The sequence below is a fragment of the Lampetra planeri genome, chromosome 38, assembly GCF_965212315.1.
Source record: "Lampetra planeri chromosome 38, kcLamPlan1.2.h2, whole genome shotgun sequence".
NCBI lineage: Eukaryota > Metazoa > Chordata > Hyperoartia > Petromyzontiformes > Petromyzontidae > Lampetra > Lampetra planeri.
Genome location: NC_136144.1, coordinates 3,859,403 through 3,976,936, shown reverse-complemented (window position 1 = coordinate 3,976,936; position 117,534 = coordinate 3,859,403). Strand labels below are relative to the sequence as shown.

Sequence of the window (117,534 nt, the reverse complement as noted above, 5' to 3'; positions counted from 1 at the left end):
ATAGAAAATAATAAAATAAAAATAATCAAAATAATAAAATAACATTTGTATTTTGGTTTTCATGAAATTTGAAAAAAGATGTTATTTTTTAAAAATTACTTTCTATCTACGTGACTTTATCGAAAGAACCAAAGAATGTAATAAGTAAGTCCGCTGTTGGACTGCACTTCCATGGCGCCGCCTTCAACCAAGCCCGGCGTTGACCCGTGTGGTGAAGTATGGTCAAACAACCCTCAACCACGACCCGCACGGCGTGGAGAGGAGCCATTCATCCAGCAGTGGTTTGGCAAATGGCTGTGGCGAGATGTTAACTACCTCGCCTGGTCTGCTAGAGGTCCAGGGTGGCCCGGTTACTTCTGAAAAATAAACGAATCGCTCAGATGGACTTTGCCTGGTAAGATTGAAAAAAAAAGAGTTTAGTTTAATTTATATATATTTTTTTAAAGTGATTTGTTTAACGTTTCTATACTTTGCACTCCGATCGTGTTGTGTGTATTGTTTGTTGTTGTGACGTTCTGACCACGTGCCCCTCCTGGACATCTGTGGAAAAAAAAGCTTCATAGGTCATCGGATTTCTCCGGTATAAATGCATTTTCTGAGTCTGTCTCCAGTTCCAGCTGCAGGAGGGAACGAGTGTGACCCTCCCCGGGGTTTCCCCGCTGTTCCTGGTGTCTGCGACACAGCACATTCACACGCGGTGTTCATTCAGTTGGCCCAATGTAGGACCGCAGAGCTTGGGAAATTGTTGGTGGGCGCCGGTTCTGGCTGCCTTCCCGCTTGTCTGGGATTCAGCGCGCCTCTTACGTGATGTTCTCTCTCCCTCTCCAAATCATTCCTTTGAATCATTCGCTCTCGCCCTCTGAATCATTCCCTCTTTGAATCATTCTTTCTCGCTCTCTGATTCATTCCCTCTCTTTCCGAATCATTCCCTCTCCCTCTGAATCATTCCCTCTCTCACTGACTCATTCCCTCTCTCACTGACTCATTCCCTCTCTCACTGACTCATTCTCCCTCTGAATATATTCCCTCTCTCTCTGACTCATTATCTCGCTCACTGACTCATTCTCTCTCTCACTGACTCATTCTCTCGCTCTGAATCATTCCCTCTCTCTCCGAATCATTCTCTCTCTCACTGACTCATTCTCTCACTGACTCGTTCCCTCACTGACTCATTCTCTCTCCCTCTCTCTAAGAGTGAACGAGAACTGCAGTGCGTTACAGACTCTCTCGAGATCAGCTCAAGCCTGCCGTGCATCACGTGACCTCTGTGGGCCCACCCCCTACTCTGAACCCCTCCCCTCTCCCCGCCCACTGTGAAAACAGACTCCGCTCCTCCCACTCCGTACAACAGCAGCAGCGTCGAGGCATTGCTGCTGCTGCTGCTGCCTCCTGCCTCTCCTCGTCTCCCCAAACCTCTCCGCTCCTTCTCCTCTCACTCCCCCTCCGTTCTCCTCTCTCTCTCTCTTTGTTTTTACGATCAGAGGAAACAAGAAGATGCTCGGTGTGGTCGGCACTTTGCTTCGTTCATCATTTAGTTTTTTTAAATACTTTGCTTTATGTAAACCCCCCCCCCCCCCCTCTTTTGTAAATGAAATATATTTGACAAAATATTTCACGCTCTGCTCTCCTTCCCCCCCTCTCTCTCTACCCCCTCTCTCTACCCCCTCTCTCTCTACCCCCTCTCTCTACCCCCTCTCTCTCTACCCCCTCTCTCTACCCCCTCTCTCTCTACCCCCTCTCTCTACCCCCCTTTCTCTCTACCCCCCCCCCTCTCTCTCTACCCCCCCCCCCTCTCTCTACCCCCTCTCTCTACCCCCCTCTCTCTCTACCCCCTCTCTCTCTACCCCCTCTCTCTCTCTCTCTCTACCCCCTCTCTCCCTACTCCATGTCTATGTTCCCCCGATGTTTTCTATGTCTCTCTCTTCCCTCTCCCCGTCCCTCCCTTTTTGCCCCCTTCCCTGCGCTGGTGCCAGCGGTAGTTTGCGAGCTCCATGAAATAACGGCGCGATCCACCGCGCACGCAAAGCAGCCGGTTGTAAGGAGTCGCTTGCAACGTGGAATGTCTCTCGACCAAAAACGATTCATTGAAGCCACTTGGGGGCCACGCGGCGAGACGGCGCTCTATAGAAGTGTAGCCCTCTCTGCCAACAAAGCGTAGACGCCACGAGCCCGGACCACGCGCAGGAGCTTCGGCGTACCGCGTGCCTCGTGCGTCACGTGGCGTGCGAGCTCAGAGCGGCTCTCCGATTGGCTCGCGTCTTACACGCGGCGCCAACCGCAGCGCCACCGCTCCTCGCTCCCCCCTCTCTCTCCCCCCTTCCACACACCTGTGAACCCGGTCCAATCTGAGTGTTATTGCTGTTCGAGGGGACGAATATCTGTACTCGGTCCTGAGTGTCCCCTAGGTCGACTCAGCCCCAAAATGAGTACTTGGTGCGGTGAGTTAAATCATCGCCAATTGGGAGACAAAAGCGGCCGGGCGTGGTACTGGCCATCGCACCCCCCCTCACCCTTGTGTCGTGCCGGCCTTCATAGGTGCTCGATAACAGCACTTGCCCCAACAGTCTGTTGAGGCTATAGGGGGGATCTTTGTGTATGTGAAGTATTGGAAAATGACGGCAGGAAACTCCTTGACGGGAACACACTTCTTTTATTAAATCTTGACTTGTAACAATACAACGCGTGGCCTCTCTTCTTCACACTGCACTTCTCTTGACTCAGGATTCTGTGCTGCCGGCTCTCCGTGCCTTGTGTAGACTCCGCGCCTCGGCTACACTCCTCTCTCGCCTCGTGTAGACTCTGCGCCTCTGCTACACTCTCCACTCGCCTCGTGTAGACTTTGCACCTCTCTCGCTGGCTACACCGTATGCATACTCGGCTCGTGCAGACCTTCCTCTCTCGCTGGCTACACCGTATGCATACTCGGCTCGTGCAGACCGTTCTCTCTCGCTGGCTACACACTACACATTACTCAGCTCGTGTAGACCGTTCTATCTCGCTGGCTACACCCTATACATTACTCAGCTCGTGTAGACCGTTCTATCTCGCTGGCTACACACTATACATCACTCAGCTCGTGTAGACCTTTCTCTCTCTCGCTGGCTACACACTATACCTTACTCTCTTCTACTCTCCATTACTCTCCTCTCCGGGCTCTATCTCTGCACCTTCGTCTTCATTCTTAGATGGTTCCACTTCTGCCCCCTGCTCCTCTGTGCATCACCTTATATACCCCTTCTTCCCGGGAGGCGGAGCGGATGCGGACCTCAACGTCGGCACCGCTCCTCAGTTACCCAATCCCCACGCGCTATCCTTACGATCCGGTTCCGCTCAGCGCGTGTTTCCACTCCCCGACCAATCACACCGCGCTGCTACCCGATCACTCCCTCTGGGCGCGTCACCGGCACACAGCCAATCAGCAGCACTACCCCCACCCGCGCACTGACGCCTGCTCCTCCCCGTCAGCGCGCGTCACCACACACACACCCGTACATACGCGCTGGCACACGACATATACACCCAGCGCGTATCACCACTACATCACCCCCTCCCACATAGCTCGCAGCCGGCCCGGCTGCTAACAACAACCAACCGCGACGATAAAACGACAACCAACAAAAAAAAACCCCATAACCCCCTGAGTGTGCCCCGTAACATAACACAACAACAACAACAACAAGAATAACTATGTACAGATTGACAATGAACCCGAAAAGTCAACAATAACACGATACGAGCAAATTCGAAACGAACGCGCCCCACGTCCCTGCGACTACACGCAGTGACGAGGCGCTCCAACTGCCCCGATTCCTCACGAGGCAGGTCATGCAAAGTAGCACGACCTGGCGCGAGTCCGTCTGGCTGGTCCATCGTATGGGGCGGGACACTGACGACCGTCCGGCGGCTCCGGCCGCTCCAGACGGCGCGGAACGGGCCTGAAAGGGCCGGCCCCGCCGCGGAGATCCGGCCGCCGGTGATCGGCAGCTGTCAGTTCCGAGACACCTGGGAGCAGATCAGGCGAAAATACGTGTGGATCAGGCAGAGACATTTCCCCCTCTGGGTCGCCGGTCACGTCACACGCCCGGCCATCACGACACAAGGGGAGGCCATATGGAGGCGAGAACGGTTTCAGTCGGGAGGGGTGAACGTACCACCGGCGCTTTCCCCACTTTATCTGAACGCACTGGGGCCGTGCAACGCGCACGACCTCCACGGGTCCCCTCCACGGTCTCAACAATTTAGGCGACGTAGCCAAGGGTGCCTGAGGGCAATGCAGCCAGGCCCTGTCACCTGGTTTCCATTCGTGCATGGACACCTTCCGTGCCCGCAACCGTTCATTAGCAATTTGGCGAGCCCGCGAATTAAGCCGCGCGGCCTCCCTCGCTTCTGTCAGCTTGTGAATATTAAACTTAATATGTTCTGCCAAATTAGAATTAGTTCGTGGAGCGGACAGGCCAAGTTGCGTTTCTATTGGCGGGTCAGCTTCCCGACCGTACATCAAATAGAATGGGGAAAACCCCGTAGCTGCATGGGGGGCCATTCTATACGCAGCAAGGACTCCCGGGACCTGCAGGTCCCAATCTACATGTGCCTCGCACACCTGCTGGCACAGCATGGAAGTCAAGGTTTTGTGGAGTCTCTCCACCATCCCGTCAGTCTGCGGGTGGTACGGGGAGGTACGCACCTTCTTGGTACCCAGCAGATCGCACACCTCTTGCAACAATTTACTCGAAAAATTTTTACCTTGGTCGGTCAGCAGGCGTTCGGGAGCCCCCTTGTCCAGGACATAGCCCTGGACGAAGGCATCCGTCACAGCCGCTGCCGACTGGTTAGCGAGAGGCCACGCCATAGGCCATCGGGTAAAGTATTCGACCCCCACTAACAAATATTTATTCCCTCTCGGCGTGACTGGGAAGGGCCCCAAAATATCGAGTGCAACGAGCTCGTTGGTACGCGAGACCTGAATAGATTGCAGCGGTGGATTAGCTGCCACGGCCGGTGGTTTACGCCTGGCGCACTCAACGCACCCCTTCAGAATATGCACCACATCACTTCCCATTCCCGGCCAGTAATAGTCACGCTGAAGCAGGGCAAGCGTCTTGTTAACTCCCAAGTGCAAGAGGCGTTCGTGTGCCGCCAAGACAACCCTCCCCCTCACAGCGGAAGGCACCACGAGTGCGTTCCGCCGGGACAAACTGTCCCATTTCAATAACACGCCCCGCTCAAGTACATAGGAGCCGGTACGCTCCTGGTCCCCCTCGGGACCCCCAACCTTGCGGCGCAATGCTAGCAGCGAGCTGTCCGCCATCTGGAGGCGGCCCCATTCGCTGAGCGACAGCGAGAGCAGCGAGTCCCGACCCTGAGAGGCAGTGGAATCATCCCCGATCGGTGCGCCCGCTGTCGCAGCCAGTGCCCCCATCTCCCCCGCAAGCGTCGGTTTACAGCGCGCCGATCCCGACAAACACGCGCATTCATCACAAGGCAACAACCGCGACAAGCAATCGGCATTCGTGTGTCGCAACCCCTTCCGGTACGTAGTCGTAAACTGATAGTCCTGGAGGACTTCCAACCAACGCGACAACTGGCCCGAGGGCTGGGCGACCCTCAATGAATACTGTAGCGCCGCGTGGTCCGTTCGGACCGTAAAGTGACGACCATAAAGATATGGCCTAAACTGTTGCACAAAAAAAACAATGGCAAGCAGCTCGCGACGGGTGACACAGTAGCGCTGCTCCGCCGGAGACAACACCCTACTACCGTAGGCGACAACTCTTTCGACACCCCCAACGACTTGGGATAGCACCCCCCCAATGCCCGTGTTGCTAGCATCCGTGTCCAGAAAAAAGGGACTGGCAAAATCGGGATAACACAAGGGTGGGGCACCCACCAAGGCGTCCCGGAGGGAGCGAAACGCGGCCTCCTCCTCCGGTCCCCATTTGAACTTCACTCCCTTCGCCGTTAGAGCGTGCAAGGGTTTTGCAATAGTGGCGAAGTGCTCAACGAACCGCCGATAATAAGAAGCAAACCCGATGAAACTACGCACGTCGGAAACGGACGTAGGTGTCGGCCACGAACCGACACAATCCGTCTTCGCGGGATCGGTGGAGATCCCCGAAGAATCGACAATGTGACCCAAGTATCTAACGGACCTACGAAGGAGGTGACATTTGGCCGGTTTAAATTTCAACTTAGCCGATCGCATTCGCAAGAACACCCCTCTCAATCGCCGGAGGTGTTCCTCAAACGTTTTACTGAAAACAATGACATCGTCCATATAAATCAAGCATGTATCCCACTGCAAGCCCGACAAAACCAGCTCCATAAGTCGCTGAAACGTCGCTGGAGAGGAGTGAAGTCCCATGGGTAACCGGTTAAACTGGAACAGCCCCCCTGGAGTCCGAAATGCTGTCTTAGGTTTCGACTCTTCGTCGAGCGGCAACTGCCAAAACCCCGATAACAAATCAAGAGTCGAAAAATATCGCGCACCAGACAATGCATCGAGGGACTCATCCATCCTGGGGAGCGGATACGCGTCAGCCACAGAGATCTTATTCAGGCGACGGAAATCAACGCAGAATCGCAGGGACCCGTCCTGCTTCTTAACCAGCACAATAGGCGCTCCCCACGGGCTAGAGGAGGGCGAAATAATATCGGCTTCTAGCATATCGTTAACAGCCGACTGAACATGTTCCTTCTCCACGGGACTCAGTCGGAAGGGATTTAGCCTGACCGGCGCCGCATCGCCCGTTTCAATGTGATGGTGCAACAAATCCGTGCACCCAATGTCATACTTATGTTTACTGAACACATCAGAGAATTCAATGAGCAACTCGCGCAGCGCACCCAACTGCGCCGCCGACAAATCGTCCGAGGCGGCACATAACGAATGGACCCACTCAAGGTCTTCCCTTGGCTCAACGTTCCGCGCGGGGCTCGAGCCCACCTGCGCAACCAACCCATCATCCCCAGGAACCTGCGCCGCGTGAGCCAGCACGGTGCCCTGCGGGATGACAGCTGGTCGCGACCCCGCGTTCAAAACCATCACAAACGGATCCCTGTCAGCCCGCACCAAAGTGTGAGCCACCGATAAATCAAGACCCCCGACAGCCTTGTTAGAAGGGCTCAAAAGCATACTCTGTCCCGAAGCCTCCCTCACCCATGGTTTTCGCAACCGGAGGGGAATCAACATCTGTGAACCCGGGGGCACTTGCACTGTCTGCGTCGCCACCGCTTGTATCGTAGCGCACGCCGTCCGAATGTCAGTAGGGCCCGTCAAAAATGAAATCCGGCGACCCGATGGCAGTTCAATGCATCGTTGATCGATAAGAATTTTAATGGGCATTTTAGCCAAAAAGTCAGTGCCCAAAAGACACGGAACTGCCAAAGAAGACGAAACGAAAACGGGTCCCGATAATTTGATATCTCCAATGCAAATGGACGCCCTAACCTGACCGATAATGCCCAACGATCCCCCATTAGCGGCGTAAAATGGCACATCCACTGGAAGCAGCGGACGACATTGGACTGGAAGAATATTATAAATGAGGTCCGATATAATAGTTGCCGATGCCCCCGTGTCCACTAACACCCTAATCTCAACCCCATCAATAGATCCCGTAACAACGGACGAACCCGCCGAAGCAGCCACAATTCTATGCCCCAATTCCGCCCATTCAATGTCTCCCTGGTCCCGGCCGAACCCCCCTCGCCGAACCGAATCCCCGAACCTTAACCGGCCCTCCTCCGCCGCAACGCGGCGTCCCATGTGTGCCGAATAAACAGGCCGAGCGTGTGAGGTGCCGCGACTTGCCGGGGATTGTAGAGATGACTTGGGCTCTCGGTCGTCGTCCAGCCGAGCTCCCATGGCGCGCTGCCGCGGAGCGCGGCACCCGGACGCCACGTGGCCCCGGAGGCCGCAGTTATAGCACGTGACGAGGGTCGGAGTAGATCTTGGTTGCTCCGACTTTCGGCCCGATCGCAGAGGCGACCGGGCCCCCGGCCTCCAGTCCCCTGGTCGTCCCGTGGCGAACGCCTCCTCTCGTGGGCTGACGACTTGGGGTTCGGCGACCACCAACCCCGGGGCTGCGACGACAGCAGCGTTGCAACCAACGCTTTGCTTCCGTTGTAGGGCCTCGTGCGCTTGAATACTCGTGGCGACTCTCAAAGAAGAAATATCAATGTCGTCAGCTGTGTTGATAGGGACCCCCAGGTCCTGCGCCAACTTGAGCAGCTGCTCCAAAACCATCGCGTCTTGGCCCTCCTCGTCCATCCGAGGGAACGCAGCATCAGCAAGAGCCAGCAACGCCGTGCGATAGGCCAGCGCGGTCTCCGTGGCCGCTTTCCGTCTTGCGTAGAACTGATGGCGGCATGTAGAGGGAGGCCCGTAGACCCTGGCCAACAACCCCAGCGCATCCTTCAGCGTGGAGCGGTCCGACTTCCGTGCAGCCCTGAAGGCCGCGAGCGCATCGTCGTCCAGCATGGCGGGCAATGCCCGCAGCGCCGTAGCATCGGACCACGCTGACATCTCTTGATGCGCCAAAAACCTTCGCTGAAATTGGCCCCAGTCTCCGCCTTCCGCCTTGAAGGCTGACAACGTGGGCAGGCGCTGCTGAAAAATGAAGTCATCCGCCTCGTGGTTCCTCTCCGCCTGTCCGTCGGTGTCTAAGATGGCGGCTCCAGCAGCAGACGTAAGATGGCGGACCCCCTCGCGCGCTGATGACGTCGATGCGCGCGCTTGGGAACCCACCACCACGTGGCGCTCGCCGTTCCCGCCAAAAGTAGGCCCAGGCGCAATGGCGGGAATCCCCCATTCGTTTTGGCGGGAATCTGCGGGGCGACCTTGTAAAATGTCCCCCACCGTCCCCGCTCCTCCCGACGAGCTGATCTCCGCCAAGATGGACGCGGCGGCGAGCAGCAGCTCCGCCAGTCGGGAGTGCGCCTCACGAAGCCCGGCGTCTGTCCCCGGTCGCTCGGCCGGCGCCGTCGACGGACCCTGCAGCGTGGGCAAGTCCTCTTCCTCACCCCCCCGCCACCAGCGGCTCCGAGTCGTCCAGGTCTTCCTCGCGGTCAATCCCGTGGGTCCTACGGGTCTTCCTCGTCTCCATACTTGGAAGCCCGTTTCACTTCTGACGCCAGATGAAGTATTGGAAAATGACGGCAGGAAACTCCTTGACGGGAACACACTTCTTTTATTAAATCTTGACTTGTAACAATACAACGCGTGGCCTCTCTTCTTCACACTGCACTTCTCTTGACTCAGGATTCTGTGCTGCCGGCTCTCCGTGCCTTGTGTAGACTCCGCGCCTCGGCTACACTCCTCTCTCGCCTCGTGTAGACTCTGCGCCTCTGCTACACTCTCCACTCGCCTCGTGTAGACTTTGCACCTCTCTCGCTGGCTACACCGTATGCATACTCGGCTCGTGCAGACCTTCCTCTCTCGCTGGCTACACCGTATGCATACTCGGCTCGTGCAGACCGTTCTCTCTCGCTGGCTACACCCTATACATTACTCAGCTCGTGTAGACCGTTCTATCTCGCTGGCTACACACTATACATCACTCAGCTCGTGTAGACCTTTCTCTCTCTCGCTGGCTACACACTATACCTTACTCTCTTCTACTCTCCATTACTCTCCTCTCCGGGCTCTATCTCTGCACCTTCGTCTTCATTCTTAGATGGTTCCACTTCTGCCCCCTGCTCCTCTGTGCATCACCTTATATACCCCTTCTTCCCGGGAGGCGGAGCGGATGCGGACCTCAACGTCGGCACCGCTCCTCAGTTACCCAATCCCCACGCGCTATCCTTACGATCCGGTTCCGCTCAGCGCGTGTTTCCACTCCCCGACCAATCACACCGCGCTGCTACCCGATCACTCCCTCTGGGCGCGTCACCGGCACACAGCCAATCAGCAGCACTACCCCCACCCGCGCACTGACGCCTGCTCCTCCCCGTCAGCGCGCGTCACCACACACACACCCGTACATACGCGCTGGCACACGACATATACACCCAGCGCGTATCACCACTACATATGTGTGTACACGTGCCATAATCACGTGTTCCTGCGTGTCAGTTGACTCCCTGGACTCCCTTGCAAATGAGTTGTGTGTATGTAACCGTATATGTATGCGTGTATATGATTAATCACTCACCCACCCATGCACCCATGCACTCACCCACCCACTCGAACACTCACACATGCTAACTCACCCACTTGGGAACTTAAACATCCTCACTCACTCATTCACTCACTCATCCACGCACCCATTCACTCACCTACTCACTCGAACACTCACACATGCTCACTCACCCACTTGGGAACTCACATATGCTCACTCACCCACCCACTCACCCACCAACTCACTAACTCTCCCACTGACCCACTCACTCACCCACTCACTCACCCACCTACTCACCCACTCACCCACTCGGAAACACACACATGCTCACTCACCCAATCACTCACTCACCCACCCACTCACTCACTCTCCCACTGACCCACTCACTCACCCACCCACTCACTCACCCACTGACCCACTCACTCACCCACTCACTCACTCACCCACCCACCCACTCACCCACTCACCCACCCACTCACCCACCTACTTACCCACTCACTCACCCACTCACTCACCCACCCACCCACTCACTCACCCACTCACCCACCCACTCACCCACCCACTCACCCACCCACTCACCCACCTACTCACCCACTCACCCACCCACTCACCCACTCACCCACCCACTCACTCACCCACTCACCCACCCACTCACCCACCCACTCACTCACCCACCCACCCACCCACTCACTCACCCACTCACTCACTCACTCACCCACCCACTCACCCACTCACGCACCGACTCACTCACCCACCCACCCACTCACCCACCCACCCACTCACTCACTCACTCACTCACACCCACCCACTCACTCACTCACCCACCCACTCACTCACCCACCCACCCACTCACCCACCCACCCACTCACTCACTCACCCACCCACCCACTCACTCACTCACTCACCCACCCATTCACCCACCCACCCACCCACTCACCCACTCACCCACCCACCCACTCACTCACCCACCCACTCACCCACTCACCTACCCACTCACTCACCCACTCACCCACCTACTCACCCACTCACCCACCCACACTCAGGATCCCCCTAAAGCATCCGCGGGGTGCGCTGTGGCCATGGGATCCCCCCCCTAGGAGGGGCAGGTCACGGGCGAGGCCGCGTCCCGCAGAGAGACAGCGACGCTCCGACTCGAGACCACTCGAGTCAAAGACGGGGAACCTTCTGGGTGGGAGCGGGGTGGGGGCGAGGGGTAAACAAAAACTTCGTTCGTAATTTAGGGGTGTTGAAGGGGGGGGGGGTGTCACATCGCGTAAATATATAAATGTGTCGTTAAACCCGCCACCACCCGACACAGCCAATCAGTAAGGCTTGTCGCGTCAACAGAACGTGGCCAATTCGTCACTAGTTCAGCACCACACCGGTGTGTTGGAGAGCAAATCCACAACAATTACAATCTGAGTTCGACGTTTCGCCGGTAATTACAAGCAGCATCATCAGGCGGACAGCAGCCAGATGCGTGTAGAAGTCCTCCTGTCGAGATCAACATTCTCTCTCTGTTCGCGACAGCGAGGGCTGTCGCTGCTGCTGCCTCCCTGTGCTGCCCCCTCCTCCCTGCGCCGCGTCACTTCGCAGAAACCTTCCGAGGTCACCGCTCCTCAGGCGTGGGCCGCTGGGCCATTGTTCAGACATCGTCCAGACGGCCGTGGCAGATACTCTCCATTGGGGCTGGAGGAGGAATCCGATGAGCTACGAAGCTCATCGTCGGCGCAATGTGCCCTGTCCAGTGACGCGGCTTGTGGTGGTGGAGCGCTACGAACCCGGCGACCCGAGTTTGATTCCCGCCCACGGCCAATGCCGGTGACGATTTTATGAACCGGCCCTGGGCCTCCCCTGTGTTGACTCAGCCTCAAATGAGTGACCTGGTGCGGTGTGTAAACATCGCCACTGGGGAGACAAAGGCGGCCGGGCGTGGTGCTGGCCACCCACCCCCTCGTGTGCCGTGCCGGTCTTCATAGGTGCTTGCTAACAGCACTTGCCCCTATAGTCCGTCAAGGCTGCACGAGGGAGGGAGATCGTCGTCTTTGTTGTGAAGCCCACGTGGCTTACTGCGCGGATGCACGCGCGGCGACTACGCTTTGCACGTGGCGTGTGAGGGTTGGTGGATCACGCACAGACGTTGGTGTCAAACTCCTTTCACGTGGGCGGGCACACGAGTAGGAGCCGTGCGCTGGCTGTGCCAGGAGAAGGCGGCACAGCAACGTGTGGACCCGTCTCCACCCGCGTCTCTCAGCACCCGAGGCACGCGTGGGGTTCCTACAGGTGCTCCGGCTTCCGCCCACGTGTGATTCTAATTGGCTGAAGACATCTGCATATAAATAGAGGACCGCGGAGCTTGGGGAATCGTTGGTAACGCCAGGTCATTGAGTATATGGCCAGTGCTGAGTCTATGGTGCAGTGCTGAGTCTATGGTGCAGTGCTGAGTCTATGGTGCAGTGCTGAGTCTATGGTGCAGTGCTGAGTCTATGGTGCAGTGCTGAGTCTATGGTGCAGTGCTGAGTGTATGGTGCAGTGCTGAGTCTCTAGGCAGTGCTGAGTCTATGATGCAGTTCTGAGTCTGGTGCAGTGTTGAGTCTATGGTGCAGTGTTGAGTCTATGGTGCAGTGTTGAGTCTCTGGATAGCAGTGTTGAGTCTGTGGGCAGTGTTGAGTCTGTGGTGCTGTTGAGTCTATGGTGCAGTGTTGAGTCTATGGTGCAGTTTTGAGTCTATGGTGCAGTGCTGAGTCTATGGGGCAGTGCTGAGTCTATGGTGCAGTGCTGAGTCTATGGGCAGTGTTGAGTCTATGGGTAGTCTTGAGTCTATGGGCAGTGTTGAGTCTATGGGCAGTGCTGAGTCTATGGGCAGTGCTGAGTCTATGGTGCAGTGCTGAGTGTATGGTGCAGTGCTGAGTGTATGGTGCAGTGCTGAGTGTATGGTGCAGTGCTGAGTCTATGGTGCAGTGCTGAGTGTATGGTGCAGTGCTGAGTCTCTGGGCAGTGCTGAGTCTATGGTGCAGTGCTGAGTCTATGGTGCAGTGCTGAGTCTATGGGCAGTGTTGAGTGTATGGTGCAGTGTTGAGTCTATGGTGTAGTGCTGAGCGTATGGTGCAGTGTTGAGTCTATGGTGCAGTGCTGAGTGTATGGTGCAGTGTTGAGTCTATGGTGCAGTGCTGAGTGTATGGTGCAGTGTTGAGTCTATGGTGCAGTGCTGAGTGTATGGTGCAGTGGTGAGTGTATGGTGCAGTGCTGAGTCTATGTGTAGTGCTGAGTCTATGGTGCAGTGTTGAGTCTATGGTGCAGTGCTGATTTCATGGTGCAGTGCTGAGTCTATGGTGCAGTGCTGAGTCTATGGTGCAGTGTTGAGTCTATGGTGCAGTGTTGAGTCTATGGTGCAGTGTTGAGTCTATGGTGCAGTGTTGAGTCTATGCTGCAGTGTTGAGTCTATGGTGCAGTGCTGAGTCCATGGCCAGTGCTGAGTCTATGGTGCAGTGTTGAGTCTATGGTGCAGTGTTGAGTCTATGGTGCAGTGCTGAGTCTATGGTGCAGTGCTGAGTCTATGGTGCAGTGTTGAGAAGATCGGGAACGAAGAGGAGGACATGGGACATAAAGAGACGAGAGGAGCGAGACGGAGTGTGGCGAGACCATGGAGAGATTCATGGACGAGTGCAGTGTCATCAAAGCGGACGCCAGTGAAGGTAAAAGGGTTTCCATCGATACAGGCTTTTTATTCATTTATATCCTCTACATGTATAACAGGTTGCTTTAGGATGCTTGCCAGGATACGTTGTAATAATAAATAATGCATTTTGCACTTATATAGTGCTCTTGATGGATGACAGAGCGCTGTACACAATATGCATTAAAAGAACACAATCCAGTGAGCATGAAAACGTATCAATTCTGTGCCGTATAAATAGTAAAGTGCGGCTAAAGTCTATTGTTGCACTGTACTATGCCTCCATGGCTCCTTCGCCCCCTTCATCAACCTGCACCTGAAGTTTGGCCAAGGAGAGGCACCGTCGAAACGATGCTGGGGCATGAATATTCTTTACACGTGGCCTGATAAGCGGCCAGATGTTAACTAACTCGCCCGGTGTGCAGGAAGTCGCGGATTCCACCCCGACCCTGACGCCTGCTGCTGTATAGTTGGAGCTCGCGGTGTCTCTGTCCCCTTGTTCGCGTGGATTTAAACCTCCTGGTCCTCCGGTTTTCCCCTTTCACGTTTAGAATCAACGTGAAGGCGATTAGAGTCTTTGACTACTGCTATAAATGTCTACATGATAAGCCACTTCGTTGAGCTATCATTCGTGATGGACACGTGGCTTCTGAGAGAAGCGGTCTGGTTGGTCACAGAGCTCCGTGGGCCTGACCGGGTCAAATCATCGTCACAAATCGTGGAGCGAACAGCAAAGGCGTGGGTGCACTGCCCTCTGCTGCCTCTGAGGGCAAATAGAAATCGATGCAAAAGCAAGCAACAACACTCAGCAATACACAACAACAATACACAACAATACACAACAACAATAACAATACACACCAATACACAACAACAACAATGTACAACAATACACAACAACAATACACAACAATACACAACAACAATAACAATACACACCAATACACAACAACAACAATGTACAACAATACACAACAACAATACACAACAACAACAATACACAACAACTCAACAATGCACAACTAGAACACTCAACAACAACACTCAACAACACTCAATAAGACACAACAATAACACTCAACAACAACACTCAACAACAACAACAACACTCAACAATACGCAACAATAGCACTCAACAATAACACCCAACAACAACAACACTCAACAAAAATACACAACAACAACAATACACAACAACAACACTCAACAATACGCAACAACATCACTCAACAACAACAACACAACAACAACACTCAACAATACACAACACACAACAATAACACACAACACTAAATCTCAACAACAACAACACTCAACAACAACACTCAAAACGCTCGTCAATTGCCCTGCGTGAGGCCACGAGTGGCAGCACCGATGACCAATGGGTGACGCTCCTGCCACGTGTCTCTTCGCCACTGCACGGAGCACAGATCGGACGGGCTGATTAAAAACCGGTTTCTCCCTCTTTATCTCTCTGCGCAACCGGTACAAGCGGGACGAGCAGCAGCCGCTGTCAGAGCGACGGTGACACACGACGCGTCCACAGCTCGGCTGGTGGTGCTGGTGGTGCTGGTGGTGGTGGTGCTGGTGGTGGTGCTGGTGCTGGTGGTGGTGGTGCTGGTGGTGGTGCAGGTGGTGGTGCTGTTGGTGGTGGTGCTGGTGATGGTGGTGCTGGTGGTGGTGCTGGTGCTGGTGGTGGTGCTGGTGCTGGTGGTGGTGGTGGTGGTGCTGGTGCTGGTGGTGCTGGTGGTGCTGGTGGTGGTGCTGGTGCTGGTGGTGGTGGTGCTGAGGCTGGTGCTGGTGGTGCTGGTGGTGGTGCTGGTGGTGGTGCTGGTGGTGCTGGTGATGCTGGTGGTGGTGCTGGTGGTGGTGGTGCTGGTGGTGGTGCTGGTGATGGTGGTGCTGGTGGTGGTGCTGGTGGTGGTGGTGGTGCTGAGGCTGGTGCTGGTGATGCTGGTGGTGGTGCTGGTGGTGGTGCTGGTGATGCTGGTGGTGGTGGTGATGGTGGTGGTGCTGGTGGTGCTGCTGGTGGTGGTGGTGCTGGTGGTGGTGCTGCTGGTGGTGCTGGTGGTAGTGATGGTGGTGGTGCTGGTGCTGGTGGTGCTGGTGGTAGTGATGGTGTTGGTGCTGGTGATGATGCTGGTGCTGCTGATGATGCTGCTGGTGGTGCTGTTGATGATGATGCTGGTGGTGCTGGTGGTGGTGCTGGTGGGGTAGAGTATTGGTGCCTCTCGCGGCATCACCGCTGTGGGCAGCTTGCCGTGGCTTCGAATGACTCGGTGGTGAATGGGCACCGGTGGCCCCATTCGCTGTGTCGCTGCTTCTGTTGTTTTGTTTTGTGCGCCTAAAACGCAGTTCGTGACACGGGATTTCGCCGCGCTCTGCGGTGCGAACTCACTCAGCTGCGGCTACGCGGTCGAACGTGGGACAACGCTGTGGACTGGGATACAAAAAGATCCCCCGTATAGCCTTAACAGACTGTAGGGGCAAGTGCTGTTAGCGAGCACCTATGAAGGCCGGAACGGTACACGAGGGGTTGGGTGGCCAGCACCACGCCCGACCGCCTTTGTCTCCCCAGTGGCGATATTTACACACCGCACCAGATACTAATTTTAGGCTGAGTCGACCTAGGGGAGGCCCGGGACCGGTTCAGATATTCGTCACTGGGTGTTGGCCGTGACCGGGAATCGAACTCGGGTCGCCGGGTTCATAGCGCAGCGTAGCGCTAACCACTGGGATACACACACTCACTCACACGTAGAGATACATACAGACAGACATACACACAGGGATACATACACACACGTAGAGATACATACACACACAGGGATACACACGTAGAGATACATACACACACACAGGGATACATACACACGTAGAGATACATACAGACAGACATAGACACACAGGGATACATATACACTCACACACACGTAGAGATACATACAGACATACACACACAGGGATACATACACACACACGTAGAGATACATACATACACACACAGGGATGCACACACACAGACACGTAGAGATACATACAGACATACACAGGGATACATACACACAAATACACACGTAGAGATACATACATACACACACAGGGATACATACACACACGTAAAGATACATACATACACACACAGGGATACACACACGTAGAGATACATACAGACATACACACACAGGGATACACACACACAGAGGCACGGCATTGCGTGTGTACTGGACAGGTAGCTGTGCAGTCGCGCAAATCTCTAGAACAGATTGTTCTCTTTGGTTCTCTTGCCGCGCCTCTGCTGAGCACGTTTGGCTACGTACGGCGCGAAGGAAGTTCAACGTACACACAGAGATACAAAGACAAAGATTCCCCCGTATGGAATTTAACAGACTGTTGGGGCAAGTGCTGTTACACGAGGTGATGGGTGACCACCACCACCACCACGCACGGCTGCCCGTTCCTTCACCACCGCGTCACAGCCTGGCCCGCGGCGCTTCGGAACAAACGTCACCGTGACCCCCGTGACCCCCGTGACCGCCCGGCTCGTCCCGGAACGTCCACGCGCTGTGCACGAGCGGCCTCCCCCGCTTGGACACCTGGAAGAGAACGCAGCGCGGCCGCTCGGCCTCCACCCACGACTCGACGAGCAGCGAGTCGCCGGCGAACGCCTCCCCCGCGAAGATCAGCGACAGCTTCTCCAGCCGCGCCGTGCTCCACGCGCCCGCCCCTACGCCTTCACCACCACCACCACCGCCGCCACCAACGCCGTGACCTTCACCACCGCCGTGACCTCCCTCCTCCGCCTTGGCCAGCCCAGCCGCCAGAGCGTCGGCGCACAAGCGAGCGTACTCGCTGTGGTTCACGTGCTGGTACTCGTCCAGCTGACTCGCCGCCACCGTGACCTCGTAGCGGAACGGGCTCGCTGGTTTCCCGTCGCCACCACCAGCACCACCACCACCACCTCCACCACCTCCACCACCACCACCACCTCCACCACCACCTCCACCACCACCTCCACCACCACCACCACCACGGCCGAACGGTTGCGGGAACTCTGGAGGCGCCTTGCCGACCAGGTGACGGTAGGTGTGGATTACCGCCGCGGGCAGCCGAGTCGCCCGCTTGGTGCGGGCGTCCACGTGAATCACGAGGCTCCTGTAGGTCGCCAGAGGCTCACGGGCGACACCGCACGCCTCCTCCTCCTCCTCCTTCTTCCTTTCGAAGACCCCGGAGAACACGAGCGAGGAGGTGCCCAGGTGGGAGAGGGACACGCTCATGTCGATGGCGATCGGAGTCACCATGGTGACTTCCTGCCAGAATTGCGGCGTGAACGACAGCTCCTGGCACTTGAGGAACATGAAGTTGCCTTCCTCCTGCTGCTGTGCCTGGCGGCGTGGAAGCTCGCGGTGTTTGAAGGACACTCGGTCTCCGAACGCCATCATGTCGAGGTGCTTCCAGCTGTACTCCACCAAGCGGAGCAGTTTCCACACCGCGGCCCGACCTGGAATCGCGAGACAAGTTGAGTTGTTGGGAAATACTTGCGGCACGTGATTGGCCGCAGAAGTAGTAGCAGTAACCACCACAGCTCTTAGCGAGAGAGGAGACAGACTGGACGTGATGACGTAGTAGCAGTAACCACCACAGCTCTTAGCGAGAGAGGAGACAGACTGGACGTGATGACGTAGTAGCAGTAACCACCACAGCTCTTAGCGAGAGAGGAGACAGACTGGACGTGATGACGTAGTAGCAGTAACCACCACAGCTCTTAGCGAGAGAGGAGACAGACTGGACGTGATGACGTAGTAGCAGTAACCACCACAGCTCTTAGCGAGAGAGGAGACAGACTGGACGTGATGACGTAGTAGCAGTAACCACCACAGCTCTTAGCGAGAGAGGAGACAGACTGGACGTGATGACGTAGTAGCAGTAACCACCACAGCTCTTAGCGAGAGAGGAGACAGACTGGACGTGATGACGTAGTAGCAGTAACCACCACAGCTCTTAGCGAGAGAGGAGACAGACTGGACGTGATGACGTAGTAGCAGTAACCACCACAGCTCTTAGCGAGAGAGGAGACAGACTGGACGTGATGACGTAGTAGCAGTAACCACCACAGCTCTTAGCGAGAGAGGAGACAGACTGGACGTGATGACGTAGTAGCAGTAACCACCACAGCTCTTAGCGAGAGAGGAGACAGACTGGACGTGATGACGTAGTAGCAGTAACCACCACAGCTCTTAGCGAGAGAGGAGACAGACTGGACGTGATGACGTAGTAGCAGTAACCACCACAGCTCTTAGCGAGAGAGGAGACAGACTGGACGTGATGACGTAGTAGCAGTAACCACCACAGCTCTTAGCGAGAGAGGAGACAGACTGGACGTGATGACGTAGTAGCAGTAACCACCACAGCTCTTAGCGAGAGAGGAGACAGACTGGACGTGATGACGTAGTAGCAGTAACCACCACAGCTCTTAGCGAGAGAGGAGACAGACTGGACGTGATGACGTAGTAGCAGTAACCACCACAGCTCTTAGCGAGAGAGGAGACAGACTGGACGTGATGACGTAGTAGCAGTAACCACCACAGCTCTTAGCGAGAGAGGAGACAGACTGGACGTGATGACGTAGTAGCAGTAGCCACCACAACTCTTAGCTAGAGAGGAGACAGACTGGACGTGATGACGTAGTAGCAGTAACCACCATGGCTCTTAGCGAGAGAGGAGACAGACTGGACGTGTGTCTGTGTGCGTGTCGGACTTCTTTCACGCGACCGTACGGAGCCAACCGTGCTCATCGAAGGTTGCGGGGGTGGGGGAAGGTCAACGAAGCAAAACACAAATACAACTTCGAGTGAAATGGGGTTCGCAATCGGGCCGCGTGGTGTGTGTGCGCGTGGTGCGCGCGTGTCCCCGGCCAGGGAGTGAGTCGAGGTCCCTCCCTACCCGTGTGGTCAAAGAAGTCGGGCAGCAGTCGCTCCACGCCGATGCAGAGTCCGTGGTCGTGGTGCGCGCTCATGGCGGAGAGGCGTGATGGGGCCGCGTGGCAGTGAACGAGGACGCGTGCAGGGACGGCCGTAGGGGAGTCGTGTCGGGGTCTTGTGGGTTCCTGTGGGGTCCTGTGGGGTCTTGTGGGTCCTGTGGGGTCGTGTGCCGTGACTTGGGCACCAGACGCGCATCTAGGAACTGGCGGTGGCGAGTGCGGTCCAGAAACGTAAAAGTTCTTTAAATAGAGCCTCAGACAAAGACCCCCCGTATAGCCTGGACTGACTATGAGGGCAAGTGTTGTTCGCGAATAACACATATGAAGGGCGCCAGGGTGACCGATGTGGTGAACTTCGACAACACCGTACAATGTCGAAGGGTCGGAGTTCGTCGGTTGGGCGAACTGAGAGTGTGGAGAGGGGGTGGGGACTGACTGATCGCGTTCATTTCTCGGCATTATAATCGGCAGGAGAATCCTTCCCCACCATCCTCTCCCGCTCTCCTGGCTCTCTCTTTTTTATTGGGACGCCACGGTGGCTAGGAGATGTTAACTACCTCGTCTGGTGTGCAGGAGGTCGTGGGTTTGATCCCGACCCTGACGCCTGCTGTATATTTGTAGTTTGCGTGTCTCTCTCTCTCATCATCATCAGGGTGGCTAGGAGATGTTAACTACCTCGCCTGGTCTACAGGAGGTCGTGGGTTTGATCCTGACCCTGATGACGCCTGCTGTATATTTGTAGTTTGCGTGTCTCTCTCTCATCATCATCAGGGTGGCTAGGAGATGTTAACTAGCTCGCCTGGTAGGCAGGAGGTCGTGGGTTTGATCCCGAGCCTGATGATGCCTGCTGCTGTATATTTGTAGTTTTCGTGTCTCTCTCTCTCATCATCATCAGGGTGGCTAGGAGATGTTAACTAGCTCGCCTGGTAGGCAGGAGGTCGTGGGTTTGATCCCGACCCTGATGACGCCTGCTGTATATTTGTAGTTTGCGTCTCTCTCTCTCTCTCTCATCAGCATCAGGGTGGCTAGGAGATGTTAACTACCTCGCCTGGTAGGCAAGAGGTCGTGGGTTTGATCCCGACCCTGGTGATGCCTGCTGCTGTATATTTGGAGCTTGCGTGTCTCTCTCTCATCATCAGCAGGGTGGCTATGAGATGTTAACTACCTCGCCTGGTGTGCAGGAGGTCGTGGGTGCGATCCCGACCCTGATGACGCCTGCTGCTGTATATTTGTAGTTTGCGTGTCTCTCTCTCTCTCATCATCATCAGGGTGGCTAGGAGATGTTAACTACCTCGCCTGGTATGCAGGAGGTCGTGGGTTTGATCCTGACCCTGATGACGCCTGCTGTATATTTGTAGTTTGCGTGTCTCTCTCTCATCATCATCACGGTGGCTAGGAGATGTTAACTAGCTCGCCTAGTTCTCTCTCTCATCATCATCAGGGTGGCTAGGAGATGTTAACTAGCTCGCCTGGTATGCAGGAGGTGGTGGGTTTGATCCCGACCCTGATGACGCCTGCTGTATATTTGTAGTTTGCGTGTCTCTCTCTCTCTCTCATCATCATCAGGGTGGCTAGGAGATGTTAACTACCTCGCCTGGTATACAGGAGGTCATGGGTTTGATCCCGAGCCTGATGATGCTTGCTGCTGTATATTTGGAGTTTGCGTGTCTCTCTCTCTCATCATCAGCAGGGTGGCTATGAGATGTTAACTAGCTCACTCACCCACTCACTCTTCCACTGACCCACTCACTCACCCACTCACTCACCCACCTACTCACTCACTCACTCTCCCACTGACCCAATGACCCACTCACTCACTCACTTCCCCACCTACTCACTCACCCACCCACTCACTCACTCACCCACCTACTCACTCACTCACTATCCCACTGACCCACTGACCCACTCACTCACTAACTCACCCACTCACTCACCCACCTACTCACCCACCCACCCACTGACCCACCCACTCACCCACCCACCAACTCACCCACCACTCTCCCACCCACCCACTCACCCACCCACTCACTCACTCACTCACCCACCTACTCACCCACCTACTCACTCACCCACTGACCCACTCACTCACCCACCCACCCAGTCACCCACCCACTCACCCACTCACCCACCCACTCACTCACTCACCCACCCACTCGGGAACTCACATACCCAATCACTCACCCACTCACTCACCATACTCACTCACTAACTCACTAACTCTCCCACTGACCCACTCACCCACTGACAAACTCACTCACCCACTCACTCACCCATTCACTCACCCACTCACTCACCCACTCACTCACCCACCCACCCACTCACCCACTCACTCACCCACTCACCCACTCACCCACTCACTCACTCACCCACCCACCCACTCGGGAACTCACATACCCAATCATTCACCCACTCACTCACCATACTCACTCACTAACTCACTCACCCACCCACTCACCCACTCTCTCGCCCACCCACCCCACTCGGGAACTCACATACCCAATCACTCACCCACTCACTCACCATACTCACTCACTAACTCACTTACTCTCCCACTGACCAACTCACCCACTGACACACTCACTCACCCACTCACTCACCCACTCCCTCACCCACCCACCCACTCACCCACCCACTCACCCACTCACTCACTCACTCACCCACCTACTCACACACCTACTCACTCACTCACCCACTGACCCACTCACTCACCCACTCACCCACTCACCCACTCACTCACTCACCCACTCACCCACCTACTCACTCACTCACCCACCCACCCACTCGGGAACTCACATACCCAATCACTCACCCACTCACTCACCATACTCACTCACTAACTCTCCCACTGACCCACTGACACACTCACTCACCCACTCACTCACCCACTCACTCACCCACTCACTCACTCACTCACCCACCCACTCACCCACTCATCCACTCACCCACTCACCCACCCACTCACCCACTCACTCACCCACTCACTCACCCACCCACCCACTCGGGAACTCACATACCCAATTACTCACCCACTCACTCACTATACTCACTCACTTACTCACTCACCCACCACTCACCCACTCACTCACCCACCCACCCACTCGGGAACTCACATACCCACTCACTCACCCACTCACTCACCATACTCACTCACTAACTCACTAACTCTCCCACTGACCCACTCACCCACTGACACACTCACTCACCCACTCACTCACCCACTCACTCACCCACTCACTCACCCACCCACCCACTCAGGAACTCACATACCCAATCACTCACCCACTCACTCACCATACTAACTCACTAACTCACTAACTCTCCCACCGACCCACTCACCCACTGACACACTCACTCACCCACTCGGGAACTCATATATGCTAACTCACCCACCCAATCACTCTCCCACTCACTCACTCACTCACCCACTCACTCACTCACCCACTCACTCACTCACTCACCCACTCACTCACTCACCCACTCACTCACTCACTCTCCCATTCGGGAACTCACATAGGACATCACATTGACTCTGACGAAAAGTAGGCACTCGTACGGATGTAACAGCTGCACGGACACGCTGCATCTGTACAACGCTGCTGGGCCAATCATCGCCGGTCTTCGAAAGAGATTTGCGAACACATTTACAAGAAAACGGTCATTTCCAAAACACAAAACGTAGCTGAATATGATGTTTTCTTATTCACTCCGGAGATGAATTTGTCTGGGATATAAAAAGAAGGAATACAAATCGAGCCCGCTGCCGTGTCTTTGTCACCACAATGCCGTGACTCGGATTCGAACCGAGGTTGCTGCGGCCACAACGCAGAGTACTAACCACTATACGATCACGGCGAGCTACGCGGGCTCGCGATTACAGAGGCGCCGGGAGCCCCACTTATAGCCACTCACCCACTCACTCACTCTCCCACTGGCCCACTCACTCACCCACTCACTCACTCTCCCACTGACCCACTCACTCACTCACCCACTCACCCACTCACCCACCCACTTACCCACCCACTCACCCACCCACCCACCCACTCATTCACTCTCCCACTGACCCACTCACTCACCCACTCACTCACTCGCTCACTCTCCCACTGACACACTCACTCACCCACTGACCTGACCCACTCACTCACCCACACATTCACCCACTCACTCACCCACCCACTCGGGAACTCACATATGCTCACTAACCCACTCACTCACTCACCCACCCACTCACTCACTCTCCCATTGACCCACTCACTAACCTACTCACTCAGGCACTCACATGCTCACTCACTCATTCACTCACCCACCCAATTGGGAAGTCACGCACTCACTCACCCACTCTCTCACTAACTTTCCCACTCACTCACCCACTCACCAACTCATCGCCCACTCACCCACTCACTCACCCACTCACCCACTCACCCACTCACTCACCCACTCACCCACTCACTCCCCCACTCAAACCCCACTAACTCCCCCACTCACCCACTCACTCCCCCACTCACTCCCCCACTCACCCACTCAGCCAACCCACCCACCCACCCACTCACTCTCCCACTGACCCACTCACTCACCCACCCACTCGGGAACTCACATACCCACTCACTCACCCACTCACTCACCCACTCACTCACCCACTCACTCACCCACTCACTCACCCGCTCACCCACTAACTCTCCCACTGACCAACTCACTCACCTACTCACTCACCCACCTACTCACCCACCTACTCACTCACTCACTCTCTCACTGACACACTCACCCACTCGGGAACTCATATGTGCTAACTCACCCACTCACTCACTCACCCACCCACTCACTCACCCACTCACTCTTCCACTAACCCACTCACTCACCCACTCACTCACCCACCTACTCACCCACCTACTCACTCACTCACTCTCCCACTGACCCACTGACCCAATCACTCACTCACTCACTTCCCCACCTACTCACTCACCCACCCACTCACTCACTCACCCACCTACTAACTCACTCACTCTCCCACGGACCCACTGACCCACTCACTCACTAACTCACCCACTCACTCACCCACCTACTCACCCACCCACTCACTCACCCACCCACTCACCCACCCACCAACTCACCCACCACTCTCCCACCCACCCACCCACCTACTCACCCACCTACTCACTCACTCACCCACTGACCCACTGACCCACTCACTCACCCACCCACCCACTCACCCACCCACTCACCCACTCACCCACTCACTCACTCACTCACCCACCCACTCGGGAACTCACATACCCAATCACTCACCCACTCACTCACCATACTCACTCACTAACTCACTCACCCACCCACTCACCCACTCACTCACTCACCCACCCACCCACTCGGTAACTCACATACCCAATCACTCACCCACTCACTCACCATACTCACTCACTAACTCACTCACCCACCCACTCACCCACTCACTCATTCACTCACCCACCCACCCACCCACTCGGGAACTCACATACCCAATCACTCAACCACTCACTCACCATACTCACTCACTAACTCACTAACTCTCCCACTCACCCACTCACCCACTGACACACTCACTCACCCACTCACTCACCCACTCACTCACCCACCCACCCACTCACCCACCCACTCACCCACTCACCCACTAACACACTCACTCACTCACCCACCCACCGACTCGGGAACTCACATACCCAATGACTCACCCACTCACTCACCATACTCACTCACTAACTCACTAACTCTCCCACTGACTCACACACTCACTCACCCACTCAACCACTCACTCACCCACTCACTCACCCACTCACTCACTCACCCACTCACTCACTCACCCACTCACTCACCCACTCACTCACTCACTCACCCACTTACCAACTCACTCACCCACTAGGGAACTCATATATGCTAACTCACCCACCCACTCACTCTCCCACTTACCCACCCACTCACTCACCCACTCACTCACCCACTCACTCACTCACCCACTCAACCACTCACTCACTCACCCACCCACCCACCCACTCACTCTCCCACTGACCCACTCACTCAATCACTCACTCACTCACTCACCCATTCGGGAACTCACATAGGACATCACATTGACTCTGACGAAAAGTCGGCATACGTACGGATGTAACAGCTGCACGTACACGCTGCACCTGTACAACGCTGCTGGGCCAATCATCGCCGGTCTTCTCTCGAGATTTGCGAACACATTTACCACAAAACGGTTATTTCCAAAACACTAAACGAGGCCGAATATGTTTTTCTCATCATTCACTACGGAGATGGATTTGTCTGGGATATTAAAAAAAGGAATAAAAATCGAGCCCGCTGCCGTGTCTTTGTCACCACAATGCCGTGACTCGGATTCGAACCGAGGTTGCTGCGGCCACAACGCAGAGTACTAACCACTATACGATCACGGCGAGCTACGCGGGCTCGCGATCACGGGGGTGCCGGGAGCCCCTCTTATAGCCACTCACTCACTGACCTGACCCACCCACTTACCCACTCGCTCACTCTCCCACTGACACACTCACTCACCCACTGACCTGACCCACTCACTCACCCACACACTCTCCCACCTACTCACCCACTCACTCACCGACCCACTCGGGAACTCACATATGCTCACTCACCCACTCACTCACTCACCCACTCACTCACCCACTCATTCCCCCACTCACTCACCCACTCATTCCCCCACTCAATCACCCACTCATTCCCCCACTCACTCACCCACTCATTCCCCCACTCATTCCCCCACTCACCCACTTACTCCCCCACTCGGGAACTCATATATGCTAACTCACCCACTCTCCCACTGACCCACTCACTCACTCACCCACTTACTCACCCACTCACTCACTCACTCACCCACCCACCCACTCACTCTGCCACTGACCCACTCACTAACTCACCCACCCACTCACCCACTCGGGAACTCACATATAACGACTCGCCCAGTCACTCACTCACCCACCAACTCACTCACCCACCTACTCAATTACTCACCCACCCACTCGGGAACTCACATACAGTGTATGCTCACTCACCCACTCATTCACTCACTCACCCACTCACTCACCCACCTACTCATCCACCCACTCACTCTCCCACTGACCCACTCACTCACTGACCCACCTACTCACTCACCCACTCACTCTCCCAGTGACCCACACTCTCACTCACTCACTGACCCACCAACTCACCCACACACTCACCCACTAACTCTCTCACTGACCCACTCACTCACCCATTCGGGAACTCACATAGGACATCACATTGACTCTGACGAAAAGTAGGCACACGTACGGATGTAACAGCTGCACGTACACGCTGCACCTGTACAACGCTGCTGGGCCAATCATCGCCGGTCTTCTGTAGAGATTTGCGAACACATTTACAACAAAACGGTCATTTCCAAAACACTAAACGAGGCCGAATATGTTTTTTCTTATCATTCACTACGGAGATGGATTTGTCTGGGATATAAAAAGAAGGAATAAAAATTGAGCCCGCTGCCGTGTCTTTGTCACCACAATGCCGTGACTCGGATTCGAACCGAGGTTGCTGCGGCCACAACGCAGAGTACTAACCACTATACGATCACGGCGAGCTACGCGGGCTCGCGATCACAGGGCGCCGGGAGCCCCTCTTATAGCCGGGACCCCGCTGGGTACGTGGTGTCCGGTGTTGTCACCCAGACCACGTGGAGCCCATGGGGTTGTGGAGGGCAGAGACGGTGGTCGGGTGGTTGAGGGCTCGCAGACACAGAGTCGGCAGATTTGTGGGAGTCTGCATGGGTTCACATTTATTTTTCGCAAGACGGGTAACCGTGATTGAACCAGTTTCCCAAGCGCAGCGTGTTGATGGTCTCAATCCATGCGGCAGCAATGCAAATCGACTTACAAAGAGACCCACAGAATCACGAAGACCTACAAACTCACACAGAGACCGATAGACTGACAGAGACCCACATAGACCATACATAAAAAATATACCAAAAGCCTCACGTAGACACCCATAGACGTACAGACTCACACAAAGATCCACATATCCACACCAGAGACCCATATAGAATCTCAGAGCCACGCAGAGACCCATAGATGGGCAGGACTACCTGCTTAGTGGGCGGGGCTACCTGGGTAATGGGCGGGGCTACTTGCGTAGTGGGCGGGGCTACCTGCCCAGCGGGGTCCCGGCTATGAGGGGCTCCCGGCACCCCCGTGATCACGAGCCCGCGTAGCTCGCCGTGATCGTGAGTGAGTGGGTGAGTGAGCGAGTGAGTGGGTGAGTGAGTGGGAGAGTGAGTGAGTGGGTGAGTGAGTGGGTCAGTGAGCGAGTGGGTGAGTGGATGGGTGGGTGGGGGAGTGAGTGTGTCAGGTCAGTGAGTAAGTGGCTATAAGAGGGGCTCCCGGCGCCCACGTGATCGCGAGCCCGCGTAGCTCGCCGTGATCGTATAGTGGTTAGTACTCTGCGTTGTGGCCGCAGCAACCTCGGTTCGAATCCGAGTCACGGCATTGTGGTGACAAAGACACGGCAGCGGGCTCGATTTTTATGGTTTGTGTTATTTATTTGTTGTTTAATGTAGAACCGGGGTGGGTAACGTTTCAAAGAAGAGCCCATTGTTTCGTCTTTGACTGAAACAGTTGGAGAGCCGCACCACGCGCAGAGCCACCTGTACACAGACACAGCAGCAGCAGCAGCAGGTATACAGCAGGTGACAAGCACCACAGTCTGACTGAAATAAAATAGCTGATGGCATAAACTGCGTCTATTTCGTCCCCCCCTCCTAGTTATTTTTACAAATATAGTGTCACTGTAAACTTTATTGTCACCAACACATTCTATAGTGACCCATGCCCTGTCATATTTAATACATTATTTATACGTTCATTTATGTTAAATATATTTTTATTTTTAAAACAACCAAAGAGTCGCCTGCGGCTCCCAGGAGCAGGTTGTCGACCCCTGGTCTACAACTCGTCACGAATGACTATTTGAGAGTAGTTTGGAGTGCTTTGGGAAGCTTGAAAATGATCGTTCGTGTGCTATGAAGAACAACCATTAACCGTAACTTAACCTTTTCATTTCAAAGCCGCGCATTGTTGTTGACTCTGATGAAAAGTAGGCACCTGTACGGATGTAACAGCTGCACGGACACGCTGCATCTGTACAACGCTGTTGGGCCAATCATCGCCGGTCTTCTATAGAGATTTGCGAACACATTTACAACAAAACGGTCATTTCTAAAGCACTAAACGAGGCCGAATATCTTTTTTCTCATCACTCACTACGGAGATGGATTTGTCTGGGATATAAAAAGAAGGAATAAAAATCGAGCCCGCTGCCGTGTCTTTGTCACCACAATGCCGTGACTCGGATTCGAACCGAGGTTGCTGCGGCCACAACGCAGAGTACTAACCACTATACGATCACGGCGAGCTACGCGGGCTCGCGATCACGGGGGCGCCGGGAGACCCTCTTATAGCCGGGACCCCGCTGGGCAGATAGCCCCGCCCACTAAGCAGGTAGCCCCGCCCACTACTCAGGTAGCCCCGCCTACTGCTCAAGTTGCCTCCGCCTGGGTCTCTATGTGAGTCGTTGGGTCTCTACGTGAGTCTATGAGACTCCATGTAAATCTATGGGTCTCTATGAGAGTCTATGGGTCTCTATGTGAGTCTATGAGTTTCCATGTACGTCTATGGGTCTCTCTGAGAGTCTATGGGTCTATAGGTGAGTTTATGAGACTCCATGTAAGTATATGGGTCTCTATGTGAGTCTATGGGTCTCTATGTGAGTCTATGAGTCTCCATGTACGTCTATGGGTGTCTATGTTGTGTATCATTGTCAACCGGGCTGGGACCATGAACTCACTGCACTAGGGAACCCGGTTCTATCACGGCTGGCCGTTTGTTGAAACACAAATGCGAACCCATGCAACTTCCCACAAATCTGCCGGCTCTGTGTCTGCGAGCCCTCAACCACCCGACCGCCGTCTTTTCCCTCCTCCATAGCCCCACGGGCTCCACGTGGTCTGGGTGACTGCACCGGGCACCACGTGTCCAGCGGGGTCCCGGCTATAAGAGGGGCTCCCGGCGCCCTGTGATCGCGAACCCGCGTAGCTCGCCGTGATCGTATAGTGGTTAGTACTCTGCGTTGTGGCCGCAGCAACCTCGGTTCGAATCCGAGTCACGGCATTGTGGTGACAAAGACACGGCAGCGGGCTCGATTTTTATCTTTTTTGGTTTGTGTTATTTATTTATTTGCTGTTTAATGTAGAACCGGGGTGGGTAACGTTTCAAAGAAGAGCCCATTGTTTCGTCTTTGACTGAAACAGTTGGAGAGCCGCACCGCACACAGAGCCACCTGTACACAGACACAGCAGCAGCAGGTATACAGCAGGTGACAACCACCACAGTCTGACTGAAATAAAATAGCTGATGGCATAAACTGCGTCTATTTCGTCCCCCCCTCCTAGTTATTTTTTACAAATATAGTGTCACTGTAAAGTTTCACACGTAGGCTTTCGCGAGCAATGTTATTCATAATCAACGTTTTTGGGTTTAGATCGCGTTATTTATAAATGTGTCGTAACCCTCCACCACCCGACACGGCCAATCAGTAAAAATGTGTCACGTTGACAAAAGACAAATAGTTCACTGCTTTAGCCCACCGGTGTGTTGAAGCCACAACATTTACAATTTGAGTACGACGTTTCGCTGGTAATTGCATCCAGCATCATCGGGCAATTCGCCAGAATGGGCGAATTGCCCGATGATTCGCCAGAATGGGCGAATTGCCCGATGATGCTGGATGCAATTACCAGCGAAACGTCGTACTCAAATTGTAAATGTTGTGGCTTCAACACACCGGTGGGCTAAAGCAGTGAACTATTTGTCTTTTGTCAACGTGACACATTTTTACTGATTGGCCGTGTCGGGTGGTGGAGGGTTACGACACATTTATAAATAACGCGATCTAAACCCAAAAACGTTGATTATGAATGTCACTGTAAACTTTGTTCTCACCAACACATTCCATGGTGATCCATGCCCTGCCATATTTAATACATTATCTATACGTTCATTAAAGATGTTTTTCTTTTTAAAACAGCCAAAGAGTCGCCTGCGGCTCCCAGGAGCAGGTTGTCGACCCCTGGTCTACAACTCGTCACGAATGACTATTTGAGAGTAGTTTGGAGTGCTTTGGGAAGCCTCAAAATGATCGTTCACGTGCTATGAAGAACAACCATTAACCTTAACTTCACCATTTATTTTAAAGCTGCACTTGTTGACGAATGTGTTGAGTTGTCTGTTATTTGTGCCTGGGCACCAATGCCATCGCATCACCACAAATTCATCGTGATGATGGAATACGAAGAGCCAACGTGCCGGATACAGAATGTTTACAGTCGGTGCATCACGTGACACCTGCTGTGACACCTGCTGTGTCACGTGATGCACGAACACGTGACACACAAAACGCGCAGAGAAGCACTGAGAGACGCAGAGAGGGAGCCGCGGATGAGACGACACGTGCAGGTGAATGAGGTAATGACACGTGCTGAGAGAGGTGAGGCTTGGGCAGGACGCGTCACGGACAGAAGGGGCGATGGCGGTGGTCAGCAATTATAGCGGAGTGGCAGCCACGGAATGGAACGCGTCCGAGAGGAAGTCCACCAATGAGATGGAGCGATGAAATCGGTCAAGGACATCGCAATGATTCTGACGAAATTTAGGTACACGTACGGATGCAACAGCTGCACGGACACGCTGCATCTGTACAGCGCTGCTGGGCCAATCATCGCCGGTCTTCTATAGAGACTTGGGAACACATTTACAACAAAGCGGACATTTCTAAAACACTAAACGAGCCCGAATATTTTTTTCTTGTCATTCGCCACGGAGATGGATTTTTCTGGGATATAAAAATCGAGCCCGCTGCCGTGTCTTTGTCACCACAATGCCGTGACTCGGATTCGAACCGAGGTTGCTGCGGCCACAACGCAGAGTACTAACCACTATACGATCACGGCGAGCTACGCGGGCTCGCAATTACAGAGGCGCCGGGAGCCCCTCTTATAGCCACTTACTCACTGACCTGACCCACTCACTCCCCCACCCACCCATCCACTCACCCACTCGCTCACTGACCCACTCACTCACCCACTCACTCACTCTCCCACTCACTCACCCACTCACTCGCTCACTCACTTACCCACTCACTCGCTCACTCTCCCACTGACACACTCACTCACCCACTGACCTGACCCACTCACTCACCCACACACTCACCCACCTACTCAACAACAACAACAACCGCCATTCGCCACTAAGTGGCGGTGACGTCACCACGACGCTTGTGCCAGGCCATGTGCACCCTGAGGCCACGTGAAGTGTCGAACGCCCGCTGGCAGGTCACGGGGCAGACCCAGGTGCCACGGGTCGACTGACCGAGATGACCGAGATGACTGGCTGATGCACCACCTGTGCCCCCTACTGTGCCAACTTGCTGTGCTTTAGCTACCCGGCGCTCCGCTCGTTGTTGTGAGCGTCGCTCCTCCGCCCTCCGTTGTTGTTGGAGGGCGACTGCCTCCAACTGCCCAGTAGCGTCCTTCACGAGCCTCCTCCACTGAGGCCGATCTTGACACCGCTGGTACCAGTCATCGGCAAGTCCACTCAGCTTCACGTCCTCCTGTACCACATCACTCCATCTCTTCTCTAGCCCGTGCCGCGCCCGTTTAGCCCCCTCGATCCGGCCGAACAAAAGCTGTTTAGGCATGCGGTGGCTGGGCATGCGGGCTACATGACCCAGCCAACGCAGCCTTGCCTGCCGGAGGAGCTCACTGATGGGACTTTGCCTACTCACCCACTCACTCACCCACCCACTCGGGAACTCATATATGCTCACTAACCCACTCACTCACTCACCCACCCACTCACTCACTCTCCCACTCGCTCAACCACTCACCCACTCACTCTCCCACTCACCCACTCACTCTCCCACTCACCCACCCACTCACTCTCCCACTGACCCACTCACTCACCCACCCACCCACCACTCACTAACTCTCCCACTGACCCACTCACTCAATCACCCACTCACTCACTCACCCACCAACTCACCCACACACTCACCCACTAACTCTCTCACTGACCCACTCACTCACCCATTCGGGAACTCACATAGGACATCACATTGACTCTGACGAAAAGTAGGCACACGTACGGATGTAACAGCTGCACGGACACGCTGCATCTGTACAACGCTGCTGTGTCAATCATCGTCGGTCTTCTATAGAGATTTGCGAACACATTTACAACTAAACGGTCATTTCCAAAACACTAAACGAGGCCAAAGATGATGTTTTCTTATTCACTACGGAGATGGATTTGTCTGGGATATAAAAAGTAATCAAAAATTAACCCGTAAAAACAAAGTTTTTCACTATAAATCCTTTATATGCGTGGCATCGGTTTTATTTCATTATTCATTTCTGTTTTTCTTGAGTAAAAGTTTCATTTTTATCACATTGGTATTTTAAACTAAATATGAATATTTTTTTCCTAAAAAGTGGAAAATTTAGGAAAAAATTTTTCACGACAATAAATTGACACGCACAACGAGTCTGTGTGCAAAATGTCAGCTCGATTGGATCACGGGAAGTGGGTTAAAAAACGACCGAAAGATTTGCACGGTCGTAAGCGCGCAAGCAAGCAAGTGAACTTAATAAAAAGGATTTAAATATCGAGCCCGCTGCCGTGTCTTTGTCGCCACAATGCCGTGACTCGGATTCGAACCGAGGTTGCTGCGGCCACAACGCAGAGTACTAACCACTATACGATCACGGCGAGCTACGCGGGCTCGCAATTACGGACGCGCCAGGAGCCCCTCTTATAGCCGGGACCAGCTAGACACGTGGTGCTCAGTGGAGTCACCCAGGTCACGTGGAGCCCGTGGGGCTATGGAGGAGGGCAAAGACGGCGGTCGGTTGGTTGAGGGCTCGCAGACACAGAGCCGGCAGATGTGTGGGAAGTTGCATGGGTTCGCATTTGTGTTTCAACAAACGGCCAGCCGTGATAGAACCGGGTTCCCGGGTGCAGTGAGTTCATGGTCTCAGCGCAGTTGACAGTGATACACAACATAGACACCCATTGACTTACATGGAGAGTCATTGACTCACATAGAGACCCATAGACTCACATAGAGACCCATAGACTTACATGGAGTCTCATAGACTCACATAGAGACACAGGCGGAGGCAACTTGAGCAGTAGGCGGGGCTACCTGAATATTGGGCGGGGCTACTTGCGTAGTGGGCGGGGCCTACCTACGTCCCAGGCGGGGCTACCTGTCCAGCGGGGTCCCGGCTATAAGAGGGGCTCCCGGCGCCCACGTGATCACGAGCCCGCGTAGCTCGCCGTGATCGTATAGTGGTTAGTACTCTGCGTTGTGGCCGCAGCAACCTCGGTTCGAATCCGAGTCACGGCATTGTGGTCGCAAAGACACGGCAGCGGGCTCGATTTTTATTAATTTGAAGGTCATACAAATCCATTGCCGATGTGCATTCAGAAAATCACGTAGTTTAACGTAGAACAGGGGTGGGTAACGTTTCAAAGAAGAAGATGAAGCCATTGTTTAGTCTTCGACTGAAACAGTTGGAGTGCCACACCACACGCAGAGCCACCTGTACACAGACACAGCAGATATACAGCAGGTAACAACCACCAGTCTGACTGAAATAAAATAGCTGATGGCATAAACTGCATCTATTTCGTCCCCCCTCCCACTAGCTATTTTTAACAAGATAGCGTCACTGTAAACTTTGTTGTCACCAACACATTCCATGGTGATCCATGCCCTGCCATATTTAATACATTATCTATACGTTCATTAAAGATGTTTTTCTTTTTAAAACAGCCAAAGAGTCGCCTGCGGCTCCCAGGAGCAGGTTGTCGACCCCTGGTCTACAACTCGTCACGAATGACTATTTGAGAGTAGTTTGGAGTGCTTTGGGACAGGGGCGGTTTCTTCATTAGGTCGATTGGGCGACGCACCACCAAAGTGTGAAAGGGACTTTTTCAATCACATTCAAAATCTCATTCAACCAGAGTTACGCTAGCCGTTACTGTGCCTCTGGATATAGTCCAATCAGCGTAATGTCACGTTCTGTGGAGTACCGCCTCTTTTTGGGCGATTTCACTCTGGCTGAGAATCGCCCAGAGTGTTCCCATAGACTTACATTCAAAGATTTTTTTTTCGAACGGCAGGCGCTGCAATGCATTCTCTATGGCTTCCGGGAGGGCTCGCACTAACGTGCTTACGTCATCATACGTAAGCACGTTTCAGTCAACAATATTATTTATCGCCACCTAGTGGAATCTTTAATAAAAGAAACTGAGTGGATTGTAATAATAGTAAGTATAGAAACAAACAAGGAGATGTATTGTAAGAGTCACTTTATTTTTCATTAATATTAAAGTAGTGAAGTTGCCTTTACATGCTTAAGCTGTTAATTTAGCCATTGCATGGGTGGACCTTATCCTTATCAATCATCCAGACATTTGCCCCCCCTGAGAGATTTTGCAGGAGCCGCCACTGCTTTGGGTAGCCTGAAAATTATCGTTAATGTGCTTTGAAGAACAACCATTCACCGTAACTTCACCTTTTCATTCTAAAGGCGCGCCTTGTTGTTGACGATTGTGCTGAGTTGTCTGTTATTTGTGCCTGGGCACCAATGCCATCGCATCACCACAAATTCATTGTGATGATGGAATACGAAGAGCCAACGTGCCGGATACAGAACAATGTTTACAGTCGGTGAATAGCACTACCTGCTGTGTCATTCGTGACACTAAACATGCGCAGAGAAGCACTGAGAGACGCAGAGAGGAAGCCGTGGATGAGACGACACGTGCAGGTGAATGAGGTAATGACACCTGGTGAGAGAGGTGAGGCTTGGGCAGGACGCGTCACGGCCAGAAGGGACGATGGCGGTGGTCAGCAATTATAGCGGAGTGGCAGCCACGGAATGGAACGCGTCCGAGAGGATGTGCACCGAGGAGATGGAGCGATGAAATCGGTCGAAGACATTACATTGACTCTGACAAAATTTAGGCACACGTACGGGATGTAATAGCTGCACGGACACGCTGCATCTGTACAACGCTGCTGGGCCAATCATCGCCGGTCTTCTCCAAATATTTGCGAACACATTTACAACAAAGCGGTCATTTCTAAAACACTCATTCACCACGGAGATGGATTTGTCTGGGATATGAAAAGAAGGAATAAAAATCGAGCCCGCTGCCGAGTCTTTGTCACCACAATGCCGTGACTTGGATTCGAACCGAGGTTGCTGCGGCCACAACGCAAAGTACTAACCACTATACGATCACGGCGAGCTACGCGGGCTCGCAATTACGGGGGCGCCGGGAGCCCCTCTTATAGCCGGGACCCCGCTGGGCAGGTAGCCCCGCCCACTAAGCAGGTAGCCCCGCCTACTGCTCAAGTTGCCTCCGCCTGTGTCTCTATGTAAGTCGTTGGGTTTCTATGTGAGTCTATATGTAAGTCTATGGGTCTCTATGTGAGTCTATGAGACTCCATGTAAGTTTATGGGTCTCTATGTGAGTCTATATGTAAGTCTATGGGTCACTATGTGAGTCTATGAGTCTCCATGTAAGTCTATGGGTCTCTATGTAAGTCTATGGGCTTGTGTGAGTCTATGGGTCTCCATGTGAGTCTATGGTTCTCTATGTGAGTCTATGGGTCTGTATGTGTCTATGAGTCTCCTTGTAAGTCTATGGGCCTCTGTGTGAGTCTATGGGTATCTATGTGAGTCTAAAAGTCTCCTTTTAAGTCTATGGGTCTTTATGTGTATCATTGTCAACCGGGCTGAGACCATGAACTCACTGCACTCGGGAACCCGGTTCTATCACGGTTACCCGTCTGTTTAAAGATAAATGCGAACCCATGCAACTTCCCACAAATCTGCCGGCTGTGTCTGCGAGCCCTCAGCCACCCGACCACCGTCTTCGCCCTCCTCCATAGCCCCACGGGCTCCACGTGGTCTGGGTGACTGCACTGGGCACCACGTGCCCAGCGGGGTCCCGGCTATAAGAGGGGCTCCCGGCACCCTGTGATCGCGAGCCCGCGTAGCTCGCCGTGATCGTATAGTGGTTAGTACTCTGCGTTGTGGCCGCAGCAACCTCGGTTCGAATCCGAGTCACGGCATTGTGGTGACAAAGACACGGCAGCGGGCTCGATTTTTAAATCCTTTATATTAAGTTCACTTGCTTGTGCGCTTACGACCGTGCAAATCTTTCGGTCGTTTTTTTTTACCCACTTCCCGTGATCCAATCGAGCTGACATTTTGCACAGACTCGTGCGTGACAATTTATTTTGGTGAAATTTTTTTTCAAAAATTTTACACTATTTAGGATTTTTTTTATATTTAATTACCAATTGCTTAATGGTGGCAGGCAATCATCTGATCCATAGGTGGCAGCCATCTCAAGCCAGATGACGAGAGGACTCTAGCCGCCACGCATATAAAGGATTTATAGTGAAAAACTTTGTTTTTACCGGTTAATTTTTTTTTTATTTGAAGGTCATACAAATCCATTGCCGACGTACATTCAGAAAATAAAGTTGTTTAACGTAGAACAGGTGTGGGTAACGTTTTCCAACAAGGGTTTTGCCACCAAGTACTAAGTCATGTTTTGCAGAGGGGTCAACTACTTATTTCCCTCATTAAAATGCAAATCAATTCATAACATTTTTGACATGCGTTTTTCTGGATTTTGTTGTTATTGTCTCTCACTGTTCAAATAAACCTACCATTAAAATTATAGACTGGTCATTTCTTTGTCAGTGGGCAAACGTACAAAATCAGCAGGGGATCAAATACTTTTTTCCCTCACTGTAGCACCCTTGTCCAATAGTAGACTGAACAATGGGCTGTGTACGCACGCTTGCTGGCAAGGAAAGAAAGGATGTTTATGTCGTGTTAATACTTAAGCGATCCAGGGCTATAAATACCCAAGGGATCCCAGGTTGTTGTTAAAGATGACGTCACGGACAAAAAAGAAGGCGGGGCGTGAGAGAAAGGGAACGCCCAGGAGGGGAGTGAGCTCGTGTGGAAAATAAAGAGGAGTGTGTCATCTCAATTTTCGTCTGGTGAAATTATTTCTGAAGGGAGCCTCCTGCGTTGGATTCATGGCAGAGGCATCAGCGGTCTGATATGGCGTCTCGTGTCTCCTCCTGCGCAGCGCTGTCCGACATTCAGATGATTCATATTCTTGGTTCTTTTGGTAAAGTCAAGTAGAAGGGGAATAATAAAATAATACAAATATAAAACAATAAAAATTCTCACGACGTTTCGACTGCAACACAAGCAATCATCTTCAGGTGTGAAATCAAAATTCAGAGGATGTGGTACAGGGCACCGGAAGCCATCCTGGGCCTAAAGAGCAGCAGCCCGATGGACATGTGGTCGCTGGGCTGCATCATCGCCGAGCTGTACTCTGGGGATATTCTTTTCCCAGGCCACCACGATGCCCACCAGCTCGCCCTCATCATGGAGGTGAGTGTCACTCGTGAGTCAGGCTGAGGCAACCTAGCGGGAATCTGAGAATGAAAACAAACAGAACGGATAGATCAGTGGCAATCGTGGTTGATATTCCAGGCAGGTAGGGGTAGAACTCGGAACCGATTAGTTGATTGTTTTTTTTACTATTAAGATCACAATGCATGCTTCCCTTGCTGGTTGATTGGATTCCATGGAATCGTGGCTGAAATGTTTTATTTTGATTGGGTTTTTACTTGTCAGTGTTTTATTAAAATATAAATATATTTAAACCTCTGATGTAGTGCTTTAAGTCTACGAATTGGAAAGGCGCTTTAAAGAACTTATATTATTATTAAATACATAGTAAGTGAAAGAAAATACTGTGGCCACATATGCAGCATTAAACATATGGTGCTGCATGCATTTTATTCCATGCTTGTAGTAAAACATTGGATTGTGAGTAACTTGGTCTGCGAGTGTTTTGCAAGACGAGCAAAAATTTGTAATACATTTTAACTTGATAAACGAGCGAGATCTTGCAATACGAGTAGTACGTATACGCTTTGTCTGCCAAGCGTCACGTGATCACAACTGAGCCAATGGTTCTTCTCTCTCTCTCGCTGCGGGATTGTGGGTAATCGTCTCCCATGCTCGGTCTCAGTCGGCGTGCATCACTCGTATAGTTAACATCCGTGCGAGCGTATATTGTTTACTATAGTGTTATGACCACGTGTGTGTGTGTGTGTAAAGCATTTATTATTTTGTGTCCAAGTGTAGTAACTGTACTGCAACAATACTTTTTACCTCCTCAAAAGGAGGCAAAAGCAAGTGTCATTGGATAGGTTCCTTGTTAAAGTCGCACAAAAAAAAGAAGATTCCAGTGAGCCAACAGATGGCAGTGATTCCGTTAGTGACAGTGAAAGTCGTCCTACACAATAACCCTCCTCCTCTCCTCTCTCTCGTCTCACTCACACCAGCTACGATTACATTTAATTAATACATTTGATTACTTTATATGAAATTTAAATAATAAAAATATAAAAAGGTATTTTGTATTAATAATTTTTATATGAATATTTTTGGGTTGTGGAACGAATCATCTGAGTCTACATGATTTCTTATGGGGAAATTCGCTTTGATATACGAGTGCTTTGGATTACAAACACGTTTCCGGAACGAATTATGCTCGCAATCCAAGGTTTTACTGTATTGCCTTAAATCAAGAGGGAAGTTCAACCTCTGCAGGCTTTGCCCGTTCCTTTTTAGGCCCCACCTCCATTATTCCAGGAGCTGTTTGATGACACCACCAGAGAGCTGCCTTGCACTGTTGGGAACTTAAAATTCAACTTTGATTCCTTTCTAAGTTGAACTTATGCACATAACACTCACAAAAACACCCGTATAGAGACCCATAGATTAATACCGATAAACCAAAGACTCACACGGTGACCCATAGACTCACACTGAGACCCATAAACTCGCACATAACCGCATAGCCTCACAGTCCCATAGAATCAAAAGCTATAGACTCACAAAGGGATCCAGAGACTCACACAGATATCTATAGACTCACAAAAATACCCAGACTCACACATATACCCAAAGACTCACGCAGAAATGGAAAGATGCAAATAAATGCAACCAGGTTTCTGACGCCATTTTTTTTACACCTTGATGCCAAAAAACAGCAAATGACACAACGTAAAAAAACTTAAAATAAGCACGTAGTACCTGCAGCAGGACCGAAGAAACACCACATCAGCTCACACGCCACGAACAACCACTGTGCTCAATCCCCCTGTCGATGGAATCGAGCCAACAAGTGCGTTACTCCTCTCAGCCTTTGCAGATATCGTCACGGCTGCAAGTGATCAAAATCAACTTTGAGGTCGTGTGTTTATACATTTATTATGATCAAAAGTCAATTAACATGTATTGTTATCTGACAATAATACATATATGATATACATTTTCATGTAACGGCCCTCCATAACAGTCCCTACAGCATCGGAATTCCCTATGGTCTGAAACCTGCAAGCCGAGGTCGATTAATGCACTGACTTAACAAGGCGTAACCTGGAGGCCAGACAATAGGGGATTGGTGGCTGTGGATAACGAGACACTAGGTGAGAAGAGAGGGGATTGATGGCTGGGGATGAGGATACATAGTACGAGGTGATAAGAGAGGGGATTAGTGGCTAGGGATGACAAGACACAAGGTGAGAAGATAGGGGATTGGTCACTGGGGATGAGGAGGCATGAGGTGAGAAGAGAGGGGATTAGTGGCTAGGGATGACAAGACACACTGTGAAAAGATAGGGGACTGGTAACTGAGGATGATGAGACACAAGGTGAGGAGATAGGAGATTTGTGGCTGGGGGTGAAGAGACTGTCCGAGGTGGGGCATGACAAGGAACCACGCGTGTAGCATCAGATGCAGCAGCAGCCAAGCGGTGATGATGAGTTGCAAAGGTGACCAAGAATTGCCCAGCACGGTGAAGTATGGTCACTCACGTAGCCCCCACGAACCTCACAGTATACTGGCAGGGGTGAGTGGGGCGGGGAGGGTTGGCAGTGGTGACCCTAACATAGCAGTGGATATATGAATATATGATGGCCGGTAGTTGCTGAATAGCAGTCACCCTCCTTATTCTCCTTCCGTTCCTCTCTTAAAGCTTACACCTTCCCATATTGACCATTCCTGTCCTCTCCCCTCCCCCTGCACCTCCACTTCTTCCCTTCCCCTCCTCTTCCCCAACTCCTCCACATCCTGCATCGTGGCCACCACCCTTCTCCTATCCTTCCCCAACCTCTACACAACCGCTATCGTGACCACCCATTCCTCAACCCTTGCACGCTCCCGTCATCTGTATCATCTCGTTGTACCGTTGTTTTTACTCATGTTAAGTACCTTGAACAAAGGCACTCTATAAATATTAAATAATGATGTTGTTGCTTATGTTGATTATTTTTATGATGTTACCGATGATGATGTTGCTGGTGATGACGCTGATAGGAGACCTCGCTTCCATGCTTGTGTAATAATTCTCCGGAGACGGATTCGGAATCGGTCCTCTTTATTTTCACTTGATGGTACACTTGCTCCCACACGCTCCGTTGCTGGCAGGCAACGTAGCGGCAGCGGACTCCCACCAGCTCCCACCGCGCACGTGGCACCCGGAGCCCCGTACGCGCGTGGCTCTCGCCCCCGTTCAGTTCCCAGACTCCTCCCCGATCCTTCCTCTCTCTCCCTCTTAATCCCTTCGTCACGTGGTCCTCCCAGCCAATCCTTCATGGACAATCTCGACCGTTCTCGATGGTTCCCTGTCAATCCCGGGACCACGCCTCTTACCCGGATCCCCATTGGCTGGGGCCCCAATTGGCTGGGCCAATCACTCCTGCTGACATGCCGTGATCACGCCGGCCCCACACTCCCTATCTCAACCCTTATTGGCTACAAGCAGGACCGGCAAGCCAATCCCCCACGTGAACCCACGATAGCTGTTATTACACTTGTGTGCAGATTATCGCTCAGCGATCGTCGGTGCTTCAAGGGGTCGGGCGGCCAGACCCAGTCCAGAGGGGCACTGTAGGATGGAAGCTTCCACCACAGCAGCTACCAAGGGTGACACAGGAGCAGAGGATGCCACAGCTGCCATAGCAACAACCGAGGTGGCTATAGCAGATGGTGGCACAGCATCAGAAGATGGTGCCACAGCAGCAGAAGATTGTGCCACAGCTGCCACAGCAGCAGCAGTCACGGTGGCCGGAACAGAAGATGCCACAGATGCTAGAGCAGCAACTACCATGGTGGCCACAGAAGCTGCCAAATCAGCAACTGAGGTGGCTACGGGAAATGGTGGCAGAGCAGAAGATGGTGCCACAGCGGAATAAGATGCTGCGGATGGCACAGCAGCAGCAGCAGTAATAGAAGCAGAAGATGCCACAGCTGCCAAAGCAGTAGCAGCTGCCAAGGATGCGACAGGAGAAGATGCCAAAGCTGCCACAGCATCAACCGACGTGGCTATGGCAGATGATGGCACAGCAGCATAAGATGGTGTCACAGAAGATGGTGCCACAGCTGCCACACCAGCAGCAGCAATCGAGGTGGCTGCATCAGAATGCGCCCTAGCTGCCATAGCAGCTGCGACCAGAGCAGCAACTGAATGAGAATCTACAGCGCGGTGTACAAGTTGTGCTCCAGGTCCATGAGCCAAGCTGCCATGGTAAGAAAGAAGCGGGCCCCTGCCACCGAGTGTGAGAGCAAGGTGTCTCAAGTCTGTGTATAGTGTAGTGTATAGTAGTGTAGTGTATAGTGTAGTGTATAGTGTAGTGTATAGTAGTGTAGGGTATAGTGTAGTGTATAGTGTAGTGTATAGTGTAGTGTAGGGTATAGTGTAGTGTATAGTAGTGTAGGGTATAGTGTAGTGTATAGTAGTGTAGGTTGTAGTGTAGTGTATAGTGTAGTGTATAGTAGTGTAGTGTATAGTGTAGTGTATACATGCATTGAACGTATCGTAACGTATCATATTGTACTGTACTCACCAAGATTCTGTCCGTCGTCTGCATACTTGAACAATGTTAAGGGTTGTCGATAGCAATTTTGTCGTATCGATATCGCCATCGTTAGATCGATATATCGTAAGTAGATCCGCCGTAACTCGGGGACTACCTGTATTAAACACGAATAATAACTTAAAATCAAAACCACCTAGCGAATTAAATAAACTATGTAACAATAACTATGCTACTGTGTCCATTTATGCAGCAGCTGACAGCGTTAAGCGAATAAAGAACCACAAATATTAATTTATAGCAAGTTCCTTAAGGCTCTTTAGACCTGTACCCTCATTTATTATATAAATACAGCAGCCAGTTTTAATAAAATAAACATTTAACACGTTACTTTGTTGTCTGTTCTAATGTATTCAACTTTATGTTGTATTGTACTATTTAGTATACAATTGTTAAACAATACTTGATGGTGGTTCGCCTCCTTAAGGTAATTAAGTTTATTTCCCTCAAAACATTAATTACAGCATATTTTATTGTTATATTTCATTGTAATCATACGCAAACTGACAAACGAGTTTTTTTTAAATAATGTAAGCTACGTAACTATGTTGTTATGAATGTTTAAATATACATATTACATCTTTAATAAGAGTTTAACAGCTTTAAATACTGTATGTAGATATGTCAGCATTACGGCATTTTTACCGATTAAATCTACTTTTGATTCTCGCAAGACTTACAAACGAGTTTGGAGAATAATCCAAACTATGTAACGATGAATTTAGACTTTGCAACTGAAATCCGTAATGTTATTCAAGATTTACCTCAGAATGATCGTCGTGTAACATTATAAATTAAGTTGTAACCTTATCCCGCTGCTCCCTACCTCACAGTACATTACATTTAATGTAAAAAGTTACTTTATTTCACGTATCTGGACACAATAAGTGACTTTGTAAAATCGCTGCCGTTGAGCGGATTTTGGTTTCCCGCCAAAATCCGGGGTGACCAGGCCTGGGACGCTCCTAGATCGACTCAGCCTCAAATTATAACCTGGTGCGAATACAATTTTGATTTAAAGCTTTCGTGACTGCAAGGATTAATATTCTTGTTTGTTTCGGTAAAGTCACGTAGAAGGGAAATAATCAAATAACAAAAATATAAAATCATAAAAATATAAAACAATAAAAATTCTCACGTTTCGACCGCAACACAAGCGACTTGTAAAGTACTAGGAAGACAAAGGCGGCCGGACAAGTTGTTGATGTTGTGAGTTCGTGTTGATGTTGTGAGTTGGTGTTGATGTTGTGAGTTCGTGTTGTGAGTCGGTGTTAATGTTGTGAGTTCGTGTTGATGTTGTGAGTTCGTGTTGATGTTGTGAGTTCGTGTTGATGGTGTGAGTTCGTGTTGATGGTGTGAGTTCGTGTTGATGGTGTGAGTTCGTGTTGATGTTGTGAGTCCGTGTTGATGGTGTGAGTTCGTGTTGATGTTGTGAGTCCGTGTTGATGGTGTGAGTTCGTGTTGATGTTGTGAGTTCGTGTTGATGGTGTGAGTTCGTGTTGATGGTGTGAGTTCGTGTTGATGTTGTGAGTTCGTGTTGATGGTGTGAGTTCGTGTTGATGTTGTGAGTCCGTGTTGATGGTGTGAGTTCGTGTTGATGTTGTGAGTTCGTGTTGATGTGAGTTCGTGTTGATGTTGAGTCCGTGTTGATGTTGTGAGTTCGTGTTGATGGTGTGAGTTCGTGTTGATGTTGTGAGTCCGTGTTGATGGTGTGAGTTCGTGTTGATGTTGTGAGTCCGTGTTGATGGTGTGAGTCTGTGTTGATGGTGTGAGTTCGTGTTGATGGTGTGAGTTCGTGTTGATGTTGTGAGTTCGTGTTGATGGTGTGAGTTCGTGTTGATGTTGTGAGTCCGTGTTGATGGTGTGAGTTCGTGTTGATGTTGTGAGTTCGTGTTGATGTTGTGAGTTCGTGTTGATGTTGAGTCCGTGTTGATGTTGTGAGTTCGTGTTGATGGTGTGAGTTCGTGTTGATGTCGTGAGTTCGTGTTGATGTTGTGAGTTCGTGTTGATGTTGTGAGTCCGTGTTGATGGTGTGAGTTCGTGTTGATGTTGTGAGTTCGTGTTGATGTTGTGAGTTCGTGTTGATGGTGTGAGTCTGTGTTGATGGTGTGAGTTCGTGTTGATGGTGTGAGTTCGTGTTGATGTTGTGAGTTTGTGTTGTGAGTCCGTGTTGTGAGTCCGTGTTGATGTTGTGAGTTCGTGTTGATGTTGTGAGTTCGTGTTGATGGTGTGAGTTCGTGTTGATGTTGTGAGTCCGTGTTGATGGTGTGAGTTCGTGTTGATGTTGTGAGTCCGTGTTGATGGTGTGAGTTCGTGTTGATGGTGTGAGTTCGTGTTGATGTTGTGAGTTCGTGTTGATGGTGTGAGTTCGTGTTGATGTTGTGAGTTCGTGTTGATGTTGTGAGTTCGTGTTGATGGTGTGAGTTCGTGTTGATGGTGTGAGTCTGTGTTGATGGTGTGAGTTCGTGTTGATGGTGTGAGTTCGTGTTCATGGTGTGAGTTCGTGTTGTTGTGAGTTCGTGTTGATGTTGTGAGTTCGTGTTGATGTTGTGAGTTCGTGTTGATGTTGTGAGTTCGTGTTGATGTTGTGAGTTCATGTTGATGGTGTGAGTTCGTGTTGATGTTGTGAGTGCAGGAATTCATATTCTTGGGGTCTTTCTGTAAAATCATGTAGATAGGTTAAAAGAAAATAACCAAAAACTACGATGTTTCAATTGCAACACAAGCGGTCGTCATTAGGAATAGGGGGTTTGCTTCTAAAGGCAAACTGTTTATAAAGGTTTTGGAATGGGCATAGCCCAAATGTTTTTCCATGAAAACATTGGCTACAACAGGATATATTTTAATTTGGTGGAAAACCCACCACTTACATTAACATTAGCTGCCCTGCCCATGCTTCTGACATTTGAGCTACGCCCATTTCAAAACCTTTATAAACAGTTTGCCTTTAGAAGCTTACCCCCTATTCCTGATTATGACCACTTGTGTTGCGATCGAAGCTTCGTAGTTTTTTTTGTTATTTTCTTTGAGCCTATCTACGTGACTTTACCAAAAGACCCAAATAATATCAGATAATCATCACTGATCTTGGCTGTTAGCAGCAATCGAACTAGGGTTGCCGAGTTATTAGCGCAGCGAGATAACCGATGCGCTACCTCCTCACTCACATCCCCACTCACTCCACCCATCCAATCCCAGCCACAAACCGTGGCCACCCACAACCCTGTGTGTGTGTGTGATGACTGTTCCCCACACGTAAACACGTGTCACACACTCGAGATCTGCCTCGATTTGCGCCAGATTTCTCTACAACGCATGCTACTCACGCCTGGCCGCTCGTGTCCATTCCCCACCACAGACGCCCACCAAGCCTGTCGGCTATCGGTCACGAGATGGAGTCGGGAGCTCAGAGCAAGAGGATCGGCTTCCCTGTCCCAAATCCAATGGTGACCCGAATGACGCGAGTAGTCCCTATTCCACGAGCATATCTGGAGATGCAGCTTCTTCCCAAAGAGACCATCGATAAGGTACGACGCACGTCATCTCGAGCACCCCACGTGGAGATGGTGGTATAGCAACACGCCTTGTGCATGCGGGCATGGAGCAGCGAGTCATACGCTCAAGGAAAAGGAGAATATAAATGTCACATTAACTCAGCCCTTTGGACTTCGCACCTGATCGGCTCACAAGGGCCAACATCACATTTAGCCCCTCTATGTAAGACCAAAACAGGAGGATTTCTTAACATATCTGGCTGTCACCTGATGATGCTGTTTGTTATAATTACCGACGAAACGTTACTGTACTCGAATTATAAATTATGTGGGTTTCCTCTCTAACACACCGGTGTGCTGTACTAGTGTAGAGGAGTAGTCAGGGACATTATGTCACGCTCACCTTCCGGTGTGATGACGTCATGGGAAGTGATGTCATGCACAGGAGGCGGGGCGATGACATCATGTCTTCCTAGGGTACTTAAGCTGGAGCCCATGACGTGAGCGGGGTCGTCGCAGGAGGCAGGGAACCTTGAAGGATGCAAGTTAGACCCAGGGGTAGGGCTGACGGAGTCCAGAAGGAAACTAGCCCTAGCGTTAGGAGTGGCTGCTTTACCCGGTCGGTCGATGTTGGTTGATCCCTCGGCCGGCACAGTGGGAAGAGCCCGGGAAGCTAGTTGGGTTAGGGAGCCTAGGACCCCTACCCCTGGGAAGAAGTATATTATCTCTTAGCCCGTATTTGGGGTAAGCCCCTAATAAACCGCTGGCGTAAGCCCCTAAGAAGATCTGCCTCCGAGTCGTCTTTGCACCACAACACTAGTGACGAATTGGCACGTTTTATTTACGTGACAAACCTTACTAATTGGCTGTGTCGGGTGGTGACGGGTTTAACGACACATATATTTATGCCATCTAACCAAGAAACCTCTATTATGGATATTATTGGTTGTGAAAGCCTCCTGCGTGTTAAACTAAAAGGAGAAGTCGTTTGAGGCCAGATGACCCCCCTCATACAGAGCCCGAAATTGAGCTGGCCTGAAAGGAGGGGTGGGAGCCAGGGGCCCACAAAGAGGGGTAGCACCTCTAAGGGATGATGCGGGAGCGGAGCCTGCAATAGTGCAGGAAAATCATCAATTGTTAGTGAATCATCTTCTTGGTTCTTTCGATAAAGTCACGTAGTAGGGAAATAATAAAATAAAATAAACATAATAAAATACAATGTTCACGACGTTTCGGCCACAACGCAAGCAGCCGTCCTCAGGTGAAGAACAGGTCTGTTGGAAAGACAGCGTCTGAATGAACACCACCAAGCTTGGCAGCGTATATTTAAGCTGGGTTAGAGGCGGAAGGGCGCCTTGACAAAGGAACTTGCATATCAACAGACGAATTTAGCATAAATTCCGATTTAAAGCTTTCGTGACTGCAGGGATTCATCTTCTTGGTTCTTTTGGTAAAGTCATGTAGAAGGGAAATAATAAAATAATAAAAATAAAACATAATAAAATACAATTTTCACGACGTTTCGTCCACAACGCAAGCAGCCGTCCTCAGGTGAAGAACAGGGCTGTCGGAAAGACAGCGTCTGAATGAATGAATGTTAGTGAATCATGACACCTGGTTTAAGAGAATTTGCATTGCGCTGTAATGTGCCTGCGTTTTTTTACGATAAAAGCAAAAAGGCACGCTGCATGGAGGATAGAGACGGTGATGTCTTGCTCAGTTCTTGGGTCGCCCCAAATAATGATGGTTTCAAGTCGTTTCGGCTGTGCCACCCATGGCACAGCGATCGCTTGCTCTCAGAGGCACGACGAGGGGCTGCACATGTAGAACCAGAGGTAGCAATAGCCAAGCGGTGATGATGATGACGAGTCGCCAAGGCTACCAACATTTCCCCAGAACGATCAACTATGGTCACTCACGTAGCTCCCACGAGCCTCGTGCCATGTTGGCACAGGCAGCAGCGGGGCCGTGGGAGTATTGGCAGTGGTGAACCTAACTTAGGAGTGGATCCATATTCTTGGTTCTTTCGGTAAAGTCACGTAGAAGGGAAATAATACAATAATAAAAATAAAACATAATCAAATACAATTCTCACGACGTTTCGGCCACAACGAAGGGCGCCTTTATCAAGGCGCCCTTCCGCCTCTAACCCAGCTTAAATATGCGCTGCCAAGCTTGGTGGTGTTCATTCAGACGCTGTCTTTCCGACAGCCCTGTTCTTCACCTGAGGACGGCTGCTTGCGTTGTGGCCTAAACGTCGTGAGAATTGTATTTTATTATTTTTAATATTTTATTATTTCCCTTCTACGTGACTTTACCGAAAGAACCAAGAAGATGAATCCCTGCAGTCACGAAAGCTTCAAATCGAAATTTAGGAGTGGATATCTGTAGATATGATGGCTGGTAGTTGCTGATGAGCAGTCGCCCTTCATAACCTCCTTCCATTCCTCTGTTAAAGCTCACACCTCACATTGCCCATTCCTGTTCTCTTTCCTGCCTCTGCACCTTCACTTCTTCCCTTCCCCTCCTCTTCCCCAACTCCTCCACATCCTGCATCGTGGCCACCACCCTTCTCCTATCCTTCCCCAACCCCTACGCAACCGCTATCGTGACCACCCATTCCTCAACCCTTGCATGCTCCCTTCATCTGTATCATCTCTTTGTACCGTTGTTTTTACTCATGTTAAGCATCTTGACCAAAGGCACTCTATAAATATAAAACAAGAATAATGATGTTTACACTATGAGACCTCCTTTACCAGTGGCAAAATATAGTAATAGGTTCTTTGGTTTTTTCGGTAAAGTCACGTATAAAGATAAAATAATAAATTAAATAATAGCATACGACGTTTCGATTGCAACACAAGCAATCGCCATCAGGTATGGTGAAATAGCGACATAAAATCTAACCAGAAAACTATAGACAGACATATAAGCAGACAGATATCACCAAGATACATAGATTGAGCAACACAGGTACAGAGAGGGGGCAACCCCACAGAGACGATCACCCCTCTCTGTACCTGTGTTGCTCAATCTATGTATCTTGGTGATATCTGTCTGCTTATATGTCTGTCTATAGTTTTCTGGTTAGATTTTATGTCGCTATTTCACTATACCTGATGATGATTGCTTGTGTTGCAATCGAAACGTCGTATGCTATTATTTAATTTATTATTTTATCTTTATATGTGACTTTACCGAAAAAAACAAAGAATAATTCCTGCAGTTACGAAAGCTCCAAAATTAAGATAGTAATAGGTTTTTACCCTTTCAACTGGTACAAAAAACTAATACCTTTATACAAGGCATCATGTTTACAATAACCACAACACAAGCAGTTAAAATGCAAACAAAAAGAAACAACTCTGATAATGATAATGATATGCACTGTCCTTGACTGGTACAAAAAAACTGACACCTTTATACAAGGCATCATGTTTACAATAACCACAACACAAGCAGTCAAAATGCAAACAAAAAGAAACAACTCTGATAATGAAGACAGTGCATATCAAGGACAGTGCATATCATTATCAGAGTTGTTTCTTTTTGTTTGCATTTTGACTGCTTGTGTTGTGGTTATTGTAAACATGATGCCTTGTATAAAGGTGTCAGTTTTTTGTACCAGTTGAAAGGGTAAAAACCTATTACTATTACAATAATGATGTTGTTGTTTGATGATGATGATTTTGCTGATGATGATGATGTTACCAATGATGATGTTGCTGGTGATGACGCTTCCGTGCTTCTTCTGTGTGCAGATTATCGCTCAGCAATCGTCGGGGCCTCAAGGAGTCGCGCAGCCAGACGCAGTCCGGGGGGGCACTGCAGGGGCGCAGTCACAGCAGCTGCCAAGGGTGCCACAGAAGGACAACATTGTGCCACGGCAGCAGAAGATGGTGCCACAGCTGCCACAGCATCAACAGCAACCGAGGTGGCTGCATCAGAATGCCCCCCAGCCGCCACTGCAGCAGCGAACAGAGCAGCGATCAGGGCAGCAACTACATCTACAGCGCACGTACAAGTTGTTCTCCAAGTCCATAAGCAAAGCTGCCATGGTAAGAAAGAAGCCGGCCCCGGCAGCTGAGTGTGTAAGCCAGGTGTCTGAAGTCATCACGAAGATGGCGTCGACAAAGGATTGGAAGATGAAGGGACCGGCCACCGACACCTTCACCACTAACAGCAGCACTCGGCCCAGCCAGGTAACGTTTCACTTCACTAATGCCGTATGATGAGCAGGTAAAGGCACAGGCCCTGCAGGTGCTTGTCATGCCAATTTCCTTGCACAAGGAGTGCTTCCACCTCGAAGGACGCTCTGGAGATAGCGCCCTCCATCTACGAGGGGATGATGCAGTCTCCTCTGCTTTTGGCGTCGAACTCTGGGGGCCAGAAATCTTGTAAGTGATGGCAGTACCCCATACTTTATATTACAGAACTGCGTCTGAGATCCCTTGTTCAATTGACAATGTGGTCAACGCATAATGATCCCACAGAAGGGGATAAAGTCCTGGGCCTCCACTAGTTCGACTGCACATCAAATGCGAACCTAGTGCGACCTGTAAAAATGACCACTTGGGAGACAAAGGCGGCCGGGCAGGCGTGGTGCAGGCCACCTAGCCCCTCGTGCGCCATGCCGGCCTTCATGAATGCTACTCGCTAACATCAGCCCTTTCCCCAACGGCCTGTTAAGGCTGTAGAGGGGACCTTTTTCCTTGTAACCTTCGTAGCTGCTACTCGCTCCCTCACAGCTCTTGCCACCAACATTGTGTTCGCACCAAGGCTCTATTCGTAGGAACGTTGTCACTGATGTTGTGTTTGTGGTGGTCCCCAGCAGCAGCCGATGTCTTCATTTTCCAAGTTGGGATTGAAGGCTCCTGCCGGGCAGTCGACGAAACCGGCCTCCACCACCATCACCAGCAGCACTCGGCCCAGCCAGGTAACGTAAGGGGTACTTCCACCTCGAGGGAAGCTCTGGAGAGAAAACCCCTCCCTCTAAGAGGGAATCATTCAATCTCCGCTGCTTTTGGAACCACACACTGAGGCTATTAATCTTTGAAAAGGGTGGGAGTACCCTTCTTCTTCAAGTGATGCTCTGGGCAACTCAAAATGGCCCCACGGAAGCGGATATCACAGATCTAGATCTGAGATCCCTCCTTCAAGTGACACTCTAATCCACTCAGAACGACCTGCAGAAGAGGATCCAGTCCAGGGCCTCTCCGAGGCTGACTCAGACACAAATGGGAACCTGGTGCAATCTGTAAAATATCATCTTGTTCAATGTGTAATGTGAGGTTACACCTGGATGATGATTGGCTCTGCTGGCTTCAGCCTGCAACCAATGGGGAGGCGAGCCAGGGACGTGGCCCTGGAACCGTACAGTATCTTCGGGAAAGTTCCAGGGGTGTGGCTGAGGATTGGCTGCGTGGTATCACGTGGGCCAGGGATTAAAAGGGGCGGAGAAAGACAGCACGTGGTCAGTGTGCGGAGAAACGAAGGGGGAGGCCACGCTGGTTCCGTGGTCCGGAGCCTGCCACGTGGCGGGCAGTCTCTCTCTCACGCTGTCAGCCAACAGCGTGAAGGAGCAAGGGAACTGGAGGAATGAATGTGGTGGAAACTGAACGAAACCGAATAAAGAATCCTCAAGTCACTACGTCGTCCGAACGGGGTTTATTACAAATCTACGCTATGTGCAACTCAGAATGGCCTGTGGAAACAGATATCATAGAGATTGCTCTGAGGTCTCTTCTCCTTCAAGTAATGCTCTGGTCTATTCATCCCATCAGACCAATCCAATCATAATAATAATTACACTCACCACATGGGTAACATCTGATCAGACTCTCAGATATATACGAGCTGGATGGAGCACTTTTGGAAGTTGAAATTTACTTCGATTTGTTAGACGGATCATCCTGTTTACCAGTTGCCCATATATTTTGCATAGAGACCCATAGAGATATATAAAGTGTTTGATTTTATCCGATTTTTTTACATGGATGATGGTTCAGTGTAGCCAATTTCCTGGATATTTTACTACACAGGAGATCCGTTGTGCTTCATGAGCCATAGCAGTAGCAGCAGCAAATCAACGGCCCACAACATAAACATTGCAGAGCAGAGTGCAACAGGGTCCCCAAGGTATTCATATTCTTAGGTTTTTTCGGTAAAGTCACATAGGTAAAAAATTAAAATTAATAAAAGTAAAATTAAAATAAAAATTACGACGTTTCGGAGGCAACACAAGCTTCCGTCGTGATTTTTATTTTATTTTTATTTTACTTTTATAAATTTTAATTTTTTACCTACGTGACTTTACAGAAAAAACCTAAGAATATGAATCCTTACAGTCACGAAAGCTTCAAATCTAGAATCCCCAAAGGATATTTGCACAACCAACAAATGGGGCTTTTAACAGTCGTAAAAAATAAAACTCACGCGAATCAGAAACACTGCAAGTGTAATATGAACGAATTATGTTCAGGTGCAAGTGAGCTGCTGGAAAGCTGAATCATGATAAAAGTGTAACATCGCGATGTGCTTGAAGAGGAACGTTGTCAATCGGTGCCCATCACCAACAAATGTCCCCTCTGTGGGCTCACGAAGGTTGTGAGTTTCACATTCAGAGCAGTTAGTCCAGGATTAATGGATGGCATTGGTGTTGTCTGCAGAGTTTGGTAATGGCTGCAGAGTTTGGTAGTACATGTTGTTTACGTCGTTTATTGTGAAAATTCGGTCACAGTTCATATGATCACTGTTTTATTGCTTTTATTTCTTTATTTTGGTGATTTTCGAAAAAAAATTGGTTTGGCCATGTTTGTTTGTTGTAGTACAGAGTAAGACTGATGGCCTTAATCTAAGTTGTCTTGTGGTTGTTGTTGTTTGACTTGCATCCCATTGGGATTTTTGCACACAGTGTTGGTGTACGGTGCTTTTTCTGCAATATTTTGCTGTATTTTCTTGGATTTTCTGTTTGCACTTAGTCACTTTAAGATGTTTTCTTGTTTTTGTTTTTTGTTTGTTGCGGTTGCATCCGATTCAAGAGCCGAATGGCTCACAGGGCTCTACCTAATAAATGAACTTGAACTTGTCGCTGTCCGTGCAGCTCACGTTTGCGGTGAATCCTCCACTACCACCGCACCCCGTGGACAGACCCCGACCGCCGGTGCTGGCGATGGCGCCGGAGAAAAGGGAGCAGTTGGCTGTGGAGAACGTGGACTCATGTCCAGGCTGGGCTACAACCTCGCCACCGGTACGGATCCCCACATCCCTCTCGTGTCACACATCGACATAGACAGACCCCAGGTAACGTAAGGGGTAGTTCCCCCTCAAGGGAAGCTCTGGAGAGAAACCCCTCCCTCTAAGAGGGGATCATTCAATCTCCTCATCTTTTGGAACCACACACTGAGGTTATTAATCTTTGAAAAGGGTAGGAGTACCCTTGTTCAAGTGACACTCTGGTCAACTCAAAATTACGCCACAGAAGAGGAGCCAGTCCTGGGCTTCCCCTAGGTCGACTCAGCCTCAAATGCAAACCTAGTGCGACCTGTAAAAATGACCACTTGGGAGACAAAGGCGGCCGGGCAGGCGTGGTGCAGGCCATCTAGCACCTCTTGCGCCATGCCGGCCTTCATGGGTGCTACTCGCTAACATCAGCCCTTTCCCCAACGGCCTGTTAAGGCTATAGAGGGGACCTTTTTCCTTGTAACCTTCGTAGCTGCTACTTGCTCCTTTACAGTCCTTGCCACTAACATTGTGTTCGCACCAAGGCTCTATTCGTAGGAACGTTGCCACTGATGTTGTGTTTGTGGTGCTTCCCTGCAGCAGCCAACGTCTTCATTTTCCAAGTTGGGATTGAAGGCTCCTGTCGGGCAGTCGACGAAACCAGCCTCCACCACCATCACCAACAGCACTCGGCCCAGCCAGGTAACAGAAGGCGTACTTCCACCTCGAGGGAAGTTCTGGAGAGAAAACCCCTCCCTCTAAGACGGGGGGATCATTCAATCTCCTCTGCTTTTGGAACCACACACTGAGGCTATTAATCTTTGAAAAGGGTGGGATTACCCTTCTTCTTCAAGTGATGCTCTGGGCAACTCAAAATGGCCCCATGAAAGCGGATATCACAGATCTAGATCTGAGATCCCTCCTTCAAGTGACACCCTGATCCACTCAGAACGACCTGCAGAAGAGGATCCAGTCTAGGGCCTCTCTTAGGCTGACTCAGACACAAATGGAAACCTGGTGCAATCTGTAAAATATCATCTTGTTCAATGTGTAATGTGAGGTTTCACCTGGATGATGATGATGATTGGCTCTGCCGGCCTCAGCCGCAACCAATGGGGAGTCGAGCCAGGGGCGTGGCCCTGGAGCCAAGCAGTAGCTTCGAGAAAGTTCCAGGGGTGTGGCTGAGGATTGGCTGCGTGGTATCACGTGTGCCAGGGATTAAAAGGGGCGGAGAAAGACAGCACGTGGTCAGTGTGTGTTAGTTGCGGTTGCACCCGGTTCAAAAGCTGAATGGCTCACAGGGCTCTACCTAATAAATGAACTTGAACTTGTCGCTGTCCGTGCAGCTCACGTTTGCGGTGAATCCTCCACTACCACCGCACCCCGTGGACAGACCCCGACCGCCGGTGCTGGCGATGGCGCCGGAGAAAAGGGAGCAGTTGGCTGTGGAGAACGTGGACTCATGTCCCGGCTGGGCTACAACCTCGCCACCGGTACGGATCCCCACATCCCTCTCGTGTCACACATAGACAGACCCCCTGTGCACCTTTAACAGCCTTGATGGGGGGGGCTCGCCTCTAGAGGTGGTGCTGTAATACGTTAACTGCTGCTGCTTCTGTGCCAGGGCCCGGGCGTAGATGCGCTGTGTTCACATTTGTGTTCGCTGAGCTGCATTGGCTTCCATTTGCTTAAGGAATACATTATGAGGTCGCACTCATTACACACAAAGTGCTTGCCACAAATGAACCACAGTACATTGCTGATTTCGTCAAGGAACATCAAACCATCGCGCGAACTCCGGTCATCCTCGCCAGCTGATTTTGGCGTGGCCATCAGACGTAACATGGTCACTGCATCGTGCGCTTTCAGATGTGCTTCTGCGGCCGTCTGGAATGCTCTTCCTTCCCATATTAGGAAGGCACTGGAGCTATGCACTTTTAAATCTACACTGAAAACGAATTACTTTAAAACTGCTTTTTGTGTTTAGTTTGTTGTCCTGCTCTACGCACATGGAGAGTGCCCTCATAACCGCTGCATGTCGTTGCCTTTGCATGGCTGCATTGTGCAATCCCGCAGGAACACGAGGGCTCTCCTCCTGCACTGGAGGTGAACCCGTTGAAGGAGGAGAAGGACGACAGCGACGCTGTCCAGGTGGTGGATGCACGGGGCCCTGCCAGCGTGGACAACGGACAGGACGCTGGCCCGAAGCCCAAAACGACATCGCATGAGGGCGTCAATCCATCAGGTGACATGAGTTTCCCCTCTCGCAGTTTCAGGTGTTGTTCAGTGGCATCCGCATCTTAATTCTAGATTTGAAGCTTTCGTGACTGCAAGGATTCATATTCTTAGGTTTTTTTCGGTAAAGACACGTTGGTAAAAAATAAAAATTACGATAGCAGTATACTGCTATCGTAGTAGTATACTGCTATCGTGCTGTGACGGTTCCATCTGAAGACGGAAGCTTGTGTTGCCTCCGAAACGTCGTGATTTTTATTTTATTTTTATTTGACTTTTATTAACTTTAATTTTTTACCTACGTGACTTTACCGAAAAAACCTAAGAATATGAATTCGCATCTTAGTTCGGTTTCTTCTTTGTGCTTGGATGTGTACATGTGTACAGGTGTGTGCATCTGTTTGTGTACAGGTGTGTGCACCTGTGTGTTGGCCACCCACAGCCTCGTGTGCCGTTCCGGATTTCATAGGTGCTCGCTAACAGCACTTGCCCCAAAAGTCTGTTGCGACTACTTGAGGGTTCTTTGTCTGAGTGAGTGGAGCGCCGGGTGGCTAAATGTTGGCACAGTAGGAGGCACAGGTGGTCCATCTGCCAGTTATCTCAGTCAACCCATGGCACTTGGGTCTGTCCCGTGACCTTTTGCCAGCCTTCGACACTTCACATGGCTTCAAAGTGTGCCTAGCTTGGCATAAACACTTAGTGGCAAATGTTGTGTGTGAGACATCTGCCTGCCGATGAGTACACACAGCACACTATATTATGCCATGTCCGACCACATAGCCGCAGCATAATATAGCGAGTTTTGGGTATAAATAGGTCAGCCACTATTCAAATAACAGACTTATTATAGGGGAGCAACAAGTTGTCAAAAGTTGACTATGACGACGAATATTTAGGAAATTGTTCTGCCAGTAAGATAATAGAGCTAATCATGGTGTTGGGTGCAGGGGAGGGCGGTGGCATTTGTTCATCTTTTGCACAGAGTCTGACAGCAACAAACTCTGAGGTGCCCTATGAGACATACAACCAGCAGGAGCGAGAGGAGCTGAAGCGAGTCTCCGCCGTCTGGTACCTGGGCACCGCGAAGCGTCTGCTTCCACGAAGCGGAATACGCAACGACGGCTACGACAACGACAAGGGGTTCTACATCCACGTAAGAGCAAGAGCCAACGGTCGGAAATTCTGCTGCTGCTGCTGATCTTTAAAATGTTGAGCACCTTTCATACCGAAAGGTTTTGAGGCCTTGTCACACAGGTTTGAGGTGATGCGTAACGTTGCAGAATCAGAATTTCTATTCGTACCGCAGAAATGTGACGAGACAAACGTTTCGATTTAAAGCTTTCGTGACTGCAGGGATTCATCTTCTTGGTTCTTTCGGTAAAGTCACGTAGAAGGGAAGTAATAAAATAATAAAAATAAAACATAATAAAATAATTCTCACGACGTTTCGGCCACAACGCAAGCAGCCGTCCCCCGACAGACCTGGTCTTCAGCTGAGGACGGCTGCTTGCGTTGTGGCCGAAACGTCGTGAGAATTATTTTATTATGTTTTATTTTTATTATTTTATTACTTCCCTTCTACGTGACTTTACCGAAAGAACCAAGAAGATGAGACAAACGTTGTTAAGACATACAGCGGTACCTCGGTACACGTCGTTAGTTCGTTCCAGAAGGTAGGACTTAAGAAATAAAGGGAAAGGAAATAATCCGTTCCAGAGTATAAGAAATGATATTTTATATGGCATATTATACATTAATGGGGTTGTATAAAATAATTTAGACACTAATTACTAAAATGCATACAGAAGCCACGTGCCTCAACCTCGCACGTCGCGCGCGCCTCGACCCGGGGCTCCACCCTCTATGGGGGCAGCCCCCCACGCCCCCTCAACCTCTCCCCCCTGCCCCTCACCCCCCCGCCCCTCACCCCCCCCGCCCCCCGCCCCTCTCCCCCACGCCCCCCGCCCCTCTCCCCCACGTCCCCCGCCCCTCTACCTCCCCGCCCCCCGCCCCTCCCCCCTACGCCACCCGCCCCTCCCCCCCACGTCCCCCGCCCCTCCCCCCCACGCCCCCCGCCCCTCTCCTCCACGCCCCCCCCGCCCCTCTCCCCCACGCCCCCCGCCCCTCTCCTCCACGCCCCCCCGCCCCTCTCCCCCACGCCCCCCGCCCCTCCCCCCACGCCCCCCGCCCCTCCCCGCACGCCCCCTGCCCCTCTCGCTTTGTACGAGGTGACTCATCCCGACCCATACAAGTTATAGCAAGCGCGTCGTATCCCAAGCAAGACGTCGTATCCCAAGCAAGACGTCGTATCCCAAGACATGCTGTTCTCGTAAAAACACGACGTAGACCAAATTCGACGTATTCCAAAGCGGTCATATACCAAGGTTACCACTGTACTCGTATAATCAATAATCATAATAAGCATTGTAGAATATAGGAACGATGAGTTTAATGGTAGGATAATGACAAGATATTGATGGTGCACTTGAGCTGCAGGCATGATTCTCACTTGTTTGGACCCCTGTCTCTCTCACTTACAGATACTGCATGAGCACATCAATTTTCGTTACGAGGTGCTCAAGAAACTGGGGTCAGGATCCAATGCGGTCGTGCTAAAGTGCATGGACCACAAAACGATGGAATTGGTGGCCATAAAGATTTTCAGGAATGCGCGCGGGTAAGTGATTGCACTCACCGCCACACCCTCCCTTTTGTCTTAAACACACATCTCTAGATTAGCGTCGTTGATTGCCACGTTGCGTTCCATCGCCTGGCGCTTTCAGAGTGGCGACGCAGCTCTTCATTTTTCATATTCTTGGTTATTTCGGTAAAGTCACGTAGAAGGGCAATAATAAAAATAAAACAATACAATTCTCACGACGCTTCGATTGCAACACAAGCAATCATCATTAGGTGTGAAAACCACAGCAAGAAAATGTTTGAAAACATTGGCGGTTTTTTCTTAACGTTAGCACCACGGACAGCGACTAGCGGTTGTTGAGACGGACGGTCCATCTATGCTCGGAACGGAGGAGAGGGGAGAGAAGGAGAATGGAATGCAGTCTGAAAGTCACCGTAAGCGTGAACACAATCAATAAAGAGTGTTTTTTTTTAAGTCCACATTGTGAATGAAAGGCAACGTGCAAATGTGCCCACAGAAGGCAGTTATCATTAATTTATATGTTTTTACAATTGTATACTACCAGCTGCTACGACGTGGTTAATCGAAAACAATACGTCGAGATTTGAGCAGTAGCAATAGGTACAATGTTCAGAAGTTCATTGTTGAAATATGTCGTTACTTGAAATAAGTCGTAAGTGTTGGAACATCTCACCTCTCTCTACAGAATCAAAGCCAACGTGCAGAAGGAAGTTGAAATCCTCAAACGTCTCTGTGAAAAGGATTTCAACAATGACCACAACATCATCCGCTTGAGGGAAACGTTTTCCTTTCGCCGTCATCACTGCATATGCCTCGAACTTGCAGGGTGAGTGGTTGCAAGGATTGTTTTTCAACCGAGCATACAAAGTCCTCGATTTTCGTTTCTTCTATTTACATTGTTGGTTCACTTTCATGTCGCCTATGGGTTAGACAGCGTATGTCGATTTTAAACGCATTGATTCGCTCCATTGTTTTAAAAGATTGCCATACTGTACACTATACTATCCTCTCTAAATGCAATCTCCACTGCTGTCTCTGATGAGTACTCCATACTCCGTGTTAACTAAGATACCAAAATATACCCAAAAAGATATATAATAATTAAAAATATATAACCTATCTTTTTGGGTATATTTTGGTATCTTATCTTGGAATGAATATTTTTCTAAATGTATCTACCAACAATAACTATCCCCAGGAACATATTCAGAATTTATATCACTAATTCAAGGATAAAATCGGTTTCCAGTTACGTTATTTCACCGAACGTCACGTTTTCCACGGATTGCATCCCTAATCTAAGTAATAATGAATATCAGATTGCATGATGGCACGGCAACCAAACTGAAAACCGATATTTTTATTTTCCTTAATGATCCCTCCGGGTGTAAAGGAGGTAGCCTGTGCATCTTTAACTCACATGTTTCACCGTGTGCATGCCCTCGTGCAATAGACTCGATCTACGGAAGGCTATGAAGACGGCGGAAACTGTACCTACAATGCAGTCCGTGCGTTTGTACGCTCGGGCTCTGCTCAAGTGCTTGAGCCTGCTGCGGAAAGAAGGAATCAGCCACGGCGACTTGAAGCCGGTAAGGGTCTGGGGGGGTCAAATGGCGTTAGTAAAATGCGTGTCCAGCGCTGTGGATCACGGCACACAAATGTTGTGAAATTCCCTTTCCGTGGGACATCTCGGAGGAAGTGCCATGCCCTGGCTCGCCAGAAAGAGGTTATTGCAAGGAGACTAATCTCCATCTGTTTCCATCTGTACAGGGATAGAATTTTGCCCCCTCACACCAGGCATGGGTTTTCTCTGGGTCCTCCGATTTCCTCCCACATGTACAATAAATAAATAAACATTAGATAAAAACACAACGTGGCAGGACCCTCCGGAAGAAGAGTCCTACGACTCAGTGTTGCTCTCCTTGATAAATTAGTCAAATCAATTAAAATCTAAGGTAACATCTATCTGCAGCGAAAGCAACTGACCGCTCGCACGGCAACGTACACGTCGCTGTTTAGCGTTTCAATACTCGGCACCTGACTTTGTGATATGAAATGGAGATAAGCAAAGGCTCGACTCAAAGTCTGCAAATGATGAGAGCTTGACCCGGACAGCGACGTCTCAATGCGTAACCGGTCACTTGCAACGACGCATTGACGAGTAAGATGCCGTGCATTGGGATGGACGAATGTGCGTGCTCTCTCCAAATCTCACCTCTGCTCAATCTCCCTCCCCATGCTTCCTTAGGAAAACATCGTGCTTATACAAAATACGATCAAGACGATCAACTTTGGCCTTAGCTGCTATGGAGAAAGAGGTACGATTGCCAGGATGTAGTTGTAAAGCATGCTTTCCAAAAGACCAAAATGACAGTTTTAGTCAGGAGCGTTCCTTCTGTAGATATGTAACAGGTTCCGGAGACACTTGTAGAGGTAACTTCTTTATTACAATACAACACTCCAACAGTCCAACAGTCCTGATACTCTGTTACAGCCTAGGTACACAGCCTAGCTACACAGCCTAGATACTCTACTCTGGCTACGCTCCGGAACTCGCCCTCACAAGGTCGTAGAGTCGGGAGTTCCAGAGTCCCAGCGCTGGCTCTCACAGCATCCCAGGGTCTTCAGATGGCTGGTCGTGGGTCTTGGGTCTTGAGTTACAACTGGGCCCCGATCGTCCAGGGAGCTCTCCTTTTATGCCTGGTACAACAAGGGGTGGGGCCGTGTGCGCCCCCAGATATCCCACAGAGCACACACAGCCCCCCCCTTTGGCGGCGCCAAGGGGATTAAGCGTCTGGACCCCCTGGGAACTCAACGCCTGGCGCCCAGAGGCTTAAGAGTCTGGACCCACCTGGGAACCCAGAGCCCCCAGCAGCCCCTCCCTTCTTATGTCACTACAGATAGCTCCATGAAAGGGGTGGAACGGTCGGATAACGGTTCGAACACTTCACATTCAAATCCCATCTAAGGGCAACATCCATTGTTGAGCAATATTTTAACCCGTCCTCTCATTTTACTCTCTGATGCGGTGAAAAACGTGACAATTGACTGAAAATGTAAAACGTGAATTCCACGAACCATTTAGATATCTACCTGCGATGTGCGGGCAATTGCCTCTTTCGTGAAGCGCACAACTTCGCCAAACCGTTCACCACAGCAGGGTGTGTAGCGATGCATGGACTTGTCGATTAATATCCGGCCATCCTCTTCACCAACCCGCACCAAGCAGAATGGTGACGTACGGTCAAATAAACCCCACGACCAGCAACTGCGCGTAGAGGCCCGCGTCCAGTAGTAGACTGACCAATGGGCTGTGTCCGCGAGCTTGCTGGCAAGGAAAGAATGGATGTTTTTGTTGCTGCCGAAGGGAGCCTCCTGCGTTGGACTCATGGCAGAGGCATCAGGGGTCTGATATGGCGTCTCGTGTCTCGTCCCGCGCAGCGCTCTCTGACATTCAGAGGATCTGGTACAGCGCGCCAGAAGCCATCCTGGGCCTAAAGAGCAGCAGCCCGATGGACATGTGGTCGCTGGGCTGCATCATCGCCGAGCTGTACTCTGGGGAGATTCTTTTCCCAGGCCACCACGATGCCCACCAGCTCGCCCTCATCATGGAGGTGAGTATCGCTCGCGAGTCAGGCTGAGGAAACCTAGCGGGAATCTGAGATTGAAAACAAAGAGAACAGGTACAGCAGCGGCAATAGTGGCCGATATTGCAGACAGGTAGCGGTGAAATTAGGAAACGATTAGTTGATTGTGCCTTTTTCACTATTAAAATCACAATGCTTGCTTCCCTTGCTATTTGACTGGATTCCATGGAATTGTGGCTTCAATGTTCTACCAGTTTTTATCGTAGTAGCTTTCCACCGATAATTATTGGTTTTTATCATAGAAACGTAGCCAACTGATTATAATCATGACTTAAAGCTTTCGTGACTGCAGGAATTCAAACTCTTTGGGTCTATCTACGTGACTTTACCGAAAGACCCAAAGAGTATGATGATAATCAGTTGGCAACGTTTCTATTTTGGTTTCACCTTTTTGATTTTGTTCTAATTGGGTTTTTACCTCTGTCAATGTTTTATTTTAATATAAATATATTTGCACCTCTGATGTATGGGGGCTTTGAGTTTACTAATGGTAAAGGCACTTTAGAGAACTTAGTTTGTTAATAACGTTACATTGCAAGTGAAAGAAAATTATAAAAATACTTGGGCCGCATATGCGGCACTAAACGTGTGCTGTTGCATATAGTTGATTCCCTGCTTGCATTGCCTTAAACAAAGAGAGATGTTCAACCTCTGCAGGTTTTGCCCATCCCTCTTTAGGCCCCACCTCCATTTTATTCCCAAATCCTTTACTCCTTAGGACCAGCTCCCTCCTGATTAGGCTGTTGTCTCTTCCTCTATCAGCTCCACTTCTCTCCTTTCTCAGCTAAACTATTTAAAATGAAACTATTTTAATTATACCAGGTAAGGCCCACTGAGCTATATAGCTCTTTTTCAGAAGCAACCTGGCCACATGATAATAGCTCAAGCAAGTGGTTTATCATGTGGAAATTTGTAGCAGCCAAGTCCTCTCAACGGATGTTTGTAAATGTGGAGGGAAAATCTGGAGGACCCGGAAAGAATCCACGAGACCACGGGGAGAACATGACACTCCAAATATACAGGCGTCAGGGTTGGGATCCACCCCACAACCTCCTGTACACCAGGCAAGATAGTAAACATCTCACCACCGCAGCACCTAATACATGTGCTTTAGACATCGAGGCCACAGTAACGTTGATTGATTGCCTGATTCTATTTGTCGACGCAGGTGAGAAACATTCAGCCGTTAACTGTTTAACACTAATGCCCCATGGAGAATCTTGCTTTTCTGCGTTGACGCATGTATTGCCCTCAAGCACCCGTGATCCTGCGTGTTCATCCCTGTAACGTGTGCAGGTCTTGGGCGTCCCTCCACCATCGATGATTCGGGCTTCCCCGCTGAAAACAACCTACTTCGGTGAGACTGGTTGGCTGCATGCCAATTTTCATTGCTTTGAACATCCGCAGATTGCTAGTGCAGACAGCTCTCGATTGTCTCTAGGAATGGGGAAACGGGTGGTCCAGATGAAACCAAAACAAAGATCTATCTTATTTGATATTCATAGAGCACCTGTGCCCACGGTGCTTACCATGGTTTAAAACACGGTAACATCCTGGAATGATTTAGAGGAATGAGTAACCACAAAGATAACAGATAATACAGTCAATAACAATCATGCACGACCCAATGTAGCCACGCTCCAGGCTTAGACTGTGTGGCAGTAGGGCTCCTGTTTGTACAGCACCCAGATTCTGGAACTCCCTGCCCTTGGAGGTGAGGAATTCGCAGTAGGTAGAGACGAAACTTCGATTTAAAAATCCTACCTCTCTCTCTTTAATTCTCAATCTTATTCTTCAGTCTTCATCTCCACGGTTACTTCTAACTTATTGCGCTACTCTGCATGCATGTGTAATAATCCTTCGGGAGACGGCTTCGGAATCAGTCCTTTTATTTCCACTCCACAATACACTTTGCTCACTCACTCTCCGTTGCTGGCAGACAACGGAGAGAGGACAGACTACGCACTAAGTCCCCACCGCGCAAGTGGCAACCCGAGCTCCCGTCCGCGCGTGACCCTGCTCTTGTCAGTTTCAGTCTGCTCTCGATCGTTCTCTCTCACTCGCTCTTAATACCTCCGTCACGTGGTTCCCCCAGCCAATCGTTCATGGACAGCTTCGACCATTCTCGATGGTTCCCTGTCAATCCCGGGACCACGCCCCTCATCCGGCTCCCCATTAGCTGGGGCCCCGAATGGCTAGGCCAATCACTCCTGATGACCTGTCGTGATGACGCGTGGGCCATGGTCCCTATCTCAACCCTTATTGGCTACAAGCAGGACCGGCAAGCCAATCCCCACATGAACCCTCTATGGCTGTTATTACATCACCCCCCCCCCCGGTGAAAAAATTTAGCCGTCTCGGCTGGGAAAAGGGTGAAGAACCAATTCCGCAACATCTTATTAGGGCACCAAGGTGCGTTTAACAATTTGAGGGTGAACCGGCGTTCCCGCGCCTAACAACATGTAAAACAGTCACCCATAATAATAAAAAAAAAATCACAACATACATTAGGGCGCCCCTGCAGCGCGGTAACGACAGGGAATCAGCGAACGATCAAACGTTAACGAAACGGAAGAGATTTCGACCGCGTACGCGACGCGGGACCCTCTCCGCTCCCAGCGCAAGGTCGCTTTGCTTCCGGATGGACAGGAGGTGGCAGGCTCGAAGAAGAAGTCGGTTGTTGGTGCTTGGTCACGTCCAGGGCGGGCCCCGTTGGAGGGGGGGCAGCGGGGGCCTCCTCAGCCCTCAGAACCTGTTCATCTGCAGGAGCCACAATCCTGCGAGCCAATTTCTTCCACTGTGTAGCAGAGCGTGTCAATGGAGCAGGAGAAGTAATATTATCCTTAGGAGTGTAAGAATGAGTGCGAGTGGATGAGTGATGTGACACGACCTGCCGGGTGTCCGATTTGTGCCGACTCGCCCGAGGTTGTTGCAGCTCCGCAGCAGTTAGAGGAGATGGAGGTCCCCTTGGCGGAGGAGGCGACAGCAGAGGTCGGCAGCGGCAGTCACGGGCGAAGTGGCCCCGTCTGCCGCACTTAAAACACGCGGCCGACGTCGGCCGGTGGTCGGACAACCCGGCCCTCGCACGCGGTCGGCCCGTGTAGTCGCCCCGCTGGTCGCGCAGCCGCCGGCCCGGAATCCTATGCGGGACAGCAGCAGCCAGCATGTGGTCGTCGCCCGAGTCGTCGGAGCAGTGGACAACCAGTCGCGGAGACCACCCCAGAGGCGGCCCGTCGATCTCGGGTTTCCCCGTCCACGCCGCCATCTGGTCCCACCGCTTGATATTAAACTTAGCGTCCAGGCAGCGCGCCACCCACCGCGATGAAAGCGGTTCGTGGCCGCACACTGGTAGAGAGATGTTGAGCTCCTGAGACAACTCCAGCATGCGGGAAAGGATGAGTGGATCCAAATGCTCGGCCGTTGCATCAGGGTAGGCGGCCATGGCCATCGCCATCAACGCCCCCCGATAGGCCAACGGCGATTCCTCCGGTGCCCGGCGACGCGACATAAATTTTCTGATGGCCGATGTCGGCGGGTCGTAAAATTCCGCCATCTCTGTGAACGCATCCCGCAGTGTCTTCTTCTTGGACGCCGGGATGGAGCGGAAGACTCCCAGAGACACATCATTGAGCAGCGTAGGTAGCGCTCCCAGCGCTTCTTCCTCCGTCCAGTTGACAGATCTAAAAGCTGACTCGAAGCGCCACGTAAAAGCACTCCAATCGCCCCCGGCGATAAATTCTTTTATTTGTGGAAGACGATGTCCGCGGTGGCAGGCGCGTGCCGCGGGCGTCTCCGACCACCGTTCCCGCTCTCCGCTCGGTGCAGACAAAATGGCGTCCGGCGGCCGCGTGGTGGTAGGCGCGCCAAAAATGGCGGCCGACGACTCCGGCGCAGCCGCCCCACCCAAGACGACGGCGTTCTCCCGCGTGGCAGGAGCAATGGCGGGTCCCGCTTCCATAGCAGGACCCCTTCCCGCGGCGTCCAGCTGATCGGCGATCTGGCGACCCACGGCTGGTGAGGACGCCACCGCGGTCACCAGGCTTAGCAGAATTGCGCGCAACGACTCAATCTGCTCCGCCATCAGCCGGCATTCGTCTCTCGGTCCTGCGGTGGTCGCATCCTCCCCCGGTCGACGCTGAGAGGCGTCGTGGTGAGTGTCGTCAGCCGGCGGCACCAGGGCTGTAGCTCCCAACAGCTCATCTTCATCCGTCTCGACCTCTTCCTCCGACAGAGGCACGGGCAGGTTCTTTTTTCTGAGGTGCTTAGACATCTTGACGATCGTCCAAACAGTCGCAGAATTACTTCTGACACCAGTGTAATAATCCTTCGGGAGACGGCTTTGGAATCAGTCCTTTTATTTCCACTCCACAATACACTTTGCTCACTCACTCTCCGTTGCTGGCAGACAACGGAGAGAGGACAGACTACGCACTAAGTCCCCACCGCGCACGTGGCAACCCGAGCCCCCGTCCGCACGTGACCCTGCTCTTGTCAGTTTCAGTCTGCTCTCGATCGTTCTCTCTCACTCGCTCTTAATACCTCCGTCACGTGGTTCCCCCAGCCAATCGTTCATGGACAGCTTCGACCATTCTCGATGGTTCCCTGTCAATCCCGGGACCACGCCCCTCATCCGGCTCCCCATTAGCTGGGGCCCCGAATGGCTAGGCCAATCACTCCTGATGACCTGTCGTGATGACGCGTGGGCCATGGTCCCTATCTCAACCCTTATTGGCTACAAGCAGGACCGGCAAGCCAATCCCCACGTGAACCCTCTATGGCTGTTATTACATCACCCCCCCCCCCGGTGAAAAAATTTAGCCATCTCGGCTGGGAAAAGGGTGAAGAACCAATTCCGCAACATCTTATTAGGGCACCAAGGTGCGTTTAACAATTTGAGGGTGAACCGGCGTTCCCGCGCCTAACAACATGTAAAACAGTCACCCATAATAATAAAAAAAAAATCACAACATACATTAGGGCGCCCCTGCAGCGCGGTAACGACAGGGAATCAGCGAACGATCAAACGTTAACGAAACGGAAGAGATTTCGACCGCGTACGCGACGCGGGACCCTCTCCGCTCCCAGCGCAAGGTCGCTTTGCTTCCGGATGGACAGGAGGTGGCAGGCTCGAAGAAGAAGTCGGTTGTTGGTGCTTGGTCACGTCCAGGGCGGGCCCCGTTGGAGGGGGGGCAGCGGGTGCCTCCTCAGCCCTCAGAACCTGTTCATCTGCAGGAGGCACAACACAGTCCCCCCTGGGATCAATGGACGTGTCAAGCGGCGCAGTCGGCCCAGCAGAACCCGGCAGGTCAGCTATTGGGGATGAAGGACCGACACGCGCAACATAGGGTTTAAGTCGCGAGGAATGAACATACCACCGACGTTTGCCGTATTGAACGCGGATACTTTGCGAGTTCCGAACATCTACGAGCGTCACAGGCCCCCGCCATGGCCTGTGCAGTTTAGGGGATGTGCCCACCGGTACCTGGGGGCAGTGGAGCCACGCCAGGTCTCCCACTGACCAAGGCATGCGAGTATGCGATCGACGCGCATACCGTTCGTTCCTTGCCTGAGCACGGGCCGTCGCACACCGGGCAGCCTCTCGCGCTTCCGTTACTCATTCAAGCGAGTCACGCACGTGGTCAGGCAGGGAGCGGGACGGTTGTTTACTCGGCGTACCCAGTTGCACATCGATGGGTGGAACATTTTCACAGCCATACATAAAAAAAAACGGTGAGTATCCCGTGGACGTGTGCGGAACCATGCGATATGCCGCCAAGACGCCTGGCATGTGCAAGTCCCAATCGGTTTGCTTTTCACTGACCGTGTGACAAAGCATAGCGGAAAGGGTACGGTTGAATCGTTCCACCATACCATCTGTTTGTGGATGGTATGGGGAGGTGCGAACTTTCTTTGTACCTAGCGCGTCACAAACTTCCCTAAGCAATTTAGAGGAGAAATTCCGGCCTTGATCTGTGAGCAGCCTTTCAGGTGCCCCCTTGTCCATGACATACCCGTTCAAGAAAGCGTCGGTGATGGACGCTGCCGTTTGGTCAGGCAGAGGCCAGGCCATCGGCCATATAAACTGTCTCAAGGCGTTGGAGATGTTCCTCGAACGTGCGGCTAAAGACAATTATATCGTCTAGATATATGAGGCACGTTTCCCACTGCAGTCCCGCCAACACCAATTCCATGAGCCGCTGAAATGTGGCCGGAGCCGCGTTCAGGCCCATCGGCAACCGATTAAATTCAAAGAGGCCTTGCGGCGTGCGGAATGCCGTTTTGGCTTTTGACTCGTCATCGAGGGGAAGCTGCCAGAAGCCCGAGGACAGGTCAAGGGTGGAAAAGAATTTAGCACCCGATAAAGCATCCAATGAGTCATCCATCCTCGGTAAGGGGTACGCGTCCGCTACCGAGATTTTGTTCAACCGGCGGAAATCAACGCAAAACCTCGTACCACCATCTTTTTTCTTAACCAAAACGACGGGCGCGCCCCAAGGGCTGTTGGATGGCGAGATAATATCCGCCGCCAGCAATTCATCTACCGCCCCACGCACGTGTTCCCTTTCCGCCGGGCTCATGTGGTGAGGGTGCATACAGACAGGCGGCGCCGCACCGGTTTCAATATGGTGCGACAAAAGCGATGTGCGTCCGAGGTCCAAATCATTTCTGCTGAACACATCAGCGTACTGCAGCAACAGCGAACGCAAGGCGTTCCTATGTTCATTTGACAAGGAAGAATTCTCTCCGCATAAATCCGCGATCCAGCGTTCTTGTGAACGATCATGCGGAGGCTCATCCGCGGGCATCCGAGCGCGCGGCGGTTTTTCACAAGAGGCGAAATCGGTAGTGGCGTGAGCCAGCACCGATCCCTCCGGAACAACAATGCGATCAGGTCCCCCATTCAAGACCTGTATGAAAGGTGCCTGACCTGGGCGCACGATCGTTTGTGCCGCCGCCAAAGAAAAAGATTTCGATACGGAATTCGATGGGGATAACAGCACGCCTTTCGCACCCCTTCCCATTTGAAGTGGTTTTCGGTAACGTAGCGGAATAAGCATTTGCGCTCCCGATGGAACCTCCACCGTAGCCGCAACTACAGCAGTAACTGCGTTACCTGTAGGCGCCTTGGCCAGCAGGGAAGGCAGGAACGCCATCCTACGACCCCCCGGCATTTCCAAACAGTCCTGGTCGACCCGTATTCGCAACGACATCCGGCGCAGGAAATCCGTACCCAACAAGCATGGAACAGCTAGCGAGCGAGAAATTAACACAGGTCCTGCGGCGGTAATATTTCCGATAGCGATGCTCACATCCACCTGTCCGCAGATACCCATGCTCCCCCCATTGGCGGCAACACACGCATCATTAACCTTGCGTATTCTCGACGCAGGAATGGACAACAAATGAAAAATTACATCCGAAATGATGGTAGCCGATGCGCCAGTGTCCACCAAGATACGGACGTCAACGCCGTCGATGGTACCGCGTACCGTCGACGAGCCCGACGCCGCAGCCACAATCCTGCGAGCCAATTTCTTCCACTGTGTAGCAGAGCGTGTCAATGGAGCAGGAGAAGTAATATTATCCTTAGGAGTGTAAGAATGAGTGCGAGTGGATGAGTGATGTGACACGACCTGCCGGGTGTCCGATTTGTGCCGACTCGCCCGAGGTTATTGCAGCTCCGCAGCAGTTAGAGGAGATGGAGGTCCCCTTGGCGGAGGAGGCGACAGCAGAGGTCGGCAGCGGCAGTCACGGGCGAAGTGGCCCCGTCTGCCGCACTTAAAACACGCGGCCGACGTCGGCCGGTGGTCGGACAACCCGGCCCTCGCACGCGGTCGGCCCGTGTAGTCGCCCCGCTGGTCGCGCAGCCGCCGGCCCGGAATCCTATGCGGGACAGCAGCAGCCAGCATGTGGTCGTCGCCCGAGTCGTCGGAGCAGTGGACAACCAGTCGCGGAGACCACCCCAGAGGCGGCCCGTCGATCTCGGGTTTCCCCGTCCACGCCGCCATCTGGTCCCACCGCTTGATATTAAACTTAGCGTCCAGGCAGCGCGCCACCCACCGCGATGAAAGCGGTTCGTGGCCGCACACTGGTAGAGAGATGTTGAGCTCCTGAGACAACTCCAGCATGCGGGAAAGGATGAGTGGATCCAAATGCTCGGCCGTTGCGTCAGGGTAGGCGGCCATGGCCATCGCCATCAACGCCCCCCGATAGGCCAACGGCGATTCCTCCGGTGCCCGGCGACGCGACATAAATTTTCTGATGGCCGATGTCGGCGGGTCGTAAAATTCCGCCATCTCTGTGAACGCATCCCGCAGTGTCTTCTTCTTGGACGCCGGGATGGAGCGGAAGACTCCCAGAGACACATCATTGAGCAGCGTAGGTAGCGCTCCCAGCGCTTCTTCCTCCGTCCAGTTGACAGATCTAAAAGCTGACTCGAAGCGCCACGTAAAAGCACTCCAATCGCCCCCGGCGATAAATTCTTTTATTTGTGGAAGACGATGTCCGCGGTGGCAGGCGCGTGCCGCGGGCGTCTCCGACCACCGTTCCCGCTCTCCGCTCGGTGCAGACAAAATGGCGTCCGGCGGCCGCGTGGTGGTAGGCGCGCCCAAAATGGCGGCCGACGACTCCGGCGCAGCCGCCCCACCCAAGACGACGGTGTTCTCCCGCATGGCAGGAGCAATGGCGGGTCCCGCTTCCATAGCAGGACCCCTTCCCGCGGCGTCCAGCTGATCGGCGATCTGGCGACCCACGGCTGGTGAGGACGCCACCGCGGTCACCAGGCTTAGCAGAATTGCGCACAACGACTCAATCTGCTCCGCCATCAGCCGGCATTCGTCTCTCGGTCCTGCGGTGGTCGCATCCTCCCCCGGTCGACGCTGAGAGGCGTCGTGGTGAGTGTCGTCAGCCGGCGGCACCAGGGCTGTAGCTCCCAACAGCTCATCTTCATCCGTCTCGACCTCTTCCTCCGACAGAGGCACGGGCAGGTTCTTTTTTCTGAGGTGCTTAGACATCTTGACGATCGTCCAAACAGTCGCAGAATTACTTCTGACACCAGTGTAATAATCCTTCGGGAGACGGCTTTGGAATCAGTCTTTTTATTTCCACTCCACAATACACTTTGCTCACTCACTCTCCGTTGCTGGCAGACAACGGAGAGAGGACAGACTACGCACTAAGTCCCCACCGCGCACGTGGCAACCCGAGCCCCCGTCCGCACGTGACCCTGCTCTTGTCAGTTTCAGTCTGCTCTCGATCGTTCTCTCTCACTCGCTCTTAATACCTCCGTCACGTGGTTCCCCCAGCCAATCGTTCATGGACAGCTTCGACCATTCTCGATGGTTCCCTGTCAATCCCGGGACCACGCCCCTCATCCGGCTCCCCATTAGCTGGGGCCCCGAATGGCTAGGCCAATCACTCCTGATGACCTGTCGTGATGACGCGTGGGCCATGGTCCCTATCTCAACCCTTATTGGCTACAAGCAGGACCGGCAAGCCAATCCCCACGTGAACCCTCTATGGCTGTTATTACACATGCATGGCATGTAAAGTCTATTGTTTGGGAACACTGTATACATACTAATTATGATTATTATTTCCCATTATAAGCTTTTTCCGTTATAGAAAATCAATATTTGTATTAGTATTGTTAAGTCAATTTTGGTGAGAGCACATCCACTGCTCTACCCATGCAGAATGGCAGCAAAGATGTAGAATGCGTCAAACGTTTGTTTCTTAGAGTGATTGGTTCACGTAGCGACGCGTTTGTGGCCACCCGGTCACCCGGCCACCGACACTCAACGTGCGATGAGCAGCTCATGATAGAGACAGTGCGAGTGCAACAATATAATAATGATAATTGTTTTTTTACCCTTCTATCTGGCAACAAAACTGACACCTTTTTTACAAGGAGTCATGTTTGCATAGACCACAATACCTGCAGCCAAAATGCAAAAAAAAACATAACTTATGGCATCATCTGGTCCAACACCATGTGAGACTAGGCTCTAAGGAAAGCTGTCTCGGGTGTGGACCAATCAACTTCAAGGACAGTGCATATATTATCAGAGTTATGTTTCTTGTTTGCATTTTGGCTGCAGGTATTGTGGTCTATGCAAACATGACTCCTTGTAAAAAAGGTGTCAGTTTTGTTGCCAGATAGAAGGGTAAAAAAACAATTATCATGGTGCAACAATATACTCTTGAATCTGCAAGCACCATGGTTACTCCATTGCCGGCATATTCCCACCCTGTAGATAACCGCGAGTTGACTGAGTGGCGAGTCTCCTGGGACGGATTAACCTGGAGGCAAACGGCCTCAGGCCTCATATTCTGTAGCCCCCCACCACCCCCCCTTTCCAGGGTAACGCGGCCGTTGGAACATTTTTTTCCGTGAATTACGATGACATCAGTCCTAAATTTGCTCAAGCTAGGAAGATGTTTTTTTGTTTGTTTGAAGAAACGATTAATTTACCTGGAGCCAAATATATAAAAAATAATTGCGCAGGTAAATAAATAATTGTTTCATGACTCCGTACACATTTTTTCAAAACGTGATATGTGCTTAGGCCCTTCTTTCCTGTTAGTCAGCCTTAGGCCCCTCGTCACCTTAATGTGGCCCTGCGAGTCGCGCTCTACGAACTGCCGAGTTCATGCAAAGTACTTTTATCCTCAGATGAATGCAACAAACCGCGGGTCGTGTTGGATCACAAGTGGTACCTGAAGCCTCCGGGCAGCGTCAAGTTGAAGAGACGGCTGAATGCGAGCAATGAGGACTTCATCGACTTTATTCGGCAATGCCTCACGTACGTACACACCCTCCCCCCCCCAAACCCCTCCCCCTTATTATGTGATAATCGCGATACACACCTGTGCAGCCGCATGCAAGCATGGCAAGATCTCACCACGTGCAGCAACAAATGATCCGCTAAGATGAGCAGTACGTGGATCGTACAGCGCTACTTTGTGGTGTCCGTGAATGTGCGGTCATTCCTCGCTATTTTCAGGAACTCAGGTAGCACGTTTAACAAAGAATTAGTGTACAGTCGCAAACCCTCAACCGCACATCCGCTAAAATCATGTCAGACTGGGTTACCTGCCATCCCTTGGCAGAATCATGGAACGTACGCCGACTCGCTGCCCCATTCACAAATACGAAGGTGCAGGCATCGTCACAGCGATGATTCACCACTCCGCTACTCCTAATGCCATCATTTGACTCGTCTACTCCCTCAATGTAAAATAGTTGTTGCTCTCTCCACCTACGTCAGCCATACGAAGAAGAAGCCCTTTGCCAATCCACTGCTGGATGAAAACTTCCTCATGCCATTTGGGTCGTGTGGGTTGACCACTGGTTTGTACGAGTTGTTGACGGGAGAAAAGGGGTGTGGAGGGGGAGTGGACAAGGCTTGAGACCAGTCCAGCTGTCACTCGCTACTGATGTTAGCCGTGGCCGGAAATTGCAACTCGGTTCACCAGGTGCATGGTGTAGTGGGCGTCGAGGTGGCATATTCTGGCTGGCCAGAAGGCAGTACAGCAAGTGGGATAATCGCCATCTCTGTCCACATGGGTTAGAGTGTTGCCCCCTTCCATGCGTGCATTTTCTCCGGGTATTCCTGTTCTCTCACTTGTACAAACACTCATGAAGTGGCCGTGTTAATTATTGGTATGCACCGTGCCGTTTTGCCTCTGTCGTGTGATCACAATTGGGGGCCACGGTGGCGAGATGTTAACTACCTCGCAGGGTATACAGGAGGTCGTGGGTTCGATTCTGACCCTGATCCCTATTTATTTGGAGTTTGCATCTCCCCGTGGTGGAGTGGATTCTTTCCGGGTCCTCTGGATTTTCCCTCCGCATTTAGAAACACGCATTTAGAATATTTGACTGCTGTACATTTCCACACGATAAGCCACTTTGTTCAGCTATCATTTGTGGCCAGGTCACTTCTTGAAGAGAGCCATATAGCTCAGTGGGCCTTGCCTGGTAAAATAAAAACATGAAAAGTTAAATAGCTAGTGCCGCGGATAAATAGACCCGTGGCACCATTCACATGGTGGCTTTAATGATGTGGAGTCTGTACCTGGCATTTCCAGGTGGGATCCAGAGCAGCGAATGAGCCCTGACAAGGCAATGGACCACCCGTGGATTCGGTCAACGAAGAACTTTTAGAGGCTCTCGGACGGAGAGAGGCCGCGTTGCCAAACAGCTCGGGACCGGGACACCAAGAAGACCAACTTTGGGGCCATCGAGGCTTCGGACGGGGCGGATTGGCGGAGTTCGGGGCTGTAATCGTTGCATAATATTCATAGAATGTCATTAACATGAAGATGAATCTGAGATTGCAATGTGTGTGTGCTGCGAGAAACCACAGACAGTGCAATGCAGTCCAGCAGGGAAATGTGGACTTGTTTCATCTGCATGTGGAAGGGTGTCGCCTCCTGGCACGTGTGGGTCTTCTCTGGGTGCTCCCACACGTAAACACTCGTCATTTGGTCGATAACAACTTAACAATAGGGCCACAGAACTTGGACAATTGTAGGTACCAGCTCACCACGGGGCTTCCTTTCTGATTATCCGTGGTTCCTCACACCTCCAATAACTGCTTGCTTATTATTATAAGTGGAAATTATTGTTTTCATTGTTGTTGTTATCATCAGCACTGTGGGAGGCAGCCAGGGTTGGTGGATGTTGTAAATTCCCCTTCACGTGGGCGTGGAGGTGCCATAACCTTCCTCGCCAGGAGGAGGCAGTACAGCAAGTGGACTAGTCGCCATCTTCATCTGTACGGGGATAGAGTGTTGCCCCCTCACACGCGTGGTTTTTTTCTGGGTCCTCCGGTTTCCCCCACTTGTATGAACGCTCGTCATTAATTAACTGATGCATTTATACATAGAGGACAGCAGAGCTCGGACAATCGTTGGTGTTGGCTCATCACGTGGCTTCCTTCCTGCACGTGTGGTTCGTCGTGCCTCTGTGAGTCATTCTCATGCGCGCTATATGAGGTTACGTAATAAGTCAGAACACTAGAATTTATGTACTATATTTAATATTTAAATGCCCATAGATCAGTGTTGTGAAATGTTTTACGGTTCGACTTATAAGGGAATCACTGTTCAACGCATAAGAAATATTGTAAATGTGTGCATGTGCCATTGTAAAAATCATGCTGTATTGTGAATATAAGTTCAAGTAAAACAACATGAATATAAACAACATCAGTTTTATTTTCACTTACCGTGAGTCCTGATGCTGGCTTGCTTGTCGGAAGGGGCGCAATGAGTCACCACATTCACACACGGACACGGACACACACTCCAATGACAACGATCCCCCATATAGCCTGAACAGACTGTAGGGGCAAGTGCTGTTAGGGAGTAGCACCTATGAAGGCTGGAACGGCACACGAGGGAGTGGGTGGCCAGCACCACGCCCGGCCGCCTTTGTCTCCCCAGTGGCGATGTTTACACACCGCACCAGGTACTCATTTGAGGCCGAGTCGACCTAGGGGAGGCCGAGGACATACATTCCCACTGACACCCAAAAGCTCACACCACGACCCAAAGATTCGTGGGCCGGGTGATTGCACCGGGCAACACGTGTCCAGCGGGGTCCCGGCTATAAGAGGGGCTCCCGGCGCCCCCGTGATCGCGAGCCCGCGTAGCTCGCCGTGATCGTATAGTGGTTAGTACTCTGCGTTGTGGCCGCAGCAACCTCGGTTCGAATCCGAGTCACGGCATTGTGGTGACAAAGACACGGCAGCGGGCTCGCTTTTTATATCCCAGACAAATTCATCTCCGTGGTGAATTAGCAGAAAAAAATATTTGGCCTCATTTAGCGTTTTAGAAATAACCGTTTTGTTGTAAATGTGTTGACAAGTCTCTGTAGAAGACCGGTGATGATCGTCATGCACTGCCACTTTGTTGTTCATTCGCAGTTATTTTTTTTCATTTTTAGCGTGCCTGTTTTAACCCACAGATGTTGTTTTTGTATTCGTTGCGCCACCCTTGCCGCCGTGATCGTGCAAGGGGTGTGTGGCGTGTTCACGTCCCCGTCACTTAGCGGCGAGTGGCGGTTGTTGTTGTGTGGGTGAGTGGTTGGGTTGCCACCTTAACCATTGTCGAGTAAACGTGGACAGATATCTCAGTCGGTACTGGGTCTGTAATCAATGCCGTGCAGCAGCAACACAGCGGTAGAATCCAACACAGCATTAGCGATACCGGTACGAGAGTCAACTCCTGCTACCCAGACACAAACACCGACTCCCGGACGAGGCCAGGTCCAAAAGGGACCCAACATAGAATGGATGGTGCAGGGTTGGCACCAGGCCACAGGGTAAAACCTGGTTGTTCGCCAGAATTGGATTGCGCAATCCTTCCTCTGCCGAGCTACGGGACAATCGTCCCAACTCGTGGCGCTGCGCTGTCGAGATCGAGAGGACGACTCAGAGGCGGCCACGAGAAGGAACCACGGACGATTGGGAAGGCACCAGCAGCACCATTCACGCGGTGAACCAGCACTGTATTCCCCTCCCCACCACCACCACCATAGCTCCTGCAGTCATCTACAGGGACTCCTCTACTTACGAACGAGTTAGGGTCCTGACGTCTGTTCGTAAGTCAATTTGTTCGTAAGTCCAACTTTACTCGTGTCGATTTCCAAACGTGTTGTATGGCATGTACACAAACACGGGGAATTGCTTTAACAGTTTTATCCTCTCGTGGAGATGCGATTGGTTCTTCACGTTCTGCAGATGTAGATGCCACTGGTTCTTCACGTTCTGCAGATGTAGATGCCACTGGTTCTTCACGTTCTGCAGATGTAGATGCCACTGGTTATTCACGTTCTGTAGATGTAGATGCGACTGGTTCTTCACGTTCTGCAGATGTAGATGCCGCTGGTTCTTCATGTTCTGCAGATGTAGATGTCACTGGTTCTTCACGTTCTGCAGATGTAGATGCCACTGGTTCTTCACGTTCTGCAGATGTAGATGCCACCACCACCGCCATCTATTGCGCGGCGCTTGAACTTACGACTATCGGTCCGAACAGACAACTGGACATACGGACCAGGTTTGTTCATATCTCTGAAGGTCCCTAAGTCGAATGTTCGTAAGTAGAGGAGTCCCTGTATATTTAAAAATGTTACCAGTCAATTAATGAATGTTTACGTGTGGGAGGAAACCAGAGCACGTGAAGAAAACCCAGGAAGTGCAGTCTCCAAATTGTAGCATCGTTCCACTGTCTATTCTGTCCTATTTATTAAATCCTTTATTTTAAGTTCGCTTGCTTGCTTAGGACTGTGCAAATTTTTCGGTCGTTTTTTAACCCACTTCCCGTGATCCAATCGAGCTGACATTTTCCACAGACTCGTTGTGCGTGACAATTAATGTTCGTGAAATTTTTTTTCCTAAATTTTACACTTTTTAGGACAAAAATATTATATTTAATTACCAATTGCTTAATGGTGCAATGCAATCATCCGACCCATAGGTGGCAGCCATCTCAAGCCAGAGGACCAGAGGACTCTAGCCGCCATGCATATAAAGGATTTATAGTGAAAAACTTTGTTTTTACGGGTTATACTTACGTACTTTGAAGGGCCATTGGCCGAAACGTCGCCTCTTACGTATTTTTCCCTGTAGCGCGACACGCACATACACGGTGTGGTTATTGACACAGCGACGCGGTGGGTGTTTCTGTTCATTTGTTTTTTTTGGGTGAGACTTGACGTGGTGAGCGGGCAAACGCTGTCCATGGAGCGAACCCTGACAGCTTGGAGGGCCACCGCCTCACTGCCATCTGTGAGTCGCAAAGTGATACAAGACTGAGCGACAAGCCGGAGTGCGTGCGAGCAGTGCGAGTTTGGACAAGGTGATGAGAGAGGGAGCGGGGATTGCACGCCGCTCATCGTCAGGTTGAATGCGGCGAATGGACGACAACCCAAAGCAATGTCTCAACCGACGCCATGCGATCATCTCTTTATTACACAGCAGAAGGTTGCAAAATGAAGCAGGCGTCATCAGGAAATTAACATATTGCACATCTAAAAATAGTCACCAGTGTTACTGCAGAGACAGTACATAACAGAACAGACAATCCATCTCCTTCAATATGACGGATATGCGAAGGAGACTTTGCCTGCGGCATTATTCTGTCGTTCCACATCTGATCCGTAATATATATATTTTTGGGGGGGGTTTGGCCAACCTGAAAATCTGGAAAAATGTTCGGCGTTAAGACCCGGCCACTGGGAAGGTCGCCGGTGAGTTGAAAGGCAAAATCCTCACCGCAGACTTCATCAACTACACAGACACGACGTTTCGCTTGCAACCGCATCAAGCGTCAACAGGGCGAGTCGCACGAAGTCAGCATAGAAATCATAATTTTAAAAAAGCCGAAACTAAAATCCGTCATGCCGGGCTGCGATCCTGCTGCTTACGATGCTGCATGTGGCTGCCTGTAGTGGTCCAGGGCTGTGCAGGCAGAAATGGGGGTTGGTGGATCATGCACAGATGTTATTGTGGAACTCACAATAACATCTGTGAAGTAGGCTTTGCACAGTATTTACCAGGGCGGCCAACGGATTACAGTGCAGATCTCATAGGGGAATTTGGTGCCGGCTCCTGACCGAGTAGGCGCCATGGTGGCGAGATGTTAACTACCTCGCCTGGTATACAGGAGGCTCTGGGTTTGATCCTGACCCTGACGCCTGCTGCTGTATATTTGGAGTTTGCATGTTCTCCCCGTGGTCGTGTGTATTTTTAGCCAGGCCCTCTGGTTTTTCGCTCCACATTTATAAACAGCGTTTAGATTCATCGGCTCCAAAAGAATTCCACGTCATCGGCTACTTTGTTGAGTTATCATATGCGGTCAGGTCACTTCTGAAAATTAGCTATACAGCTCAGTGGGGCTTTACCTGGTAAAATATAAAATAGTTTTTAATAGAGTGGCCGCTGCTGCTGCTGCCGCCGCCGCTTAACCGTTCGTGTGAAGTTCTTCCTCCTGGCACCTCTGAGTCGTCCCCTCTCTCTCTGCGAGAGTGAGCGGACATTGTGCGTTGACGTCGCGTATCACATTACAAACCGTGGACCCTCTACGACGGACGGAGAACGAGCCACCCACCCGGGTCGCGAACGCCGCCCAACCGTCTGGGGAGATTGCAACAAAAACTTTTCACAGCTTGGCACGCGAGGCCCGCGGGCCGCCATCGCCAAACGTCCACGCGCTGTGCACGAGCGGCCTCCCTCCCTTGGACACCTCGAAGAGAACGCAGCGCGGCCGCTCGGCCTCCACCCACGACTCGACGAGCAGCGAGTCTCCGGCGAACGCCTCCCCCGCGAAGATCACCGACAGCTTCTCCAGCCGCGCCGTGCTCCACGCGCCCGCCCCTACGCCTTCACCACCACCACCACCACCGTGACCTTCACCGCCGCCGTGACCTTCACCGCCGCCGTGACCGCCTCCGCTGCCGCGGCCGCCTCCGCCGCCGCGGCCGCCCTCCTCCGCCGCAGCCAGCCCGGCGGCCAGCGCATCGGCGCAGAAGCGCACGTGCTCGCCCTGGTGGACGTGCCGGCTGGCGTCGAGGCTGCTGGCGCCCGGCGTCACTTCGTAGCGGAACGGGTTCGCCGGCCTCCCGGCGCCGCCGGCGTCGTACGGCCGCGGGAGGCCGGGAGATGGCGAGCCCCCCAGGTGCCGGTGCGTCTCGCGGAACCAGTCGGGCAGCGGCGCCGGGCGCCTGCTCTCCGCGTCCACGTAGACCATCTGACTGACGAACGCCATGAGTGGCGCCGGGTGGAGGCCCGTCTCCAGGTGCCCGCGGATCACCCAGGAGGTCCGTCCCAGGTGGGCGACGGACAACGAGACCCGGAAGCCTGTCCGCTCGGCGAAGGTCATCTGCCGCCAGAAGGCGGGCTCGAAGGACATCTCGAGGTGCCGCAGGAAGAGCAGCGCCCGCGGGTCGTCCAGGTCGCCGGGGTAGATGGTTTTGCCGCGCTCGTGATCGGCGAGGCCGATCCGCGTCAGCCAGAGGATCCGCGACACGAACCACACGGCCACGCGGCCTGCGGGGAGCCGGAAGACGCCGGGGTGAGCGGCGATCGCGGCAAAAAAAACGGCATCGCGACCTACGGAGTTCGTCTGATGAACCCCGAGTGCCGTAGCCAGAGCGCGGCGTTTCACCGCGGCTTCACCGGCAGCAGCCGCCTGGAAATCTCTCAATCACCGCTGCACCTGCAGCAGCAGCAGCCAGGCACCATTCAAGCAGCGGCTTCAACGCTGTCACCCGTTCAAGCACTCAGCCATTCAGGCCTGATGGGCAATGTTAGTTGACGTGCAATGTTAGTTGATGAGCAATATTAGTCTGTGCAATTTTCAGCGATGGGCAATGTTGGTCTATGTGCAATGTTAGTCGATGGGCAGTGTTCGGCTATGGGTTAGTTTATCTTCACCGGTGGTGGCCGTGAGCGGGAATCGAACTCGGGTCGCCGGGTTCGTAGCGCAGCGCGCTAACCACTACACTACAATGCGTTACGCTTCCACATGTGCGGGTCACGTGACAGATTTGACGTCACAGCTCACTTGCCGTGCAAAAAATATATGCATTATTGAGCTCCCCCCCCCAAAAAAAACTAAAGTGTATTTTTATAATGTTTTCATGGTGTACAGTCTTTAAAGTACCCACATGGCAAATTTCCAGTTTGTTGCATGTCGGGAAGTACGCTAAACATTTTTAACAGACACACATAATCACAACATTGCCTTTTATATATACACTAGCGGAAGTACCCGGCTTTGCCCGGGTGAAAAATATATTTCTTAAAAACCTTACATATATATACACAGATACTAAGGTATTGTCAAAGCCCGGTGGGCTGTTTGTACATTTCTCCACCAACAAATATATAAGAGGCTTTCACAAGTCCAAAAAGTTGTAGAAAGTGTGGGGTAAATAGTTGATGTCAAAATGTTTCCGAAAATTGTGGTCTCCCCCCCCCCTCAAAAAATATCTTTACCCCTCGTAGGTATATATACTAACAACACCTTACATACAACAGAGGAAGTGGTATCTATAGACTCTGTAGTAGTATCTACTGACTGTACCGTAGTATCTACTGAGCCAGTAGTAGCTACTGACTGTGTAGTAGTATTTAGTGACTGTAATAACTACTGACCATAGTAGTATTTACTGGGCCTACAGTAGTATCTACCGACTATATACTCGTAACGACTAACTGTATAGTATCTGCTGACTCTATAGTTGTATCCACTGACTATAGTAGTAACTACAAAATCTATAGCAGTATCTACTCACTCTATAATAGTATCTACTGACTCTAGTAGCTACTCACCGTAGCAGTATGTACTGACTGTATAGTAGTATATACTGACTGTAGCAGTATTGACTGACTGCAGTGGTATATACTGACTGTTTTAGTATTTACTATAGCGGTATCTACCAACTCGATAGCAGTATCTACTATCACTACAGCAGTGTATACCGACTGAGGTCGTACCTGCTATCACTACAGCAGTGCATACTGCTGTGTTGGTACCTGCTATGATTACAGCAGTGCATACTGCTGTGGTGGTATCTGCTATGATGAGAGGAGTACATATTGTGGTGGTGGTACCTGGTATGATAACAGCAGTGCATATTGACTGTACTCATCATTCACCCTCACCATTCACCACTCACAACTCACCCTTACCACTCATCCTCACCACTCACCACTCCCACTCACTATTCACCATTCACCCTCACAACTCACCACTCACCAACCTCCCTCACCAATCTCCCTCACCACTCACCCTCACCACTCACCCTCACCATTCACCCTCACCACTCTCCCTCACCACTCACCAGTCACGCTCACCACTCACCCTCACTACTCACCACTCACCCTCAACACTCACCCTCACCTCTCACCACTCACCCTCACCACTCACCCTCACCACTCACCACTCACCCTGACCACTCATCCTCACCAATCACACCCTCAACAATCACCACTGACCCTCACCACTCACGCTCAACACTCACCCTCACCACTCATGCTCACCACTAACCCTCACCACTCACCCTCACCACTCACTAATCACCTCTCACAACCGTCACTCACCCTCACCACTCACTCTTACCACTCACCCTCATCACTCACCCTCACCACTCACCCTCACAACAACCACTCACCCTCACTACTCATCCTCACCAATCGCACCCTCACCAATCACCACTCACCCTCACTGCTCACCCTCACCGCTCACCACTCAACCTCACCCTCACCACTCACGCTCACCCTCACCACTCACCTCTCACTAATCACCACTCACAACTGCCACTCACCCTCCCCACTCACCCTCACCACTCACCCTCACCAATCACCACTCACCCTCACCACTGACCCTCACCATTCACCCTCACCACTCACCCTCACCATTCACCCTCACCACTTTCCCTCACCACTCTCCCTCACCACTCACCCTCACCACTCACCAGTCACGCTCACCACTCACCCTCACTACTCACCACTCACCCTCAACACTCACCCTCACCGCTCACCACTCACCCTCAACACTCACCCTCTCCGCTCACCACTCACCCTGACCACTCACCACTCATCCTCACCAATCACATCCTCACCAATCACCACTCACCCTCACTGCTCACCCTCACCGCTCACCCTCACCACTCACCCTCACCACTCACGCTCACCCTCACCACTCACCCCTCACTAATCACCACTCACAACCGCCACTCACCCTCACCACTCAACCTCACCCTCACCACTCAACCTCACCCTCACCACTCAACCTCACCCTCACCACTCAACCTCACCCTCACCACTCACCCACACCACCACCACTCTCCCCCTCACCACTCTCAACCTCACCCTCACCACTCAACCTCACCCTCACCACTCAACCTCACCCTCACCACTCACCCACACCACCACCACTCTCCCCCTCACCACTCTCCCCCTCACCACTCTCCCCCTCACCACTCTCCCCCTCACCACTCTCCCCCTCACCACTCTCCCCCTCACCACTCTCCCCCTCACCACATGTTAAGGGCGATCCTAAAGGAATCTACAACCTTCGATGATTCCTTTGCACGATTCAAAGAATCGATTCCTGGCGCATAGGAGGTTTCCATTTTTAATTACAGAGTTTTATTTTCATTCGTATGTTATGTTTTAAAGTTTTCAGGAGTTTTTAATTATATTTTAGCCCCGGTCAACGCCGGATATTTCCCATTCGTAGCAGTTTATATCAACTCTATAACCAACTAATATTAAACGGAAATAAGGCGATTCTAAATGAATCTACAACCATCGATTCCTTTTCGCGATTAAGAGAATCGATTCTTGGCGCGGTCGGGTTTAGAGTTTTAATTACACAGTTGTATTTTCATTGGGATGTTATGTTTTAAAGTTTTCAGAAGATTTTAAATGTATTTTTCCCCTTGGCAACGCTGGGTATATCGAGTTTATACCACAAAGTCGACGCCTGACAGAGTTGCGTGTCGAAGCCTAGTACCGTGCAGAGCCTCCGGTCTCGCCTAGATTGCCCACCCGGCTGAGGCTGGGTACTGGGGCCGTTAACCCCCCCCCCCCCCCCGCGCTACAATAATACTGTCTAATCGCTATAATTTTATTATCTACCGACCCTATAATAGTAATTGCACACATTGGGGTGGGGGGGGGGGAGTGAAGAGGACGTGAAACTTTGATGAATTTACCTCAGAGTCGCGTGTTATTGCGTGCGCATATTTTTAACGGGAATTAAAAATGGCGTCCACCCCGCAGCGAATGCGTCGCTACCCGTTGCCAGGGGCAACCGCCGTGGTCCGCGCCGGTCGGCGATATTAAATAAATAAATCGTTAAATAACTAAATTAATAGAAATCGCACTAAATCGATAATCGGTCCGATTTAAAGTTTAGAGACGAAAAATCGGAAATGCCTAAGTTTACCGCGGGGCCGGGGGCGTGCCCACCTGCAACATTTAATCTCGCCGAACCCCACGGTCCGAGAGTTACATCCCCCGCAAGGGAGCGTACGCAGACGGACGGACAGACAGATAGACAGACAGATAGACAAAAAATTTATTATATAGGTTAGATGGAGATATTGGGGGGGAAACGCCCCCCCCCCAATATTCAAATATGCTCAAAATGTCCCCCACAATATATTGCTATAAAATAGATTTGTTTATATGATTGTGATTATGGTTGTACTTTATTAATCCCTAATCTCTGCCATTGCATACAATGAAACAAGAAAAGCTAAAAAAAAAGAAATAAACAGAGCAATGTAATACAATACACTATTGGACATTATTGTAAAAAAAAAGTCCATCCTATGTTAGTGAATTTTTTAATATTTTAGGCAGGAAATGGTAGGAAATTCTTTTCAAATTTAGATTTGGAAGATTTGTTCCCCCCCAATGTTGACTCCATGGCTACGGCCTTGGGCTATTCGTGAGCAGAACCGCCGCACGGTGGCCCACGAGGGGGGTGGGTGGCCAGCACCACGCCCGGCCGCCTTTGTCTCCCCGGCGGCGGCGACGTGTGCACACCGCGAACACACACACACACGCGGACACACGCGGACACACACACAACAACCGCCATTCGCCACTAAGTGGCGGTGAGGTCACCACGACGCTTGTGCCAGGCCACGTGAAGTGTCGAACGCCCGCTGGCAGGAGGTCACGGGGCAGACCCAGCAGGTGCCACGGGTCGACTGAGATGACCGAGATGACTGGCTGATGCACCACCTGTGCCCCCTACTGTGCCAACTCGCTGTGCTTTAGCCACCCGGCTACACACACACACACACGCGGACACACACAGGCGCGGGCTCGCAAACCATGCGCGTACCCGTCCAGTCGAAGCAGAAGGGCGGTAGAGGCTGGAAGGAGACGGTGGCACGCAGGCCAGACTCGTCAAACTCGCTCTGCATTGTTCACCAGCAGTGCCACCAGCACTACCAGCAGCAAGCAGCACCACCACCAGCAAGCAGCACCACCACCAGCACCACCAGCAGTGCCACCAGCACCACTACCACCAGCACCACCACCAGCACCACCAGCAGTGCCACCAGAACCACTACCACCAGCACCACCAGCAGTAGCACCACTACCAGCAAGCAGCACCACCACCAGCACCACCAGCAGTGCCACCAGCACCACTACCACCAGCACCACCAGCAGTAGCACCACCACCAGCACCACCAGCAGTGCCACCAGAACCACTACCACCAGCACCACCAGCAGTAGCACCACCACCAGCAGTGCCACCAGAACCACTACCACCAGCACCACCAGCAGTAGCACCACTACCAGCAAGCAGCACCACCACCAGCACCACCAGCAGTGCCACCAGCACCACTACCACCAGCACCACCACCAGCACCACCAGCAGTGCCACCAGAACCACTACCACCAGCACCACCAGCAGTAGCACCACTACCAGCAAGCAGCACCACCACCAGCACCACCAGCAGTGCCACCAGCACCACTACCACCAGCACCACCAGCAGTAGCACCACCACCAGCACCACCAGCAGTGCCACCAGAACCACTACCACCAGCACCACCAGCAGTAGCACCACCACCAGCACCACCAGCAGTGCCACCAGAACCACTACCACCAGCACCACCAGCAGTAGCACCACTACCAGCAAGCAGCACCACCACCAGCACCACCAGCAGTGCCACCAGCACCACTACCACCAGCAGTAGCACCACCACCAGCAGCAGCACCACTACCACCTGTTGTACCACCACCACGAGTCGCACCACCGCCGCCGCCAGCGACAGGGTGAGAGGTCAGTGGAGTTTGCTCCGCCGCTATTGGGCATCTCTGGAGAGCACCACTCCGTGACAGCCTCCTTGCATAGCCCCTCCCCCGCCCATGCATAGCCCCTCCCCCCCATGCATAGCCCCTCCCCCCCATGCATAGCCCCTCCCCCCTCCATGCATAGCCCCTCCCCCCCCCCATGCATAGCCCCTCCCCCTCCATGCATAGCCCCTCCCCCCCATGCATAGCCCCTCCCCCCCATGCATAGCCCCTCCCCCCCATGCATAGCCCCTCCCCCACCATGCATAGCCCCTCCCCCTCCATGCATAGCCCCTCCCCCTCCATGCATAGCCCCTCTCCTCCGTACATAGCCCCTCCCCTCCGTGCATAGCCCCTCCCCCGTACATAGCCCCTCCCCTCCGTGCATAGCCCCTCCCCTCCGTACACAGCCCTCTCCCCCGTACATAGCCCCTCCCCTCTATATATAGCCCCTCCCCTCCATGCCTACCCCTCCACTCCGTATATAGCCCCTCCCCTCCATGCCTAGCCCCTCCCCCAGTACATAGCCCCTCCCCTCCGTGCATAGCCCCTCCCCTGCCCGAGCCGCGGTAATCAAAGTCCACCGCCACCACTCCCACCCCGGCCCGGATCGGGTGCCCGCTGCTCTTTGACCAGCCCACGAGGGACGCGGTGGGGGAGGTTGAACTTTGTTGGAGGTCACTGCCCCACCGTGCTCAGGCCGAGGCCGACTGAGACGTCGAGCTGCGTTGGTCAACAGTGGAAAAAGTGGCAACCCAACAACCGCTCACCAACCTACGCAGACACGAACCCACTAATTCACTACTCACTCACCCACCGACTTATCCACTCACCCACCCACTGACTCACCCATCCACTCACCCACTACTCGCTAATCCACGCGCTGACTCACTCACCCATGAGCCAACCCACCAACGTACCCACCCGCCACCCATCCACTCAAACTCCCACTCACCCACCCATCCACTCAAACTTCCACTCACCCACCCATCCACTCAAACACCCACTCACCCACCCATCCACTCAAACACCCACTCACCCACCCATCCACTCAAACTTCCACTCACTCACCCATCCACTCAAACACCCACTCACCCACCCATCCACTCAAACACCCACTCACCCACCCATCCACTCAAACACCCACTCACCCACCCATCCACTCAAACTTCCACTCACCCACCCATCCACTCAAACACCCACTCACCCACCCATCCACTCAAACACCCACTCACCCACTCACCCACCCATCCACTCAAAAACCCACTCACCCACCCATCCACTCAAACTTCCACTCACTCACCCATCCACTCAAACACCCACTCACCCACCCATCCACTCAAACACCCACTCACCCACCCATCCACTCAAACACCCACTCACCCACCCATCCACTCAAACTTCCACTCACCCACCCATCCACTCAAACACCCACTCACCCACCCATCCACTCAAACACCCACTCACCCACTCACCCACCCATCCACTCCAAAACCCACTCACCCACCCATCCACTCAAACACCCACCGATCCACTCAAACACCAACTCACCCACCCATCCAGTCATTTACACACCAATTCAACCACCCACTCGCTAACACACAAACTCACCCACGCACACTGGCAGAGCCAGTGAGGGGGGGGGGGGTTGGCACGTGCCCCCCCCCCCCAATGATCCGATCGAAATACCTCATTTCGATCGGATCATTGGGGTTTATCTCCATATATATAAAAGGCAAAGTTGTGAATATGTGTTTGTTCAAAATGTTTAGCGTACTTCCCGACATGCAACAAACTGGAAATTTGCCATGTGGGTACTTTACAGACTCTACACCATGCAAAAATGATAAAATCACACTTTTTTGGGGGGGGGGGAGCTCAATAATGCATATATTTTTTACACGGCAAGTGAGCTGTGACGTCACATCTATCACGTGACCCGCGCATGTGGAAGCGTCACGCATTGTAGTGTAGCGGGTAGTGCGCTGCGCTACGAACCCGGCGACCCGAGTTCGATTCCCGCTCACGGCCACCACCGGTGACGATTATTTGAATCGGTCCTGGGTCTCCCCTCGGTCGATTCAGCCTCAAACAAATAACTGCTGTGGTGTGTGAACATCGCCACTGGGGAGACAAAGGCGGCCGGGCGTGGTGAATCAAAGTCCCGGGCGAAGCCGAGTAGTAAAGCTAGTTAGTAAAAAATTCGGCATTTTGCGACCCCCACTGCCACTGTGTAGCATATTATGACGTGCCAGGGACTCTATGAGATGATAGGACAATAGTCTGAGTCCATAATTGGCAATCAGTAACGGCAAAGCAGTTATAAGCGACTCACAGAATTGTGCGCAGTTGTGTAAACAGTACACGACTTCCCTGGAGGCATTCACCTTCAGCGAGCGCGAATTCGACCCTCGATCGATCGCTGCGCCATCGCCGCACACGCGTCGAATAAAAAGCAAGGGACAAGTCCTTACTAACAACTCCTTACTGACTAACAACTCCTATAATTTGTCTGAGGGGTTGCCCCCTCCACTACATGAAAATCCTGGCTCGGCCATTGGCCACGCACCCATCCAGTCATTCACCCACTCACTCACCTTGGCACCCATCCACTCAATCACTCACCCACTCACTCACCTTGGCACCCATCCACTCAATCACTCACCCACTCACTCACCTTGGCAGCCATCCAGTCATTCATCCACTCAATCACTCACCCACCCACTCACCTTGGCACCCATCCAGTCATTCATCCAATCAATCAATCACCCACCCACTCACTCACCTTGGCACCCATCTAGGCATTCATCCACTCAATCAATCACTCACCCACTCACCTTGGCACCCATCCAGTCACTCATCCACGCAATCACTCACCCACTCACTCACCTTGGCAGCCATCCAGTCATTCATCCACTCAATCACTCACTCACCTTGGCACCCATCCAGTCATTCATCCACTCAATCACTCACTCACCTTGGCACCCATCCAGTCATTCATCCACTCAATCACTCACCCACTCACTCACCGTGGCTGACTGGGTTCGGTCGACAGTTGAAAAGTTGGCAACTGCAGGCATTGCGCAATCAGTAATCAATGGTCACCGTGCTGTGTATATATTTAGCGCGTCTGGACCCTGTGTTCTGGAGGGGACTTCGTGGCGCAACGGTAGCGCGTCTGACTCCAGATCAGAAGGTTGCGTGTTCAAATCACGTCGAGGTCAATAATTTGTTTTTACATTCACCACCCTGTCACGCTTCTGTTGCAACTGTCACGGTTGCCGTGCCAGTGAACTTGAGGACAATCGAAAAGTATATTTACCTTATTATCTTTATTCTGAAAGTGAGGAAACGGCCGTCGATTCCGGTGAAATTTTTGTAAACGAACGCACCGACTGACAAAGTGTGAATGTCCACACTTTGTCCCACCGCATGATGAGACTGGGTCATGAATTACCCAGACTGCTTTACTCTGAACTCTACCAAGTGCAGCCAGGTAGGAGCTGGTTGCTCCACCCCAGATGTGGCAACAGGATTCCAGCTTCGGTCGGAATTTGTGCTTCGTGTAGAAATAGAAGTCAAACGAAGCCTCCGGTAAACCACGTGCCTTCTCTGTGGCTGCCCCCACTCTGAACCCCTCCCCTCTCCCCGCCCACTGTGAAAACAGACTCCGCTCATCGAACTCCTCCGTGCAGCAGCAGCAGCAGTGTCGAGGCGCTGCTGCCGCTGCTACTTCCTCCTCCCTCTCCTCGTCTCATTAGACTCATTCTCCATCCTTCTGCTCTCATTCCCCACCCGCTCTCCTCTCCCATTCCTCGTCTTGTATCCATTTATCAGATCATTGATTCTACCCCCCTTATAATGGTTGTGCGAGGCGTACGACATTACAAGGGGTAGCGACCGTTGTTCTAAATTAAATGCCACTTTGGTCAGAGCCGTACGTTTGCTCGTGGGAAAAAAAAGGATATCATCCGACGGTTGGTAAGTAAACACTTTGGTATTTCGTCGGCATCTCATCTGTCCCATAATAAAGTTTCGCGTCAAACTTGGCTCCATGTCTCACAGAGAGAGTGAGAGGTGCTTTGTCGGTCGATAATCAACATCCCTCGTGCTGTGTGCGGCGAATGTCGTGGAGACCTCGTGGCGCAACGGTAGCGCGTCTGACTCCAGATCAGAAGGTTGCGTGTTCAAATCACGTCGAGGTCAGAACGTGTTTTTTGTTCTATTTTACTTTCGTCTCTTCGACCGCTTATGCCACGGTGACTATGCGCGTGAATTTCAGGACAATCGAAATATGTTCCATGACAATTGTTTATCGAATCTGAAAGTCAGGAATCAATCGGTGGAATTCTTGTAAAGAACGCACCGATTGGCACGCGTCAACTACGGCCTACTCTTCCATTCAGCATATGCATCTTGTGACAGGTGAGAGTGTCCACACTTTACTTGAGCGTACTGAATCAGAGAGAGCTGGATCATCATGTACCCTGAAGCATTTACTCTGAACTCCTTCCAGCGCAGCGAGCCAGTGGATTGGGTGCTCCATCCCAGTTTCAGACCAGGATTAAAACTTGGTCAATAATTCATGCTTTGTACATCTATTCATATACATCACCCCACGCCTTGTGTATGTCACGTGGCTTCTGTGTGGCCACCCCCCACTCTGAACGCCTCTCCCCGCCCACTGTGAAAACAGACTCTGCTCCTCGTCCACCTCTCCCCCCTCCCCCCCCCCCCATTTTTCTACGCTTCTCCATCCTTCTCTCATTCCCTATTCTTTCTCACCTCTCTCTTACCTGTCCCGTTCCTTCTGTCCATTCATCATCAACATCCTTGACTCGTCTGACATTACTCTGGTGGTACCACGGCTGCTACAACGTTGCCAGTTAGGGAAAATACTAATTCGAAATGAAATGAGGATTACTCGGAATTAGTTCATCCATCCTTCTCTCATTCCCCATTCTTTCTCACCTCTCTCTTACCTGTCCCGTTCCTTTTGTCTATTCATCATCACAACCTTGACTCGTCTGACATTACTGTGGTGGTACCACGGCTGCCACAACGTTGCCAGTTAGGGAAAATACTAATTCGAAATGAAATGAGGATGACTCGGAATTAGTTCATCCATCCTTCTCTCATTCCCCATTCTTTCTCACCTCTCTCTTACCTGTCCCGTTCCTTTTGTCTATTCATCATTACAACCTTGACTCGTCTGACATTACTGTGGTGGTACCACGGCTGCTACAACGTTGCCAGTTAGGGAAAATACTAATTCGAACTGAAATGAGGATTACTCGGAATTAGTTCATAAAAATTACCTTACGTTTATTCCCAGTCAAGAAAACATCTTCCACTGGTTGGTAAATGGACGGTTTGGTCTTCTGTCGGCACCGCATCTGTCTCAGAGAAGGTTTGTCGTCAAACTTGGCTCCATGTCTCACAGAGAGAGAGAGAGCGGCTCCTTGTCGGGCGATAATCAACATCCCTCATGGGGACCTCGTGGCGCAACGGTAGCGCGTCTGACTCCAGATCAGAAGGTTGCGTGTTCAAACCACGTCGAGGTCAGGGCGTGTTTTTTGTTCGATTTCACGTTCGCCTCTTCGACCACGACTGCCACGTGACCATTCTCGTGAATTTCAGGGCAATCAAAACATTCTAGATTTGAAGCTTTCGTGACTGCAAGGATTCATATTCTTGATACAGCTATCGTGCTGTGGCTGTTCCACCTGAAGACGGAAGCTTGTGTTGCTTCCGAAACGTCGTGATTTTTATGTTATTTTTATTTTACTTTTATAAATTTAAATTTTTTACCTACGAGACTTTACCGAAAAAACCTAAGAATATCAATCAAAACATGTCCCATGACAATGACTGATCGAATTTGAATGTCAGGAATCAATCGGTGGAATTCGATTAAGGAACTGTACGCGTAAACTCCCAAACGGCACGGCCTACTCTTCCACACAGCATATCCATCTTAGAAGAGGTGAGAATACCACACTTTACCTCAGCGTACTGAATCAGAGAGGGCTGGATCATCATTGTGTTCAAATCACGTCGAGGTCAATAATTGGCTTTTTTTACATTCACCACCCTGTCACGCTTCTGTTGCAACTGTCACGGTGGCCGTGCCAGTGAACTTGAGGACAATCGAAAAGTATATTTACCTTATTATCTTTATTCTGAAAGTGAGGAAACGGCCGTCGATTCCGGTGAAATTTTTCGTAAACGAACGCTCCGACTGACAAAGTGTGAATGTCCACACTTTGTCCCACCGCACTCAATCTGATGAGACTGGATCATCAATTCCTCTGAACTCTACCAAGTGCAGCGAGGTAGGAGCTGGTTGCTCCACCCCAGATGTGGCAACAGGATTCCAGCTTCGGTCAGAATTTGTGCTTCGTGTAGAAATAGAAGTCAAACGAAGCCTCCGGTAAACCACGTGCCTTCTCTGTGGCTGCCCCCACTCTGAACCCCTCCCCTCTCCCCGCCCACTGTGAAAACAGACTCCGCTCATCGAACTCCTCCGTGCAGCAGCAGCAGCAGTGTCGAGGCGCTGCTGCCGCTGCTACTTCCTCCTCCCTCTCCTCCTCTCATTAGACGCATTCTCCATCCTTCTGATCTCATTCCCCACCCGCTCTCCTCTCCCATTCCTCGTCTTGTATCCATTCATCACATCCTTGATTCTACCCCCCTTACAATGGTTGCGCGAGGCGTACAACATTACAAGGGGGAGCGACCATTGTTCTAAATTAAATGCCACTTTGGTCAGAGCCGTACATTTGCTCGTGGGAAAAAAAGGATATCATCCGACGGTTGGTAAGTAAACACTTTGGTATTTCGTCGGCATCTCATCTGTCCCAAAATAAAGTTTTGCGTCATACTTGACTCCATGTCCCACAGAGAGAGAGAGGTTTTTGTCGGTCGATAATCAACATCTGCCGTGCTGTGTGCAGTGTTTGATGTGGGGATCTCGTGGCGCAACGGTAGCGCGTCTGACTCCAGATCAGAAGGTTGCGTGTTCAAACCACGTCGAGGTCAGAATGTGCTTTTTGTTCTATTTTACTTTCACCTCTACTATCGCTAATATCACGGTGACCATGCTCGTGAATTTCAGGACAATCAAAATATATTCCATTACAATGGTTTATCGATTGGCACGCACGAACTCCCAAAACGTATGGCCTACCCTTCTACACAAAATATGAGGTGTGATAACCGACGCTTTACCTCAGCATAATGAATTCGCGAGGGCTGGATCATCAATGACAGTGATGGCTTGACTCTGAACTCTATCCACTGCAGCGATGCAGAAATTGGGTGCTCCACCCCAGATTTGAGACCAGGATTCAAACTTGGTCCAGAATTCGTGCTTTGTAGATATATTCATATCCATCACCACACGCCGTCTGTATGTCACGTGGCTTCTGTGTGCCCACCCCCAGTCTGAACCCCTCGTCTCTCATCTACATATCTGTATCTCTCTATCGAGATAAAACCAGACCTCCCGTAAACCACGTGGCTTCTGTTTGTCCATTCCCACTATGAACCCCTCCCCTCTCCCCGCCCACTGTGAAAACAGACGCAGCTCCTCCTCCATACAGCAGCAGCGTCAAGGCGATGATTCTGCCTCTTCCTCCCGATCCTCCTCTCTATCCCTTTGCTCCCATTTCTCCGCTCTTTCTCCATTTCTTAGTCATCATCACATCATTGACTCTTCTCCCCTGCCCGTGCTGGCGCCACGGGCACAATGTTGCTAGTTGGGGGCAATAATTATTCCAAATTAAATGAGGATTCGTTCAATTAGTTTATGAAGATAAATTACATTACATTTGTTCCCAGTCAAAAAAACATCTTCCAGTGGTTGGTAAATGAAGGGGTTTGTCTTTTGTCGGCGCCGCATCTGTCTCAGAGGAAGTTTCTTGTCAAACTTGGCTCCATGTTTAACAGAGAGAGGCTCCTTGTCGGTCGATAATCAACATGCCTCGTGCTGTGTGCGGGGGACGTTGTGGAGACCTCGTGGCGCAACGGTAGCGCGTCTGACTCCAGATCAGAAGGTTGCGTGTTCAAATCACGTCGAGGTCAGGAACTTGCTGAATTGCGTTTTGACATTTGCCTCCCTGCTTCTCTCCTGTTGCTTCTGCCATTGATGCTTTGCCAGTGAACTTCAGGAAAATTTATATATTTTAATTATCATGTTTTTTTATTAATCACTTTCAGTTTTCATTTCATCTATTTGGTACAGCCCTATGAGCCATTCGGCTCTTGAATCGGGTGCAACCGCAACAAACATCTTAAAGTGACTATGCGCAAACAGAAAAATTTAGGAAAAACAGCAAAAATCATCCAGAAAAAAAGCACCGTACACCAACGCTTATCGACTCTGAAAGGTAGGAATGATCATCAGTTCTGGTGCAAATTTCATGACGAATGCATCGATTGGCACGCGCAGACGTACACACTCAACGGCGGCAGCCCTCGGTCGCCACGTGGTACATTTGCCCTCGTTTCTCAGTTCAAGGTTGTTTCCTGTTCACTCATTCATTTGCCAAGCCACTCAGTAACTCACCCACCGACTTACCCATTCAATCCCCCACTCACTTATCCGCCCACCTACTCACTCACTAACTCACCCACCCACTCACACATTCTCCATTTTATCTACTAATTCACCCACGCATTTACTGATTAATTTGCCAAGTCACTCAGTAACTCACTCACCCACTGACTTACCCACTAAAGCGTGTACTCATCCACTCCCTAATTCAGCCACCCAGTGACTCGGTCACTAACCTTGACGGACTGAAAAATGTGTCCGGGTTTGGTGACCAGTGGAAAAAGTGGCAACCCATCGACTCGTTCACTCACCCACCCACGCACGCATTCACTCATTAATTATTTGATCTCTTTGCCAAATCACTCACCCACCAACTCACCCACCATCCAGCTATTCACCCACTCATTCAGCCACCCACTCACCCACTCACTCGTCCACCCATCTTCTCACTCACATAGGCTGACTGGGTTTGGCCGATCGTGGAAAAGTTGGCGATTGTCGGCATTGCCCGATTGTGTAATCAATAGTCGACATCCACCTTGTTGTTTATATTTAGCGCGTCAGGCCCCTACACTACAGCGGGGACTTCGTGGCGCAACGGTAGCGCGTCTGACTCCAGATCAGAAGGTTGCGTGTTCAAATCACGTCGAGGTCAGAAACTTGCTGAATTGTTTTTTGACATTTGCCTCCCTGCTTCTCTCCTGTTGCTTCTGCCATGGATACTTTGGCAGTGAACTTCAGGAAAATTAATATATTTAAATTATCATATTTTTCATCGACACTCAAAGGAAAGAATGGTCATCAGTTCTGGTGAAAGATTCAGAACGAATACACCAATTGTCACGCGCAGACATACAAACCGCACGGCGGCAGCCCGAGGTCGCAGCGTGGTTGGTTTGCCCTCGTTTCTGAGTTCCAGATTGTCTCCTGTTCACTCATTCATTTGCCAAACCACTCAGGAACTCACTCACCCACCGACTTACCCATTCAATCCCCCACTCGCTTATCCGCCCACCTACTCACTCACTAACTCACCCACCCACTCACACATTCACCCTTTCATACACTTATTCAACCACGCAAATACTGATTAATTTGCCAAGTCACTCAGTAACTCACCCACTGACTTACCCATTCACAATTTTATCTACTAATTCACCCACGCATTTGCTGATTAATTTGCCAAGTCACTCAGTAACTCACTCACCCACTGACTTACCCACTAAAGCGTGTACTCATCCACTCCCTAATTCAGCCACCCAGTGACTCGGTCACTAACCTTGACGGACTGCAAAATGTGTCCGAGTTTGGCGACCAGTGGAAAAGGTTGCAACCCCTGGAATCGTTCACTCATCCGCCCACTCACGCAGTCACTCATTAATTATCTGATCTCTTTCCCAAATCACTCACCCATCAACTCACCCACCATCCAGTCATTCACCCACTCAATCACCCACTCACTCACCCACTCACTCACTCGTCCACCCACCTTTTCAATCACATAGGCTGTCTGGGTTTGGCCGATCGTGGAAAAGTTGGCGATTGTTTGCATCGCCTTATTGCGCAATCAATAGTCGATATCCACCTTGTGTTTATATTTAGCGCGTCAGGCCCCTTACACTATAGAGGGGACCTCGTGGCGCAACGGTAGCGCGTCTGACTCCAGATCAGAAGGTTGCGTGTTCAAATCACGTCGAGGTCAGGACGTGTTTTTTGATAAATTTTACTATCGCTAATGTCATGGTAATCATGCTCGTAAATTTCCGGGGAATCAAAACATGTTCCATGACAATGGTTCATCGAATCTGAAAGTCAGGAATCATTCGGTGGAATTCGTGTAAAGAACGCACCGATTGGCACGCGTAAACTCCCAAACCGCACGGCCTACTCTTCCACACAGCATATCCATCTTAGAAGAGGTGAGCGTACCCATACTTTACCTCAGTGTACTGAATCAGAGAGGGCTGGATCATCATTAACCCTGACGGCGTTACTCTGAACTCCTTCCAGTGCAGCGAGGCAGTTATTGGGTGCTCCACCCCAGTTTCAGACCAGGATTCAAACTTGGTCCAGAATTCGTGCTTTGTAGATATTTTCATTTTAATCACCCCACGCCATCTGTAAGTCGCGTGGCTTCTGTGTGGCGACCCCCAGTCTGACCCCTCGCCTCTCATCTACAGATCTGTATCTCTCTATCGAGATCAAACCAAACCTCGCGTTTACCACGCGGCTTATGTGTGACCACCCCCATTCTGAACCCTTCCCCTCTCCCCACCCACTGTGAAAGCAGACTCCGCTCCTCCGTGCAGCAGCAGCAGCACCGTCAAGATGCTGTTCCTGCAGCCTCTTACTCTCAATTCCCCCCCCCCCTCCATTTTCTCAGCTCCTTCTCCATCCTTCGCCTTTCATTCCCCATTCTTTCTCCCCTCTCTCTTCCCTCTCGCGTTCCTTTTTGTTTTTCCGATGCATCATCACATCCTTGACTCTTCTCACCGTCCCGTGTTGGCGCCACGGCTACAACGTTGATAGCTCGCGGCAATACTCATTCGAAATGAAATGAGGATTTGTTCAGAGTTATTTTACGGATATAAAATTACCTTACGTTTATTCCCAGTGAAAATTTGGCGTCAAACTTGGCTCCATGTCTAACAGAGAGAGAGGTTTTTTGTCGGTCGATAATCAACATCCCTCGTGCTGTGTGCGGTGGACGTCGTGGGGATCTCTCACGCACCATCCAGTTATTCACCCACTCATTCAGACACCCACTCACCCATCCAGTAATTCACCAACTCAATCACCCACTCACCCACTCACGCACCCACCCACTCACCCACTCACCCACCCACCCACCCACTCACCCACCCACCCACTCACCCACTCACCCACCCACTCACCCACCCACTCACCCACCCACTCACCCACCCACTCACCCACCCACTCACCCACCCACTCACCCACTCACCCACTCACCCACACGTCCACCCACCTTCTCACTCACCTTAGCCGACTGGGTTTGGCCGATCGTGGGAAAGTTGGCGATTGTTTGCATCGCCTTATTGCGCAATCAATAGTCGATATCCACCTTGTGTTTATATTTAGCGCGTCAGACCCCTACACTATAGAGGAGACCTCGTGGCGCAACGGTAGCGCGTCTGACTCCAGATCAGAAGGTTGCGTGTTCAAATCACGTCGAGGTCAAGAACTGGATGAAGTGGTTTTTGACATTCGCCTCCCTGCTTCTCTCCTGTTGCTTCTGCCATGGATGATTTAGCTGTTAACTTTAATAAATGTGACATGTATTTAATTATCATGTTTTTTATTGACAAGGGAAGGAATAGTTCCTCAGTTCTGATGCAAATTTCGTAACGAATACACCAATTGTCGCGCGCAGATGTTCAAACCACACGGCGGTAGCCTTAAGTCGCAGCGTGTTACGTTTGCCCTCGTTTCTCAGTTCAAGGTCGGCTTATGTTTACTCATTCATTTGCCAAGCCACTCAGTAACTCACTCACCCACCGACTTACCCGTTCAATCCCCCACTCGCTTATCCGCCTATTCACTCACCCACCCACCCACTCACACATTCACCATTTCATACACTAATTCAACCACGCATATACTGATTAATTTGCCAAGTCACTCAGTAACTCACTCACCCACTGACTTACCCACTTACCCGTTTAGTCATCCACTCCCTAATTCAGCCACCCAGTGACTCGGTCACGAACCCTGACTGACTGATGTGTCCGGGTTTTGGTGACCAGTGGAAAAGGTGGAAACCCCTCGACTCGTTCACTCACCCACCCACTCAAGCATTCACTCATTAATTATTTGATCTCTTTGCCAAATCACTCACCCACCAACTCACCCACCCATCCAGTCAATCACCCACTCATTCAGCCACCCACTCACCCACCCATCCAGTCAATCACCCACTCATTCAGCCACCCACTCATCCCCCACTCAATCACCCACTCACTCGCCCACTCACCCGTCCACCCATCTTCTCACTCACATAGGCTGACTGGGTTTGGTCGATAGTGGAAAAGTTGGCGATTGTCGGCATCCCCCGATTGCGCAATCAATAGTCAATATTCACCTTGTTGTTCATATTTAGCGCGTCAGGCCCTGACACTAAAGAGGGGACTTCGTAGCGCAACGGTAGCGCGTCTGACTCCAGATCAGAAGGTTGCGTGTTCAAATCACGTCGAGGTCAGGAACTGGAAGAAGTGTTTTTTGACATTCGCCTCCCTGCTTCTCCCCTGTTGCGTCTGTCATGGATACTTTGCCGGTGAACTTCAAGAAATGTGGTTCATTTATTTAATTATCATGTTTTTTTATATCGACAATGAAGGGAAGGAATGGTCATCAGTTCTGGTGCAAATTTCATGACGAATGCATCGATTGGCACGCGCAGATGTACAAACTCCACGGCGGCAGGCCAAGGTCGCCACTTGGTACGTTTGCCCTCGTATCTGAGTTAATTGTTTTTTTCCTGTTCACTCATTCATTTGCCAAGCCACTCAGTAACTCACCCAATGACTTACCCATTCACCATTTTATCTACTAATTCACCCACGCATTTACTGATTAATTTGCCAAGTCACTCAGTAACTCACTCACCCACGGACTTACCCACTAAAGCGTGTACTCATCCACTCCCTAATTCAGCCACCCAGTGACTCGGTCACTCACCTTGACGGACTGAAATTTGTGTCCGAGTTTGGCGACCAGTGGAAAAGGTGGCAACCCATCGACTCGTGCACTCACCCACCCACTCAAGCATTCACTCATTAATTATCTGATCTTTTTGCCAAATCACTCACCCACCAACTCACCCACCATCCAGTTATTCACCCACTCATTCAGCCACCCACTTACCCATCCAGTAATTCACCAACTCAATCACATACTCACTCACCCACCCACCCACCCACTCACCCACCAACCCACACACCCACTCACCCACTCACCCACCCACCCACCCACTCACCCACCCACCCACTCACCCACCCACCCACTCACCCACCCACTCACCCACACACTCACCCACCCACTCACACGTCCACCCACCTTTTCACTTACATAGGCTGACTGGGTTTGGCCGATCGTGTACAAGTTGGCGATTGTCGGTATCGCCCTATTGCGCCAATTAATCGTCGATATCCACCTTGTCGTTCATATTTAGCGCGTCAGGCCCCTACACTGTAAGGGGGTTTCGTGGCGCAACGGTAGCGCGTCTGACTCCAGACCAGAAGGTTGCGGGTGCAAATCACGTCGTTGGCAGGAACTGGCTAAAGAGTGTTCTGACATTCGCATCTCTGATATTTTCTTGTTGCTACTGCCATGGATACTTTGCCATTGAACTTCAGGAAGCTGAATATATTTTATTTATCATGTTTTTTTATCGACACTGAAGGGAAGGAATGGTTATCAGTACTGGTGCAAATTTCGGAACGAATACACCAATTGTCACGTGCAGACGTTTAAACCGCACAGAGGCAGCCCTAAGTCGCAGCGTGTTACGTTTGCCCTCGTTTCTCAGTTCAAGGTCGGTTCCTGTTCACTCATTCATTTGCCAAGCCACTCAGTAACTCATTCACCCACCGACTTACCCATTCAATCCCCCACTCGCTTATCCGCCTATTCACTCACCCACCCACCCACTCACACATTCACCATTTCATACACTAATTCACCCACGCATATACTGATTAATTTGCCAAGTCACTCAGTAACTCACTCACCCAGTGACTTACCCACTTACCCGTTTAGTCATCCACTCCCTAATTCAGCCACCCAGTGACTCGGTCACGAACCCTGACTGACTGATGTGTCCGGGTTTTGGTGACCAGTGGAAAAGGTGGAAACCCCTCGACTCGTTCACTCACCCACCCACTCAAGCATTCACTCATTAATTATTTGATCTCTTTGCCAAATCACTCACCCACCAACTCACCCACCCATCCAGTCAATCACCCACTCATTCAGCCACCCACTCACCCACCCATCCAGTCAATCACCCACTCATTCAGCCACCCACTCACCCCCCACTCAATCACCCACTCACTCGCCCACTCACCCGTCCACCCATCTTCTCACTCACATAGGCTGGACTGGGTTTGGTCGATAGTGGAAAAGTTGGCGATTGTCGGCATCCCCCGATTGCGCAATCAATAGTCAATATTCACCTTGTTGTTCATATTTAGCGCGTCAGGCCCTGACACTACAGAGGGGACTTCGTGGCGCAACGGTAGCGCGTCTGACTCCAGATCAGAAGTTTGCGTGTTCAAATCACGTCGAGGTCAGGAACTGGAAGAAGTGTTTTTTGACATTCGCCTCCCTGCTTCTCCCCTGTTGCGTCTGTCATGGATACTTTGCTTCTCCCCTGTTGCGTCTGTCATGGATACTTTGCCGGTGAACTTCAAGAAATGTGGTTCATTTATTTAATTATCATGTTTTTTTATATCGACAATGAAGGGAAGGAATGGTCATCAGTTCTGGTGCAAATTTCATGACGAATGCATCGATTGGCACGCGCAGATGTACAAACTCCACGGCGGCAGGCCAAGGTCGCCACGTGGTACGTTTGCCCTCGTATCTGAGTTAATTGTTTTTTTCCTGTTCACTCATTCATTTGCCAAGCCACTCAGTAACTCACCCAATGACTTACCCATTCACCATGTTATCTACTAATTCACCCACGCATTTACTGATTAATTTGCCAAGTCACTCAGTAACTCACTCACCCACGGACTTACCCACTAAATCGTGTACTCATCCACTCCCTAATTCAGCCACCCAGTGACTCGGTCACTCACCTTGACGGACTGAAATATGTGTCCGAGTTTGGCGACCAGTTGAAAAGGTGGCAACCCCTCGACTCGCTCACTCACCCACCCACTCAAGCATTCACTCATTAATTATCTGATCTACTTGCCAAGTCACTCACCCACCAACTCACCCACCATCCAGTCATTCACCCACTCATTCAGCCACCCACCCACCCATACAGTAATTCACCAACTCAATCACCCACTCCCGCATCCACCCACTCACGCATCCACCCACTCATGCATCCACCAACTCACCCACCCACCCACCCACTCACCCACCAACTCACCCACCCATCCAGTCAATCACCCACTCATTCAGCCACCCACTTCACCCACCCATCCAGTCAATCACCCACTCATTCAGCCACCCACTCACCCCCCACTCAATCACCCACTCACTCGCCCACTCACCCGTCCACCCATCTTCTCACTCACATAGGCTGACTAGGTTTGGTCGATAGTGGAAAAGTTGGCGATTGTCGGCATCGCCCGATTGCGCAATCAATAGTCAATATCCACCTTGTTGTTCATATTTAGCGCGTCAGGCCTTGACACGAAAGACTCCAGATCAGAAGGTTTGCGTGTTCAAATCACGTCGAGGTCAGGAACTGGAAGAAGCGTTTTTTGACATTCGCCTCCCTGCTTCTCTCCTGTTGCTGCTGCCATGGATACTTTGCGAGTGAACTTCAAAAAAAGTAATATATTTAATTATCATGGTTTTTTTTTTACCGACACTGAAAGGAAGGAATGGTCCAAACTACATTCGAAGCTTTCGTGACTGCAGGAATTACTATTTGGTTCTTTCGGTAAAGTCACTGAGAACGAAAGTAAATTAAATAATAGAATACGAGATTTCGATTGCAACACAAGGTGATGGTTGCTTGTGTTGCAATCGAAACGTCGTATTTTATTATGTAATTTAATTTCTCTTTACGTGACTTTACCGAAAGAACCAAAGAGAAAGAATGGTCATCAGTTCTGGTGCAAATTTCTTAACGAATTCACCAATTGTCACGCTCAGCCGTTCAAACCGCATAGAGGCAGCCCTAAGTCGCAGAGTGTTACGTTTGCCCTCGTTTTTCAGTTCATGGTTGGTTCCTGTTTACTCATTCATTTGCCAAGCCACTCAGTAACTCTCCCACCGACTTACCCATTCAATCCCCCACTCACTTATCCGCCCACCTACTCACTCACTAACTCACCCACACACTCACCATTGTATCTACTAATTCACCCACGCATTTAGTGATTAATTTGCCAAATCACTCAGTAACTCACTCACCCACTGACGTATCCACTAACCCGCTTACTCATCCACTCCCTAATTCAGCCACCCAGTGACTCGGTCACTAACCTTGGCTGACTGAAAAATGTGTCCGGGTTTGGTGACCAGTGGAAAACGTTGCAACTCCTCAACTAATTCACTCTCTCACGCATTCGCTCATGAATTATTTAATCTCTTTGCCAAACCACGCACCCACCAACTCACCCACCTATCCAGTCACTCACCCACTCATTCAGCCACACACTCACCCACCCATCTAGTAATTCACCCACTCAATCACCCACTCACCCACCCACCCACCCACTCACTCACTCACCCACTCACACGTCCACCCACATTTTCACTTACATAGGCTGAATGGGTTTGGCCGATCGTAGAAAAGTTGGCGATTGTCGGCATCGCCCGATTGTGCAATCAATAGTCGATATCCACCTTGTTGTTTATATTTAGCGCCTCAGGCCCCTAAACTCCAGAGGGGACTTCGTGGCGCAACGGTAGCGCGTCTGACTCCAGATCAGAAGGTTGCGTGTTCAAATCACGTCGAGGTCAGGAACTGCGTGAAGTGCTTTTTGGCATTCGCCTCCAAGGTGAATGGTTTCTTGTGTTGCAATCGAAACGTCGTATTTAATTATTGTTTTATTTATTTTCTTTCTGCGTGTCTTTACCGAAAGAACCAATGAGAAGGAATGATGATTAGTTCTGGTGAAAATGTCGTAACGAATACACCAATCGTCACGCGCAGACGTTCAAACCGCACGGAGGCAGCCCGAAGTCGTAGCGTGTTACGTTTGCCCTCGTTTCTCAGTTCAAGGTTGGTTCCTGTTCACTCATTCATTTGTCAAGCCACTCAGTAACTCACCCACCGACATACCCATTCAAACCCTCACTGACTTATCCGCCCACCGACTCACTCATTCACCCACTCATTCACCCACACACCCATTCACGAACCCACAAACTCACCGACGCATCCATCCAGTCATTCATCCACTCAATCAATCACTCACCCACTCACCTTGGCACCCATCCAGTAATTCATCCACTCAATCACTCACCCACTCGCTCACCTTGGCACCCATCCAGTAATTCATCCACTCAATCACTCACCCACTCACTCACCTTGGCACCCATCCAGTAATTCATCCACTCAATCAATCACTCACCCACTCACCTTGGCACCCATCCAGTCATTCATCCACTCAATCACTCACCCACTCACTCACCTTGGCACCCATCCAGAAATTCATCCACTCAATCACTCACCCACTCGCTCACCTTGGCACCCATCCAGTCATTCATCCACTCAATCAATCACTCACCCACTCACCTTGGCACCCATCCAGTCATTCATCCACTCAATCAATCACCCACTCACTCACCTTGACACCCATCCAGTCATTCATCCACTCAATCACTCTCCCACTCACTCACCTTGGCACTCATCCAGTAATTCATCCACTCAATCACTCACCCACTCACTCACCTTGACACCCATCCAGTCATCCATCCACTCAAACACTCACCCACTCACTCACCTTGGTACCCATCCAGTCATTCATCCACTCAATCACTCACCCACTCACTCACCTTGACACCCATCCAGTCATCCATCCACTCAAGCACTCATCCACTCACTCACCTTGGCACTCATCCACTCATCCATCCACTCAATCACTCACCCACTCACTCACCTTGGCACCCATCCAGTCATTCATCCACTCAATCACTCACCCACTCACCTACCCTGAGTTCAAAGTAAAGCCGGGGAGGGGCTCAGAGCGGGTGGTCACACAGAAGCCACGTGGTTTACGGGAGGTTTGGTTTGATCTCGATAGAGAGATACAGATCTGTAGATGAGAGTCGAGGGGTTCAGACTGGGGGGTGGGCACACAGAAGCCACGTGACATACAGAAGGCGTGGGTGATGTACCGTATGTGAAAAGATGTACAATGCACGAATTCTGGACCAAGTTTGAATCCTGGTTTTAAATCTGGGGTGGAGCAGCCAATAAACTGGTTCTATGCACTGGATAGAGTTCAGAGTAAAGCCAGCAGTGTAATTGATGATCCAGCTGTCTCTGATTCAGTACGCTGAGGTAAAGTGGAGGTTCTCCTACCTCTTCCAAGATGTATATGTTGTGTGGAAGAGTAGGCCATGCGGGTTGGGAGTGCCAATCGCTGCGTTCCTTAGGCGAATTCCACCGACCGCTTCCTGATCTTCAGATTCGATAAACCATTGTCATGGAACATATATCGATTGTGCTGAAATTCACGAGCATGGTAACAAAGGCATTGGCGATAGTAAAGGCGAATGTAAAATAGAACAAAAAACACGTCCTGACCTCGACGTGACTTGAACACACACCCTTCAGATCTGGAGTCAGACGCGCTACCGTTGCGCCACGAAGTCCCCTCTATAGAGTAGGGGCCTGACGCGCTAAATATAAACAGCAAGGTGGATGTTGATTACACAATCGGGCGATGCCAACAATTGCCAACTTTTCCACGATCGGCCCAACCCAGTCAGCCTCTGTGAGTGAGAAGGTGGGTGGATGTGTAATTGGGTGAGTGAATAGGTGGGTAAGTGGGTGAATTCCTGGACGGGTGGTTGAGTGGGTGGGTGAATGAGTGGGTGATTGATTGGGTGGGTGAGTGGGTGGGTGGGTGAGTGGGTGGGTGGGTGGGTGAGTGGGTGGGTGGGTGGGTGAGTGGGTGGGTGGGTGAGTGGGTGGGTGAGTGGGTGAGTGGATGGGTGGGTGAGTGGGTGGCTGAATAAGTGGGTGAATGACTGGATGGGTGGGTGAGTGGGTGGCTGAATGAGTGGGTTAATGACTGGATGGGTGGGTGATTTGGTGGGTGAGTGATTTGGCAAAGAGATCAGATAATTCATAAGTGACTGCGTGAGTGGGTGGGTGAGTGAACGAGTCCAGGGGTTGCAACCTTTTCCACTGGTCACCAAACCCGGACACATTTTTCAGTCAGTCAGGGTTCGTGACCGAGTCACTGGGTGGCTGAATAAGGGAGTGGATGAGTAAGCGCTTTCGCGGGTAAGTCAGTGGGTGAGTGAGTTACCGAGTGACTTGGCAAATTAATCAGTAAATGCGTGGGTGAATTAGTAGATAAAATGGAGAATGTGTGAGTGGGTGGGTGAGTTAGTGAGTAGGTGGGCGGATAAGTGAGTGGGAGATTGAATGGGTAAGTCAGTGGGTGAGTGGCTTGGCAAATGAATGAGTAAACAGGAAACAACCTTGAACTGAGAAACCAGGTCAAATGTACCACGTGGCGACCTCGGGCTGCCGCCGTGGAGTTTGTATGTCTGCGCGTGCCAATCGATGCATTCGTCACGAAATTTCCACCAGAACTGATGACCATTCCTCCTACCCTTCAGAGTCGATAAGCGTTGGTGTACGGTGCTTTTTTCTGGAACATTTTTGCAGTTTTTTCCTGGATTTTTCTGTTTGCGCATAGTCACTTTAAGATGTTTTCTTGTTCAGGTTTTTGTTTTTTGTTTGTTGCGGTTGCACCCGTTTCAAGAGCCGAATGGCTCACAGGGCTATACCTAAACACGTTCCTTCGGAGTGGGCAGGTAGGAACTTGGTTGGGCAGCGCATTCGTGCGATCCGTGTCACGCGGCGCAAGCTGCGTGGGGCGGCGCGTTACGTGGTGCTGAGCCCGCCCGAAGCGCTCTATGAAATACAAATCGAGGGCGTGGCTATGCACGACAGACAGACAAATAATCCCTGGTGGGCAGTTTGGAACTGTTGTTCCTACCTGTATAAATGAAATTAAAACTGAAACTGATGAAACAAAAAGTGTCGATAAAAACCATGATAATTAAAATATATTCATTTTCCTGAAGTTTACTGCCAAAGTATCCATGGCAGAAACAACAGGAGAAAGGCAAATGTCAAAAAGTAATTAAGCAAGTTCCTGACCTCGACGTGATTTTAACACGCAACCTTCTGATCTGGAGTCAGACGCGCTACCGTTGCGCCACGAGGTCCCCATGACGACCACCGCACACAGCACGAGGGATGTTGAGTATCGACCGACAAGGAACCTCTCTCTCTCTGTGAGACATGGAGCCAAGTTTGACGCGAAACTTTCTCTGAAACAGATGCGGTGCCGACAGACGACAAAACCCTTCCTTTACCAACCAGGAGAAGATGTTTTCTTGACCGGAAACAATGTAAGGTCATTTATTTTAATAAACTAACTGAACAAACCCTCATTTAATTTATAATAATTATTGCCCCTAACTCGCAACGTTGTACCCATGACGCCAAAACGGGCCAGGGGAGAAGGGTCAAGGATGTGATGATGACTGGCAAGATCAAAATGAACGGGAGAGGGAAGAGAGGGGAGAAATAATGTGGAGTGAGAGGAGAACGATGGAGAAGGAGCAGAGAAATGGGAGCAAAGGGAGAGAGAGGAGAATCGGGAGGAAGAGGCAGAATCATTGCCTTGACGCTGCTGCTGCTGCTGTATGGAGGAGGAGCTGAGTCTGTTTCCACAGTGGGCGGGGAGAGCGGAGGGTTTCAGAGTGGGGGCAGCCACACAGAAAGCCACGTGGTTTAACGGAGGCTTCGTTTGACTTCTATTTCTACACGAAGCACAAATTCTGACCGAAGCTGGAATCCTGTTGCCACATCAGGGGTGGAGCAACCAGCTCCTACCTCGCTGCACTTGGTAGAGTTCAGAGTAAAGCAGGGGAGGGGTTCAGAGCGGGTGGCCACACAGAAGCCACGTGGTTTACGGGAGGTTTGGTTCGATCTCGATAGAGAGATGCAGATCTGTATATGAGAGGCGAGGGGTTCAGACTGGGGGTCGCCACACAGAAGCCACGTGACATACACAAGGCGTGGGGTGATGTATATGAATAGATGTACAAAGCACGAACTCTGGACCTAGTTTGAATCCGGGTATTAAATCTGGGGTGGAGCACTCAATAACTGCCTCGTTTCACTGGATAGAGTTTAGAGTAAAAATCCAGCAGTGTAATTGACGATCCAGCCCTCTCTGATTCAGTACGCTGAAGTAAGTGAAGGTTCTCCCACCTCTTCCAAGACGTATATGCTGTGTGAAAGAGTAGGCCATGCGGGTTGGGAGTGCCAATTGCTGCGTTCCTTAGGCGAATTCCACCGACCGCTTCCTGATCTTCAGATTCGATGAACCATTGTCATGGAACATATATCGATTGTCCTGAAATTCACGGGCATGGTAACAAAGACATTAGCGATCGTAGAGGCGAATGTAAAATTGAACAAAAAACACGTTCTGACCTCGACGTGATTTGAACACGCAACCTTCTGATCTGGAGTCAGACGCGCTACTGTTGCGCCACGAAGTCTTCTCTGTAGTTTAGGGGCCTGACGCGCTAAATATAAACAACAAGGTGGATATCGACTATTGATTGCACAATCAGGCGATTCCGACAATTGCCAACTTTTCCACTATCGTCCCAAACGAGTCGGCCTATGTTAGCGAGAAGATGGGTGGACGGGTGAGTGAGTGAGTGAGTGGGTGGGTGAGTAGGTGGGTGAGTGGGTGAGTGAGTGGGTGAGTGGGTGGGTGGGTGAGTGAGTGGGTGGGTGAGTGAATGCCTGGATGGGTGGGTGAGGTGGTGGGTGAGTGATTGGGCAAAGAGATCAGATAATTAATGAGTGAATACGTGAGTGGGTGGGTGAGTGAACGAGTCGAGGGGTTGCCACCTTTTCCACTGGTCACCAAACCCGGACACATTTTTCAGTCAGCCAAGGTTAGTGACCGAGTCACTGGGTGGCTGAATTAAGGAGTGGATGAGTAAGCGCTTTAGTGAGTAAGGCAGTGGGTGAGTGAGTTACTGAGTGACTTGGCAAATTAATCAGTAAATGCGTGGGTGAATTAGTGGATAAAATTTTGTATGTGTGAGTAGGTGGGTGAGTTAGTGAGTGGGTAGGTGGGCGGATACGTGAGTGGGGGATATTCCGCAAATATGTCCGACTGTGAGGGCGGGCACAAGCCGGCGTGAGTAGGTTAAACGTTGAGTTTTATAAGGGCACCACGGGGTGACCAGCCCCTTCCCACCCAGCCCCACCCAGCCCCACCCTCCCCACCCAGCCCCACCCTCCCCACCCAGCCCCACCTTCCCCACCCTCCCCACCCAGCCCCACGCTCCCCACCCCACCCAGCCCCTCCCCACCCAGCCCCACCCTCCCCACCCCACCCAGCCCCTCCCCACCCCACCCAGCCCCTCCCCACCCCACCCAGCCCCTCCCCACCCCACCCAGCCCCTCCCCTCCCCACCCAGCCCCTCCCCGCCCCTCCCCTGTAACCAGGTTGTTCCTCCCAGTATCAGTAATATGCGTGGGTGAATTAGTGTATGTGAAGTATTGGAAATGACGGCAGGAAACTCCTTGACGGGAACACACTTCTTTTATTAAATCTTGACTTGTAACAATACAACGCGTGGCCTCTCTTCTTCACAATGCGCTTCTCTTGACTCTGGATTCTGTGCTGCTGGCTCTCTGTGCCTCGTGTAGACTCCGCGCCTCGGCTACACTCCTCTCTCGCCTCGTGTAGACTCTGCGCCTCTGCTACACTCTCCACTCGCCTCGTGTAGACTTTGCATCTCTCTCTCTGGCTACACCGTATGCATACTCGGCTCGTGTAGACCTTCCTCTCTCTCTGGCTACACCGTATGCATACTCGGCTCGTGTAGACCGTTCTCTCTCTCTGGCTACACACTATACATTACTCAGCTCGTGTAGACCGTTCTCTCTCTCTGGCTACACACTATACATTACTCAGCTCGTGTAGACCGTTCTCTCTCGCTGGCTACACACTATACATTACTCAGCTCGTGTAGACCGTTCTCTCTCGCTGGCTACACACTATACATTACTCAGCTCGTGTAGACCGTTCTCTCTCGCTGGCTACACACTATACCGTACTCTCCTCTACTCTCCATTACTCTCCTCTCCGGGCTCTATCTCTGCACCTTCGTCTTCATTCTTAGATGGTTCCACTTCTGCCCCCTGCTCCTCTGTGCATCACCTTATATACCCCTTCTTCCCGGGAGACGGAGCGGATGCGGACCTCAACGTCGGCACCGCTCTTCTTACCCAATCCCCACGCGCTATCCCTACGATCCGGTTCCGCTCAGCGCGTGTTTCCACTCCCCGACCAATCACACCGCGCTGCTACCCGATCACTCCCTCTGGGCGCGTCACCGGCACACAGCCAATCAGCAGCACTACCCCCACCCGCGCACTGACGCCTGCTCCTCCCCGTCAGCGCGCGTCACCACACACACACCCGTACATACGCGCTGGCACACGACATATACACCCAGCGCGTATCACCACTACATATGTGTAGTAAGGTTCCCGGAGACTTGACAACGTAGTTGGAGGCACACGCTTCTTTATTAACACCAGCAAGTAACAGGCAAACTTACAGTACTCGAAGGGGTATCGGCCCCTTCACCCGTCTACGCTACGAAACACAACAGCCTGACTCACAGCTAGCTTACAGCTAGGTTACGGCACCCCGAATACCCAGTCCGGCTCTTAGAAGAGCGTCGATTCTGGGCTCTTGGGGCCACACCGCTGGCTTGCCTGGTCGGCCCTTAAAAGGGCAGCGATCCCAGGGAGTTCCTGGGCCTGTCTAGCTGGTCTTCTTTCTTCACTGGTTACAGCTTAACACTAGACCCCGAGCCGTCCGGCTCGCCGCCTTAAATAGCCATCCCCCCTTGAGGGGCGGGGCTGTGGGGGATCCCAGCTCCGCAATAGCCCCCCAGGATAACAACGCGGACGTCGCAGTAAACACCTTCTTCGCGTACCGATGTAGCCACGCCCATTGTGTTTGTTTGCCATCCGCGGCAAGTCTAAATCCGGCCGTCTACAACGGCTCTACATATGAAAGGGTGAATGTGTGAGTGGGTGGGTGGGTGAGTGAGTGATTAGGTGGGCGAATAAGCGAGTGGGGGATTGAATGGGTAAGTCGGTGGGTGAGTTAGTTGCTGAGTGGCTAGGCAAATGAATGAGTGAACAGGAAACAACCTTGAACTCAGAAACGAGGGTAAACGTACCACGCTGCAACCTAGGGCTTGCCGCCGTGCGGTTTGTATGTCTGCGCGTGACAATCGGTTTCACCAGAACTGATGACCATTTCTTCCTTTCCGCGTCGATAAAATAAACAAGAGAATTACATATATTAATTTTCCTTAAGTTCACTGGCAACGTATCCATGGCAGAAGCAACAGGAGGAAAGCAGGGAGGCAAATGTCAAAAAACACTTCAACCAGTTGCTGACCTCGACGTGATTTGAACACGCAACCTTCTGATCTGGAGTCAGACACGCTACCGTTGCGCCACGAAGTCCCCTCTGCAGTTTGGGGGCCTGACGCGCCAACTTTTCCACTATCGGCAAACCCAGTCAGCCGATGTGAGTGAGAAGATGGATGGACGTGTGAGTGGGTGAGTGGATGGGTGAGTGGGGGTGGGTGAGTGGGTGGATGAGTGGGTGGGTGAGTGGGTGGGTGAGTGGGTGGGTGAGAAGGTGGGTGGGAAGGTGGGCGGGTGAATTACGGGATGGGTGGGTGAGTTGGGGGTTAGTGATTTGGCAAAGAGATAAAATAATTAATGAGTGAATGCTTGAGTGGGTGGGTGAGTGAACGAGTCGAGGGGTTGCCACCTTTTCCACTGGTCACCAAACCCGGACACATTTTTCAGTCAGTCAAGGTTCGTGACCGAGTCACTGGGTGGCTGAATTAGGGAGTGGATGAGTAAGCGGGTTAGTGCGTAAGTCAGTGGGTGAGTGAGTTACTGCGTGACTTGGCAAATTAATCAGTAAATGCGTGGTTGAATCTATATATATAAAATCGCGAATCTGTCTGTGTGTGTGTGTGTCGCCGGACCATACGCACTTTCATTGGACGGCGGTTGCCCCTGGCAACGGGTAGCGACGCCTTCGCCGCTTTCATTGGACGGCGGTTGCCCCTGGCAACGGGTAGCGACGCCTTCGCCGCGGGCTGCAGTTTCATTGGACGGCGGTTGCCCCTGGCAACGGGTAGCCACGCCTTCGCCGCTTTCATTGGACGGCGGTTGCCCCTGGCAACGGGTAGCGACGCCTTCGGCGCGGGGTGGACGCCATTTTTAATTTAACTTAAAAATAGGCGCACGCATTAACACGCCACTCTGACGTTAATTCATCAAAGTTTCACGACCGGGTGGCCTATTTAGGCGAGGCCGGAGGCTCTGCACGGTACTACGCCTCGACACCCAGCACGCGACTGTCAGGTAAATGCATAAAAGTTTCACGTCCTCTTCACTCCCCCCCCCACCACAAAATCTTATGAAATCTTTTAAACATTACATAGCAATGACAAAACAACTGTCTCATTACTTTTAAACCCGACGCGCCAAGAATCTATTCTTTAAATGTTGACTGTACAAATAGTCATTAAGCTGGCTGAGCGCACTGCCAGTATATAATGTACACTGTAGCCTGCTTATTAAATTGGCTCAGTGTACTGGCAGTCTATAATGTAGACTGTAGCCTGCTTATGAAGCTGACTGGGTGTACTGCCAGTCTATAATGTAGACTGTTGCCTGGTTCTTAAGTAAAGTTAGTCAATTGGTAACACGTAGGCTTTCGCTAACATTATTCATAAACACCGTTATTGGCTTCAGATCGCCTTATTTATTCATGTGTTGTAACACTCCACCACCCCACACGGCCAATCAGTAAAAAAGTGTCCCCTTTATAAAACTATAATAGTTCACTGCTTTAGCCCACCGGTGTGTTCAAGCGTTAAAACACAACAATTAGCATTTCTGATTAAAAAACAACTCTATCTTTATGTTTAAACCCCACGCGCCCATAATCGATTATTTAAATGTTCACTCTACAAATAGTCATTAAGGTCAGGTAAATGCATCCAACTTTCACGTCCTCTTCACTCCCCCCACAACACAATGTGTGAAATTTATATTATACGGTCGGTACATTATAACATTATAGCGATTACACTGTATTATTGTAGCCCGGGGGGGGGGGTAGGGAACGCCACCCGTACCCAGCGTCATGCCTGCTAGGCAATTTAGGCGACGCCGGAGGCTCTGCGCGGTACTACGCCTCCACACCCCACCCGTGTCAAGCGACGACTTTGTCGTATAAACTCGATATACCCAGCCTTGCCCGGGGGGAAAATACATTTAAAATCTTATGAAAACTTTACAACATTACATAGCAATGACAAAACAACTGTGTAATTACTTTTAAACCCCACGCGCCAAGAATATATTCCTTAAATGTTGACTGTACAAATAGTCATTAAGCTGGGTGAGCGGACTGCCAGTATATAATGTACACTGTAGCCTGCTCATTCAATTGGGTGAGTGCACTGCCAGTCTATTATGTAGACTGTAGCCTGCTTATTAAGCTGCCTGAGTGTACTGACAGTCTATAATGTACACTGTTGCCTGCTTATGAAGCTGAGTGCGTCTACTGCCAGTCTATAATGTTGACTGTAGCCTGGTTCTTAAGTAAAGTTAGTCTATTTGTAACACGTAGCCTTTCGCAAACATTATTCATAGACACCGTTATTGGCTTTAGATCACCTTATTTGTTAATGTGTTGTAACACTCCACCACCCCACACGGCCAATCAGTAAAAAAGTGTCCCCTTGATAAAACAATCATAGTTCACTGCTTTAGCCCACCGGTGTGTTCAAGCGTTAAAACACAACAATTACCATTGATGATTAAAAAACAACTGTATCATTATGTTTAAACCCCACGCACCAATAAGCCATTCTTTAAATGTTCACGTACAAATTGTCATTCAGCTGGCTGAGCGTACTGCCAGTCTATAATGTACACTGTAGCCTGCTTATTAAGCTCGGTGCTTGTACTGCCAGTCTATAATGTAGACTGTAGCCTGGTTAATAAGTTAAGTCACTCATTTTGTAACACGTACGCTTTCGCAACCATTATTCAAAAACAACCTTATTGGCTTTACATCGCCTTCTTTATTAATGTGTTGTAACCCTCCACCACCCCACACGGCCAATCAGTGAAAAAGTGTCCCGTTCATAAATGACTAATAGTTCACTGCTTTAGCCCACCGGTGTGTTCAAGCGTCAAACCACCAAAAATTACCATTTCAGAGTAGGACGTTTCGCTTATGCTGGATGCAATTAGCAGCCAAACGTCCTACTCTACAATTGTCTGTCCGTCTGTGTATGCTCGCTTGCGAGGGATTTGCCGGGAGGCACGTCCCGTGCCCCGCGATGGGAATAGGCATGTCAGTTTTTTTATCCGTCACCTTTAAAGTGCTTTAATTTCAGATTTTGTGATATTCTACTTTCTTTCTAAATTTCACCGCGCCGCTCCGCGCTTCCCATGCCAAAAATTGCGGGATCGATCCCCGCGTCCTTCACAGCCGAATATATTTAAAAAACTTTTCTATTAAGTTCGCTGCCACGCATATTAATAATTTTGAGTCAGAAACTTCACTTTTACGCATTATACTTATTCTTTATTCATGTGCATCACCATCCCAACTCACGCGCCTTTCGTGGGGGAGACGGCTCATGCCAAGTGGCACGCTGGTAGTGAGGGCAACATTTTTTTCCCCCTTAAAAATGCTTTACAAATACACTAAACGCTCACCTAAATACTTCACTGCCTCATGTCCTGCCACATCAACTTCTCCGGAGGGGGGTGCGGCCAACCGTGCGTTTTCTGTACCATGGCTTTGGCCACATTTACCTTCCGGACGTACGGATATCTCAAGGATCCCCAAGCCGGTACACACTCTTTTTCCATGTGTCCGCGATTTTTGTGTTGCGTCGCTCTATAGTTTCCTGTAGCGAACCGGACTTCACCTAAAGCTAATGATCCGAGCCAACCGTTTACACCTTGAGTTGTATGGCCAATGGCAGAGACGTGTTAACACCGCAAGCTGGAAACAGACTGGTCATACCGAAAGGCGTCAGGTCAACGTTTCGTTCGGAACCCCATGAATGGGGGGCACGCAACACTATTTTCACAGCGCCATAGTCGTGTTGCCCCATCGGAAGGGCCCCATTCGAAGGGATCTCCAACACGACTTGAGAGCGCCACAGTCGTGTTGCCTCATTGGTAGGGAACTACAACACGACTCTAAACTACAGTTGGGTTTCCCCATTCGTACGGATTTACAACCCGACTGTCAACCGACAATTAGTGTTGACGCTTTTGCGTTCAGCGCTATTGGTGGTGTTTTCCCACGCACGTGTCAACTTGCTGGAGTTAATTCTAAGTTCCATTCTATTCCATAGAAACCAAGTATCCATGTCTACATCAAGCAAGGGAAAGCGTAAAGCGCAAACCACGACAACTCAACAAGCCAACAAGAAAGCCCGTACAACGACCGACGAAGCAGCCTCCATACCTGCACCAAAGCGCGTTATGACCGAACACCAAAAAAAACTAAAACGTGAACGGGCGGCGTTTATACATGCGACGCAAACGGCAGAAGCGTTGCAACAAAGCCGCCAGAATAAAGCAATTGGCAAGGCGCGCTTGCGCACCCAAGCTACTGCAAAAGAACTTGAAGCCAGACGCCAACGCAACCGAGAGCTCATGTCTTACGCACGTGCCAACGAAACCCCCGAAGAACGTGAGGCGCGACACCTACGCAACCGTGAGGTTACGTCGGACGCACGTGCCGCGGAAACCGAGGAAGAACGCGACGCGCGACGCCAACGCAACCGAGAGCTCATGTCGGACGCACGTGCCGAGGAAACCGACCATGAACGCGATGCGCGACGCCAACGCAACCGAGAGCTCATGTCTTACGCACGTGGCAACGAAACCCCCGAAGAACACGAGGCGCGACGCCACCGCGACCGCGAGGTGACGTCGGACGCACGTGCTAACGAAACCGCTGAAGAACGCGACGCGCGACGCCAGAGCGACCGTGAAGTTACGTCGGCCGCACGTACTAACGAAACCGCTCAAGAACGCGACGCGCGACGCCACAGCGACCGGGAAGTTACGTCGGCCGCACGTTCTAATGAAACCGACGAAGAACGCGAGGCGCGACGCCTCCGCGACCGCGAACTTACGTCGGACGCACGTGCCAACGAAAGCACCCAAGAGCGTGAAGCGTGACGCCGAGTGGATCGCGAGGCAACTGCCGTGGCACGGCAAAATGAAGATGAACGCCAACTCTCAGCACGACGCGCTGACGATGCGCAGCGCAGAGCTGTCCGGGTCTCGACAAACTATTGAGACCTAATTGGCGCGGCATTCGTCTATTCACCCCACGACCCATATGCCGATATGCACGTTCTCCAACTTGGTCTCATGGACAAGCGGTGTGTTCAATGCACTGCTTTAACGTTTGCAGGAGAACCCAAGGGTCTATGTTGTGCAAGTGGCAAGGTCGTATTGCCTGCTTTGCCACAACCCCCTTCGCCGTTGATTCAACTGTTGTACGGGAATGCAGACTTGGATCGGCATTTCCAAAACAATATCCGGCACTTTAATTCTGCATTTCAGATGACCAGCTTTGGTGCAGACGTTAAGGATCAGGGGGGCTTTATGCCAACGTTTCGCATCAAGGGTCAAGTGTGCCATAGAATAGGGTCATTGTTGCCTTTCGGTGATAATAATCCTCAGTTCTTGCAGATTTATTTCTGCGATGGTATCGACACCGCCACCAATGCTCGATTGAGCTTCACAGTTCAGAACGAACGAGATCGGTCCAAGGACCGTGAGGTGGTTGTGATGCTTCAAGACATGCTTAATGACCACAACGAGTTGGTGCGGCAGTTCAAAAACCATCTTGGGAATTTGACTACACCAGGCCAGCGCTTGATCATTCGTGGGGACAAAACACCTGGGGATGAACATCGTGGGCGCTACAATGCACCAACGGCACCCGACGTCGCAGTCATCATCTGTGGAGAAAACGGAAAGAAAAGGGACATTGTGCTTGAGAAATCAAGCGGTGTTCTGGTGCGGATTTCCGAATTTAATCCAACGTATGATCCACTGCAGTACCCCTTGATTTTTTGGAACGGCCATGATGGTTATCACTTTGATATCTATCAAAACGGAGGGCAAAGTGCTAAAAAAGTGTCATGTATGCAATTCTACTGCTACATGCTCATGATTCGCGACGGTACTAAGAACATATTGCTGTACTATCGTGAATTGTTCCATCAGTTCGTAGTCGACATGTACGCCAAAATTGAATCTGAACGATTGGACTTTATCCGTTACAACCAAACAAAATTGCGCAGTGAATCTTACTTCCATTTGTGTGACGCGATGAATCAGGCAGACGCGGATCCTACTCAAATTGGGAGACGTGTCGTCTTGCCTGCTACGTTCACTGGTAGCCCCAGACACATGCACAAATACGCTCAAGATGCCATGGCGTATGTGCGCAAGTACGGGCGACCTGATCTTTTTGTTACGTTCACATGCAACCCCAAGTGGGAGGAAATACAACGTCATCTATTCCAAAACCAAAAACCTACACATCGTCACGATGTCATCGCTCGGGTCTTTCGTCTCAAGCTTTAAAAAATTATGGAAGTCATCTCGAAGGGCAAGATATTTGGTGACACCATTTGCCACATGTATTCGGTGGAATGGCAAAAGCGTGGGTTGCCCCATGCGCACATCTTGGTTTGGTTGGCTAAAAAAATACGCCCGAATCAAGTGGATCTCATTATCACTGCTGAGATCCCAGATTCCAACATCGACCCTGCTTTGTACACAACTGTCACTACAAACTTGCTTCATGGTCCATGCGGAAGGGACAATCCTTCCTCACCGTCAGAGGCCCAACAT

At 51.1% G+C, this 117,534-nt stretch overlaps 3 protein-coding genes and 26 non-coding genes across 32 annotated transcripts; 17 read left to right on the top strand and 12 right to left on the bottom strand.

The window, feature by feature from the left end:
* Positions 1-13,808: 13,808 nt before the first annotated feature.
* Positions 13,809-20,032, bottom strand: LOC144731211 (uncharacterized). The gene is made up of 2 exons (XM_078612213.1): positions 19,738-20,032; positions 13,809-18,295 (listed from the first exon to the last, which is right to left on the bottom strand). The coding sequence occupies exons 1-2, from the start codon at positions 19,808-19,810 to the stop codon at positions 17,268-17,270; spliced, it is 1,101 nt and encodes a 366-aa protein (XP_078468339.1). The 5' UTR covers positions 19,811-20,032; the 3' UTR covers positions 13,809-17,267.
* A 3,522-nt stretch (positions 20,033-23,554) lies between these two features.
* Positions 23,555-23,626, bottom strand: TRNAH-GUG (transfer RNA histidin (anticodon GUG)). Its single transcript has one exon. It is a non-coding gene; the product is annotated as a tRNA-His (tRNA).
* A 2,501-nt stretch (positions 23,627-26,127) lies between these two features.
* Positions 26,128-26,199, bottom strand: TRNAH-GUG (transfer RNA histidin (anticodon GUG)). The gene has a single exon. It is a non-coding gene; the product is annotated as a tRNA-His (tRNA).
* A 1,118-nt stretch (positions 26,200-27,317) lies between these two features.
* Positions 27,318-27,389, bottom strand: TRNAH-GUG (transfer RNA histidin (anticodon GUG)). The gene has a single exon. It is a non-coding gene; the product is annotated as a tRNA-His (tRNA).
* An 835-nt stretch (positions 27,390-28,224) lies between these two features.
* On the top strand, positions 28,225-28,296 carry TRNAH-GUG (transfer RNA histidin (anticodon GUG)). Its single transcript has one exon. It is a non-coding gene; the product is annotated as a tRNA-His (tRNA).
* An 850-nt stretch (positions 28,297-29,146) lies between these two features.
* Positions 29,147-29,218, bottom strand: TRNAH-GUG (transfer RNA histidin (anticodon GUG)). Its single transcript has one exon. It is a non-coding gene; the product is annotated as a tRNA-His (tRNA).
* Positions 29,219-29,904: 686 nt separating this feature from the next.
* TRNAH-GUG (transfer RNA histidin (anticodon GUG)) lies at positions 29,905-29,976 on the top strand. Its single transcript has one exon. It is a non-coding gene; the product is annotated as a tRNA-His (tRNA).
* Positions 29,977-31,742: 1,766 nt separating this feature from the next.
* TRNAH-GUG (transfer RNA histidin (anticodon GUG)) lies at positions 31,743-31,814 on the bottom strand. The gene has a single exon. It is a non-coding gene; the product is annotated as a tRNA-His (tRNA).
* Positions 31,815-33,558: 1,744 nt separating this feature from the next.
* Positions 33,559-33,630, bottom strand: TRNAH-GUG (transfer RNA histidin (anticodon GUG)). Its single transcript has one exon. It is a non-coding gene; the product is annotated as a tRNA-His (tRNA).
* A 568-nt stretch (positions 33,631-34,198) lies between these two features.
* TRNAH-GUG (transfer RNA histidin (anticodon GUG)) lies at positions 34,199-34,270 on the top strand. Its single transcript has one exon. It is a non-coding gene; the product is annotated as a tRNA-His (tRNA).
* A 2,670-nt stretch (positions 34,271-36,940) lies between these two features.
* TRNAH-GUG (transfer RNA histidin (anticodon GUG)) lies at positions 36,941-37,012 on the top strand. Its single transcript has one exon. It is a non-coding gene; the product is annotated as a tRNA-His (tRNA).
* A 4,468-nt stretch (positions 37,013-41,480) lies between these two features.
* LOC144731209 (uncharacterized) lies at positions 41,481-75,398 on the top strand. Of its 4 annotated transcripts, none has more exons than XM_078612209.1 (17): positions 41,481-42,574; positions 46,282-46,450; positions 50,182-50,622; positions 51,255-51,356; positions 53,523-53,669; positions 54,242-54,343; positions 54,988-55,134; positions 55,718-55,886; positions 56,824-57,029; positions 58,417-58,553; positions 59,224-59,364; positions 59,992-60,127; positions 60,787-60,856; positions 61,980-62,152; positions 63,482-63,542; positions 72,861-72,990; positions 74,279-75,398. In XM_078612209.1, exons 2-17 carry the CDS (start codon positions 46,316-46,318, stop codon positions 74,352-74,354), a joined length of 2,373 nt encoding a protein of 790 aa, XP_078468335.1. In that variant the 5' UTR covers positions 41,481-42,574; positions 46,282-46,315; the 3' UTR covers positions 74,355-75,398. The 4 variants fall into 4 exon arrangements, with proteins under 4 accessions (XP_078468335.1, XP_078468334.1, XP_078468336.1 ...); XM_078612208.1 differs by having other exon boundaries at positions 51,252-51,356; XM_078612210.1 differs by having other exon boundaries at positions 51,252-51,356; positions 72,861-72,994.
* A 451-nt stretch (positions 75,399-75,849) lies between these two features.
* TRNAH-GUG (transfer RNA histidin (anticodon GUG)) lies at positions 75,850-75,921 on the top strand. Its single transcript has one exon. It is a non-coding gene; the product is annotated as a tRNA-His (tRNA).
* Positions 75,922-78,150: 2,229 nt separating this feature from the next.
* On the bottom strand, positions 78,151-85,479 carry LOC144731210 (uncharacterized). The gene is made up of 2 exons (XM_078612212.1): positions 85,064-85,479; positions 78,151-80,244 (listed from the first exon to the last, which is right to left on the bottom strand). Exons 1-2 carry the CDS (start codon positions 85,143-85,145, stop codon positions 79,358-79,360), a joined length of 969 nt encoding a protein of 322 aa, XP_078468338.1. The 5' UTR covers positions 85,146-85,479; the 3' UTR covers positions 78,151-79,357.
* A 3,696-nt stretch (positions 85,480-89,175) lies between these two features.
* TRNAW-CCA (transfer RNA tryptophan (anticodon CCA)) lies at positions 89,176-89,247 on the top strand. The gene has a single exon. It is a non-coding gene; the product is annotated as a tRNA-Trp (tRNA).
* A 910-nt stretch (positions 89,248-90,157) lies between these two features.
* TRNAW-CCA (transfer RNA tryptophan (anticodon CCA)) lies at positions 90,158-90,229 on the top strand. Its single transcript has one exon. It is a non-coding gene; the product is annotated as a tRNA-Trp (tRNA).
* Positions 90,230-91,516: 1,287 nt separating this feature from the next.
* TRNAW-CCA (transfer RNA tryptophan (anticodon CCA)) lies at positions 91,517-91,588 on the top strand. Its single transcript has one exon. It is a non-coding gene; the product is annotated as a tRNA-Trp (tRNA).
* Positions 91,589-92,992: 1,404 nt separating this feature from the next.
* Positions 92,993-93,064, top strand: TRNAW-CCA (transfer RNA tryptophan (anticodon CCA)). Its single transcript has one exon. It is a non-coding gene; the product is annotated as a tRNA-Trp (tRNA).
* Positions 93,065-94,036: 972 nt separating this feature from the next.
* Positions 94,037-94,108, top strand: TRNAW-CCA (transfer RNA tryptophan (anticodon CCA)). Its single transcript has one exon. It is a non-coding gene; the product is annotated as a tRNA-Trp (tRNA).
* Positions 94,109-95,163: 1,055 nt separating this feature from the next.
* Positions 95,164-95,235, top strand: TRNAW-CCA (transfer RNA tryptophan (anticodon CCA)). Its single transcript has one exon. It is a non-coding gene; the product is annotated as a tRNA-Trp (tRNA).
* Positions 95,236-96,210: 975 nt separating this feature from the next.
* TRNAW-CCA (transfer RNA tryptophan (anticodon CCA)) lies at positions 96,211-96,282 on the top strand. Its single transcript has one exon. It is a non-coding gene; the product is annotated as a tRNA-Trp (tRNA).
* A 1,424-nt stretch (positions 96,283-97,706) lies between these two features.
* TRNAW-CCA (transfer RNA tryptophan (anticodon CCA)) lies at positions 97,707-97,778 on the top strand. Its single transcript has one exon. It is a non-coding gene; the product is annotated as a tRNA-Trp (tRNA).
* A 946-nt stretch (positions 97,779-98,724) lies between these two features.
* On the top strand, positions 98,725-98,796 carry TRNAW-CCA (transfer RNA tryptophan (anticodon CCA)). Its single transcript has one exon. It is a non-coding gene; the product is annotated as a tRNA-Trp (tRNA).
* Positions 98,797-100,816: 2,020 nt separating this feature from the next.
* On the top strand, positions 100,817-100,888 carry TRNAW-CCA (transfer RNA tryptophan (anticodon CCA)). The gene has a single exon. It is a non-coding gene; the product is annotated as a tRNA-Trp (tRNA).
* A 2,290-nt stretch (positions 100,889-103,178) lies between these two features.
* TRNAW-CCA (transfer RNA tryptophan (anticodon CCA)) lies at positions 103,179-103,250 on the top strand. The gene has a single exon. It is a non-coding gene; the product is annotated as a tRNA-Trp (tRNA).
* A 1,788-nt stretch (positions 103,251-105,038) lies between these two features.
* Positions 105,039-105,110, bottom strand: TRNAW-CCA (transfer RNA tryptophan (anticodon CCA)). The gene has a single exon. It is a non-coding gene; the product is annotated as a tRNA-Trp (tRNA).
* Positions 105,111-106,631: 1,521 nt separating this feature from the next.
* TRNAW-CCA (transfer RNA tryptophan (anticodon CCA)) lies at positions 106,632-106,703 on the bottom strand. Its single transcript has one exon. It is a non-coding gene; the product is annotated as a tRNA-Trp (tRNA).
* A 1,275-nt stretch (positions 106,704-107,978) lies between these two features.
* Positions 107,979-108,050, bottom strand: TRNAW-CCA (transfer RNA tryptophan (anticodon CCA)). Its single transcript has one exon. It is a non-coding gene; the product is annotated as a tRNA-Trp (tRNA).
* Positions 108,051-110,991: 2,941 nt separating this feature from the next.
* On the bottom strand, positions 110,992-111,063 carry TRNAW-CCA (transfer RNA tryptophan (anticodon CCA)). The gene has a single exon. It is a non-coding gene; the product is annotated as a tRNA-Trp (tRNA).
* Between the last annotated feature and the right edge of the window lie 6,471 nt (positions 111,064-117,534).

What these genes read in the sequence shown, in the direction of transcription:
- LOC144731211 (XM_078612213.1), bottom strand. Translation starts at nt 19,810, where the DNA reads ATGAGCGCGCACCACGACCACGGACTCTGCATCGGCGTGGAGCGACTG. An exon ending in CGACTTCTTTGACCACACGG is followed by an intron (nt 18,296 to 19,737) that starts GTAGGGAGGGAC and finishes TCGCGATTCCAG; the next exon opens with GTCGGGCCGCGGTGTGGAAA.
- LOC144731209 (XM_078612208.1), top strand. Translation starts at nt 46,316, where the DNA reads ATGGAGTCGGGAGCTCAGAGCAAGAGGATCGGCTTCCCTGTCCCAAAT. An exon ending in ACAAGGGGTTCTACATCCAC is followed by an intron (nt 57,030 to 58,416) that starts GTAAGAGCAAGA and finishes TCTCACTTACAG; the next exon opens with ATACTGCATGAGCACATCAA. An exon ending in GCCACGGCGACTTGAAGCCG is followed by an intron (nt 60,128 to 60,786) that starts GTAAGGGTCTGG and finishes ATGCTTCCTTAG; the next exon opens with GAAAACATCGTGCTTATACA.
- LOC144731210 (XM_078612212.1), bottom strand. Translation starts at nt 85,145, where the DNA reads ATGCAGAGCGAGTTTGACGAGTCTGGCCTGCGTGCCACCGTCTCCTTC. An exon ending in CTTCTGCTTCGACTGGACGG is followed by an intron (nt 80,245 to 85,063) that starts GTACGCGCATGG and finishes GGCTCCCCGCAG; the next exon opens with GCCGCGTGGCCGTGTGGTTC.